The following is a 144,179-nucleotide window of genomic DNA, read 5'->3' on the forward strand; positions in this document are numbered from 1 at the left end:
CATCTCAGTTTAATAAACATGTTTTCATGATTTAGGGAAGCTAGTCTTCTTACCAAGCCAGAGTTAATGTAATCGTTCAAGACTCCAGCGGACACATTAATGCAGCGGAGCGTTTGCACTTTGTAACATAATTAAAAGTTGTCCAGGGGTAGGGACTGCTGCAGGGTGCAATAACTCATAACTGCCAATGTGATAACATGAACGTCTGCGGATCACTGTATTGTGCACAAATGCAAACACGTTTCAAATTAGTGAGACACTTTCTTTCACAGGTTGTCTGAATGTGTGTATGTGCGTGTCAGAGGGTTTAAACACACACACACGCAAGCAATTACAAACACACAAACATTAAAACACACATTGATGAATGCAGTCTATAAGCTGCCATTCTGTGTGACCTGCCATGGATGTGTGCAGTGCTCTTTGACCGATGCAACCAACTAATGTCAAACAGTCATAAGGATTACTGCAAATGCGTCAAAACCTCAAGGTTTCTATCGCCACACAAAATATATTCACCATCTTCATCCTTGTTTCAAAACAAGTGAAGGGCTGATGTCTATCTAACATTAAAGTTCAATCAATAAGGAATACATATATCCAAAAACGCTGATACTCAGGGATTGCATGATCTGCAAACACCTGTGCTTTCATGATATCCATTTTATGTTGCTGCAGATTTTTTAATGGGCCATTGATTTGGCAGACACAAGGTGGAAATGCATTCGAAACCATTTATACTGTAGTTTTGAAGCCGCTAAGCTTGTCTGGGTTCGATGCTGCATATAATTAATTTCTCATTGTTTGTGTTAGACAGGGTCGTTGAGGTTAATTGAGTCTTACTTCAAAATTCTGGCATGAAGCCACACGTGCAGTCCTTACTGTATATTCATTTTAATTAACATAAAAAGTCTGCAGCCAGCCTTGCCAAGCCTAATGATGGGAAAACGCAGTGTAAACAACAACAAAGGCTGGCCCTGTTCAACTGCAGCGCGATATTAGCCGACATAGCGTCTAATCGTACAGTGGCTGTCACCGCTGCTCCCTTTCCGTCGCTGATAGATCGGCTACTCGAGTGAACCGAGTGGAGGGTGAAGATAACCTCCGAAACAAAGCCTTGTGGGTATTGGCTGCTGGAGTATTTGCGAGGCATGTCATGATACCGGCCTCTCACTCCGCCTCACTTTGAAGCACTGAAATAACTCTCTGGAGATGGTAAACATACTTTAAGGATGCTTCGCTGATGGCCTTCCCATAGTTCTAAAATAAAAACACATAATTATGTCTTTACAAGGATTCATATTGTGAAATCTCCCAGACACTTTGCAATAAGCTCAGCACAGTCCTCTGCTCATGAAGTAAATCTGCATAAACACACAGACCAGTGGCGAAGACATCAGGGTTTTATGCAATTTTAATCTTGACAAGTGTTTCAGTAATCCTTCACTCTTGCTCAGTATATTTGAAACGGTAGGCTGGAAATTGTTATTCAAAGTCCCTACGGCTCAAGCTTACTAAATTTGAGGACTGGCAGCTTTTCTTTGTCTGATGTGAAAGGGAAGAAAATACATCGAGTGTTGGTCGACAACAAAAGTTGCTATGCATTAATCAAGAACATAATCAGGCCATTTACCAACAATGTAAATATTTTTTTTGTTGCGTAGATACAGTATGTCCATGCTAATTAGGTATGTAGGTATGTATGGATATGTGGTAGGGTTGTTTCTTTTTTGATTTTGCAAATCAAATAAAGTGAGGTTTTTCTATATTTTTTACTTTTCACTTGGAGCAGTGAAAAACTGAGAAAATTGAAGACTGGTTGAACTTAATAAAAATATACTGGCAGCTCAAACTCAGAGTTGTGGATCTTTCTTTTTAAATATAAAATAAATATAAAAATAAATAATACAATCATTTGGATTTTGGCCTAAACTTTACACACGTCTTTGAGGACTTTTGACTTTGTCGTTTTATCTTGGGTCTGATAGAACGACAGTGTAGACACACAGGATGACATTCATCACTGGAAATTGAACCTGGGATTTAATGTGCACCTTGCAGTAAACCACTAGGCTACAGACACCTTGCTTTCCTAACATTTGATCAGTGTATTTTTAAAGTCTAAATGTTTATATCTTCTGAGCACATGCTAATATCATGTTTAACTTTACATTATGTTGGATCTTTCAAATCAAATCAAATCAAGTTTTATTTATAAAGCACATTTAAAAGCGATTTTTGGTCGAGCCAAAGTGCTGTACATGTAATAAAAACACATTACTACAATCACAATAAAAGACAATAAATTACAACAGATATATATAAAAAACACAGGGACAAGTCAGGAGTCGTGCTCCGCTCTAACTAGAAGGCCAGAGAGAAGAAGTGTGTTTTTAGTGTAGTTTGAAAAACCCCTAGGGTCTGGGCCGACCTCACATGGAGGGGCAGAGTGTTCCAGAGCCTAGGGCCAGCTGCTGCGAAGGCTCGGTGCAAACGGGTTTTAAGCCTTTGAGATCAAAGACAAAAGACACAACAAAATCATGCCCTCAATCTAAGACATCAACATATCCAAAGCTTGACAATAACTATGCAAATGCTATGACCTCAGAATATGGCAAAAACATGTCAGTGACAACATTGTGATGACAGCCTGGGCGTACGTATTGACCTGTGTTACATACACGGTGCACGCAGGGTCAAGTGTAATCACAGAGTTTTAGTTGAAATTGAATGAGTCGTTGATTTCGCACCATAGGTTCTTCAATAGAAGTGTTCAAGTGTGATTTTAATTCCCCAGTTCCCTCCTTGACCTTAGAGGTCTGCTTGAACGTCGAGGACCAGTCACTCACGAGCAGAGCGGCAGGATTGTGTTGCAGCGGGAGAATTGTTTTTTTATTTGACAGGCTCATACAAGCATCTTTGTAACCATGACATTCATCATGTTTTTTATAGAAACATCTGTTCACTTAATCTCCAAATATAGACGTGTTGACTTAAAGGTCATGAAAGTGTGGTTGGGTTTTTGATTTTTTTAATACATGGATACAATCTGCTCCACAGTTTTGAGCTGGCTTTCAGTATTTATTGAAGATAGATGACGGGGATGATAAAGATGATAACACTAATAAATCAATTGATAAATCAGGTTGGGTCAGGAATCTATTATTACTCTGTGCCTTTCTCATCTATAACCAGTGGCTGAACCCCGCCAGCAGTCATTTCCCATCTCACAGACTGTCTGGATGACTGATCAGGGTTGTGATTGTCTCCCCGCTCCCCAACACCAGCGCTACATACGTCAGCAGCAGCACATACATCTTGAGCAGTCTCTAACTCCAAGCCAGGGCAGTATAGAGCCTGGGTAAACGTTGCAATCAGCGCCAAAATTGGGCCAATTCCTCATAACCTTGTCTGCACGTGGCACCTTGCCTTGAATCATAAGAGCGTGAGGCTGCAGCAAGTGTTCAATCTGTCAGCAAAGCAGCTATATTGCCCCAGTAACGTTGAAGAGGGTAAATCGACATTTAATTATCTGTCTGCCCACAAAAGGCTGCATGGTTATCGTAGAACTGATGTAATGGAGGCGCCATAAACCCTGTCATGGCAGCAATATGTACAAACAGCAGTTGTATGACATTGCATCTTTTTGCGTAAGATATGTGCTCTGCCCGGAAAGCGGGCCTTTGAACCAAGCTCTTTGAATGTTTTAATGGGAAGACACACAGACTTTGCAAAGAAAAACACACATATGCAATATTTATTCCCAAACATCAAGCTTTTATGCTTTCAAACACATTGTTTGATCCGTCATTATCTTTTCTTTAAAGAAATCGATGCAACTCCCTGGTAGTTTGAAAAGTTGACTGTGCCTTTTTGATGAATGAATCATCTTTTCTTTAACAAAGCTAAAACATCACAATCAAAAGGACTTTAAAAAAGACACTTAATTTATAACCACACACTTGGACTTAGAAATGAGTTCCTATTATTGACCCATTGTCGCGGGGAGATTCGATCTTCAGCATTATGTTCAGTCTGGTGACTAGACTTCTTTATGTTTCTCTTGAAGAGAAAAGCAAAATCAATTGTGAGAACGCTTCACATGATTCATTTTTGAGGCTCAATCGAAGTGCAGCAATTTTTTCAAATAATTACGAACAATGAAACATTTTGGATTGCACACTATCTCCAGCCAATCATAGGTGTATAAGCAAGCAGTGAAAGGCGCCGTAGGGAAATTGATTGTCCTCTTTCTCCTCTCTCACAATCTTCAAAAACTAAACAAAATGTGCTGATCAATGCTGTCAACTAAGTACACCTCTTGTCAATGTCTCCAGCTTCACAATGGAGACTTGATGTTTCTGGAGCCATTAGTTATGACCAACTTGTTAGACGAGGCATTGATCGCTGGCCGGTTGTAAATGCAACAGCAATCATTTGACAGGGGAAAAACAGAGCTGACAGTGCTGTCATATATAAATGTGTGACCTGCCTAGGGAGGTGTCAACTTAAATTATTCTCATATTTACTGAATGTAGACTGGGATGAATTGTTAAATATTAAAACAGTGGTTTTATGTTTTTATAATGGAACTCAGGGTCCTTCTGAGTCACTTTTTCACTTCTGTGTTACTTTTTGCTGACCTTGCAAAGGTATCCAATAAAGAAGAAAAATTGTTAAACAAAAATGCTTACATTGCTTTTAAATATAATTTATAAGCAAACATTTGGCTCGTGGTCCTTACCAGATCTATAGTTTGATCCTTTTGTGGGGGCATAACCCGATTGTGAAGTGACCTAACTACTAAAAATAGGGCTATATATATATATATATATTTATTGGTGATCTGGCCATAAGACACGTATGGTGATACAGGGGATTCAATATATTAGGTTACTATGAATAGGGGGATTTTCCCCGCATTAACCAGCTACAACAGTGAAGTACTCAAACATGATTGCGTTGGTGATAATGGTAATATTGTATAACTACTACAGTAACACTTTTTCTTTTGCAGAATGTGTACTTTTAGTGTTATACGTTAAGTGCCTTTAGCTGATTTCTGTACTTTAAAGGGGACATTATGCAAATGTCCAGGTTAATATTTGAATGTAATGCCTCTACTGTGACATGTTTGCTTCCTTTAATGTTCAAAAAGGTCTTTATTTTCCTCATACTTCTGTGCTGCAGCACCTCTTTTCACCCTCTGTCTGAAACCAGAGCCCAGTCTGCTCTGATTGGTTAGCTAGCCAGCTCTGTTGTGATTGGTCAACCGCTTACATAAGTAACGACTATCAGGTACAATGTGTTGGGCCGCTAGCCAATAGAAGTGTGAGTGTTACATAGTGATGTCACTATGTTACAGAAGTAAACTTCTGTAGAGAAACTTCCTCTGAAGCAGGGGTGTCAAACTCAAATACACAGTGGGCCAAAATAAAAAAAATGGGTACTAGTCGAGGGCCGGACTGGTTCAATGTTTATTGCAAAACTTATTGAAATGAACTTATTGCACATATTAAACCTGGAACCAACAAAGCTTAAATTATTGCCTATAAAAACAACATTAAACATTAAATAATCAGTTGCATTCATTTCTTATGGCTCTATCTGCAGCTTTTCCGGAGTCATTTCTTATGATTACATTTTTCCAAAGGCCAACAACAGCTTAAAAAAAACAATTTCCCTCAAAGAAAAAAACAAACATGCCCTGTTGTTGCAAGAAAAAAAGTGCAGAACGAAACATCCATTGAAACTCAGTGTGCTACTCTGTGATGCACACTAAGCCAGATACTTGGCATCTCATCTTGGGTGCAAGTTCATCAATGTTTGGGGTCAGGCTCTGAGCTGAGGAAATCCTCAGGATTGAGTGAAGGTGTGCGTGCAATATACCAGCGGGCCAGATCTAATAGTAATTAGAAATTATCCTGCGGGCTGAAATTAAATCCACCAAGGGCCTGATTTGGGCCTGATTTGGCCCTGGGCCTTGAGTTTGACACATGTGCTCTGAAGGGAACTTTGGGATTTTAGCTTTTGCAGACCATTTACATGCACCAAAAAACAAAGAAAAAAGGAACACCCCAAAAAGCATAAATGTCTGCACAGTATAACATAAATGACGTAAATGTGATCAGCACTGATTTGGTCTCGTTTAAAGATCTTCCTACACCCTCTCATAGTGCCAAAGCACATTTCCACTATAGTTCTTGTAATAGCGGGAGACACTGTAACATATGGTACTTCTCACAATGACAAAGTGACACGGAAACAAGACTTAACGCCAACTGCTGTAAACAACACAATCGGTTCGAATCCAGTTTGCTTCAACAGCTATTGCAAATGTGGAAATCTAAGTGAGATACTCCATCTTGTGCTTCCCGCTCCCTGTGTGTGTGTCACAGTGGGAACTCTGCTGCTCCGGGGTCTGCTCCCTCCAGTTATCAGCGCAGGTGATTGAGAGCACAGACCGCCATCTCTCTATAGAGGGCACCCACAGACCCACAATGTCTTGTTTGCTAGAGCTGTGTACATTTTGTATTTGAAAGAGCAGCAAGTCAATGAATCTCGATAATGCGAGAGCCGGGCCACATAACTCACGTTGATAGTCCTTACATTGTGCCAAGAGGCGATAAATCTGCTCTGGGAGACATGAATATGCAGTGGCAGTCAGTCTGGCTTGTTCTTGCTTGCATGCCCCCTGATGCACAGTTTATTCCTCTCCCCCATTCCAAACAGAAAAATAAAACCAATGAGCCACAGCACTATCTCATCAAGAGTTTTCTATTAAGCACAAAGAAATGTAGCAGCGCATTTTTCAGAATATGCTTAAAGACGACAAATCATAAATGTAAAAAATGTCTACTGTTATTAACATTCTTTGTGATGTCAAATAAATTATTTTATCAGAAAAAAAAATCTATATATCCATCTATCTTTCTTTCTATAACAAAAATGTTAAGATCTGAAATACATTTTTTAAAGTTAATGACTCCCAGAGGCTGCAACTTTCATCTTTCTCAAGTTGATTTCAGCCTTTGATGCTGCTACAAGTTTCAGTTTTTGGCAAAATTCAGAGAAAGAAATGCAATCTGTACCATTAAGGGGTATTTCATTACTTTCAGCTGGGCTTTGCCTCCTCCACTGCAGTGGTGAGGGAGACATAAGCAGAACAACTCTATGCCAATGTAAATGCAACCTGCAGCTTATATTTGACGGCTCTTTGCAAAAGGTATGAAAAATGGACGGCCAGATATGCAGCAGGCAGTTACGGGGGTTTAATGTACTCATCGACACAGACAAAATGTCTCAAATAAGAGCGATAAGAACCATGCTTTGTCAACGGCCCAATTCTCAGCTGACACTTATTTCCCTCATGCAAATAAAATTCATCCCATTCAGTGCTGCAGGCAGACGGGGGTTTCCTTCTTTCTAGCTTCAGGCAATGGGGGAGAAAAAAAATGCCTTTCCCTATCTCAGTGCAGTAAATAAGAAAAAAGAACTCCATTTCTAAGATTTCAGACCACAACAAATATATATCAAAATATATCATGTGAAATAAATAAATATTGCGTGTGTCTTTACAACGACTGGGAAAGTAGATAACCGGGTCATTGTTCCGATCCCTCTCACCTCAATAAAATACTTCTTGGACATAGTTGACAAGTATGCGTAACGACGCGTGCCTCTAGTGGCACCGAGGAAGGAGGGTCGTCAGACACACGAAGATGCACGGCTCCTGCACTGCTTTTCCATCCAGCACAAACTGGAAGATTTTTTTTAAATGAACACTGTTTAACAAAGAGCCTTTTGAGCACATTTGGACGTTCGTCAATAACAAGCCTTGTGCCATCGCCGTGCGCAACTGGACAGGGTGTCGCGGAGCGGCTTTTCCACCTTCACAAAGTACCTCTGTGGTAAATGAACACTTTTCATGACTGGATTGCGGGACTGGAGTGATAAGCAGTAAGCAGGTTTTGAATGTCTGAGGTTCGTTCATTTTCCTCAGCACTCATCGTGTGACGCTTTTCTCTGTTTGTCTTTCGGCGACAGAAGCAAAGTTCCGCAGGCGCAGTTCTTCTCCTCCTCCACAGCGGTGCGGGAGTCCGGCTTGGCTGTTGCGGTGCTGCTTGCCAGTAGACAGATAGTATCGGCGGTAGGAGGGGATACAGATACTCCTGCAGGCTAATTGTAACAGCCTGTGTTCGCAGGTGTAATACTGATCCGCCTGTAAAGGACTGGGGGCTTCATCCTCATCGAGCCGCTCTCAGAGTTGTGAGTAACAGAAAGAAAAAAACCTGAGAGAATGTTGCACCAAGTACAATGAGCGTAAATTTGTCGCAGACACCCAAATCCATATATGCTCCGTCGAATTCAGTTTTGATGAGCAATTCTGAGTCGTCTTTGGAATTTTAAAAAGTGGATCCCACGACTTTACAACCATGCGAAATACTTGGCTGTCTCCCCGGAGTGCGATTTGGGAATACTGGACATTGCTGATTGCATGTCTCTTTTGGATTCACTACTCTAACGGGATGCCTCATGTTATTCGAATAGGTAAGTTATTCACATTACATTTGCACACGCACACGTTGGCATTATAACCTTGAAAGTTGCTCCTTATTCCGCGTATTTCAGTGCGGCTCCTCAGCCGTGCGTCCGCAGCAGCAGCGGGTAGTTTTTGGAGTAAATGGGCAGTCTCTTCCAGTTACCGTTCGCCTCACTCGGGTCGTGTGTGGATGTTCATTTTACTTAAACAAGGGGCAGCAGTAAGCAACAAGCAGTGCATTATTGCAAACGATCGACTGTAAAATTGATGATGCCTTCTCTACTCAGAGACCATGCGATGAAATATTATGGGTTAGTGTGACCTCTATGCACTCTGCTTTGTCTGTTCCATTTTCTGCAGCCAGCATGTTGAGTCACCAGCTAAATTCAGGCTCATTGCCATGCCTTCTGGGAGTGAGTTTTAACATTTAAGGACAAGTCTATTCAAGTAAAAGATACATGATCAAATTAAGAAGTACATGTAAAAGTTTCAAACAATGTGAGAAATTATTCATTATGAGATATAAGATCTAATCTTAGTGTAGCCTAACTACTAAACAAAATGCACACACAGTAGGACAAAAACATTGCACTGTCAAATCCTCCTCCTGATCTTCCACACATGTGAGACATAAAAAAGAAGCAACAGGGTTTGTGCTGGCGTTTTCCAATCACTCACTGAGGAACAATGTGAGAATTGTCATTTGGAAGCTGGCGATGCGATGAAACATTTTACGCCGCCAAGAGACAGGAGCAGAATGAAGATCAATACGTTTTTTGTCACAAGGCAAATCGTTTTTGACATTTGGCTGAGTGCCATGCAGGACAATTACTCAAAATGGCATTGGCCCACATTAACATACCACTACAACAGCCGGGTACAGGCAGGGAGCGAGAGCATCTTAATAGCATGGAGCTTTATATCTTTGAGGTATAAACGCTGGGAAAAGTGGATGAATGTTAGTAAATTGCATATTCTATATTTCAGTTCTCTAACAGAGGTAAATGGCATTTCCAAACCAGGTGTCTCTGGTATGGCATGTCTGCAAATTACCAATGTGCCACTCAAATTTTGTAATGAAATTCCTGTCAATCTAAGTGGGTGGTCATTGAGCTACATTCTTTCAGATTTAAGTTTTAAACTTCAACAGGATGAATTATAGCAACATTTGACGGCTCTTAAACCTGGAGTGAATGCTGTCACATTTTCTAGACATTCTAAACAGAGAGATTCAAAAGCAGAATAAAGTGTAAGACTGTAAAACAATGTATAGTGCTGATATTTACCTGCGTGTCCCTGTGATTGACTGCTGCACTCTGAAGAGCCATGACTCCCCTGACATCGCTGTGTATGGACTTTGGTGATGTCTTAGAAATCACATAAAATCCTTAAAGCTCTCGTTCTACTGATGTTCAATGTTTGGTCAAAGGGACACATGTTATTCCCTTCTTTCTTTCTCCTTTACTGTGGCAGCATCTCAAATGAAGACCTGAAATAGACTTGACAGGCTTTGTTTTTAAAAATGTCAAAGTGCTGAGACAAATTTACCTTGAAATGTGCTACAGTCGCACTACTGCTTTTTATAGAACCTATCATTGGTTGCGGTGCAGAAACAGTTTTCATTTTGTGTGTTCCCAAGATTGTATTTTGACAAGCCGAGAACAGGGACATGCAAGAGAGGGTTGCTGAATTTGCCTCATTGCCAAAAAAAAGAAGAACAATCAAAAGGCTCTTTGCTTCATGTAATTTTTTGAGGTAGAGTGTTTATGCACAACGGCCATGTGTGTATCTATTTTACAAAAAAAATAGGCATTTGTAAAATGACAACAAATATCTCATTTTTTTAAAACTGGCTTTACAAAATGTAACTTGAGGGTGTGCTTAAATATAAAAACGTGTGTGTTTACACTATTGCAGTCATACTATAGTATTTTCAGTGAGAGGTCGTCAGTATTCACAGTCTGTTGATTCTTGCAGGGATGAGCGCATTTTCGAGTGTGTGTAGTGGACCTTTTCGTCCTCTCTTTTTTTTGTTATTTGATACTTGGTGTGCAAGTGTGTGTGCGCTCTGTGTCACAACCACCCTGCTAAAAAACAACAGAGGGCTCTCTTATAGTCAGAGCATGGTGGCCAACGCCGCTCCTCAGCACTGGTTACTAACACAAACAAAACAGTCTAAATCCTCAAGGTGGGCGGTGGTATTTCAGCGCTCTGTCTGTGCCGTGTCTGCTCTTGGTTAGGTGGCCTGTGCACTTCTCCAAGTACACCATCTGGGTAATGGTGGGCATCCAAGGTAGAGTTGTTGCCATTGATTTTAGTGCTTTAACAGTGCACTGCTCTAAGTTGCGGCCAGATGGTCGCTCCATCTCGTTCTGCAGCTTCTATTTGTTGGAGGGAATAAAAGACTGCTCCTTCTGCATTTGTCCACTTACACGCTGTGCTACTCTTCAGTTTCTCTCCGCCTGCCTTTGGTAATTTTGTCCTGCTCCTGACATGTTTTGCAACCTCTCATCTCATCTAGGAGGCATTTCAGTAGATAATGCATGTTGAAAGTGCTGGAGGAGGAATTTGTATTTCAGATAGAAGAAGCATGTGTCTGCAGATAATGCGTATGTTTGCCAACATGAAATAGGATGCAGTACGGAAATCACTTAATTCAATGTTGCTTTTTGTGCCTTGTTCTGTAATCCTAGGGAGTGACATTTCTTCTGCACAAATCATTCATTTCCATACATGTATAACTTTCTCCTACATCAGATAAGGATTGCCCACTTTTTAATCAGATGAAAATGTATTCATAGGGTGCATGTACTGCATATAAAATCCCTTTTGTTAAAGCACACAATAATGGCAGATTATTAAACCTCATCTATGGATGGAAGAAACTAATTCATCAATTGTTTTCTCTTCTCTCTCTCAGTGAGGTTATTCACTGCCTGACAGAGATTTATTATATAATCAATTACTTTATCTACCTAATACTTAAAGCACTTAATCAGTGCCAGTTAATCAATCTCCCCCATGATTTCATGTTGATTTAATTTCCTTAGCTACTCGCTGTGCCCCTTCAACACCTGGTCGCATGCATTATACATTTAGCCTCCCCAAAATGCTTTGGGCAGCCATGACTGCAGACTTAATTATTGTGTGTGAAACAGCCTGAACATTTAAATGTAAGCTGACAAATGTGCAGCACTTGAAGCTGTATGCAGTGTGACCACTCATAAGCTTCAGTGGGATAAATCGGGGTTTGTGGTCACCACTTGGGTTGAAGTCTGCAAACACAGAGCCACTTCAGAGGCTTGTCTTCATCCCCGCACCAGCAGCAGCAGCAGCAGCAGCAGCAGCAGAGAGACTGGGAAGTTGTCATGTGATTAACTCCACCAGCAAGCTATGGAGTGCACTCTCCACTCGCCTGCTCTCTGAGATCCTCCTCGCCGGGGTCTGCGCACATGTCTCATCTGAAATGACTCAGACATATTTCAAGAGAGCGCGAAAAGCTGAAATGGTACTTTGCAATTCTACTTTTAACAGACCCAAAGGGCTGCTTGTGTTGAGAATTACCCACAGGAGGATGTTTCTTTTTGCAAAGCGAGGGAAGAGGAGGACATTAAAGAAAAGCAGTTGTTGGTGATAAAAAAGAACAATGAAGAGTTGTTGTATCAAAAGTTGTATCAAATTAAGATGGCCATCAGTTGCCGAGTTTCGTAATGAATATTTCATTTTCATCTAAATGTAATCTCTCCCCAGACAGAGGGAGAAGCCTGCTGGTGGAGGCTTGGGGCTGGGGAGTTGTCGTTGTGAATATGAACAAAGGCTGGTAGAGGTCACAGAAGAATTGAATACAGGGAGAAGCGTCTTTGATGTGTAATTCCATTATCTGTTAGCGAAAGCAGAGATTGAAGGGGGAAGAACACAACCGTTGTTTTACCTGCGCTTACACACTCCTCTTCATCCACTTGTATAAACATCGATGGATAAATGAACTGCAGAAGAAAAAGCAGGGGCCTGTTTTCTGCCTCTCCTGGTTTTCGGGCATCTGTATCCTACCACACACACACACACACACACACACACAAAGACACACACTTTTTGAAGCCATACTCCATCCACAACATTTTCCAAAACATATGTCTGGTCTCGCTGGACCTCTTGTACACAATCCAATTCCATTCTCTCCGTCAGCACACTCACGGCTCGTCATTAGCTTCAATCTCGCTGATGAGAAACGGCAGATGTTCGTTTTGTTGAGCAGAGGGCCCTTTTCTGAACGTGTTCTCTTCTGTACTTGCCTATGATCCTGTTTAGACGCATTAGAAAAGGAACGTTTTACTTCCACAAACAAATATGGGCTCCAGCCGTGCTATAGTCTCTCATTTCTGTATCACAGAGCCTGTTTTTCCATCTGTAAAGCCGATCAACATGTTTTTCAACGCACCGTGTGAGTCCAATTCAACGTGTATTAAATAAACAGTGTTTTTACGTCTTGGACAAGGTGTAATAATGCTCTGGAATGAGCTCGTAATGTGTCTGATCACAAACACTAACAAGACTTAACTGCGTCAAGGAAGTGTAGGTACTTTGCTCCTTGTTCAGTCACACATAATAATGATCATCCAATAATCCCAACCACTCGAGGCTAATAGGGTGGATCTAGCAACCAGTACGATAATCCTGTGACACAGTAGGGCCCCAGCTAGCTAAGCCTAGCCGTTGCTAACACAGCAGATGGTGTTTTCATATCGTACGACGAAGTGGGTGCTCTGCAGCGAAAGGTCGGCTGCAAGCATATGCTTCTGATGCCTATTGAAATAAATAAGGTGCGGAGTTCCTTATGGCTATACATTTAATCTTTTTTAGAATAATATATTCGAAAATCCCCTTGCTGTCATATAGATAATGGATATAGAAATAGATATTTTGCAGGCAATATCTTATTTATTTAAACAGTTTGAGGATGGAACAGGAGCTTGAACAGTGAATTCAACCCCTCCAAACAAAAAAAGAAAACTGATTTTACAGTAACCAGTAACACTTTAAAGCCATGCAGATTATTTTGGTTCCATGGGTGGATGATACAAACTAGTGATACAATCAGTATAAATACATTGTGTCTTTATACCCTAGAAAAATGATGATTGAAATATCCAAGGGAAGACGATACAATTAAAAAGAATCAAACATAAACAAAGCTTAACTTAAAGCAAAAATCACCACAAATCAGTTATTTCTTACAACTTTGTCTACAATTGTAACAGGATATCTTGAAATCCAATTTCAATATAAAATAATATGCATATTGAAAGGTACAACAATAAAACATATTGTCATTTGTGTCAAGCAACCCTTTAAACTCAATGTGGAAACAACAGCCTGATTGATTTGGTCCACAATCTGCCTGAGTCCCCCTGCAGACCCTCAGGGACTCAATGTCATTACAGCAGGCCGTATGCTTTTTGGATTTGACAGCGTTTTCAAATTCATGGCATGTCAATGTTGGCTATTTCCTTGTGAATGTTTCTGTACCAAGGCAATGAATCAAATTTCATGCTCTAGCCATTTGTCTTTATTATGTGCCCTTGTCCTTTCCATTTGACTCTGCCATCTCAGCCCTCCTCGGGGCTCTGCAGGAAAAGTCGACTAACATCAAAACATTTTGAACAAAGCTTGATCACGGGGCATTTGGCTCTCAGGGTCATGCTAGCAATATAACAGTTAATTAGAATCATCTTGTTGTTTTTTCTTTTTCACATTTCAGCACAGGGAGGCAATTTGTACACACACACACACACACACACACACACACACACACACACACACACACACACACACACACACACACACACACACACACACACACACACACACACACACACACACACACACACACACACACACACACACACACACACACACACACACACACACACACACACACACACACACACACACACACACACACACACACACACACACACACACACACACACACACACACACACACACACACACACACACACACACACACACACACACACACACACACACACACACACACACACACACACACACACACACACACACACACACACACACACACACACACACACACACACACACACACACACACAGTACTGCAGCAGAAGAGACAGAAGGAGAGAGGGTGGTTACATAGATGAAGCTAGGGGACTCTTATTTAGCTTGTTAATTAGCTTGAACCTTTTGATCCCAATTTTAAAACCCGCCACGTTGCAATGCTGGCGCCTTTTGTGTGTTGCCCCAAGCCAGATAAAACTAAGCTTTATTCCTGTGCCTTTCAAACACCATGGCATTCACCAGAGGAGTATTATTTCCCTCCCCACGTTAGCGCTGTCCTTATCTATTCACAGACGTTCTGTGTAAACTTGGTCACCTCTGACACCTCCGTTACATACCGTTACACCCCCGCATTACAATAACAAGACCTTTTTCTTCTCGCTGCTTTAAAGCAATCAGGGATTGACAGTGGAGGTATCAGCCGCAATGCACAGGCTTAAATCCCATTTAACTTGGGCTAAGGACAATGAATGGAGGATGACACTGTTTCATTCTGCCCTTTTAATCAAGCTCTCATTGTTATAAATGTCAGGTCTTGGTTGTGTGATTCCCTCAAATTGCTGTTCCATGACTGTAGGGAGATGTGCATGAGTGTGTGTTTAGTAAGGAGCGGGAGAGAGAGAGCGAGAGAAAGTGTGAGTGTGTGCATGACAAGGGGATGTATAAGGGGAGCTGGCATAGAATCCCTGGAGCGTAGGGGTAGAGCAGGAGTTACTAATCAACTGTGAGAGAGTAGGCTGGAAAAGACTCACCCTCTATTTTCCCCCCAGAGAGAAAAAGAAGGAACAGATAAGACAAAACCTCTTCAGGCTAAAACCACTACAAATAAATAGCCATCACCAAAAATATCAGGCAGGAAACAGAGATATTTCCTCCACATTCTACCTTTTTTTTTTAACCTTCTCGGCTCTTTTCATCCCGGCAATAACAAATGCGACGGTAGAAAGTGCATGAGACTGGGAGGGTTGCCTCTCTAGGCCCTGTGCTCATCCCTCCACTGATGAATAGCCAGGAGGTTGGAAGCCGATGTGAATTTAGTTAACACAGCCAATACCCAGAAGATTTTACTCAGCACTCGCACAGAAGACGATGGTCTCTCCTGTCTCAGCCAATGTTTTACCGGCTGCCGATCTACTGTCCAGGTCGCCCCCGGAGAGCACTGTGGTTAACCGCAAAATGTTCCCCCGTGACTCATTTGAAGACAGCTTGTCTGCATGTGACCGGCTTCAGATATATGGAACAAGACAGAGATTATCATTGACAGGGAGGAGAAGAAGAGACTGTGGGTAGCTTGAGGCTAGCCGTACATTTTGTTGTAAATCTAAAAGTGATGCTTGTATGAATAAGGGGTCCCTAATGTAAATCCAGAGTGTAGTAATATGAAAGTCCTGCAGGTTTTCACCCTTCCAGAGAAAATTAGACATGGCTGTCATAGTAACCATAGCTCAGGTAGTTTGCGAGGTAGAACGTGATTGGTGGAGATTATAGCGTGTGATTAGTCTATCATCTAAGCAGCAGGGTTTTTTCTGTCGGATCAATTCTCTATCACTGAGAGTTAATGAAAAATTAGGTTTCTGATTGTTTTGTTCCTAGATCATGTTTTCCAGTCCCAAGTGCTCCCGTTTCTTCACTTCCAGCTTCAAATGTTCTTTTGCCTTCTTTTACTGATCAATTGGATGTGTTTTTTTTACATTATCACTGCATGTTAAATTAAAAAAATTGAAATTTGTTTAATGAATCAATCTTTTTCTCATAAGTGGGGAATTTAAAATAGATAATAATAATTCAGCCATAAATAAGAATACATATTTGTGATTTATACAACATTTAAATGTGTCAGGCTTGTCTTTTTACCTACTTTTTGTTGATAGACATTCAGAAATTCAATCTGATTATATCCCTTTTTCCTATCCTCCTTAGTATTGACCCTGTTAAGCTGTTCAAAATTAGCAAGACAAAACAAGCAAAAAAGGGAAATCAAACTTCACATGTAGCCTCTTTTCAACCTCTTAACCTCGAGCTGTGTTTTTACTCTACCAGAGAAATAAAGGACGATTAATTCCATGAAAGCTTATTTCTGAAAAAAAGCAGGCAAACTACAAGCTATGCTCCTATTCACTTTTCACCAAGAGTGACATTAATACCATGAAATATGTCTGAGCCAAAATGCTCTGCAATCAGCAAGTATTATCTGGGTTGATGAAAAGGATCAATTGAAGTAATGCTGCAATAATAATATGCAAATGTGTGACACATCTGCTGTGCATTAGGCTGATTCTTTGTATTGCTGAAGCAAACAATGTCCTTTTTGCTCATTTTAGGCAGAAATAACGTGAATAATTAACATCAGTATAACGTCATCTTTACAAACACATTAACAATACAACGTACAGTATCTTTGAAATGTAGAATACTTGCTAAGAATGGTAAGAATGGAGAAGCCAGCTCGAGTGCGCTAGAATTTGAAAGTACGCAGCCGAAAAAAATCTGCCCCTTCCTTCAGACTTCCTTACAGAGCCCCTCCTCCAACACACACGAACGCGCACATGACCAATGAGGGCACCAGATAAGTGTGTGCACGAGATGGAAGGCTGACAGGCAGGTAGGCCATCCAGTTATTTTAGCCGGGCCGGCTCAGATGATTGGTCGTGCTTTTTACAGCGCCACGGCTTCCACAGATGACATTTTTTTATGTATTTATTGTCAAAGCATTTCATGTATTCATTGCTATCGGGATGTTAAGAGCATTCCATGGAATATAACAAAAAGTGTTTCTGAAGTGAATTACCTACCCCACCTTTAATGTAACTATTAATAAACCGTGAGGATACGTGGGTGAAAAGAACTTGAGCATCATCTCTTGTAATATAATTTAAAATGTAATGTTAGGTCATAAAGAATGTGAAATAAAGCCTTTAGTATAAGTCATAACAAGGGGAAAAAAGAGCTCTCACCACAATAACATGTCTAGACTTACAAATCTATTAAGAACATTTACTGTAGAGTGTTGCACAGTATGGAAATGGCATTACTCCAAATGTCTTAAAAGGTCAATTACAAATGTCAAGTGGTAGCAAGGTTCCTAATGGTGGCAAACACCAACATGTATTACTATAACGAAGCCATTATATCGCTGACTCATTTTTACAGTACAGTATATGAAACTAATTACAATTGTAATCAAATTTACAGTACACATATCCTTTTGTTTAAATAAAATAGACTTTCTTTTTTGAGTGCATTTTTCATTTACACCAAGGGGCTTTTTGTTAGCCTGATTAGTACTTGGAGACATTTATAACCATCAGAACATTGACCACATTTAAAATAATTGGCATCACGCTGGCATCACAGAATTAATGCTCACTTAATGTCCTGCTCAGCCTCCCTCTGCACTGTTCACATATAGATCGGCTGTCTGCCAGAGGCGTAATTACTGCAAACGTGGTTAGGAGCATTGTTATTGTAGAGTACTAACATTGGCTAAAATACACAGCATAAAAACGAGCAATCTCTTATTTAGGCAATTTAATAAAAAGCCCTGACATTTTTATATTTGTAGTAATTACTTCTGTAAAAATACAGTTGATTGCTACGGTGTCCTTCATATTATATATTGAATACTTATTTGGCTGTTAGTCACGACTCATCTTGCTACTGTAATTTATTTGATTGTTTAAAACATGAAATTACAAATGTATAGAAAATATGTAAGGCTGAAACAGCATGATGATGAATTCATTTATCAATGGAGAGAAAATGTATCGTCACATGACATTGTATTTATATTTCACATACATTTTCAAGCAGAAAGGCTTAATGTCCCCTTATTCCAACTTCTGTGTTGTGAGAAGATGCCGTTTTTCTGTTTCTTTAATTGGCTTCAGGAATTGTATTTAAAATTCAAAAGGTTTATTATCATATGATATACACAACTACTGTATGGTGTATTTTGTAATGAATGAAACACTTTGGTTGCAGGTTCCTCATTAATGTGTTGGCCATTTTTCTGACATATCATATACCCAATAATTCATAAAGAAAATACACATCATCCCAAAAGAAAAGCAATTATTTTACATGCAGTCCTCAAAAACAAAAAACTGTAAGTTTGATACATAAAACAGCCCAAATACTCAAAGTATGTTTAGATGCTTATGTCCCTTAAGCATAGGGAACAATCTGATATTCAACCAAACAAGAAAAGGGGATACTTTTAAAAATACGATCTCTTTTTCCACACCTCTATCATTGCTCGGAGGCCAAGGAACATTACGGAGGATTTGTAGGCTACATTTCCAGTATTTTATGGTTGTTTGCCCGATCCCAGACAGATACCTCATGTTCCTTATCAGTATTCTGTCTCGGTATTGGAGGACAGTATGACAGGATGAGCCCGGTGTGTATCTATGTGTTTCTCTGAGTGGAGCCTATTAGTGTAGCGAGCCTCTCCAGCCACTGTCAAACTTGAAACAGAGGACAGGAGGAGGTTTTACCTCCAATTACGTGATGCAATGCGATGCACCATCATGCTGCCTCGCTGTCAAGACTAATATCTCTTTATTAATTCGTTTTTCGTTTCACATTCTACGTATCATGGCAATAGAAAAGTAATCCCCCCTATTCCAGTACTTGTATCATTTTCTTGAAAAACGAAATAACCATTTATTAGAAGTCGTGTTCTTTTAAGAGGGTAAAAGATAAGCTTTGTTTGGGTTTGATCCGCTTGCTCTTCCTCTTTTCTTACCAGACAGAAGATGCTTACATATGCTCATTGTGCTAATCCCTTGCCATGGTAAATGAGAACTCCCTTCTCTCACCTTTCTTGACCCATACCCCTTCTGTCTCCCCAACGCACTGTATTACAAGACTCACATTTCAATTTGCAAGCCCAATCCCGGGGATCTTATGAGCTGCTGGTTGGAAAGCAATTGGGGCTCATTCAATCTGTTCCCCCCATGTTTCCAATCCATTTATGATTATTTAAAGATATTAAATGGCTTGAATAAACCGCTTGCTGAACCAATTTTATTTTCTTTTGTCCCCTTTTTCCCCCCCACACTTTTGATTGCACCCACCATCCACCTTGTGCTTCCCTGGTCATCCTTGAACCTTGATTTCAGTATCAGAGGTGGGGGGTTGGAATAACAGCACATTGAAATGGGCTGGTGATTGCCTTCCTCCCAGCATGGTGATGGAGGGCTTGAGTGATCGCGCCCCTCAAGCCCCTCCTTGGTGGTTGATTAGCTGTGGAGTCCTGGAGCTCCGCATTGACACTGGCTCATCAGACCCTCCTCAGCCTGTCAGAGACCCCCTTGATTGCACCGAGCTACATAATTGTCCCCCATTCTGCAGCAGTGTCCGACGTGGTGTCATGTCCTCTTTGTGTCAGTGAATGCACCACGTTATATTCAACTTTTCCTGGTGCTGCTCTGAATGTGGTTATAATAATGCATAATTGAATTGTATGGATGCAAGGTGGAATTGAACTGCTTCTTCTTCTCTCTCACCATCATCAGCTGAAAAGGGCCCAGTGTAATGCATTTTTTTTTACTAAGGCAATTGAAGACGAATTGCCACCATGGCATTTATAATCAATTAGTTGGAAGACATGATTGAAAGTTAAAGCAGTCAGAACAGAGAACTCTGAGGGTTCAGGCCCCAGCTGTCGTTTCATACGGCTTATGTAGGTGAAAGGCTCAAGGTGTGGAACTCATCAAATCCTCAACTGTCTTAATTATTTTTATGTCCTGGCATCAGCCTCAGTGGATACTTGAATTCCTTAAGGTTTCTTAAGGACTTGCGATCCCTCTGTGACACTGGCTGACAAGTCTAATGACCCTTTACTGGCCAAATATGGGTTAGTACTCAAAGTGTGAATTGATTCAAGGCCTCAGATGTTTATTTGTCACATACACACTTTGGCTTTGAGGTTGACGTGAGGGAAAAAAGTTGAGCCTCTCTGTGTTGGACTTGTGGCTAGAGAGGTTTTTGTAGCTGCAGTAATGTGTGCAAGTCCTGCATAGTAGGGAGTAGAGATCTAATGAAATGGTCGCCCAAGTGAACCACTCTCTGTAAGGGTATACTGTCTCGAGCAGAGCAGTTCTCATACCGTTTGGTAACGCCCTCGTGTTTATAAGTCTTTCACAGCACAAGAGAAAGTGTTTAGGACCCAAGATACATTTTTAATTTCTTAAAGGTGGGGTAGGTAATTTTGGAGAAACCAGCTCGAGTGCGCTAGAATTTGAAAATACACAGCCGGAAGAAATCTGCTACTTCCTTACAGAGCCCCTCCTCCAACACACACGAACGCGCACATGACCAATGAGGGTACGAGATAAGTTTGTGCACAGATGGAAGGCTGACAGGCAGGTAGGCCATCCAGTTATTTTAGCCGGGCCGGCTAAAATGATTGGTCGTGCTTTTTACAGTATTACGGCTTCCACAGATGATATTTATTTAAATGGATTTTGTGTCAAAGCACTTAAGATATTTATTGCTATCGGGATGTTAAGAGCATTCCATGGAATATAACAAAAAGTGTATCTCGAGCCGGTTTCTCAAACTTACCTACCCCACCTTTAAGCTATCTGAGATGTTGCCTTTCTTGCCAAAATGTTGTTGGGTGTGGACCGTGTCAGATTCTTGATGATTTGGACCCTTAGGTATCTTCAGGTACTCCCAACACGTGACATCTTGATTCTATACTTCTAGGTAAGCCTTCTGATCCTTGATGGAAATGCAGTCTTATTACTGGGTCATCAGCAAACCTGACATTGGAGTTGAGGCGGTTTCTGATCAAACAGTGGTACGTGGACAGGGAGTGCAGCGAGGGCAGGCAAAGGCCAGAAACCAGGCACGGTTTCAAGTTTCAAGGCTTTTATTGTCATTTGTACATAGCTACAGTGTAGATATGTAAATGAAAATCTTAGGTCACAGACTCCTCCAACAGTGCAACACAATAAAACAGATAAAACAGTTAAAATAGTGCAAGTAATACAAATAAAATAGAACAGTGCAAGGAAAGTCTATATACAAGTGATTGGAATATGATATATTAGATACATAATTTGTAGGTTGCCATCAAATGAATGTTATGGAAGTTCTTTCAAAAGTTCAGGTGTTTCACATAGTCTTATGGCCTGTGGAATGAACCAGGCGTTCGGTCCAAGGTCCAACGTTCGGTTCGTTCGGTCCAAGGTCCAACGATATCCTGGTACCTGGTATCTTTAGCATTTTTTGAATGTCTTCTTATGCAAAAGCCTAGAATGATACATCACCCATCTTGTCTCAGTATTGGGGATGATTTCTGCCTCTGTTGAAAGGCTCAGCAGGTCTGACATGTCAGCAGATAACCGAGAGGCTTTTCACTCACCAGATATTTGAGATGACCCGCAGTCAGTCAGCTCAGCAGCTGCTTCTCAGTCAGCCAAGACAAATTAAATGACATCTCTGTGATGTTGTTGCTTCGAGAAGCCACAACCCATGTCCAAGCACCCACAGCACCTACGGGGTAAAACTCCAAATGTAAAAGAAGAGCTCTGTATTTTGTAGAATAACTTGCCCACTCTCTGTGATGTGTGCAATTGCATTTAACAACATGCCAGCTTTTATCTTGTTTTTAACCAAAAATGTGTTGACTGCAGCCACAGGGTTTATCATGTCCGGACTTTTCACTCACGAAATAGGCCTTTTCCTGTTGTCAAGCTTAGGCTAAAATCACTCACTAATGTTTGTGGTTTATTTCTTATTCTTTTTCCCTCCTGACAAAAGAAAATGGATGGTTTGAATGGCTCACTTTTGCACTGGCTTTTTCTCGCTCCTCTGGCTTTGTGTAATCTTCTATTTACAATGGAGTATTAGCTTCATCCGACCATTACAGTTTCAGTGAGTTCACCTGCTCAATGTTTACTAGACTTCAGGCAAAATATGACTTTTTCCTTGGTGTTGCTTTGATAGAGATTATAGTGTCACAGCTCTCGAATGAAATAGGACTCAGTGTCAGCCTTGTACAGGGTGATAGACTTTACAGTGCCGAGGAGACTTGTATTGAAAAGTAAATCCACCGTCATATTCAGCACAAGCATTTACATAAGAAGTAGAAGGCTGTAGCAGATGAGTGGCTTGTCGTAAAATTACATATTTGTTCAGTCAAAAAATGAGTCAAGGTGTTCGCGGTGGTTATAAAGGGAAGCCTCAGAGAAAATATTGGCTTTGTAGAATCCCTGAAGAGTGCTGTAACCAGGTTAAAAATGACATGTTGGTTTATACCAGCTCTCCGTTTGTATCCGTCCGAGTGTGCAACAGAAAGATAATGAAGCTCCATTTTGTGATAGTGGTTTTGCACGAACATGACTATACATTTAAAAAAAATGTTGTTTTAGTTTTAGTATTATTATTTAGTATTATAATATTAGGGTCACGGCAATGATGCATGAGGGTCAATTCAATAGCTTTTAGTTGCCCCTTTCATCCATACCCATTTATGTGACACATCTTAACATTCAGGCTGATATTTAATTGGCAGTGGAAGCATCCGAGCACAACTTTGTGATCTGAGGACAGATCATTCTGATGACAATTTTTCGACAACAGAAACAGTGTTACCCTTGCTGCACAGACTCAGTGTCACTTCTGTAGCCTCTGTTTTGGATCATCCTCAGGGTATTGTCAGTATTACTGTTCCCATACAGAGACAGACACATGTTTAAGGGGTTTCAGGCACAGTGAGGTTAATAGTTAAAGGTTTAAGTGTGTTTGTACAACTGCTGATACAACTAAGCCTGAGTATATTCAGTTTGAAAGGTCGAGCAAATGGAGGGTAAACTTAAAGTTATGTGTTGACCAAAGGGAAAGAGGGAAACCTCCCACATACACAAATAAAACAAGCGATTGAAAAGCAGTTTTTACAGTGCAATATCACAACAACTGGTCTGGTCTGTTTTGGTGAATAAAACAAAGAAAGATTGGGTATTGAACATTGGATTCCATGTTTTAACAACTGGAGATTAATAAGAAAACATCCTTTTCTGATTCCACTTAGTGACCCTTTTAGAGTATGGCTGTGCATCATCCCAGAGTAGGTGCTTGTCTAACTTGTTACAGGTCTCTAAATATTGGACAGCGCGTCAAAGCTGCTATGAGTACTTGTTTCTCTACATTCTGTTTATTCCCTGAAAGGTCAGCAGTATGCGGACGATTTCTAAATGTCGAACAGTGCATATTCACATGTCACCAGATGATGGATTGCAATATGAGATGTTTTCATGTACTTTGCCACCATGAAAACATCCACTGATGCATTGAAATGAACAGAATTAATATATAATATATATACATTTTGGAAGTCTGATATGTTCATAGAAACTGCTGTAAGTAACGCATGTCACCTCTGGCTTGTATTTGAATCAAACAGTCACTAACATGGATGCTTCCATTCACATATACTCAACTTCATTAGACATCAGCAGAGCAGATGCAAAGAGAACATTTGATTCATCTAGAAATGTTGTCTGACTGTTGATGAGCAATTGTACGTTGGCAGGAAAAGGGAAAATGCCATTTGGTCAGCTACAAATCATCCATGTGGTTTTTGGTTTCTTTTATGGATCAAATGCAATTCCTGAACAATCAAGAATAAAGATAAAACTGAAAATGAAAAGCATGTTAAGAGGTGGCGATTAGATTGGTACCATTTTGGATGTCTTACATTTTTGCCTAAACCAATTCATAGTTGTGAAAATATATGTGATACCCAGCCCTGATTCTTGAAACATTACTGAATGTACCTTCAGATCTACTATATTTTCAGCGTGGCAAAAAATGATAGGAGGTTTTTCACCTCCTGATGAAACAGGATGAAACATGACTTCTAAGTCCAATGTCCAGTCTCAGTACATTCCTTCTTCTTGAGCTAGATAATATGTAATACCTTGCAAAGCTTCACACCTTCTTACAGTAGTAATCTGTCACTGCTGGAGACAGATACACTCACCTCTGTTCAAAGCAAGGCATGTCATGTTGTTGACAAGCTGTGTCTGGGTGTCTGTTTTTCTGCTGTGCCTGGGAGGACATGTAATTCCTTATTCTCTCTCAGAGAAATCAGCATCGTACAGAGCGTCTGTCAGGGCTGTGCGTTCGGATCACTAAACTCAGGGTCTAGAAGTAGCTGAATATCAAAGGCTGAATAATGATACAGCTGATGAAATGTTTAAAACAAACAGTTTTTTGCACTGATATTACTGATGCAGGTAAGGTAGAGAGAGAGAGGAAGAGAGAGAGAGGGAGAGAGAGAGAGAGAGACAGGGTAGCCTGTAAGGGCTTCTTGTAACTACCAACAATTATGCTTCTATCAATCAATGTTTATATAGCCCAATATCGCAAATGTTACATTTGTCTCAGTGGACTTCACAGTTTGTACAGAGTATCAGTATGACAATACGACACCCTCTGTACTGAGACCCTCACATCGTACAAGGAAATACTTCCAAAGAAACCCCACAGTTTAAAGGGGAAATGGGAGAAACCTCAGGGAGAGCAACAGAGGAGGGATCCCTCTCCCAGGACGGACAGACGTGCAATAGATGCCGTGTGTAAATCGAAGAGATAATAAATTTTACAGCATAGGTAGTCCAAATGTTTGGAAATGCATGTGTCTATAATAAGAAGATGAATCCACGAGGATGTCAACAAACCTGTGGGAGCCATCAGGGAAGTAGTATGATGAGAGATGCTTATTGTCAAGGTTTCTCACCTAAATGCAATGTGTATGCCTGTCCTACAATATTTGAATGCATATACTTCATAACATATTTACAAAAGTTGATTCATTTGAAATGTGGCAGTTTGTGTGTGTGTGAGAGAGAGTGAGAGAGAGATGGGTTGGGGTTTGGTAGCTGACAGTAAACTCAGATTATCAAGCATTTACCTCAGGGATTGAGTTCTCAAACAGAGAAATATCAATCCTTGCCCAAGGCTAAATCTTCTTCAGGCCGATAGCTGACGGGATGCGAGATTAGCAACTTCATGGTCCTTATTGTGCAGAGTTTTCTTTGGCTTTAACACAATCAACATGAATTACAGATAAAACTATAGGCAGAAACAGTAAAACCTTTGGAAGAGCTTGGAGTTCAATCATATACAATCAAATACAAATTCAAAACGCCTATAAGTACAATGTGCAAATTCAGGAAGAATGTGGGGTGAGGGGACGGCCCTGTACGCTGAAGTCTATTTAATAATTTAACAGTGCTTTAGACAAATTACTCCTTGTAGACATTTTTGGTGCAGTTTAAGTGCCTTCCTTCGGGAAGCTATACCAAATGTAGGCACCTGGCTAACTGCCTTGCTCAAGGGCCCACTGACAGTTCTTTTGTGAGTGAGATAAGAACTCCTTCTGGCTGCATCACTGGCAAATCCAAGTGTCTGACCTTATCTCCAAGCCACATGAATGTTGAGCAGCAGAGCAGTGCCCGGTGGTGATTGTGTGCATTATGATGGCCTTGCCCCTTGCCCCTTCCAATGCAAAAGTGTAATGTTTATGCACACATAGCATTGCCTTTAGTGTTTCCCAGACAACAGTTTAATTTGATAAACTCTCAGGAGCAACAACGGATGTAAGAATCAATAGGACTGCTTTTGGCAAGAGGACAGAGTGATTAACTTGCCCAGAGGCTTGAAATATGCGTGCTCACTTCAGGTCATGAAACAAAGAAAGATATAGAAGTCAGCATTGTGGCGACTGGTTATGAACTTGTAGTGATTCAACATCTTTTTAAAGCTGAGTCCTACTTTCCACTCCTTGCATCCTCTATCAGTTTTTTTACCCGCTGGTACTTTGTCATTTTACGCATAAACATCATCGATTGAACATATTCATTGTTGAAGTGTTGATACACTTTCCATTCCACCTAACACACACTTTTGAGAAATGACCTACAATTACATGTCTGCCAGCATGATGATGGGGTACGTCCAAATGTTATCAACGCAGAGCTTGTTTAAATATTTGAGGGACGTGATAATGCTTTTGACTCTAGTTTGACTTTAATTAACAAAGTGGTATGCATTACAGTCCCTTTCTTATCACCTCATGGTGGTCATGGTCTTTGAAGGTTTTTAATTGTGTCAAACACTAACACGATAAACACACTCTACACGCAGTATCAGTATCATCTTTTCTCAACTCTTCTCTATCCTGTTCCCTTTTTAATCACACACCATTTGTGTTTCCAGGCTATACTCTTACATCTGGCAAGGATGGACGTAAGAAAAGTCCTCCATTATAAGAATTTAATTGGTTCTGTACTGGGAAATATCACAGCCTCATCTAACAGCATCACTACACACATTCTCACACCTCAGTCCTTCCTGGCCCAGCCTCTTTTATAATTTTCTTGTCAAGCGTAGCAGAGTGCCTAATGTGAGAGGGCAAGCGCAGTGTAAACAGTGGACAGATTTTACATGTATCTCTGCAATTGAGTAATTACCCATCAGTGGGGGCTGCACAGGGCTTCTTACCAACACTGTGGTTCAACAGAATCAAAAGGAATCTTCAAATTAGGGCTGTGCGATTATGGCAAAAATCATAATCACGATTATTTTGGTCAATAATTGATATCACGATTATTAAATACGATTATTCATGACTTTGAAAACATCCATTTATTGAACTTTTAAATACAAATAATAATTTGAACAGTATCTTTTTAACTGTTGATTTCCCTGAGCGTATAATTCAACTGAAAAACTAATACAAAAATAAATAAAATAAATGATACATTTATATCTACATTTAAATAAATAATATCAAAATAATAAATACCAATAAACAAGATCAACAAATATTTTGGAGCGCACTTCAACAAGCTACTAAACATATATAAATATGATAAATACAAATACATTTGATCAAATATGTTGCAGTGCACTGTCACAACCTAGCAAAGCAAAATAATCGTTTTTTTCGATTATGTTGTTTTCGTAATTGTGGCAGGCCAAAATCGTAATTGCGATTAAAATACGATTAATTGCACAGCCCTACTTCAAATAAGGTATTACATTTGAATTACTAGCCTCTTTTGGCAGCTTAGTCTGATAAAGCACAAGTCAGTTTCAACATTGATGCCATTTCCCCCGTCTGTCGTCAAAGCATCTATTACGAATGGGTTTTAATGCACACTTTAATGCATCCTCTCACACGTCATGTAACGATGCATTGTATGACATTCTGCCATATTAGCCCTTTCATATCTTTGTGTGCTAATGAATGCTTAGGACTGCTTAATGAAACCATGAAATGTTTCAGTCACAACATCAGAAAAAAAACCCACTTCAACGTGATGAAGTACTAGCTGCATGACACAAAGCAAATATTCCTGTCTGGTTATTTGTTCTATCGACAATGTGCAAATTGATTCTCTAGAAATGTGATTATATATTTCACTATATGCTGTATGTTGTGGGTGGGATAGAAATAAAACACTCACTGTACAAGCCAAGCTTTTATAGCAAAACAGTTGGCATGTTTTTGTGAAAAATCAACCAGAATGATGAAAATGATTTCAAAATAGGGTCTGAGATTAAACAATGGAGATAATAACCATGTGGCAGATTTTCATCTGACTTTATCTTTTCATTGGGATGCACGTACTGGAAGCAAAGAATCACTCTGGTCTTCACAGTTTGTAGCGGCTGCTGCGCCGAAAAAGGAATTATTAGATTTAATAGTATGTAGGCGAGAGAAAAGCAATGAATAAATAAGAGGTTATACAGTGATGCAATGCAAATTAGCCTTGGATTCAATTTGTCGATGGAATGGTAATGGTAAGGCCAGAGAGAGGCAGAAAATGCTATGTGATTTCCTCCACTCGCTTGCATCACACCATGCTAATTTCTGTTTCATGCTCTGCAAATGCAAGCCAAACTGCAATTTCTCTCCCACTCAACCCTGGCACAAATGACGTTGTTTGTAAGTATTTTTTTATTAATATATTCAGTTACTTCGAAAGCATTAACCTCAATCTCTGGTTATGGTAGTAATGGTAAGAACGGAACAGCTGTTCGGTTATCTTTTAGTAGAACTACCCGAGCGGCGGCTCACGTTTCATTTTCATGATGTCTGCGTAGCCTTGTGGCTCTCTTCAAAGACCACGAAAAAAAGTGTGAATAGGAAATGCACAGTGTAAATGGCCCTCCTAATGACTCTCAGCAGGACTACTCCTTGTATCTTTTATGAGCCAGGAAGAAAGGCGCGCATCATTATACAGTGCCCATCTGAAATCCACCAGCAGCGTGATGCTCGACAAAAAGAATCCCCTCCTGGCAAATCGGGCGTAATGGGACACATTAGCGTATCGTTAGCCTGTTAGCGTGCCTTAAGGTCAGAAACTGGCTGCCAAATTCGTACTGCTGTAGAGAAAAAAGGAGCTGGCTCTAAAAGTGTGTTCCTTCATTTGTGAACAGATAAAGCACAAGCACAAATATATATTGAGATTTGGAATTCATTTGAATTTCATCAGGATTTAGCAGGGATAGTGATTAAAAATGTACTCATATTTATTGTGTCAAGAAAAGACAATCAATCAGAAACGTTTATAAGCACTGATCCTTTAGAGTAGTCCCTCATGTTTAAATGTAGGCAATAGCAAACATGGATTAATGGAGTAAATGTAATACTTGCTCTTACAAAAAATACTCTGAATACTGAATTAGCATTCGATATTAAGAAAATCAGTGCATGTCTCTGGTAATAATGTTAGGTCATGAGAAAAGGTTACTCGAGAATAAAAAGGAGGGATGTTTTAATGCTACATTCGAACTATGTCTCTCGGGGGGGAAATGCTTCAGGTGTGCTTCGTTTGAAATGTCACCAGTTAGAGCTCAGCAAATGTAAGTCTATTATGGACCATAAGAGGCTATTGAAGATGCACTTCATCAATCAAAGCAAATCATTGAGAGTCGCTAAACGAGACTTCAGTGTAGATCCTAAAGGAATTCGCATTTATGCAATTTGCCTCGTAATAAGGTTATAATTTATCCTTATTCTGTAGGATATTACAGACTAAAGTGCAGTAATTGGTATTGTAAGTGTGACTGTGGATCAGCTAGAAAGGGATTTATAGGAAGGTGTATGGAAACCACAGCAACAGATGATGTAGAATTGTAGATTGTGATGGAGAAAGAGAAAGACAGAGGGTTATGGTACTATAAGATAAAGGTTAAAAAGGAGAAAGTGAAAAAAGTAATGAGGCTGGTGACTGTAGCAGTCACCTAGTGTCGGTCACTCACTCCAGGGGGCTCTGTTGATAAGGCCAAACCAAAAATATGATCTAATTTGACTCACCTTGAAAATGAAATGCACTATCTGACACATCATGCGCTGCTACATGGGAAAACGATATCTGAATGATAAAACAAATGACCTGCTAGGTCTAGATGTAGCACAGAGTATAGATGCTTCGATTTCCAAGGGAATGATAAGTGACATTTCAGTGCAATCTCGTCAGGGGGGGGAAAGGTGGGATGATGGGGAATTGTAAGGCTAACAAGTGCAGGGGCTAGTCAGCAAATAATGGGAAAGTCATCTGTGAGAGATGACCATCAATTAAAGGCACTTAAGGCACTAATGATCAGCAAAGGGTTCCTAATGAGGATATGTGAAGGTGGGATCACATCTCTGGAAGTCAAGTGCAGTGTTAAGATTCTAGCAGTATGCTAAAAGCCATGAATGCACACAGGCCCACTCATCACGCTATCAAGGTCATTAGACGCTGTAATCAACTTAGCTAGCACTATTTCAGGGAGAAACAAAGTTGCCTCTGCTTTAAAAGCAGCGACGGGAAACCATGTGCCGTGGTACAGCAGGTGATTACGCTAATTAGTTCCTTCTGTCAGCTAGAAGGCATGATAATCAGTGAAATCGCCCTGTGTAGCGCTTGGTTGGAATGAAAACCTGCAGTCTCTGGACCATTCCCTGTCACACGGTTGCTTATCCCTGCCTTCAAATAGAGAGTCGGAGACAATAAGCTCCGACAGTTGTCATCTACTGTGCAAAACACTGCCATACAATAAAACTCAGGTATATTATTGTAAAAAATGTATATTATATATAATGCAAGACTAAAAAAAGCACTATTCAAGCAACACATTTTGCATCAAAATCTTTTTCCATATACGATTACTGCAGTGCACCATATGTTGTAAGCTTTCAAAAAACTCACCATATTTCCATGTGACTCAGCCACAGAGGCCTTGTCAAAGCTGAATGGGAACTGTAGCATACAGTCTTTCATCTCTGTTAAAGCTCCAATAATCTTTTTTTTTTGTATATGAAAGTGGCAGCTCAAGAGGTGGAACTCCAAAGTAGCATTTAGAGTTCCTCTTAGCTTGTCGTTTTACTTTTACTGCCAGCGCATTTATTGTACAGTACACTGTTACTGCTCTCAGCAAAGCTGTTCCCTGCAGCCGGAAACCATTACAAAAATTGTTCTGGTAAACCCGCTGTTTGCTACCTGCTGAGGACCAAGCTGACATAGTGACCAGTGGATAAAGAAATCTGACAATTCAGGAAACTAAAGACTTGCATACTTTTCTCAGGGATTAGTGGAGACTCACTTTTACTTTAGCAGAGTAAATATTAGCCTTACAGTACATTTGTCCAGTAGCCAGAATAACGACTATACTGTGTTCGCTTGATATGAAAGGCAATTATTTGCAAACACATTCCCTTTAGAGTGTCCCCTGTAGGATTTTTAAATATCTGGCATTAAATGATTGTGGTTTCAGCCGTCCAACTGCATGTTATTCATTCTTTTCGGACCAAAAAATGATTTGAAGAAGCTCAAATGTTGAGGTCTCACATCGCTAAATGAGCAGCGCCGACACAGCGTGCAGTGAGCGCCGCTCTGTCTTGGCTTTAGGAAGAGAACATTGTCTGGACAGGAAAGAGCATGATACCACTGACACGGCACAATCCCTCAGCACCTCGGGGTATTTGATTATCTCCGTAGCAACCTGCTCGTTGATGACCCCCATTACCTGCCTGGCACACAGGTCAGGCACGTATTGCGTCAAATTAAATGTACTTCCTGACAATCTCACACACAAGGACATAGAACATGTGGAGAGGCGTGAGGAGGGGTCCTCAACAACAATGGATCCGTGCATACATAGGCTGATTCCATCATGAGCTGCATATACTTTACTGATGTCTTTGTGGAGATAAAGGATATTTTGTTGTACTTACTGTAAGGGCATTGGAAGCAGTTTCCTTACTGAATTGCAAATGTCATTTTCCCAACACTTTACTCTATTCTCAATTCTTTCACCTGGTCAGTATACCATGTGAACAGAAATGATTGAAACATGCAACATTTCTAATAATCAGATTTTTTGAAAACTTGACAGGTAATCAAAGGTACAGTATATCGCCACATGATTCTTGACAAAAAAAGGATGTAAACAGTGCATTTATAGATGCAATGGTGTGGTTCTCGGAGGAGCTTATGGCTAAGCTGATTCTGCATAATCTCCCCAAACAAGAGGGTCTATTCTCAGAGACCAAAGCATGAACATATACCATATGTCAGCGCAGCTATTAGTGGGCTCTAGCACAGACAACTGTCTCATCTTCTAAGTCTAGCAGACTACACACTACAAGACCTTTTCATCGTCTCTCAAGGTCAGTATTTCCGGCTGTTTCTAGTCAAAAACAACCACGAAAGTTTTGCCAAATGACCAGAACACCAACCTCCAGGATCAACACTTTGATATAAACACAAACAACTTTACTTAGTTTGCCCAAAAGACTCATTAGGTTGGAGGTTTTTCCTCTCCATTACTTTTTCCATCTGATATGTCCACAGGTGGGAGGTGTTACCATGTGAAACAGAACTATGTGAATCCCTCTGTTGGTCCTAAAACTACTGACTGTGAATTTGCAAGAAACCTTGTATAGTTACTGGCATTGTTTCAGGCAGTTCATTATCAAGAGCAGTAATTGTGTTAATGAGAGCAAGCCCCCCTGAGGAAAATAAAAAAGTGTTATTTCGTGGAAGCCAAAAACTGTAATTTCTCAACTATGAATATCATTTTAACAGTGATTTCCATCCTGCTTCACTTGGCAAAGCACAACCGTTTGGCCATGTGGGTGTTTTGGAATAGAGAGCAAGCTTTCACAGGTTATTTTTTCATTCACTCAACTGTGTTAAGTAAATGGTGTGAAGATATGTCACACATCAGGTATTATATTTCTCTCATAATAACAATGTTTTGAAAAATCCTCCTGCACGGTTCACAATAGATGACGTTTCACTGAGCTGGAAAATGAAATCATTCTTGTCAGCCTGTCATAGTAAGAGAAAATATGACTTTTTCTGTTCAGCTGATTACTTAGCATCCACTACCGAGTATCATACTATTGCACGCTTCATGATACAATCACACCCGATTAAACTGCTTAACACGCTCAGATTCATGATGTAATAAATGTCAAACTTACAGAAGAAAAAACTCATAGCTAGCTTCTAAACTGTGATGGTGATCAAATACAATAATCTTAAAATTCAAGAGAAATTGGGCCAGGCTTGGAGACAACTTCTGTGATTTAAATATGTTTCTTCCTATTTTCTGGACTCGATAGTATGGTGGCCTACAGGGACTACCAGGACTCCAGTGGTACCATCATGTCCAACAAATTGTTCCCTACGTCAGGCTCTCATGCGAAGTCCCTAGCACCCTCCCACACCTGCCAGGGACCGTCCTTCCTGCGGTTGTCTCTCCTCCTCCTCCTCTTCCTCCTCCCACTGGCAGCAGGGCGGGCGGTAATTAATTTCCACATTTTAACTGGGAGGCAAAACGCTAGCATCCTGGGACCGAGGCGTGTGCCACCAGCCTACATTCTGGATTCAAGGGATTAGGATAATTAGCCCCCGGAAGAGTGGGCAGACAGATGGAGAGAGGAGATGGAGGCACCTCGTGGCCGGGGAGGCTGATCCCTCCTGTTCTCTCCTCTAGCTTATCAAAGAAGCTGTAAACAATAGTTTTCTAACCGATGAAGAGTGGGGGGAAAACAATCTAGACACAAACAGATTGCCAAATACTTTTGCCTCAGGATAATCCATCTGATATGCTTTTTTTTGAAAACATTTCAAACAGGATTAATCTACTGGGAGAAATAACTTGTTGTGCTAACTTGCTACAAAGGGGAATTTATTTATGTGATAGTGCATACGCGTCTGTTTGTAGGCACACATTTAAGCGTTCTCAAAATGGGTGCCGGCTAATGTGTGTGATTGTTGGGTGGGGCGTTAAAACAGAAACTGTGCTCTCTGCTCTGCTCAGGATCCCTCAGTCACTTAATGAAAAAGAGAGTGGACTTGTTGCAAGTCACTGATGCAGAAAACAGATTAACTCAGCTGGGCTGCGCTTGCCCAATATCATGTAGAACAAAAGCATGAACTCAAGTGTTGGGCATGAGGGGAGAAAGCACTACTGGTACATATTATATATTGTATACAGTGATTAAAATCGATAGATAGCAGAGGAGATTCTGCAGCGTTTTAATATTACACCAAGACCTCAAAACCAGTAAGAAGCAGTTGGCGTTTGTGAAAGGTATATCACAATTAGTTATTGATTTACACTCATAATTATAGCCCCAGGGCCTGTTTAATACCAGGTTCTGGTACCCATTTTTCAGTGAGAGAGTAATTATCCTCAGTAATGATAAACTGATGATATCATGCTCAATTGCACTGATGAAACTGCAACTGTGTTAGGAGTGACAGAAGAGAAATTCATGATAGTCACACATGATTTAATAGTGGTCTTATTTCTTCAATCAAAAACATTGTATTATTAAACATCCTCTATATCTATCCAAATGATAAATAAGATAAAAGACACACAAAGCCATTCCTTTTAACCGCTCCCTGAGCATACAGTAGAATCATTCCTGACGATACTAATGTTACATGCCTCCCAACATGTGTATGCTTGACTGATTTCCAGCACCAGCTGACGGCATCTGCCATATCTTCCCTCCCTCAGTGTGTTGTGGTGATTTTTGCTCATATTACTCAAGAGAAGCACAAGGCAAAAATAAGTGACAGTTAGCTCCGGAGACTCCAGCGCAGTAGTGCACTGTGTCTGAGGCTAGCATCTGACAGACCGCAATAAGGGGCCTGTAATTGTGAATGGAGAAGGGGGCTGGCAGAGAAAGAGAGAGGGGGGGGGGCAGCAGTACAGTGAAGGCTTTTGACAGGTAGACAGCAGGTGTGAGTAAAAAGGATACACCCAGTTCCGTGGGCTGTAACACTCCCTCTATCTATTTCATTGTTGTTTAAGATGCCTAATCAGTCAATTGTTCCTGTTACAGTGGCGTGCTTCATACATTTCAAGTTGCACTTTTTAAAATGTCAAAGTAAGAGGTTGTTGTTGAACATTAATTATAGCTCTCTCTGAACGTTCAATTGTACTGGAATAAGCTGTGAAAGAGACACTGTCTGTGAGGTCATTGAAGTGCTACCGTTTCTGTTCTGTAGACTCGTATAATTAGATTGCACACTTCAGTTAACATTGTCACATGAATTCATTCCTATATAACTTTACTCTTAATCAAGTTAACCTTTAGCTTGAATTGAAAACACAAGTACCGCAGCTCCTTCATTACACAAAAGGATTTTATTATCAGTCTTAAGAGTGTGATTTGTATTTTAAAAAGACACATAGCTGCACGGACTACGTGCTAACATGTAGCACCTTTAGCATGTTCACACTCCACGGCTTATCAAATCAAGCGTTTCCTAACAGCCAGCCACGAGAGAGCGATCAAGATGTTTGTTCACTTACTGCCATTCCACATTCAAAGAGTAAGATATTGAAGAAGATACAAAACGCGCTGAATTCAGGTGAAGTAACAACATATTTGTAGGTCTTGCAAAGAGTTGTTAATTATCCACTCTCTTTTAGTCTGAAGTAAATGCTTACCCGAGCTTTTCCGATCTTCATTTTGTTTTGCATGAATGCTCTCTGAGGACAATACAATGTGCTGTTAGTGTACAAATTCATACAGTAAGTTCACTATGGATATGAAGGCTAAATGTGGGTCACCAGAAGGAGAGAGAGGGCAGTGCTGAGCAAGCTTAATTGCTTTGTATCTCTTAAGGTTTGAAAGGGAAGAAAGGTAAAAGTGTCCACTCTGTATTCTTTAGATTTGAGTAAAAAATAAACGTATTGACAAACCTGGCAACACATGATTTCTATTAGGACACATGCCATAAACCTGATATTTGTATATCCTGTGTAACGTATCAATCATTCATCTCTTCCATGGAGAAGACCAACATCTAGAGCAAATGCATCATTTCCATTTTCTGAAGTCATCTTTTGAAAACATAGACTGTAAATGTGTCTTAACAACAAACCCTGGCAGAAACGAGATACACCCTGTAGACCTAGATTGAAAGAAGAATAATTACATCTAAATTACCAGGTAAGCAATCATTTAATTCTCCTTGTCACATGGAATAAAGATTAATTTGATAGCAAATATTACACAATGAATTATTGAATAACTCATCTCCCAAGACAAATTAATCTTGAGGATTGATGGCGTGGATGTAACCTGTGATCAGAGTAACATATTTCACGAGTCATTGGTGGCGTGGTACACATTCACAAGGGGCATTACCGAGTGATGACTTGATTTTGACTGACTGTCCCTATTTGAAATCAGGTTATATAAACAAACGGGGGATGACGGTTCTGCAGTCGACCAAATTATGATTGCAGAGTCACTCAGCTTTTTAATTAAGTCTGTTAACGGATTATGACAGTGCCTGAACATAACGCATCACATGTAATGAGTCATGAACCATCCCCTCCTGATTCCTCCAGACACCTAAAATGATTAAGTGCAGTGTCCTTTATGAGTTGACAGTGAGGGTCCCTTGATGTTTGGGATCTGGACTCAGTGAAGCACAGCAGTTATGCAGCTGTACGCCTTTTCTGCAGTCTGCCATGCCCCCTCAGAAAACTGTAACAGGATATTATGGACAAGGTAGAGCAGTTCAGTTTCTTCAAACATCTTAGCGCTTCAGGCCCTCTCTGCTTTGAATGACAAAATAGGTCCTTGACTCCATCCTCTCAGTGGCTTTACAGTATCCCTGCTTTCACTTTCCAAGTACTGCCGTTGGAGTGACTGTTACTAAACTAGTACCGTGTGAAAGTCCTTAAGGAAGCAAGTGCATCATGGGTACTTCTCTGTGTACTAGGCTCCTCTCCTCGCCACGCTGTTGGCTCTCTTTAGGCGAGGCGTTATGCTTGCTTCGGTCTCTTGATCCCACAAGTACCCTTGAGATTGACCAGGCGTATTTAGCGGCTGCCTCCTGGCATATGGCCTTTATTATACTGCCTTAGATTCGGAGAAGAAAAACAATTGCACTTTTCTCCCGCTGTATTGTGGGCTATAGTGCATGCTCCCACCAAATTTCAAGGGTTGGCGGCGATGAATAGGCCACCAACATCACAACAACATTCACCGACCTCCCACAGCACCACCCTGTCCACTAGAGGTGACTTTTGTAAACAACAGTTTGTTATGTTGAACACAATTTAGGTTGAAATGTCATGGTGTTTGGATTATGGTATTTAGGCATAGAAAGTGCGACAATGATACGTCTTTACGAGAGGGTCCCAGGCTTTGTTTGCATCTTACATGTGAATGAGGCAACACATGAACAAAATGGCGGCGACATGATTCACATAGTGCTATTGTTTTTATGCAATGCACAGATCAACAATTGGTGGTGACGCACCAATACAATACAAATAGAAATGTGCCAAAAACATGCACTGAAGAAAAAGACAAGATAGAAAACAGAGATAACAAATCTTTGCATCTGGAAATATAAGGAAAGCAATACAATTGAAGCGTTTACATTTGTCACTAAATCAATTGGCTGTTGAATATTAATGTGTATATATATGTATATAAATATGACAACTTTTATGTTGTTATTCAAATGTCTTGTACATTTGCTATTATGTGTGCCTGTAACCTCATCCTGCTACTTAAGATTCTTGATATTCTTTCTAATCAGTTTAATCATTAAACAAATCTTGATTTAGCGCTCATTCGTATTCATCATAATGCATTTTGTATGAACTGGACAAGCTGCAGCTTCCGCAGTTAAATGAATGTAGAAAAACATACTTAGTTTGACACGTAAAAGTAGTTATAGAAAATCTCGATTGTGAAAAGAGGAAATACAGGATTAAAAAGGTGACCTGGGTTTGACACCAGGCTATAGGCATTGTGGTGGGCAGACAGAAACTGCAGCATGTGCAGTTATTTTTTGAAACCTTTCATTAGTAAAAGCCTCATAAGAAAAGCCGGGTGGTTTCAGCGGGTAATGAACTTGTCAGCTCTGAGGTTTTAGAGTTTGTTGGCTTTGTCGTTTTTTCTTATTATTCAATTCAGCACCTCGGTCGCTCTTCCTTCCCAGTGGATTTCTCAAGTCTCCGCTTGGATGCTTGTTTTGCACCAGGAACACATTTAGCTTCTCCCATTGGACCCAAGGTATCGAATTGCCTCTCATTCAAAATAAATAATCTGCTCCCATAATGCTCATACTGCGTATTCCCACAAATGGTAAGCAGCCAAAATGCTTTTGTAGCAAGGGGATTTTCTATTCTTTTTCAAAAGCCCATTAATAGTATTAGGCCTGCCAGATAAAAGCAGTGAGACTTGACTGCACAAGAAGGTGAGTTTAGTATGAGGTATAGATTTGCCTCAATCCTTTTTCACTTCATTTGAGATTTCTTGCCTTTTTCATTTGGCAGAGGAAAATGCCATCAGCTCAGGCAGCATAAATTACTCTGCAGAGGGTGGAATGAAGTTTTTATGATGTCTTGTACGGCCTTGTGATACTAGAAGCAAATTCATGTACCAAAAATAAGTGAGAAGTACCGATTATGTGTTCTTGTAACAGCCTGATTGTGCTGTAACGTTGCACTTTTTTTCCCCACTACTTCCTGACATTTTAGACCAAACTCATAATGAATTAATGGAGAAAATGATTGGCAAAAATGAAATAATGAAGAAAGTGAATAGTTGTCACCCTGTTGACCTCCCATTTCCTGAGCTTTTCACACATTTCCAAACAATATTTACTATATCTTGCATATGAATAATAATATAATCAGAAATCACGGACAGCCTTAAGTGAGCACTTTAACAAGGTCACAAATGTAATATTAGCAGGCTTTATTGTACAATTAAAATAATAGAATGGAGCCAGGTGTATTAAAGTTATCTTGTACCAAACATTATGACAAAAATACTGAAAGCTCTTGAGGGTGCTCGTCATAAATGATTGCTTTACTTGACCTTGCTCAATTGGTGTGGAAGCACTTTAAATTCATCAACAAACATTTTGAATACACTGTGAACAAAAACCTTCTCTATTTATAACTCGTGGATATTTTACACATACAGTTTCTCGTCTTAAAGTTTTTCTGAAGTGTGATTGTGAATCATTATTCCAGACAGGTCAGTATTTCCACTGTGTTTTTCAGCTGAGTGACCAGACATGATGCACCGTCTGTTGTAAAGGCGATTCACAAGGTGCACATGTTATGTGTTCTGCCAACAACAAGTGTGGGCTGATTGTCAGCGCTCCACACGGAGCTGCTTCAGCAAGAGGCCCTGTCCATGTCAGGGATCAAAGAGAAACAGCAAAGACAATTTATTCTGTGCAGCGCGTGTGACCATCGCTAGGAGTGGGGGTATGCAGGAAGTGATCTGAAAAAAATAAGTTGTATCAGTGGTCGAGAAGATAGTGCTGCTGTGAGGATGATTTCAAACTCTTTGCTCGAGTCACCTTCAAATGATATTTTATCAATTATATCTTATATTATGAATTTAGTTTTTTAAAAGGTGGACATAAGAAACATCAGGAATATACTTTAGGTTTTGAGAGAACATAATATCCTACGCAAAGAAAGGTTTTATGAGAGTATGATCTTGAACGTTGCTCATTTTGAGATTCTTAAAATAAGTCACACAAGGTTGTTTTGAAGCAGGAGATGCCTTGAAACAAGTGTAAAGTAAGATGAACTTTCTCAATCCTACATAACTTCAGTGACCTTCAGGCTAGCATTTTATTTGTGATGTTTTATGAAAATATTTTAAATTCTATCCTGGAAGGGCGTTTCCATTCCAAGTACAGATAAATACATGGCACGCTAGGAGACTGTAAATTATATACTACAGCTTCTCAGTTTCAAGGACACATACAGCCGGCAATCGAATGTTTTTGGTGTATTAAATAGAGGAAAACAAATACAAATCTTAAGCTTTTTCCAAAGCATTGCGTTGGGACTATCTGTGCCTGTGGAATGAGACACAGGCTTAATGGGTTTGTTTAAAATGGCCTAATGGTGTTCTTGGTCTGCGTCCAAAGATACTCAAAGAGGCAATACGGGAATAATTTAGATATTTAACTTTGGGCCGTATATTTTTGTCAAGGGCACTGATCTCATTAGAATTACTCCCTTACGCCACTGACTGACTTTTCGTTTTGTGCTCTGGCTTTTTGACTCACATGTGTTTCTTTGATTTCTATTTCACTGCGATCGATGGTGCGGGGGAACTTGGCACTATGAACAAAGATCAGTGATGAGACTCGTTGCACCTGTCAGAGCTGACCAGATCAGGTAATGAGGAAAGTCCCTCAGGATGTTAACGAAGCCATTAAGCGCTCATGTGTGAAACTACTAGGAACCCGGCGTGTTAAATCGTAGCAGACAAATTAAAATTCACTGCACATGGCACCAGAATGTAAATATCTTGCCTTTGCAAGGATGAGCTGGTCTCCTTCTCGTTGCTCTAATCGGCTTTGAAAAGACGGTGCAAAGTGCTTAGGAATAATGCTTGTGCTCTGTGATAAAACAGGCAGCTTTTATTATAAACCTACAATAGCCAAGCCATGTTTGAAAAAGGAAGTCAAATATAAGCTCTGTGAATTTTGTTCTTCAAACTACAATAAATGGTGCTAATCCAGGACAAGATGTGAACGCAACAGCTTCCTAACAAAATCTTATCATGTCGTTTTGTCTTCTCATCCCCGGGAGGGTTTTTAAGCTAGAGATTGGTTAGTGTTCTTAGCAAGTGGGTTTGATTGTAAAAACAAAAACAAAAAAATAGTACTTGTATGTCTGTGTTATTCAAATATAGACCTATCTTGCCTTATCTGTTTCATGAAACTGTCTATGGGTAGCGTGTTTACAAGAGAGGATTCGTGTAGGCTGTCAATCAAGTCCGTGCAGTCAAACACGTTGATTTACATACAGTCATGAGGGAATGTTCTTTGAAACTCATCAATTCTTTTACGCACTCTCTGGCTTTTTAATATGATATATTTTACTGCAGGCTCCTAAAATGAAAAAGGCTACCTGTAGTGACTTAAATTTAGATTCTCTAAATGTCGAAAACTCGTTCAGAAGGTATCAGTTAATGTCCCTCGGTTGACTGGTCCCTCACATTCATCGCTCCGTGCTCTCTGCTAATCCTCATGAGTACATCGCCCCTTCTACGTGCCCTGAGGGGAATAATCTCCCTCCTCATACCACCAGAAAATGTGGTTTGAAATGAGCGCCCAGGGCTTCAATTCAGATGTTTTAAGATTGGTCTTGTTCCAGAGGATGTGAACGCTCTCGCGGACACGGTGAATTTCCATTTGAGTGCCTCCTGTCCCAGAAACTAGCCAGAGGTGTCCCCAATGATCCGACCCACACCTTCCTCTCATTTGTCTACATTAACTTGTGTGGTCCGTCCAGTAATAAGTGGGGCAGATTTATATATAGCGGCGGCTGCAATGACTTTGAAAAACAGGGTGACTTGTCTTCAGACCCCTGTCAACCTCTGATGGCCCTTATTCATCTCTATGACATATGTTTGCTGTATTTCCTATTTTTGTATTAGCCTTCGTTACAACTAATGTTTCTGCCTCTTTGACATTATTTGGCTTACACACAAGCTCTTTGAGTATTTTTTCTGTCATGTTGTTAAAAATGCGGTAAAAGATGTTTACTGCCTTTTAGGAAAGTGAGACAGGAGATCATAAAAATAAAACTTACATCCTGTTTTCATTTTGCCCGTGGCAAAAGACACTCATTTCTATGGGTGGGGGGACGATAATAGCTCTGTCAAAAGAGTTTTATACGTAGCTAAACTCAAAGTCTTGTTCTAATTATGTTAAGCATTAAAGCAACTAAGTGGTTGTCAAAACTGCACAGTGATAAGGTGGCCTAAATTAAACAATGCCTTTCCATTTTATTATGGACTTTGAAGCAGCTTGCAGGGATACACACAGGCCTTGATATTAATTGAACCTTTAGTTCTAAGAATCAATGTCAATTACACTGCACACTTTTTAGTGACCCAAAGTAGTTATCTGACCTTCCACTTTATGAGCATGCATCCAACTGTGGTGTCCTAACCCTCAGGATAAGTCAATTGTTCTGCAACAGGTTTGTGACGGTAACATTACAAGGCCTTTCCAAAGTGCATCTAATGAAAATGAAGCCCCGGAGTTACCAAGTGACCCGTCACAAAGAATAAGAACATAAAACTGTACGCTGAGGCCTTGAGGGAAAAGGCTATTACACTCATTCTTCAGTGCTGCTGTTCACACTCCTCACATTATATTGATTGTAACATAAAATGTAACATACAGCGATGAAAGGACTTTAAAAAAGCTCTTCAAATTGTTTTTTTTAGTAACTATAAACTTTCAGTATTTGCCAACTGCTTCAAACACCATTCAAAGATAAAACGACACAACTGAAGGCAGTATGAGTATTGTGAGAAAGAGTGATTACACTAAGAGTGACAGGTTAACGGGCTCTCAGACTGAAATAAGCCCCACATTAAGCGAGACAATGCTGCGTTGGTCGGGGAGGGTGTTATAGCAAGTAGCAGTAAGACAATGAGATGCAACACAGGCCAGTTTAAGTAGATTCATTACAGTAAAGGATTATCTAAATCCAAACTGTGAGGAAAGATGATACAATTCTGTAGATTCATCACACCGCAAACCCTCCGTCGGATCATCAGGTAAAGAGTGTGCCTGCTTGCTTGTATAGTACTTGTTTGGCCAATGCAGTGGTTTGCCATATGTTCTCGCTTAACACTGCGGAAAAGCCAGGTTCTACTTTATGCCCAACAAACCTGTCGTTTTTTAACTCCAAATCCCTCTGAGTTGGCGCCCCTGCTGTGTGTATGCAGCAGTCTCACTGGAATGAAGAATGCATTTCTCCACACAGTGTTGTTGTTTGTTTGAACACGGCCTCAACTGCACCAGCAGCTGAGATGCTTTCAGAAAAACCTGTGTTTGCTTGCCTCGCAGAGAGAGCGCACTTGGGGGTCTGACTGGGGAACACGAATATAGTCATGTGTTGGTCGACAACCTATATTTTCAGATCAATCATAAACAAAGACTGCTGCAAAGGCTATCATTTGTTTATGGTCCGGCTCATGGATGTAACCACGATTTGACTGTTCACGGTGCCGGGATAAAAATGTTATATAAAGTGTTTTAGCGTTGAAAACAAACTGTAGTTGACCTTTAATATAATTATGGTCCACTTTTGTTTCATACATTTTGTTGTGTCATGCATCAATACGTTGTTCTTTTCTTAGCCAATGAAAAACAACCTCTCTTCCTTTTCATAGTCCTTGAAAGTTTCAGCACAAAGTGTTCAGTAAAGAGCCAGGAAGTGTCTGCGCTACGTGCTTTAGTATTCAATTACCATTTAAAAGTTAACTGTTACAAGGTCAATTCCAGTTTTTTTTTAACAGCAATGTTTGAGGAGTACTGCAATTTTCACACATGGATGAATGCCTCTGACAATGTGGAGATAGCGATAGAGGGTATACGTGGCCAACGGCACAAAAAGCACAAGGCGTCACATCTGGTACACATGAACGAGTATCGTCAAGGCACAATATCATATTTCAGAAAGGTTAAATAGCTTGTTTCAGAGTTAATTAGCCAGGTTAGACTTTTCAATCATAGTTTATATATATATCCATGTGGGAAATGTGAGTTACAAATATATATCACAAAACAACATTTAGTGTGTACTGTACATTTAAACCACACACACACACACACACACACACACACACACACACACACACACACACACACACACACACACACACACACACACACACACACACACACACACACACACACACACACACACACACACACACACACACCACACACACACACCACAACACACACACACACACACACACACACACACACACACACACACACACACATCACCACACACACACACACACACACACACACACACACACACACACACACACACACACACACACACACACACACACACACACACACCTTCTGAAGCTGTTGTATGCTCATTGTGGGGCATTTTCCTGCTGTTGCCAACCTTTGTGTCCCACGATGACAAAGTGCCAAGACTGCAGCTCTGCATATTTTCTGCCGCCATATGTGGACAAAGAGAGGTGGCAGCGGGTGAGGAGATGGATGGGGTGAGGATGGTGATGGACACAGGTAGCTTGGCACAGCTCAGAGCCCCCTTCCACCTGGCATTAGCTCCCATTGTGTTGCTCCCTGATTTCCTGGCAGAGCCTTTGATTGAACTGGCGGTGAGGTGAGGATTTGGCAAAGGGAAGGTTTTACCTCTCTGACAACAATAGGCCACAGACGAGGGAGGAGGCTGTTTGTATCGTGCATTGTGGAAAGGGATTGTCTAATGGAGGTTCACTGCGCATTGTGCAGTGTTTCTGGAAAGGATTTGTGGTTTGTAAAAGGGCATAGTCCCACTGCTCGCTTTGGCTAATCAATTCAGTGTCCTCGCTGGGTTATACCACGACTGTCCTCATACAGTACGAGGCAGTTTCTCCTCACTAAAGGATCTAATTGACACGGCCAAGTTTTATAGCGTGCAGGGAGAAATTTATACTCATTACTTCTAGTTTGGTTTAAAAGAGAAAAAAAAGGGATTTTCATTGCAAGCACGCCCCGACACCCCTAATCATGACCGGGGTGCCCTGTACGCTGCAGAGCACAGGCTCCCGCCCTGACAGATTATCCGGTGTGAATGTTTGGGAATGATAATGAGATCAAAACACCTCACTAAGCTGGGAAGAGAGGGTGGAGACTGGAGCGGGAGAGGGAGTGAGGGGAAGCAAGCAAGAGCGAGCAGGGGAGAGGGTGAGCGATAGCTGCGATAAATTGCAGAAGCAGAACCACTTGAGCATAAAATTAGATTTTACAAATGTGTTGTTACCTGACAGTCCTCTGACAGAGGAGATATCACAACATTATAGGGCTGCATGAGTACTACTAATCGTATCAAATAAATAAGAATGCCTCTCAGCTGTGATGGAGCTGGATGCAGATTCAATGTGGACAGTGAGTCAGAGGGAGAAATAACATAATTAAAACAGCCTTTCCCATTATGGACTCAAACATTAGAAGCCCAAATTCAATTTATATGATAATATATCATCATCTGGTGAAGTTGTACACGCGTGAAACATTTGTCTAATCGCTGTGCCACTTAAAACCATGTCACCGACGATTGATGATTTCGCAATATGAAGATGTGATTGGGGTTTTTGATAATACCATTTTTATCAGTGATTTCTCGTCATGACCTCCATTTTTGTTTTCATTTAATAATGTTGAATATGGTGAGGCTTAAGAGCAGTCTGTTCGAAACTGGCTTTGGCTCTTTGTTGGACAAACACTTGATATTAAGTGCGCTTGAACGTGCGTCATCTGTTCCTTCCATCTCTTAACGTTCCAGCTGCCATAAATAAGCAATATGGGATTGTTTGATAATAAGAATCTTAGGGTTTGGATCCTGCAATGCAGTCAAAATTGTTGAGGATAAATGAACGCATTCAGTGGTGAAAAGCAATATGGAATATAACAAAACATACATTTACTATTAGTACAGCATGTCAGCGTAAGACATATAAACACTCTTTCTACATAATGGATTACTAGGAGGCGGAGTATTTGAGGAAACAATTATTTGCCACGTTATTGTTAGTTACAAATAGTGAGTTAAATACCTCATTAAGATACCAATGAAGACTGCATGAATCAGTCTGAGTGACAAATGGAAGCTCTAATTCAAGTCAGCTTTGCAGAGAGTCTGTGTGTGTGAGACAAGTCGCCGAGGCAATCTTTAGTATGCTCCGAGAAGGAATACTGTGTCTAGGGTGTGTGTGAAGCCGAGTGTATGTGTTGCTCCATGAATAAATATATACAGGGTTTTGTTCCCAAAGGGGATAAATATATGGGGAAATATTTGTACCTGATGTGTATTGCTTGATATTTCAATAGATAACAATAGTTATATATGTTAGAGTGCACTGGTGTTCTCACTTACAGTATGTCAATAATAATCTGTTTTAAGACGTTTTATATTACAGTTTTTATTCTGTGTGCAATGAGGTATTCACATTTGGAAGTATGTTTTACACATACATCAGTAAAATACATCATTTAAATTGTCCTACATTTAGACCAGAAGCTAGATATGTATGTCTTTGGTATACAGGCAACCAGCTTTAAATGCTAAACCAAATGCTTATTTGTTCATAATTTCAGGCTTTGAGGTAAAGTATTATCACTGTATTTATTTTATGTTTGAGCCAGTATTGAGCTATCCATCAGAGACGAAGTTAAGGCTTCATTTGCTCATACTGTACGCAAATCTTTGAACATTCAAAACAGCAGATGCCAACCAAAACACAGCGCCTGTAATCATAAAAGCTACGACACTAAATGGCCAAAAAATACTGTAAGCTTAAAACAAGCCTCTTTGATGCTGTCACAATCCTCAATGCTAAATGAGCAAATACAGGAATAAACATCAACACTTGTTTAATTAAAGATCCCAAGGACTCATGGGTCCTTCAAACTGTTAGTCAGCTGAAGCGTTTAGCAATTAACATGGGTGCAACCATTAGCATGTCACACTTTGTACGTAAATAATATTAACAGTAAAGACCTGTATGAACAAACAGTCAATACCAATTAATAACCTGTCTGATAGAAGATGTAGCCACTACACATTAGCATATGGAACAATATGCCCCTATTGTACTTAACTATGATACGTGTGTGTGTGTGTGTATGTGTGTGTGTGTACAAGTGTTTATAGACACACAAAAAAAACACAAAGATGGACATAAAAGGATGTATATTATTATAACTGGTGCCCATAACATTATCCTATATGACTGTAACATTATCCAATTGTCTATATTACGTAATATAATTGATTAAATTGATAATGGGAAAATAACAGCTCTCCCACCCTGTCTGCAACTCCATATTGGCGTTTTATTTCCAAATGCATTTTTATTTGGGCTTCTATAATGGTAGGATTTACAGGTTGATATATTCAAGCTTTTGAATCATTAGTCTTTTCACTCGAGTAATTAATCAACCACTCATCTATGCCCCTGTATTGTTAAGGGTTAAAGGACGAGAGCAGCATTAGAAGAAAGACACGAGAACACCGTGTGCAGGTCACTGCCCTGCTGGAGGGCTAACACATCCACAAACACATTCGCACTAACACACAAGGCAATTTTAGAGTGTTACATTCACCTGACCTGCATGTGTTTTAACTGCATGAGGAGACCACAGAAGTGAGGGGGTGGGGGGGGGGGACGACGACGGACGCAGGTGAACATGGGGAGAAGAACCACGGCTAAGATCAAACCCAGAACGGTCTAGCTGTGAGGTGACTTTGCTGACTAATGAGCCAACATGCTGCCAGACACCATTAATTAACCAGCACCCTTAATTTCCTCTCATGATACTTATCATTGATTAAATGTAACAGATTCATGGCCTGCTTTTTTTTTATAATGTGTAATACAAACTGCAGTATTGGCTAACTTCTCCTCTGGTATTGTCCTGTAGAACAGTTGGTCCCAAGTGTTGTGTTGTTTCCCATAATTACGAGGGAACATATTCTTCCTGAAATTGGCTACATTTCTAAACGTTCATGGTGGTGTGTGTGTGTGTGTGCTTTGTGCCGGTCATTGTTTGCTGCCATCATTGTGTTACTGAGTGTTGTTGCACATCCAGGGAGACGGGAAGCTATTCACAGGGAGATTGGGAATACCACCAGTGAAAAGAGAGGTACAACAGAGCAACACTCTGAGATGCAGTGGGCGAGTGCATATGTATCCGAGAGCATAATGAGCTGGTTTCATTGTTTGGGATTCTGCATCGGTGTGTGTGGTAGCAGGGAATCTTTTTAAACAAGCAAAATGTATCATACAATGGAGGCAATAACAAAAATATATACTAATGTACCACATAACCTATCTACTTATACTTACATGATATGTCCATCTAGACTGATCCATTTCCTGTGTCGCATATCTATGCATTTCGCAGGTCTTTTATAGAGAGTAGATATGAGAAAAATAGAGAAAAATATGAAGTGTTTTTTAAACATATCTCAATGTGTTTTATCGTTTTTGTTGTTAATTTCAACTAAAACAATAAAAAAAACTGTTCTGGTTTTAAACCAATCCCAAAAACATGGGGGTTACACAGGCTTGAAAGTGAGAGAATTAAATTCACACCAACATTTTCAATGTTGGTGTGAAGCTGGTTGTAACTGCAAGTTAGGTCAGATTGTTTCTTGTCAGAAAAATAACAGAAAGGTCATCTATCTCGCCTCTCTGCACAGATTTCATGTTGAACAAGGGCAATGGTAACACAGTTTTACCTCAGTAGTGGAAAGTGTGGATACCGAATATGACCTTGCATGCTTTTAAGTATTGGGTACTGCATTTATTTTTGAACACATCCGAATATCCGTAAGATATATCGAAAAAGAAAAAATAGCAGTTTAATTTTGATTTCTTTCAGCTGACAATTGAAAGTCTCTGATTCCTCGACACAATGGATGCTTATAAACATATTCTTATATGCAAATACATACGACTGAAATAATTGAATGAATAATCTGAAATCAACATAATAGACTCCATCTGATCACACAGCACCTTTAGGATCAGAACACATACATCACTGCCTTCTTCACTCAGCAAAAATTACGAATGTTACAAAAAGCTATTTATTTGAGCCAAAAGAGCCAAGATATTGAGACAAATTGATAAAAGCTGTCTCTTTTCAGCAGTTTAACTAGATCAGAAATGTGTATTATAGCATTTAATACAGTATGACAACATTTACCCCTCCCTCATCGACCTTGAAGTGTAGCCTCAGTTGCAGCACCGTGGCTGCTGGTGTGGCAGCCCAGGTCGATGAGGGAGGGGGGGTACATGTTGTCAGATTGTGGAAAACATTCACTTAGGAGAGTTTTCTTGACTATCATAACGAATTCCGGTGGTTGGAGCTTAAAATAAATGAATTCGAAAATGTACATGGCACTAAGGACCACCCTAATTTACATGTATTTGGTGCAATGCTACTTCTCGACTTTATAATGTAACTTGATAACAATGTTGTAAATGTCAAACAGGAGAAACTATAGGAAAAACAGCCCTGGCGTTATTCTATTTGCATGTTGCTTTGTTTTGGCAGACTGTCATCCTGTCACTCAGATCAGTCTCTTTGAAGCCTGTAAACGCAGTCGATGTTAAAAATAAGTATTTTCTGTGGTACCCAGATGATTCCAACCTAAGCTGGCTTGCAGGCAGTCTGCCACCACATAACAGCAGAGGGTGGGCTTATGCACTTGCCCATGTTGTTTGCGGAAACAACACATGTGGGCTTTCATGCTATAACATGGATTTTTGCAAGGGCATGTACATCTGAAATGTGAAACCTCTGCTTTTGACTCGACACAGCTTGTCTCTGTCAGTTCCTTTAGGCTTTGCAAACCCTTCTGCACTCACTGCTTCTGTTTCACAATAAAATGCTTTTTCTGTCAGACTACAGATTACCAAAGGCTCTCATGCATGCCTGATGTATTGTTTTAGTTGTTTTTAAATGTATGACTACATTAGCACATATAATACCATGTTGTGCCAATGTCATCCACATTGGTTTTATTTTTAGTTTATTTAAATCTTTCTGAATATTTGTATTTATTTAGTATTATATATATATATATATTATTGTTACTTGTTATACTTACATACTCAATACTGTGGACAATCCCCACAGGAGCAATTTGGGGTGAAGTGTCTTGCCCAGGGACACAACGACATGCTGACTGCAGTGGGGTTTGAACCTGTGGGGTTTGAACCTGCAGTGCTCCCCTGATCCGAACACCAACGCACTAGTCCACTGCGCCACATGCCTCCCTATAAACACATTGTAGTATTTTGTAAGATATATGGCCAACTGCTCATATATATCCCTTTATTTGTAAATGTAGAAAGCTTCATAAATACTATAATACACGATGGCACTATTAAACGACCACTAGGATAAATTAAATCAGCTACAAATGTCGTCTCAGGCTCATTACTTTAGATCCTGAAGCCTCGGGGCAAAATAAACAGTGCAGATTTGTTATTTAAGAAATGTGTAAGATGGAGTGACTGTTTTAGAGATGATTAGCTTTACTTGTTTAATATTGCACATTTGTACACAATACTATAGAATAACAGTTGAATTGCATATAACACCACAACTACTAGCTGCCCCTACTCTCTGTTAATATTTCTGTTCAGTTTTAATGGTCTGGTTTCAGTTTCTGCAGTGCAAGAGTTAACTTTCCAGTCGTCCCCTCTTCACATACATCCGTCTGTGCCTTTTGAATGCAGCTTATCCACAAAGTCCTCAAAGGACGAATTATGGAAACAGCTGCAATTAGTGGCTGATTTATATATTGTGGTAGGACCTTAGAGACTAATTAGAGCCCTTTGTGTTCTTGTCTATTGGAGACATGCTAATTTGAAGCCTTTTGACTGAGATTTACAAGTACAAGTCTGCATTTCATGCATCTCAATTTGCACGCGCGCACTGCAATAACGAACATTCAGGGTGGTGGTTTGAATGGGAACGTTTAAACATATTTCAATCTGTACATCATTAGAGTGCATTTTGTGCTGTGCTTCTGCTTATTCTTTATTGGATGGAGATGCGGGAGCTCTTTCTACATTAAGGCTTTAAAGCTATTGTGCTTATGGCAGAATTCTGAAAAGGGCAAAGCAAATTATCCACAGGATTTTCCTCCCAAGGAGCAGGTTTCCCCCTGTTTATTAAATTTGTTAAAGTGCTTCTGTGCAATGCACATTTTATCCTCTTAACAGTCAAATGACTATATACTCCAGCAATTACTTAATGTACTCTAATGAGATTTCCCCGTGACATGGAAGGATTCATTTATTTTAATGTGACGCATTCCACCGGGCGGTTTATGCATCACGTCCTCTCGCATCCAGGGAGGCTTTGACTCATAAATAGTTAGATGAGCTTGGCTTCAGGAACAGCCTCTCTGCCTACAGCAGCAGAGACGTGCGTCAGTTATCACGGCATTAGGGGTCTGTTCGGGGGCATCAGCGGGTCACAGGTGCTATTTTTCTCCAAGCTCGGCACTCTGTGACTAGGTATTCTCCAGGATTAGTGAAATAATACCAGATTGTAAGGCAGTGTGTGTGTGTGCCAGGCCATGGGAAAAACAGAATCCTTAACGCAAATAACACAAAAACAGCACCAAAATAAGATAAATAACTTTGTGCTATTTGAGTAATTAGGGGTAATTCAATTAAAGCCATTTTTATAGATGTGTTCCTGTGTCGTGTGTTATAAAGCATATTAATCCAGTTACTGCTTGGAATGTACATACATCAACATTGTTTTAAAGATTATTTCAAGAAGTATCTCAATCATCCAACTGTTGGCAACAATATCAATATTCCAGTGAAATGAACAGACAGCTCATTAACTTCCGACAAAATTAAGCAACCTCTGAAACCATTAGTCAAATAATCAATCAAGTCCATCGTCACGTAGCTAATTGCCACCAATTCTAAGAACTGGTACATTTCCATTTATCAAGCAAACCATCTTGAATGTGAGGTTTGCTGCTTTTCTCTGAGTTGTGTCATTCCAATTAAGATATCTTAAGGTTATCCTAAAGAGAGATCTGACTGAATCAGAATACAGAAATAGCTTTAAAGATATATCAGTGATTTAGTGTTTGGAAATGTGCAGGGAAAACAGGTTTCAAAAGGTTGTCTTTATAGCTCAAATGATGGCCATAAACGTTAAACTTAAGTACAGACATTTGCAACTTTTGTTGACAGTGAACTTTTTCAGAAGTGACGGGAGATGGCAGAGACATTTTGCTTTGTTATTGAAATAGATAACACGATGAGAGAGGAGGTGGAGGAGCCAGTCCCTCCATAAGCTGAAGTTCCTACAGGCATCTTTTAAGATTCTGTCTAAACTGTCTTCTTAAAGGCGGCGGCTGAGCTACACAGGGACTTTGTTGTCTTACATTGTCAGTATTTAATGTTTGTTACTTTACCAATTACACCCAGCTGATGGAAGGTGCACTAACTATTTTAATGTAAGATGCCGAGGATATGAAGACAAAAACTCTGACTTTTTGTTTTTAATGTTCAACAAATAGACAAAATAAATGAATTACTTCGTTTTTTTCTACTGTTTTCTTCACAAGTACAATTCAGTATATGAAAAGAGACGTCATAAGTTCCTTAAGTTCCATCTTACGTTCCCAAATATGCAAGCAATTGTATCATTTGGTTAACCACTGTGCGTTAAATTAATGCACTTATTTCCAGTGCCATGTAACACAGGCTTTCGGTGATTTAAATATAAACTGTAAGTCTCCAACGCCATGACATCATCATTTAGAAAGGTCCTTTAAGAGCTACAGAGAAAATGATACACCCATTTTCATGAATTGAGTGGTTATTTCCATATAAACTGGTCTATAATATCCGTGAAGTCCCCTTTAAAGGTAGGGTAGGTAATTTTGGAGAAACCAGCTCGAGTGTGCTAGAATTTGAAAATACACAGCCGGAAGAAATCTGCCACTTCCTTACAGAGCCCCTCCTCCAACACACACGAACGCGCACATGACCAATGAGGGCACGAGATAAGTTTGTGCACAGATGGAAGGCTGACAGGCAGGTAGGCCATCCAGTTATTTTAGCCGGGCTGGCTAAAATGATTGGTCGTGCTTTTCACAGTACTACGGCTTCCACAGATGACATTTTTTAATGTATTTATTGTCAAGCATTTCATGTATTCATTGCTATCGGGATGTTAAGAGCATTCCATGGAATATAAGAAGTGTTTCTGAAATAAATTACATATCCCACCTTTAAGTTAACTAAATTCAACTGAAAACACTATGTGCTGGTTCTTTAAGTTGTATTGCCATGCAGGCCCAAAATCATAATGACACATTTTAATCTGGCAAACTATTGAAGAAAAAAGTATTTTTTCCATCACACTGCAGGATGTAGTGCAGCACCGTTGGTTTGATACACACCACCAAAGTGAAAGTCCACTTTGATGTGCTCATAAACATGTTTTGTAAGTTGTATGCAGTAGCACAGTCCATCTAAAAAAATGGAAAAATACTTTCCTTTGAATTTTATGTAAAAGAAGAGTGCCCTTATCTGCACCAGCAATATGTTTTCTGGTAAAATAAAAGGACACCTTAATGGAAAGACAAGAGCCTGAGATATTATGCTGCCCTGATGGAATAGACAGAAACACACACACACTCCTGAAATCCACTAGGGCTCGAGACTTCAAAGCTGATATTGGCTTTTACAGGCTTCTCTGAAAAGACAGAGGGTTGCTCCTTGTTTGCTGAGTAAATGTAATACCTTGTGTTATGTGCGCTGCCCTCTCACTGCGAGTCCTAAGTGCAAATGTCTGTAAATATTTTCTCCATTTAGTGCCACCTGGAAATGTGACCGCGTTTCTCCTTCTGCTTGCGATAATGTCTGATGCCGACAGTCATGGGCCTTACGAGTCTTTCTCTTTTGTCTTTCAGGTGGGATTTTCGAACAGACCGATGGACCCGTTTCACTTGTTAGTGCGGAGGAGCTTGCCTTTAAATTTGCTGTCAATAGCATTAACAGAAACAGGACTTTGTTGCCAAACACAACATTAACATATGACATACAGAGGATTAATATCTACGACAGTTTTGAGGCATCGAGAAAAGGTGAGTGGCTTGTTCTCTGTCTATTCACGGATTGTGATTACAGTGAGGAAAGGAATCTGTTCAGTCAAAAGCAACAAAATGTTCGTGTTAGTTTGATAATTATAATTGTTTAATGGCATCAAACTGTGATATTTAGTGGAACATACCTTAAGTATTTAGAAGTATTTTGTAAATGGACCATTGACTGAAGATGTACCACACTTCATTTCTCAAGCTCTCTTCTCTTACTCTTCTGTAGCTTGTGACCAGCTTTCTCTAGGTGTAGTGGCAATCTTTGGGCCCTCACATAGTTCATCGTCAAACGCCGTGCAGTCAATCTGCAATGCGTTGGAAGTGCCGCACGTCCAGGTGCGATGGAAACATCACCCCCTGGACAACAGGGACAGCTTTTATGCCAATTTATACCCGGATTATTCTTCACTAAGCTATGCTATCCTGGACCTGGTGCAGTCTCTCAAATGGAAAACAGCCACCGTCGTATATGATGACAGCACAGGTGAACACACTATTGCAATGTTACTGTATTCTCATTGGCAAAGTACTCCATTCCAATTAAAAACAACGGACTAAAAACAATAAATGGGACTGCCTTTTCTCTGCTGCCATGTATTTATTTCTACTGTTTCTTTTCTGTAGGGCTTATAAGACTACAGGAGCTGATAATGGCCCCGTCCAGGTACAACATTAGGCTAAAGATCCGTCAGCTACCTCTCGACTCACAGGACACGAGACCCCTTCTTAAGGAAATGAAGAGGAGCCGGGAGTTTCGCATCATCTTCGACTGCAGTCACCAAATGGCTGCACAAGTCCTCAAGCAGGTTAGTGAGAGAGTGTGGCACAGGCCTTCTGATGTCAGATCTGAGCATGAAGCAGGAATCTGAAAGCATGTGGTTCTCTTCCACACAGCTGTCACCAGCACCCGTTGATTCTTTAACATTCAGTTGATCAGATGTGTTGTGATGGAAATACAGAGGCTTTGATTTGCCAAGAACTTGGCAGCAGAGTAGCAGCAGAAGGTGCGTCGGTTATAATTAAGCAGCAGTGACATTCTGCTGTCGGAACAACTTAAAAGAAACTGCAGTAGTGTCCATCAGTAGATATCAAATATGGAACTGACCAATCGATCGTTGTGTATTTGTTTACTTCCTGGAGTGAACAACCCTCTTTTGATGTTTGGCAGAGAAACATGTAATAGTTTCATGTCGAGCTGTGATGAATTTTGAAGCACAGATGTTCTTTCGCATCTGTTGAAACAGGCTTTGTCTTATAGACTGCAAAACTGTATTGTGTAGTTCTTACCATTGGGGTAATCCAGTTTAACATTTGACAATTGTATAACAGATAGAGCATAGAATACAATTAAAATAGTGTTTACTTGTTACAAAGATTGCCGACACTTTCCAGGAATAAATTATTAGGCAGACTTGAATATACATCCCACAGAGGCATAACATCCAAGACGCTTCATAATTCAAACATGTTTTGATATAAATGATTGTCAGTCAACAGAGAACTGTCAGTGTGATGCATAGGGTAGAGATTGTGTAGGTGGTCTAATGCTTTATAGATGTCAGGAACAGGCTGCCGGATCCCCCCCCTCCTCCACTTTGTGTGCTGTCAGTTTCTGTTAACATGTGTACCTAATGCATCATCCGCTCCCTAGTTGTTTAAATAACTCAGTCCTCTCAAGTTATTGAGATCTAAGTTGACACATATTCGCTTGTGGCCAGTCTGCACATCTCGCACCAAGGAATCTGTGTCCTTTAGAGACAAGAAGTGAGAAAAGGTTTGAAGGCAAAAAAGCTACTGACAGTAGAAATAAGGGAAAACAAGTTTTTATTTGGTATGAGTTGAACTGCTTTTTGTGGCAACAGGGCCATGTATCCTGGCTATAATAGCCTCAATAAAGTTTATGGTGCAAATGAGGTACACATCCATTCCTGGTTTAATTACTCATTAATTGCTCAGTTAATCTTCATTTGTAAAATGACAAAAATAATAATGAAAAGCCATGAAAAGCCACAGTTGACATTTTAAAGGGGACCTATCATGCAAAATGCACTTGTGTACGTCTTTTATACATGAATATGTGTCCCCGGTGTTCCAGGGAACTCACCAAGTGTCAGAAAACACAACCCTCTCTATTTTCCTCCATACCCAAATCTCTAAAAAAGGGGCTGCAACGGATCTGATAAAAACTGATCCAGATTTGAACACTGTCCTGACGTCAGGACGGTGGCGCTACGGCTATTGGGCCAACTCCACCAATCAGGAGGAGACAGCCACGGCCATTGCCGTTCGAAAGCGCTGGAGACGCTGTAGTACATATGCCAGGCCTGTAGATGGTGCTGTTCTCACAGAATCAGCCCTTGCAGAAACAGGGCTAAAAAAGTGCAAATTGAGCGAAATGAGGCATGGCTAAAATGCATGATCTGTTTGGTATTTTGAAAAAAAAAAAGTATAAATATGCCTTATATAGGTATGGTCCTACACTATATTATTATAATATAGCATGATAGGTCCACTTTAAATTAGCTTGTCTAATCCCACCTTCAGCACAAAACCCGAAATATTCGTATATAGAGGGAACTTTAGCCATTGCTGCTTACAAACATAAAGATTACATTCGAAGTATATACTAAGAATCTGTTAGTCAAGCCACTATCAATATTGCAGCACACAACGCATGATCCCTCCATAAGTCGTGTGTCAAAACCTAAAACAACAGTCTTACTAAAGGCAAACTTGGAAAGATTATCACCTACGTTTGATTTGCATAAGTGACAAAATGTACGAGCTATCTTAAAATATGTAGACTGCTCCATTTACAGATTTACAAAAAGGTTGGTCCTTTCCAAGAATATAAGTAGCATTGAAAGGACATAATTGAATTCATGTGTAATGTGACTTGACTGGTACAGCATACGTATGAAGGAGAGTCTCTATTTTAACAGGGTTTAAATACCAAGTACTGCATAATGCCCTTGGCATATTTCACTTCTCATATTATGATTCCTAACAATATGTCGAGTCCTGTCTTCGCCCTGACAGGCTCAACTGCCTCCAACACGCCTCTGTCAGGTTATACTTCCTCTCAGATTGGATGGGAGAAAATGAGAAACATGTCCCTGGTGTATTTTAAAAGAACTCAGAGAGCCTTTTTATATTGTGTGTTTGTATTTTTATTATATTTTCTGCTGTGACCCTGCTACAGTATTGGTGGGAAAAGGGATAGGTTTCCAAAAATAAGACGTTAACAAATAGAAATGTTGACACCATCACATTGTGTCACACTAATAAATCCATCTGGCGGCAGTGGAGAAATTACTTTAATGAAAGAAAACTCCTGCTAACAATACAAAGCGTGACACCAAGTTTCAATGTCATGTATTTGGCTTGATGTTTATGGATGGAGAAGTACATTTGCCTCCACATAAGCATCTTATTTACATAACCTTGGCTTTTGTTTTCACGACAGATGGTACAATTAAATGCGCAGAACAGCCGCCATGGGAACACGGTGCCTTTGAATGTAGATTGAGTGAAACAAGTGGCAGTGATGGAGTGTTGGGATATGAGGCAAAGATTACCGAGCTCTTTTGATTGAAGGCACTCTTCTCTGCTGGAATAACGTCACATGCACCAAGCCATTGCAAACCATTTAAATGCATAGAAAAGCATCGAGTACTGTTGCTATTCTGTAATTCTGTGGACCACATATGGTGCAAAAATCCTGACAAGGAATAGCAGAAACTCGCCCACAAAATGAACAGCGTGTTAGTCAATATGCTCATTAAAACATGGCAATTTGTTCCATTACTGATGACGTCTTTTTGGTATTGTTTGTGATTACTGTGCTGTTGATTTTAAAATGCTCAGACATGAACAAATATAAAATGTTCTCCAACCTGCCTCTTTTCATTCACACTCTCTTTCCCATCCACTGTCTCTGTATCCTTGCAGGCGCAGACCATGGGGATGATGACGGAGTATTACTCCTATATCTTCACCACTCTGGTAATGTACCATGCTTGTTAATGCAAATAAGAGCCTTGTTTGTTCTCATCTCCCGCCGCTTGAGTTTTTGATGAATAGTGGCTAATTGCCAATGGGGTTTGGACCAAGTCCATAATATCAATTTAGTTTGACAAGCTGTAGGCATAATGCAGTCTTCAGTATGCTGTAGTAAACACACGCACTGCTTTACAGTGAAGACAACAGAAGTCTTTGAGATGGCAGAATAAAAAACAGCTTGAGATTTTAAATTGAAAGTGGTTCCAAGTTCCTCTGTGAGATCTTAAATTATATACGATTAATTCTATATTCAAAAGGAAAATATTCAAAATGTGAAAAAAATGGTAGCACAAAATCTACCTTCATGAATGGAAAATAATGTTTAGTTATTATTTTGTCTGCACCATGTCATCAATGAGGGTAAGCTTAGTATAAACTTGTGGTTCTGTTCAACAAAACAGAACCACAAGACTACAGAATGATGTGATTTAATTAAATACAAAAATAAAACGTTGTTTATTCATCAGAGAAGATGTATAGACATATTAGAGTTATTGTGCAGAGAAATCCTTAAATATTAAGTCTCAAAAGTCGTTGGTATTCATAATTCAACATATTTCTTCAAGCCAACCTAAGGCTTGTATCTTTTTCACAATCAAATATACTTAACACAACCTAACATGGGTAATAGTACAGATTCATTCCCATCTGGAGAATTTTGTGTTTTCACTCCGCTATAAAATGATCTTGTCTGACTTATACAAGCAGACCCAGCAGGGAGCCTCGCTGCTCGTCACTGAGACGCCGACTATCTGGAGACAAACAGACTGCATGGAAATGAATACCAGCGTGATGTGTGCTGTTCCTTTCGCTGTGTGTTATCGTCTCTGTTTGTGCTTCTCATGCGCGCACACACGTCCAGCCTGTTGTGATGATGCGATATGGCACAAAGGTCCAGCCATGATGTGTGTCATCTTTCACACTTGACAGCGTGGCAATGACATCGTGCAGCCATACGTTATTGCACTGTAACATGTCTATTGCTTTAATAGGACGAACAAATATCACTTAAATTGCCAGGACTCTGATTTATGTGTCAAGGTTTTACAGTTGCAGAACATAGGTGCATTTATTTACAAGAGGATTAACTGGTATTTATTTCGACAATATGTTCCACGTGTAGGCAGGATATCTTTGTGGAATCACAGTGTGCTATATATCTAATGCTGCCATAAGCTGTCATATTGATAGACACACCATTAAGGAGATTATACCTGGCGGCTTGAATTGATCCAAAGTGATGAATACTCGCAACGATACATGGCATTACAATTTCCTCTCGATGGAATCCACTGATGTCTGTGTTTTATCTTCAGAGGTGAAGGAAATGCCGACTTATTAGAGCGTGAACAGGTAATAGCAGTGGTACGTGGTAATAACTTCCATGTCCTTTAAAATGAGTCTGTCATAGCCATCTATGAGAACCTGAAGCTAAGAACTTTGTTATGTTAGTCACCTCCATAACACTTCTGTATGGAGACATGTACAGCAGGTCTCTGGGTAAAGTTTTTAGTGTAATGCTGCTGTAGGATTGTGTTGAGTGTGTGCTATAAATGTGTTTACAAAGCAGTACTGCAAAAAGTGAACTTATAATTGGAACAAGACCCTTTTTTGACATCCCAAAATGCACTAACAGAAAGGAGGATGTCACAAAAGACGAATTATACTTTTTTACAAACAATTCTGTCCCAGTTAGTTTGTATTATTAGCTTCAAAGCTGAGAAACTTGTAACCCGATCTACCTTTCTGAGCATTTTGAATGTCATATACAGTAGAACAACAATGATTTTCTTTCATCTCTGTTCACAAAAGGGAGTATTGTATTGCGTTCTAGTGGGAAATAAATAAAAAAAGGAGAAATATTTCAGTGACTGGCGGCGACCGTTCTTTAGTAAGTGTCTTACACGCTCTCGTTCCCCCAGCACTAACCCCACAGGGTGCTAATGAAATATCTATGTTCATCCAAATGTCTTTTCCAAGCCCCCTGGCCTATTCCAGCACGACATGTGTCAACATGTGACTTCACACTTCAGCTACAATGGCTGCCCTAGAAATTACAGCAGCTCAAATTGAATTGCTTTCTGCTTGGATGTTGCCAAGGGAATACTAGTAGATTATTAATGTGGTACAACAGAATTAACTTAGCTTCTTTTCTTGTTCTTTGATTTGTCTCATTTCATTATAACATTTTCAATTTTCCGATAAACAAATATGCACCTATAAAAAAATATTTGACATAGACAGATTTAAACTAGACAAAAACATTTCACAAGCTTGTAGTTTAGGCAGTGTAATGCATTATTATGTAGGCACAAAACAAATAACAATTTGTCAATTCTTAGGCTCTGCCAGCAGAAGAGCTTTTCAGATTTCCTTGATATAACAGACACTGCTTCCAGACACTCTGCTGAAACCCCTTAATTTGACATTGAAAACTAATGTGTGTCTCCTTCCTTTTACTCTATTTGGTCTTAAAATAGCATCGCTTTAATCAGCAGCTGCATCATTCTCTTTTCATGTGAGGAGAAAGCATTCAGGATGAATACTTAAAACAGGGATGTTGAGAGCTGGCAGATTAAATGAGAATCTATCTTGTATGACTTTTGTCTCTCAAAAAGGACCTGATGGCCATTGACCTGGAGCCATATCGATACTGTGGTGTCAACATGACCGGCTTCCGCATCATGAATGTGGATAATCCCCTGGTCGCATCCATTGTGGAGAAATGGTCGATGGAAAGGCTGCTTCCACATAAAGCTGACTCAGGCCTGCTGGAGGGGGTCATGACGGTATGTTTTATTACTTCTGTGTTCTTGTTCCACTTAAAGCCAGTCACAAAAATGTAAATATTTAAAGGGACCAAATCTATGTATTTATATCTGTGCCTATAATGGCTTTTTCCATGGTAACACATGGTTTTAATCCTCTCCGCAACCCTAAAAAAAACTGTTACAAACGCAATTATAACACTATATACTTTAGAGTAACCACTTAAGAACACCATTTGACACACAAACAGTTGACTCCTTCAGGATGTTTATCATGTAGTATTTGATTAATACTATGAAAGACGTGAACAAATTTGAGCAGTTCAGCTACAGTTCGACTACATTTTGAATGTGAAAAATGCATATTTTAAGGGATTTTAAAAGTGCTATGACCGTCAGTACCATACTGAGTGGTTCCATCATCTTGTAAATACATATTATCCTGGGATTGTGTGGACCCCAATGTCTCCTATTTACTCGTGGTTATTTTATCAAAAAATGTCTTGTTGATCATGAGAGGACAAATCAGTCAAGCTTATACATACATTATGTATACAGGGTATATACTTTACAAACACAGTTAACCATTTGGGTGTTTTAAACACCACAAAGGACAACCTGAGGTTCCACACATGTTTATCTCCTATTATTCGAGCCAAAACCTGCAGCTTAAATCCGTAAACTTAAAACCAGAGTCAGATATTTGCAAGAAAATCACAAATCATATCTTTTACACTTCCAATGGTTCAGATGGGAATGATATGATGCTGCAGAGAACATTCATTAAGCCAATTTGGACCAATTATCCTTTGGATGTGCCATTCTCCAATCATGTTGTTTCAGACCAGGTGCATCCCTTTACAGCCATTCGTTCTCAAATGGATAGTTTATAATGGTCAAAGCACCATTGTCTCAGTATGCAACTAGGAAATGAGAGGGATTTTGGCTTACTCCAATGGCCCCACTCGGTTCAGGTATTAGACTCAGAACAGCCGGTTTAGGATGAAATAGAGGAAGGGGTTCATAGCATGAATGAACTACCAAACAATCTGCAGACATCTAATTATGACATCAACACAGAAATATAATGGAAAGCTTCTATCTCTTGTAAGATCCATACCTACAGGATGTTGAGGATTAAAGCAGTGTTGTTTTTATAACATACTGCCAGAAAATGTATTGCTGATTTGTGATAAATGGTCTAACTTAAATAAACATTTTTGTGTCATGTGTCCATTAAAGTGCAAATCCTATTGATATATTAAACAATTAGCTTGATTATTTTTGAATTACATTTTTAAAAGATCTGTTAAATACATAGGCTGGCAAAACACAAAGGATTTCCAACAGTAAATACAGTATGTATAAAAGGTGCTACAGAGACGTGTTCATTTTAATATGAGAAAAAGACACAAACTGCAGTATAGTCAATAAAACTAAAAAACAAAACACACCAGGTGTTGATAAATGATACATTACATACAATATAATAAATTACATACACAGCATAACAAAAAAAAATCATAGTTTAAGAATAGTTCAAATCAGTGTCCTACAAAGAGACAACTATACCAATGTCTCCACAGCTGCGATTGGTAGCGTGTAGTACTAAACCTTATGTTTGATAAGGCCAAGAGGATTTCATTATCAGAGTCATTAAGCCGGCAAATACATTTATATATAAGTATATGTATACATATTCTTTATAGTTGTGTAAAGTGGGCCTTTAAAACCCGTCATGTAATAACATTAGGGACTCAGAGGGTTATAATTAATCTAAAAATGTCATATCTGTATCAAAGGAAATTTGAACTATAAAAGCCTGCACAGTTCCTTTGAATCTTTCATCAGCAGTGTGGAGATTAGATTGATGGTGATCAAACTATTAATGTCTTTCCGCAGGCATCAGCTGAATTAATGTTCACCCCTTATTCCAGACAGATGCGGCTCTGACCTATGATGCAGTCCACATTGTATCCGTCTCGTACCAGCACGCGCCACAGATGACGGTAAACTCGCTGCAGTGCCACCGCCACAAACCCTGGAGATTTGGAGGGCGCTTCATGAGTTTCATCAAAGAGGTGATGGGAGACCTTTGGCCTGTTACCATTTGAATTAAGTGTTATTGATATTAGAGCATACTGATTGGTGAACGCGACAATAGAAGTGGAGAGAGGACTTTGTTGTCATTTGAGACTTGGATATTTACCGAGCAAATCAATCACATCCACACACAAAGCAAACCAAGCCTTGATAGACACATCAAAGCAGTGTTGTTGTCAGCTTTATAAATTCCCTGCATTCATAACCTATTTTCCAGAAAGCACGTACTGCAACCTTTTGAAAGCACAACTAGTGTAATCGGCTCTTATTTAATCTAACAAGAGAGTCTGACAGGGCGTCAGAATGCACAAACAAGCCTGTGCAGGATGGCAGATTAAGGGTGTGCAGAGATGCTACTGTTTGTATCTTGAATTGTTCAAACAACAAAATAATTTGTATTTCTATTTATCCTGGGTGTGGTTTTTAAATGGTAGGAATTCCATTTGTTTTTGACTTTTAGAATTGCCCCTATTATTGCAAAATTAAACCATTCACCTCATAGATCTGTATTATAGAGGCCTCCCCTCAAAGCAGGGACCCCTTAATCATGGAAACTGTAAAACAAATTCTTTCCTCAGCCACTTAACATTATAAAAATGAACTTCAGTTCAGTAACAACAGCTTTGTTCAATGATAGCCTCCATGTACAGGTTAGGTCGGTCTGTGTCGTGCTTTACACGCCCTAATGGACAGCAAACCCACCAATTTCAGGATACTTTTGGCCAGTTTGGGCTGATTTCCAGAGAGGATCGCTCTTCAGATATACTGTGATGACAGTTAGAGTGTGGCCATAGATCTCCTGAGCCTGACTCACCTGTCCACAGCATCCTACTCCATCAAGATATTAAAGACACTAAAGAAGTAAAAATGCTTAAACCACAGAGGAACCAAGGCCTAAGTCAGAATAACATGGTGGCCGGGGCTGGCAACCTTCAGATGTCACAAAAAACATAATTCCTTTGTCATACTGTGATATTGCCTGGCCTGCAATTGTTCTCCAATGAGAGAGATGGGGGAGCAGTGGGCCGTCTGTAACAAACTGTACTGTAGGTCCGTTGGCATCAGCCTCTCACCCAGTGTACAAAGGGAAGAATGCACGTGTGTATGTGGCTCCTCATGGGGTCCATCCACTTGACAGAAGAAAATTCGGGGTGACCCTGAACTCATGGTATAACAGCAGTGGCCACTTTGGTACCAGGATGTGGGGAGTTAAGTATGGTGTAGCTGAGGATGACGTGGCTCTGGTGAACAGGGGTAATATCAGGGCTAAAAAAGAGAAAATATATAATCGTCTGTTTCCCCTAGAGCATCTTTTTAAATAAGTTGTGTGTAAGTGGGAGGTTTGACATTGGTTGGTGGCTCCTCCAAGGCTTTCTTTTACCAGCAGGCAGCGTCCTTGAGAAAGAAAACTCTGATATAAAAATAGTGGCACCATTCAAACACAGGGAACAACAATTTATTTGTGTGCTGCAAACATAGGAGGGGTAGGATAGATGTTTGGAATCCTGCTTCTGTTTAGGAGCAATGATGCCAGTCACTGTGCATTCCTTTTAAGAGCAATGCACTGAAAAGGAAAGTCCCAAGAAAGTCCTGAACCGTGGGGATTAAAGACTGGTGCTAGCGGTTTCAGGGCAGCGCACTAATAAGAGCAATGAGGTGTTAGATGGCATGGTTTGACCACAGTGTTTGTCCAGTGCCAATTCAAGTTCTCTAGCAAACAAACCCTGATGCTTCTTTGGTCTTTGAAGATTTAGAAAAGGATTGAGAGGGTCTGTGGTGAACTGAAGGAAGTGTTTGGTGCAGGAGCCTTTAGAGATGATGTGAAAGTAGATGTAATCTGATTTACAGTATGTGGTTTGGCAATAATAAGGGGTTAATCCTACAGTTTAAAGATCTGTTTCGCTGCTTTATTTATAGAACTAGTGTTACAATGTGCAACCATCCATTTGTAATGACATCAACATAATTATTGTGAGCACAATGTTAGAAGCTGAGATACTACAATTGTCTAATTCAACTCACGATGTGCTCATTTTCAACCATTCCTATAATACCAAGAATTCATTGTGTATTGTGTAACATTTAACTATGAAATCCATTGTATTGTTCCTCTCAGCTACACATCTCCAACTGGCACTACATCCGTGAATACTATTGTTTGTTTCTGAGTTGTAGTGACAATTCCTGCTTGTCTGCCAAATGTGCAAACACAATATTGCAAACACAATATTGCAAAGGCCTTCAACATTACAATGCACAACAAACATTGTCTTGTGTCTGCGTACTACAAAAAGGTCGGTCGAAACAGTGAGCATTGTTAGCTATCCCAACAAGCAGTTTGTGACTTTTAGAGATCACAACTAAAGCCAATGAAACAGTATAGCAATGTCCTTATACAAACATACTGTGTTTGGTTATAAAAGCACAAATCATGGCTGATTTACAGTCTTCTTGACAGGCATCAGACATGTTCTGAAGGTCAGATTGGCCCTTCGGATGTGATGAGGTTGAGGCATTTATGTCACTCTCTGAATTAGAGCCGTTTGAACATGCCACCCACCTCAGTGGCGATAGGCCAGATGGATTGAGGTATGAGGGGGTTTGAAAAAAGAGAGTGCCACACATTTCCGCTTTAAGCTTCAATCTTCTACAACACACTTTTGGCAAGCTACACTGACGACAAGTGAGAGCTGTAGCCTTTAGGGGTTGTGACAGTTTGGGATTTTAAATATCTGTGTGCAACTTCACACACAAGGATTGATTACTCTATTGTACCGAGACTTTTTAGAGATGTAGTCAAATGAAAATGACACCGATAGACAACTAAATAAGTCTGTTTTTTCAGTGGGATCACATTCGAAATAAAAAGTAAATGTATACTGTAAGACACAAATGTATCTTAGTAGGACTTCTTTGATACTCCACAATTGTAAAAAAAAAAGCTAAGACTTAACTAAAACACACAATGACAAAAAGATACAGGTCAGAGAGTTAGCTGAAAGATGGATACGCTATTAGCATACGTGAGGGGAAATGTTGACTGTCTTGTGTTTGCTTATAAACACACATGTGGAGGTTGCGGGTATCAGGGATTTGTAATAGGGGGCAGTTTTGTGTTTCTCCCCCTCATGGGGAATCAAGCAAAAGGAGATGGTTGTTAATTAACTCCGTAGTCTGGAGGGAAAATGCGTTGGAGGCATTGAGATGTAAAATGTAATTAAAAAAAGGAAATGCAGCCTGTATGGTTGGTGTTTGTACTTTTGATCTGTGTGTGCGCATGCAAGTGTGCGTGCGTCTGAATGTACTCACAGTAAAAGATAAAGGGTGTGGTAGTGTTTGATCGTGATGTGTGTTTTCTTACAGTTTTCTCTGCTTATTTAGAAGCTCTTTTTCCATATTGCTATAGAAAAACTACTAAATTATTTATTGTGTACATACTTGTACAAGAGAGTAGATGGGACAACATATGTACATACTAAATGAGTGTGTTTGAATATAAGTATAAATATGTATATGTTATTTTTCAGTCACACTGGGATGGTTTGACGGGGAGACTGTCGTTCAACAAGTCATCTGGTCTGCGTACAGACTTCGACCTGGACATCATCAGTCTGAAGGAGGAAGGACTTGAAAAGGTACATTTTGTCTTTGTTTTCAATGCATTCTTTACTAAAATGTAATAAAACCGCAACAACAATGTGTCCCCACATGCAGTGCAAACAAATATAGAGCTGTGATGGCTAGGCCTATACCGTGAAAGTAATTTAATGAATTATTGATCTCACAAATATGTTTCAGATTTTCCTCCTGGTGCGGAACAGATAATGCAAATGTGACAGTATCGTTTACCTCCTAACAAGGAAGCAAATTGGCTGTTTCAACATAAGCATAAGTTAGTGGATCATAAAGCAAATTGGATTAGGGTACACATTAGGGCGTTAATTGCAGCCTCTCTTAATGATAATTTGAGATGATGCCCAAAATGCTGTTTGGTGGTAATGAGCTGTATAAACATGTTTTACAAAAAAAAGCAGGAGAGAAAAAACGAACTAAAAGGTTTGTAATGTAGAACTTATTTTATTATACTGGAAGGCAAAGTGCCCTCTGGACTATTACAGCTTTTCTCTACAAGAGGGCTTTCATACATTATGAATACATCAAATAGGGATAAGTCCCATTATGACTTCCTCAAGTACTCCCTAAAGGCTCAACACTATATAATAGCAGGGGCTTTTCAGCTAACCCTTCTGTGCAGGAATAAAGCTTGTAAAAATGCAGCTTTGAAATTATTCTTCTGTATTTCCCTGGCATCTTGTCCTGCGTGTGGTCAATTAAGTTGAAGTACATTCATCTTGCAAAAGTATTTGATGGAACATTAGCATCTTCTCATTGTGCCTCTGACAAATCCCATGCTCAAGTGTGTTAGCGTTGATCCAGAAGCGTTCTGCGGATTGCTGGATTTTTTTTTTCTTCTCTTGTATATCCGTGGAATCGGCTTTAACTGTTTGAGCCGGTTAAGAGGTGGAATTTTCTCAACTAATCCATTGTAATTGAATATTAGCCCAAGTTTGAGCGTGTGCAGGAATTATGAAAAGGTTTCCAGAGAGCCACTTTCAGTCGAAGCCATGCATGCTAGGGAGGGGGAAATAAATGCAATGCTCTCCATGTGGTTGCATGAGTAAATAACTTTTGAATCAGGTCTATTGTCTATCATGTTTAATGAATTGAGCTAATTGTAATTGGGTACAATTAGGAAAGAATTTTGCAAAGCGGAAAACATTCAGACATTTTTAAATCTCTCTCCTGGAGTCCTCTTTGGTTGTGAGACAAGCTGTAACTAATGTGCTTTTCAAATTAGAGCATATGCCTCGTTCTGGATTCAACAGGGAGAACATTAACAAGACGTTTTTCATGCTTTTTTGAGGGGGGGTCGAACGTCTTTAAATGGATCCACCTGAAGCACAAACCCAAGTGAATATTCAGTCTGTAGTAATAGAGGAAACAGGAGGGATAGGGGGAGGGTTTGGTGGAGGGCTCGACTTGCAAACAGAGATTGTTACAGACAGCCACAGGACTATTTGTGCTAATGATATGTTCCAGAGTGTCTCTACAATATGCAGAGTTTTTTTGCCTGCGGGCTTCTCGCATGTATGAATCCTTGTATTTGTTCAAATCTCTTGGCTCATCTCACTGAGACTGCAGAGCAAGATCACATTTACTGTGTGATCCAACCAGCCTGCTGTGCCTTCATTCAAATGAACTAACCTTTTTACAATACTTTCAAATTTTATTTAACCCTCCTGTTGTCTTCGGGTCAAATCTGACCGATTTACTACTTTCATCAATCATAACTTTTTTGTTTTACATTCGATTGCATTAAGGCTTTATGATATCCTTCAAAGTAGACATTTGAACATATAAAATTGCTGATCACCACTTTCATTGAATTTTGGATGATTTAGTCAACTTTGTAACACCCATGGTGTTCCCGGTCAAAAATGACCGCCATAAAGAAATGGTAACCATCCAGATCAGATAAAACACACACCCAAACACACACATACTCTAGATGTGTCCCCCCCCCCCCCTTATGTGCCCATCTCCCCATGTGAATCACACCTGGCACACACACACACACACACAGAACAATTTGATACATTTCCCGCTCTTGTGTGCCCATCCCCCCACATGGATCACACCTGGCACACGCAATACATGTTCAGTGTCCATTATTTGTATATTTACTGCAGTTGTTCATGTATACCAGTAGTCTGATACAATATTTACAGTTTGAAAGGGTGTTAAATGAAATTTGGTGATGATTAATGGTTTTTGTGTTAATGTAATAGCAGTTAAAACAGGACCGGTCAAATTTGACCGAGAACACCAAAGTAAGGGGGGGAAAACAAAGACAATAGGAAGGTTAAGTTGTGTTTGTTTTAGTCCTATTGTTCAGCTTTATATTTCTTTTTTATTCACATTTACAATATTTCAGAAACTCTCAACTTCAACTTACCAATATAATATCATGAATCATTATCATTTATAATATATAATTTGTCTACTTTATTCAATTTATGTAAAAAAAAAAGGGGGAAGTGATTCAGTCGATTTGCATGTTATGAGAATCGTTTCTACTTTGGGATTTCATTGCAAAATACCGTTATAAAAATATGTTTAGTTTATTTTTGGCATCTTTGGTTTGTTGCCATGCCTACCCATAACCCTTTTTTTATTCCAGAAACGCACATAACTAACCTCTGCTCTCAAAAACACCTTGGCCTGCTGAGATAAAGGTGACACAGCCAATCACCTAATGTTGCTGGAGAAGTGTTCAACCTGGCACTAATGTGGGACACTGTTAGGAGGGGGGGTGTGTGCTGGGGTCACAGTCCACCAACACACACAGAACACTGAGCTACACCTTTTTCATCTTCTGCAGGTGGGGAAGTGGAGTGTGTCGGGAGGTCTTAACATCACAGAACTGCCGAAGCGAAAAGGGATGAACATCACCGATTCCCTGGCTAACCGATCCCTCGTCATCACCACCATCCTGGTAGGTAACCCGTGTAGCCTAGCGTAAAACATATCATACCCTTCATGCCTCCTCAGATTTCCTTCCAGATAGTACAGCCATGCCACAGTACATACTAAATTGTAAGCATCAGCCATGTTACATTATATAATAAATGTATTGCAACATTTTATAGAAGTGTGCACACATATGATACTTGTGATATCTAAACGTACTGTAGCAAAAAAAATTAGGATTTCACATTGTATTACTGTATTATAACTGAGATCTCACTAAGCAGTTATTCCCCTAATCGTATCCCACAACAGTAGCTTTGCACAGCAGGCCTGTCAAGCCTAGTATTTCCCCCACATAGTATAGCGCACAGGGCTGTAGTCAGAGTGATATTACTCAGTATTCAAGGAGTTGTGATGGTAGTAAGCTGTTTATCTTAGTTTTTCTATACCAAAACAGAGCTTTCAACCACCTAATGGAGCTAGCGTTAGCTTATTTAGCTTGCTAGCTACAGCTAAAAAAAGCTAGATATAGTTTTAATTTCAGCTTGTTATCAGAAGGGCATGCTTTAGTTAAAAATAAAGGGTTCATTGTCTGGAAAATATCACTGAGTTTGAAATGTTGAGTATGCCCTCATCATTATAAACTGCTTAAGTATGCCGTGGGAGAGCAGGGAGCTTTGACAGCATTAGCAACAGTAACTACAATTATCAGGGATTCATCTGAGATTTTAAAGTCACATTATGAGCATGTTAAATGAGAAGGCCTGGCAGAAAGGAGTCAGAAATACAGAACAAACTATTCCTGAGACTGCAATAATTACATGTGCAGACAGAGAGAACTCTCTGATCCCTCCCCTAGCGCGACATTGGATGCATTTGTAGATCCCTAGTTGTATGTACTTAACACTGTCAATGGATGCTGGGGTCTTTGTGGAGCTATCAGAGAGGTGCTGACACAGATGTTCCCCCCCTGCACCTTTTCAGGACAGATATACAAGCCACAACAATAAACACTATCATTATGCCTATATTGGACCACAAGGCTGTAATTATGAGTAAGGGCAAGGGGGAGCATAATGAATGCCTATCAGGTGCCATCTATGTTAATTTGGGCTCTAAAAGGAGACATTGAAAAAGGTTTAAAGTGCTGTAATGTTGAACTATTGCACTAGGTAGTTGTAGGCTGCTTTTATGTTGAAGTAAGAGTGGTGGTAATGTTTCTCCCCCAGTACTGTAGTTCAAGTGTTTGTACATTTCCCCTCTGTGGGACGAATAAAGGTATTAGTCACATTTCACGTTTACTTAAAATATCTTGTATCATTTTTGCCTCAAAGTGCACTTGAGTTGTTCCGACATGTTCCTCGATTTTTCCTATTTTGTTTGGAATCATTAGTTTAAGATGATAGAAATTGCCTACTTTTAAATTGCAGAAGCGAGTTTAAACTTTAATATCAATCTCCCCTCTTAGTGTAATGACATTGCATCAAACTGATTCCAGTGATGCATGAACAAGACGTCTGACAGCTTTATAGTGATAACTTTGTCGAAGAGATTAAGGCGCTTAATGTGTTTTCCCCCTTACATTAATTGTTTGCACTCCATTGCCTGTAATGTCTCTTCGCAAGCCCGCCTCCCTCCTCGTTCTGTTATGCACGCCCATGCTGCGACTGTGTGGGTAAAACTGGTATAAACACTTTGATTTGAGTCCAAACCTTGGGGAATAGCAAGAATTGGAGGGCTAGAAACAGATGGTAATGACTCCTTCCCATAACATGCAAACTTTTTGATCAAGTTAATTGGACAACTTTAGCAAAGTATGCGGCGAAGCACTTGCTCTCTAAATGCATTGTCATCAAATATTCATAACATATTATTTATTTAAAATACCATCGACATTGTGGTGTCCAAGTGGCTTCATATTTTGTTGGCTAATAATTAAGGATGTGTATCATCACTGTTTTTTTAGGCATTTTTTTCCAGAATTTATGGAGTAAACTATCTCCTGCTTAATATCAGTGTATGCATTGTACTGTAGAGGCAATTTAACAAATAGTGCAACTGTGTCAACATGACACTAGCACATGATGTTATAGTGTTGACCAATACACTAATCACCTCCATGAAAAATAAATCCCTCTTTCCTCTTTGACATAGCAAGGATCACCTTCACTAGAGAATCAATTACACTGTTTCTGTACTTAGATTCTAAATTATACATCTGGCTATTCGAGGCAATACATTATATTACAGCCTTGCATAAATGGACCAACATGTTATGAGATGCACAGTGGGACATGTAAGTTTATCTGACAGGGAAATAGTAACAGGCAGTTTATAATGGAAATCATTTATGAGCTTCTCCGTGTAAGTCATTGTCACTGCAGGCCTCAGCTCGGCCGCTCTCCCTCGGAGATTGGTGTCAATTGATGAAGGCGACGTCGTGGGCATGTTCCATTTCACCGCTGCATTCTGTTTCTAATCAAGCTTTTATAAGGGCCGAATTATGAGGAGCCAGGCAGGATATTACAGGCCAGTAAAGAGTGTCAGCAACCCGACTATAAAACAAACCGACCTGTGCACCAGTTATATAGGTCAACATACAGCAGTGTAGGTTTAGTAAGCTCGCTGTATAAACATTCCTTCTGTATGCATTACCATCACTATAGCAAGGCACTTAATTTACATTAGAGTATTCAATTAGCTTAGGTCTCTTTTGGTTAATACAAATCGATGTAGGAAAAGCTCAGCCGCCTTTCATATTTGAAAACTCCCTGTACCCGCACGCTGAACTTGAATCTGCTGTCACTGTCTGTTAAATGCAACAGCGACTCATCAGCTCAGATCACTTTGCTTCAATTAAGTGCATGTGCTGAAACAAATTGAAAAAGCTGACCTCACCATTGCGTTTCATTTGATCTTTTGGGTCTGTGCAGGAGGAGCCATACGTCATGCTTAAGAAGTCTGACAAGGCGCTGGTTGGGAACGACCGATTCGAAGGATACTGCATCGACTTGCTCAAGGAGCTGGCCATCGTCCTGGGCTTCACGTATGAGATCCGTCTGGTTCCTGATGGGAGATATGGCTCTCAGGATGAAAAGGGCCAGTGGAATGGCATGATAAGGGAACTGATAGAGCATGTAAGTTGTATTTCATATTGTCTGCTTCACATTTTACCTATATTCACTTACTATAGTTTTGCGATAGGCTTTTTTGTTTACTTGCAAGGTACCAGATAAAAAGATCGATGCCATTTGTATGGTACATATGTAGCTTTTTGGCCTAAACGGTCAACTTACTATTGCTCAGAGCAGAAACTGATAAGTAAATGACCAGGATATAATTCACTTAAAACGTACATTTTGGTCTCAGTTTTGACTTAACAAATGAAGCATCGTGTTATTGTGCTATAGTTTGTGTATGTTGTTAAAGGGGGCCAGGCAGCATGTTCCCATGTCCAGGCTTTATGCTACATTTGCCAAAATGTGAAACTATTCCTTCATTTTGCAGCTTCATATGCTGTAAAATGTTTTACATCATCACACAAACTTACAAAAGCATGCCATTGAACAGAATTGAAGGTTATGTCCTCTGTGTTGCCAGTGATATAGTTATGATTGAGTGCAAGTCAGGAAGAGCCTGCAAAGCTGTCAGTTACATTTATGGCACAATTATGTCAAGGTTGCCTAAAAGTTACAAGTGTGTTGATGCCATTCAGTGAGACGAACCACTTCCTTCAGCGGGATAAGACAGAAATCCAGGATGATCATGTGATCCTGCATATATTGAGAGGAGGAGAACACAGCGCAATCATCCTGCTGAGGGACAGTGGGCAATCGCAGCTGTCTGTGTCAAACTCAGAGCCTCAGCGGCCATGAAACAGCCTCACATCGAAGTGATGGTGGCAATTCTCTACTGGCATTTCATAAGTGTCCCTGTCAGTGCTCTCTCTTTGTCCTCAGCCCCATCGGGTCAGCACTGTACTCAGCTGAAAACTTGTAATAGCTTAAGTGGCATTTAGTGCAGGGAATCGTATGGCAGGAGTCAATGGCTTGGTGCTGAAAGGGTTGGGGAAGGTGTCTCCCACTGCAGCACTTTATTTCTCCGTCCAAGCTTTTTGCTAGATCCGTGTTAATAACAATAACCTTCAGGGGAACAAATGGATTACTAAAGGCAGAGAATTCTGGCACCAAAAAGGGATGCATGACTCCATCATTAAGCAGCACATATGAGAGAATATGTTCATAATCTTACAGCCAAAGATATTTCCTTTTATTTCCCTGTTGTTGTTGTTGTTGTTTGTGACATATGGTTTACATGTGATTGGGAAGATGTAGCATCTGGTAATTGAGACCTCGAGACTGACTTACTGTAAATATGAACAATGCTGAACACAAACATCCAAACCCATGTGAAGCTCCATCTGCATGTGTTTTATAGAAGAGAAATTCTACACTGGGCCGATACGTGAAATTATTATAATTTTGAGAATGTGCATAATATTTTTTAGCTTCTTTTTCCCTATGCCTTTGTAAATAGCAGCAGAAGTGAAGATTAGAATCTATACTGGTAGTTATTGCTTTTACTGTGCCTTATCGCATGACCAAGGGTGCATGTGGATTTTTTCGTGGGTACTATTTTGTGGTCTAGTGGCTTCCTTACCCATGCCGGTGTGGATAAGCTGATCTTGATTCAGCAGACCTGAAATATAAACTTTAAGTCAAGCTCAAGAGATCTGACCCTGGAATAATATGAGGCCAGTATGTCTACAGATTTCTTGGGAATAAAACTCAAACTACCACATCTCCTTCACCGAGCGAATAAAGTTTAGGCTATTTTTCTTCCAAACTCTGAACAAATAAATGCTATGTGTATTGTGTACATCATACAAAGAGAGAGAAGGGAAAAGTAAATGGCTGCTGTCATTCGTTATCTGTTCAATTTGTATTCATAACTACTTTCTATTAACCTCTTAAAAACCCATTGCCCCTTCGTTGTAATACAGACGGATAAGATTGATAACAGTTCACTGGGGATCAGTGCCTTTACTTAGAAATGGGTCACAGAGTTAGATAAGGTCCGAGGTAGAAAACAGGGGTTTTAGCTGATAAAGCGGGGCTGAAACACAACACTCATGCATTCCTGATATCAGCTCACATAGTGCACTCTTATAAATCACAGCTGCATTACAGAATTACACAAAACTGCTGACTGACATTTATTTAACAGAACAAGACTCGAGTTTATTAAAATCAGGTGTACGCCTTCTCTGTAGTTCATCAAGATTTGTCACATAGAGAAAATGATGTGACAGAAATAGAGTAAAGCTCCTTAAGTGTTGCTTGCCTATATTTTCTGATGAATATGATACTATAATGCGATTTACTTCCCATGTAACTGATGCTTCTGAATGAGGAACTGCAATGCAACAATTTAGCATTGTGTAACATAAAGCCCTTGTTTCCCTGTGCGTAGTCACAAAGCTCACTGCAGTGCCAAAGGGCATTGTTTGGAAGGTGCTAAATGATGCAACAGGCCTTGTTAAACTTGATTTAGTCACAATAGATGATTACTTTAATCACGCTGTGATGCAAATGTTAATAGCGTGCTTAGCACATCATTTGTTTCCGTCATGGCAATTGACATTATTTGCTTCGACAGACACACTGGAAGGTTGTTGTCAGCCCACATCATCGTTGTCTCACATAAATAGACACTGTAGAAGTCTATCTATGAAATGCTAAACCAATTAAGGTGTATTCAGATAAATCTCACATATTTTGTTCATAAGAATTTCCTGGTAAACGAGGAAAGCATCTGAATGGTCACGTGTGATTTTGATTTTGATCCGAGGCAGCAGGATGACCTTGTGGTGAGAGCGGCTGACCCGTAGCAGAGAGGGCTAAAGTTAAACTGCCTCAACAGCAAACATGTCTGTCCCGCCTGTCAAAGCGCCGCTAAGTAAATCCCAGCTCTAGGCCATCAAGCTCTGAATGTTGTGCTTATGCAAAGCAAAAATGTCTTGATTACAGTGCATGTCATCATCATTAGCCCTTTGTACCTTTTGATTTCAGACTGTATTCTGTAAGAGGCATCCTCACTGTTGTGCATAGAAGTGTGGAACATTGGTTTTGTAAATGCATGTTCAAAAGGGAAATTAGACATTTGTATATCCACTCAATATTCTAATAGCAAAACTTTTTGTGGAGCCCATATCATTGCTCAGAAAAGTGTGTGTCTTGAAATGCTTCACATTCTACTGAAGCAAAAATCTGCTTTTGTAACAATCCTAAATGTTAGTATAAAACTAAAAAAGGAGTACCACAGGAGCCCTTTACTTAAGTGTGATACAATCTGCAAATTAGCATTGTGATTGCAATCTGTGAAATGCACACAAACTGTGTAGCATAGTGTGTAAATGTTTGCTCAGGGATCAAAAGCCTTGGTTGTAGGCGGTATGTAATTATGGTATGTTTGGAGCGTGATCAAATGCCCTAATTTCCACATTGTTGATGAGAAACACAGAAACAAAGAAAAAGCTCACTGTAATAATGCTCAGGTATCCTCAATGTGTGCAGACATGGATCAATTGTTATTTTATGAATCCTTCAGGCTATCATCAGGTGAGTATGTCCGGAGGGAGAACACCACTAAGCCCACCATCTGCAGACCCAGATAACACCGAGCCATGTGGCACGCAGCAGGGCACTATCAGGTTATCTTGCTTGTGCCCAGTTTGTGTGTCTAAGCACACGGCAGAACAAGGACATGCGGCATGTACATTAGCCCACCGTAGGGATGTCTGGAATCACATGCTGGTTTATCTTCCGCCTGAGTGGCAGGTCGGTTCAAAGCTGCAGTTGGCAGCAGAGAACAGAGGGAGCAGTATGTGATGTGCACATTTGAATAGTTTAAGAGAGACAGCAGACGCACTGCAGGATGCATCGGTTTTCCCATCTTTCCGTCTCTTCAGGAGCCCCCGTGTATTTAGCTACCATGGTGCTGACCACAGGAGAACATAAGCCATAGCGCCACACTCAAAGAGGGAATGTTTTCTTTCTCACCTTCGTATACCGTTATGCGGTAGTCATCACAAGAATTTAAGCAAAACGCTGTCTGAGCCACAGGGAAAGTTGAACTCGTGTTAAGAACAGCCTTAGGGTCTAAAAACCTGAGTATCGAAGTCAAGAACCTGATATTATCTGGTGTTCAATGCAAATGGAAGCCATCAAATACACTAGTTCATGATATGCAAAATGGCTGTTCACAATTCAACTATTTTTCAGTTTTCTATTAATTAGGTTGTGTGTGTTTCTTGAACCAGCTGCTAATAGGTTTAACAGTTTTGCATAAAGATCCAAAACATGGTCTCTCATTGTGTTTGTTTGAAATGCCGCACGATGAACTGTTTTTTGAACAAGCCCTGTTCCTCTGTAGTTGCTCAGCATCGGAAGAGAAGAAAGCCTTCCTTTGTGAGTTGTGTCAGTTCTTGGTGGATAGAGGTATCCAAGCGTGCACCGAGCAGCTGGTTTCATTAACCTCCTGTCCAGCCGGGTGCCGGGGAGTGGTGGGCACTGCCAATTTAAATGGTAGCCTTCTGAATATGCAGTCAAACGTATATAATAGTGACTGCAACTTATCTGTCATGCTCAGCTGTCTCCATTGCCCAATGCAATATGGTGTTATGTGCCATTCTATTGAATCTATATTGTGTCTTTGTGGATGGAACTGTATTTGATACACTGGAACAATGTTTCTCCATTTTGCATCAGTGAAGAGATATTATGCATTCATATTATACGTTTTACAGGGAATGACACTGCAGTATAGTGTGGCCTAAACCACATTTTTACATAAAAGAGCACCCTATTAGTGTCCTTCTGATAGAGTTCAAAGACATTTTTGAGCTTGCATACTAACCTGCTCATAAGGACAATTCTAACATGCAGTATGAATAATGTTTACCATCTTATTGTAGAAGGTAAGGGTGTTATTAGTTTTGGACAAACTAGAATTTAAATCTGATCTCCTGGTACAGTTGTACCTAATGTCTAAACCAAAATGTAATTGGTGGTAGTATTTCAGTCTGGAACAATCATTTCCAAACTGTCTTTGCAACCTCTTGAGCAACGCTTCCAGCTTGGTCAAGTTAATCAATCTGTCAATATCATAATTAAATGTTCTGTTTTTTGTGTTTCTCTACAGAGGGCAGACTTGGCAGTGGCTCCCTTCACCATCACCTATATGCGTGAAAAGGTCATCGACTTCACCAAGCCCTTCATGAACACGGGAATCTCCATCCTGTATCGCAAACCCAATGCCACCAACAACGGCTTCTTCTCCTTCCTGAACCCCATGACTCCTGACATCTGGGTCTACATCCTCCTGGCCTACCTGGGTGTTAGCTGTGTCCTCTTTGTCATTGCCAGGTAAGTCCGCAGGTTACATACTGTTAGTCCTATAAGTCCTTCATACATTTCTCCTTCAGGTCTCTCAATGAACATAGTAATTTCCTCATTGCAGGGATTCGAGTACACCAATTTCTCATATGGCGCTAGCTGCTAGGTAGTGATCAAGGTATTCATCTCTGCATGGGCTCTCTACAACCCAGCACGAAGAGGAGAAATAGGAAAAAAAAGAAAACTTCAATTGAGTAGTAAAGTTTCCCTCAGTGTGCAATTTCATCTTTCCCATGTGATGCCTTTGGAATTGGCATAGCACATTTAATCGGTCGTTTAAAAAGAATAAATACTGGCTTAATGATCATATTCAGCTGTTCAAAGAAAAACAGTATACACATCGACGGAGGCTATATATAGTTGAACATAATTATTATCATAAACATTCATGGCAGTAATAAGTCATAAAAAGATTATGGATGGAGATTAGCTGTTTGATGGCTGAAAAGTATCTCACTTGTAAATTATTTTTGGCATGAATATGTTGAATATCCTGTAAGTATTATTGTGAGTGTTTCCTGCTGCTTTTCATTCAAAGTGGTGCTTTAGGAAGTTCTAGAAAGGGGCGCTGAAAGGAGTTGACTTGAGAGCAAACAGCTGCACTCGTCTATCCCCATTCGTTGTTTTGCGAGACCAAACTAATTCTGGAGTGGCTTCACATAAGTACAAAATCATCTTAAACTGTTGCATCAGATTTTTTGGAGGCCGTCCTAGATGGCTGAAAAGCTGCATCCCTGAAAGTGCATTATGTGAGCATAAAACACACATTGTTGAACAAAGAAAAGGCTACTTCAGCACAAGTAGGTACTTTTAAACGTTGGACAGAGGTGTCAAGGCATTAACAAAACACTTTGGCTTTGAAAAGCAATGCTTCATCATAATAATCATGTTTTGAGGCGCATTCTCCGCTGGACTCTTTTCAAAATCCTGTTCATGTCGCTCCCCCCACTTTTTTTGACCAGGAAAATTGTGCAAACTATGCCACTGTTTAACAAGCTGTCAGAATTTGGCTGGGAATGTGATTTGAGCTGTTGATTTTGCTCTGATATACTCCAAAGGTTGTCCAGTAAGCTGTGGACACAGAAAGCCTGCCCATGCAGTACTACAGAACATTTCAGAGCCTGTGATGCAGACGTGTTGAACAAGCTAACTGAATGACCGAGCAGCTTAGAAAAATGGAACGCCAACAGTAGCAGTAGTCATTTTTATTTTTTATTTTGGAGATGGGATGACAAAAAGAAAGGGAACGCTATTTGGTTGATTATATGGCATTTTGGTAGTAAATGAAGCCTGGATAATCATATTTTCTGTCTCGTCTGTCATTGTATTTATCCTACGCATATTTCAGTTCCATGGACAGGGAGCGGAGGTCTTGTTTGTATGAACTTCATAGAAGAAAAAAAAGGCCTGCATTGAGTTACATGCTTATATCTACAGTAGAAGGTTAGCACAAATAATTAAAAACCATTGGTGGAGACTGAGAAAGTATCAAAACCTTCAACTTAAGTTAAAGTACTAATTCCACACCATGAAACGAGCCGCATTCAAAATATTAAAGGTCACCTATTATACTGTTTTTCATCAATATATTATAGGTCTCAGATATATACAAACATGTCTCTGAAGTGTTTGACTCGAAACACCAAACAGATCATTGCAGCATCCCATAATCCCCTCTGTTTCAGCCCTGTTTCAAAAGTGCTGATTCTGTGTCTGTTACTTTAGATGAAAATAAGGAGCCCCTCCCCACGCCCCTCTGCGAGATATTTGGTTAAAAAGAACACAATGGTGCTCTAGGAGGAGATTCAGGTGATAAGGTGGGAGGGGGGTTACCTTGATTGGTTATTGGCTAAGGCTGGCGTCACACTGTCCACGAAGATGGCCCCGAACTTGGTCAACAGTCAAGCAATTACGATGCCTACAGAAGGCCACACGATGGCACCCGAACCACATACTCCGTCATGAACAACTTCCTGTCAACAGCGTAAACTTGTTTTCGTATTGTCTTCGTGAGGCGAAAAATTCCCGTTGGCACCAATGATCACACGAAGTAAAGACGAAGATGACACGATTTGAGAAGATGCCCTCACGATGGCCTTACGAAGGGCAAAATGGACACACGAATTAAACACGAAAATGAACCTTCGCAGGGTCTTTCGGCAATTTTTTTTTTGCCACCGCTCACGAAGTTGCTGCCGGAGCCTGAGAAACTCCACCGGCGGTCATACGATTGCTTAAGATGCCCTCACGAATGGCCCGATGTTACGAGCCGAATTTGAACATTTCCTTTATCGTGTGTCCATCTGGTGTCAATTTCGGGACGCGGGCTTAATGGTTACACAAGCCAAAAAAACGTTATGACATCATAAAGTGGCCAACATCTGATCAGCTCATTTTCAGACAGGTTTTTATATAAATGGATCAGGACAAAAAGTAAGCGAAACCTTTTTCCTGAAACTTTCAGAATCTCTTTACACAGAGGGGACACATGTTTATGTATAAAAGACATGAACAAGTGGATTTTGCATAATAGGTGCACCTTTAAAGTAGGCCATTATCAGGATGATGATTAATTTATTTTATATTTCATACATTACATTTTAGTTACCACAGTCCCTAAAGTATATGAAGGAATACAGGCAGTGGGATTCACATTGTATGTGCACACTGTACGGTCCACAGCTAATAGTGTTATTTAGCAGACAGTTTTCCAAGAGGTTACTCAGCAGGCAGTCTGACGCAAGCCTGTGGCTCTAATTGCCGACACAGCCTTTCTAGAAATTAGCAAAGAACCAGAAGTATTACATCAGCAGTGGTAAATTGTCTGTGTAGAAAATGGCCTCAAAGTAGTGAAGATACACTTTTCTCTTTCTGGGTTTGAGGCCTCTTTGAGTCCAGTTTATGACCAGTTTGAAATGCACAGAAAGTCTTTCCATGCCTCTTTACTTCCACATATTTTTTGACCACAGCTTTCAATTCAACATTGAAGTAAAAGTAAATGAGACTGAAGGAATTCATTGAAATAGCAGGGAGAACCAACAGCTGCCAAATGCTTTTCTGATGCCTGCAAATGTTCTGAAGGGAATGATTGCAACAAGTAACACTAATGAGTATGTTTTTTTTTTTTTAAATGCACAAGATATAAAACATTTATCAAAAGCACCCACTGTTTTTGTCTATCAGTTCTGATGTCTGAGTGCGAAACTGAGAGGAGAAATGCTTGAATGATGGCTGGAATAGACTCCATTTTAAGGCCGTTTTATGATTAACCATCAGTCCTGTTTGGTGTCTGATTAAAAATACTGCTGACATATTCAAGACTATTCCTGCAGCATGTAATTAGATTGAAGTGTATCTATCTCTCACAATATAAATTTCAGCTGATTAAATCTTTCTAGGGATTTCTACGGTCTTCTAAGTGAGAATGTGCACTCGAGGATTTACCATTGTCGGTTCCAGTTTTGTGGACCATTTAGTTACTTATCTGTTATATTTATTTTCTGCCATAACCACTTCTCATCAAAGATAGAGATGTCCCATGTTCCCAGGGGGATACTTTCTGGAGTTTAAGGGATCCAATTGTATTCAATAGAGCAGCCAGAAAAAAAGATTTTCCACATAAAAATATATATTTTAAAACGGGGAAAGTAGTGACATTTAGCATGTTCTATCTCAGAATCTGCCTCTGAAAATGGCTTGTGCAATAAAATCATTTCCCGCAGGTGTCAAACTAAATGGCAGAGATATCGAGAGACCTTATGGTTTCATGTGACTTTAGAAAGGAGTCTTTAATGCCTTGAACTCTCAAACATGACCTTGTATTTCCTCTGAAGAATTGGATTATTGTGCCTTTGGTCATCTTCAAGAAAACCATTAAGAAATAGTTGAGAGGGTTTCTGAGGGGAAGCTAAACCAGGACCAGTTGATTCGAACATGTTTTGATTTGTCAAGTCAAAGTCAACTTTATTGTCAATCTTCCAGTTTGTGTGTACAGACAGAGAGATCGAAATACCGTTTCCCACAATCCCGAATATAAAACAAATGTATATAAATATAATAATAGTTTTGACCAGTGAAAATAGTGCATGTCAACATCTTCGAATGTACAGTATGGGTGGGTGGTTAAATTGTTCACAAGGTTATGACCGTACACACTTAAATACACACTTGCCAATGTTTTTTACGCTAACATTGGATTAGAAGATTATGTTAAATACAAAGGCTGTTGCTCATTGAGATGAAACCACAGAAAACCATCACCCACTGTCCCTCAGCTTTTTAATGCATTTCAGCACATTGTTTTGGTGTTCATGGCTTTAATGTGAGGGGTTCACTGTATGACTGCCCCGCGCCCAACAGCAGACTAACCACTAACTGGTGAACATAGTGGAGTATGTACCAGCTAAAGAGCCAGATATTATATCTATGATAATGAGTGTTGTAGTTTATTAGGTTGCCACAATCTCTCAATGAATGCTTGTGTTGCTTTGTATTTACATGCAATAGGAAACTGTTTGCCGGAACAACTTTCTAAAGTTTCTCAAGGTTATATATTCAGCCAGTAAGAGGAACAAATTAGTTTCACAACCTATTTTTGCTAGAGCTGCTGCTCTACTGAACTCCTCAATACCTAAGCGTTGTTACTGGAAACCACAGATGGAACGGTAAAATAGCAGTAACTCTCAAAATAGCTCTCATGCTAATATGATTCTGTTTTTTAGGTTTTTCTTGAGGAAGGAATGGTGCTCCAGAAGCATACATAAGATGTTATTCTTGCATTTCTTTCAGAACGTACAGTATAACCCAAAAACTGCTTTCCAACTTCCTGTCTCGTTCCCAGGTTTAGCCCGTATGAATGGTACGACGCCCATCCCTGCAACCCAGGATCAGATGTGGTGGAGAACAACTTCACCCTCTTCAACAGCTTCTGGTTTGGAGTCGGCTCCTTAATGCAACAAGGTACTGCGGCACACACATCCTCTTCCCTGTCAGAAACAATACCGTCACACCACCTCACTTTTCCGCTTGCTCCCTTTTCTCTGCCTCTTTAACTGACAAGCTCCATGATTTCCATTCCCTGACTGTTTCATAAGACATTTACCTGTCAAGAACAACAGCAGAGCTCAGCGTTACATGACAAAGGAAGGCTGTTGTCACCTACCTGCTGTTTAAAACGGGAAGAGTAGGTGCCAGGCACTTGTCAGAGATTGTCAGGTAAGGATGGAAAACATTGCTGAATTTATTTTCCCATAAGGCAGTCACTGGCCCTACTCAAGAGCTTTCTAAGGGTTGGGACGCAAAGGGTAAGTTGAGGAACATGTCTGACAAATGCCAGCTGTCAGCCATGCTAGAGCAGTCTTGTGTGATATTTCAGCGCTGTACGACTTGCTCGCTGTAGAAAATCCATATGCCTCATTGTCCAACAAGTAGCCTACCAAATAAATGTCACATCAATGTAACATTTTGAAACCAGTCAAAAAAGGAAGTGACTGCTTCTTTTAGCACACAGGTTCAATCTTTATTACTAGACCTGCTACCACTGCAGATTTAATTCTACAAATAGATCTTCACTTGTCTGGTGTCGCTTAAAGGACTAGAGTAAACTAATGAAGGCCCAGACATGACATAATGAAGTCAACTGTGGGGGGAAAGAGTCCTGAGTAATAAAATGCTTAACCTCAAAGTAATAAGGCAAATCAAGGAGGCTCGGTAGTGGATCTTTGCCCATAAGGATAGAAAACACATTGAGCAATTCATTAAGCACAGGAGCATGGCAGCGCTCTTATAAAAATGCATAGCAGCGCCGACAAATTACCCGTGCAGGCAGAGATCTGCAACTGTAGCATCAGTGTGCCGGGAGGGAAAAGAAAGAATCAAATCCAAATGAACTAGTTAGTAGTCTGTATTATTCCAGCTAAACTGGGGAGAATTCCCTATTATAATTCGTATCATGCTTTCCAGGGCTCTCTGTGAAAGCCTGTGCTCCAGTGTGACTCATATGTGGAGGTTACTGCAATTAAACACAAGTCCCAGCACATGAATGTGGGATTTATGTTAAAATGTGTCACACAATGCTTGATAGATAAAGAAAATGTTAGTACATATCATGATATAAAAAAAAATGCTGTCCCTCAACTATGATCTCAATGTTCATTTTAAATGTACAGTAAAATGTGTAATTCAATCATAATTACACGAAGAAAAACACGAAGAAAATATTGTTTTTCTTTGTTATAGTACCCTGAATAAAGAGGTTTAAATTGGGATATTGAAATAAACTTATAGTTCATGTTTGAGTTCTGTAGCAGGTTTATCTACATTATGATACATGTATATATGATGCACTTTTTGCAAACGTTTTTTTTGTAATTCTTTATTTATTTGGGTTCACATTATATTAAAAGTACAGTTTTGCAAATCATATATTTTTAGAGACCTGAAAATGACAAATTAAATACCGAATAAAATGTGTAAAATTAAATGAAAACGCAAAACTGTTTCTACATGTTTTTTTAACTAAGTATTGTGAAAAAAGGATCTTGTTAATGATCCTCTACATATACATTCTAAGAGTTTAAAATTGACAGACTGACTCTGGCTTTGGGCGACACCCATTTAGGCTGCAGCAGCGAGGAATATGTTGTCTGTGTCACATAAACAGACATCCTCCGCTTGTCTGCCAAACACAGTGACAGAAGCTGAGATGGAAGCCATTTCTTTGACATGTTTAAAATGCAAATGGACGTCTTTGAGGAGATCCAAAAAAAAAAATCTACCAGCTTGTCTGTGGGAGGAAGGTGTCATAGCCAAGACAAAGAAGGCAAAATATGAGGAGGTGCAGAAGCAAACACTTTGTGTACTTCAAATGCTTTCCCGGGGGTCTCAGTAGGCTGTTGCTCACAACAAACATATGTCTGATCATTTCCTGTAAATTGGTTTCCCCACATAAAATAATTTTAGAAAGTGTCTTTGATTTACAAGTTGACTTATTCCAAATGTTCTCATGCCTTGATTTTCTAGAACATATTTCGTCTCAATATTTCCAAGCTGCATGGTCTGAGGCATAACAACATTGTGTTCGTTATGCAAAAGCTAATCTGTGCTGACTTGTTGTCTCTGATTAAGAAACTGCAGTTGTGACTCTACAGATCTAGATTTACTTGCAATTGAATAAACATTTCCATTCACAAGTGTCATTATTTAAAAGCAATTAACAAGTAGAAGCCTCAAGCAAGGAAAGAGGGTTTTTGTGCTATGACTTCACAGAGGGAATGCTAAGTGCATGTAATCATTCTCATGGGAAGGTGTAGCTCTCTCGTGGTAAGGTGAGGCATTGCTAGTGGGGGAAAACACTACAGGAAAACAGGATATCTTGTGTGGAACAATGCACTTCTAAATATACAGGGAACTGATTTTCTCTTTGTCAGACTGACTGATTCAAAAGCATCATTAGGTACAAGATCATCTGTGAATGTATTCAAAAGGGAGAATTGCAGTGTCACAGTGACTTCTTTAAGAAATGTATTTGCATGGATATAGACATTGTGTTTCCATTATACTTATATTAACTTCCTTATTGAATATAGTCAGTATTCACAAATGTCGCAAAAAATACTGACACAAAAATAGTGAATTTAAATGCAGCCTCAGTCGATATAAGGTTTAAAAAACAATGGAGTTTCGCCTAATGCTGGTTAATTTAAGCATTACAGAGAAAAACTGTTGAAATAAACTGAAATAGAAATTGCCCAAAATCATGTTTCACATTGATGTATACATCATACGACTGAACAGATCTAAAAGGAGTTAAAAATGTAACCGTATCGTTTTTAAATCAGACCTTAACTAAAGGAATATTTCCATTTAAATTCAAGTCTACTTTTTTATATATTCAAAAAAGAAGCTCCCTAAAGCACTTTGAAGCAAGTGGACATTGAGTTAAGATTTTGTCAAATGCCTTTCAAAGCCATCTCATGAGAGATTAGGTTTTTATAAACACTGACTAACAAGATGGGGGAGGTTTAGTACCACCCCTATAATAAGAGTGAAAGCCTAAGTAGGCATACCTCATATTAAAAATGTTTGTATTTTAAGTAAAAAATGTACAACATGACATTAAAGCAATGGTTGTTACTAACTGCAGGATGTTTATAGTTGTTTTGGTGGATAAGCTAGTTAGCATATGGAGCTAACAATATACTTCATAGCTTGTTTTCCATTGCCAACTAATATTTTGTATGCTCTAGAATGCCTTTTAAAAAAGCTCAATTTTAGGAATATGCTTATTCACTTTATTTCTGATAGTTATAGGAGAAGAATAACCACTCTCATAGCCGTCAGGTAATGCAAAGTGTGTACCAGGAGTCATTAGCTTAGCCCTTTAGTTCATCCAACAGTTTTTGTCTTGTATATTTATCAGTGATCTTGTGGAGCTCTCTTTATTCAAATAACATGGCATAATAAAGCTTTATTATGTGTGATTAATAGTACATTTATTTACCTAGTCACAATATTAAAAAGGTCTATTTTTAACACAAATCCCACAAAGAAACCTAACCTTCATTGTTTTGTATATTCTATGTATAGACTTTCTTTGAGGCATCTATTTAATGCATTAATGTGAATGAGCAGTGCAGCAGTCAGGGAGATGGATGTGATGTTTGGGTTACTGAAATAGTATCAGTGCCGCCTCCCTCAAAGAACATTTATTTCCTTGGTTTACAAGATATGTCAAAAAAATGCACGGCATATTGACACCATTTCATTTCCCTGGCACCACATGACTGATCTGCTTTTTATATTTATTAGTCCTCTGATGCCGCACCATATACTGTTCCCTGCTGACAACAGCACTGTATAGTCTGGAATTCAATTGAGTTACCCCTCGCTTCACTTGATTTTTTTTGTGCAACCAGAGAATGCATCTTGATCTTCCCCATTGTGAAGTCATAGTGAATTAAGAGATACAACTGTCTTCCCTTGTCTGTAACCATGAGAGTCTTTGTCAAACCACAAAGGACATATCCAATCAAATTTGGTAGAAGAGGTTAAAGAGCAGACCAATCTGCCCCCCGTCTGTGGGCTTGTTACTCTTTAGAATTGCCCTCATAAATCTTCTCACGGAAGTAAAAGACTGCACAGAGCGCAAGGGTATTTTAAAGGTTGTCAAAGATGAGATATAAAGTAACTTTAACACCAGTCTGTGAGCCAACATAGTATTACTCGGCAGAGGACCCCTCAAAGTCAAGGCTGATGTCGAGGTGTACCGTCAGTCTGGCTCTGTTCCATGTCTTTATTTCTATTCTTCTGGACTGTGATGAGTTGTTTACAAAATATATTATTGTGTACATTTGGTTAACGTGATCAGCTATGACAGGAAACTGTTTCCAGTCTAACAGTTTGAGATACATAGGACATGTCTTCTGGTTTATCAAGACTAATTCCAGCTTCAAGACATTAACACGCAATTGTATAATTCATTACAAGATATATCTAAATGAATAACTTGATGAGTACATAGGGAGCTGGTTTAGTTATTAAGGTCAAATTAAAATGCTTACATGAGCTGAAAATATTTGTTGTACCTACTATAGGAGCCTGAGAAACACAGTTTACTGATCTGATGTGCCCATTCTGAGTTTTTAGCTTACAGTTTAGCTAAACTGCCAAACTGGCTTCATTTTCTGTTTCATCGCTAACAGTGCCTTGATCAACTGCAGTGGCACTGCCAAACACATTTGCAGGCTAATTAACAAAAACGCAAGCGATCCTGTTCCCTGCATTTGTTTAATATGGTTACAGTGTTGGCAGGTACACATTTATCTAGATAATTGCTTAATAGTCTCTCTCTGTTTGTGTTGTTTTCAGGCTCAGAACTGATGCCCAAAGCCCTGTCCACCAGGATCATCGGGGGGATCTGGTGGTTCTTCACACTCATCATCATATCATCGTACACTGCTAATCTAGCAGCCTTTCTCACTGTGGAGAGAATGGACTCGCCTGTGGACTCAGCCGATGACATCGCTAAGCAGACCAAGATTGAGTATGGTGTGGTGAAGGATGGAGCAACCATGACTTTCTTCAAGGTACAATAAACACTCTCTCTATATATATCTATACAACAATGTCTTTCTTCAAGGTACAGTAAACACGATAAAGGATAGTCATGATGAGATTAAGGTATTTTATCATTTTGAAGGCGTTATTCACAAAAAACAAATGACTGATGGTACTATTCAGGTATAGTGTAACAATTGTCAAACAATATAGTCACTTAAGTTGGTTTCATTATATACTTCAGTTTGAAAACAGTCATACTGCAGCTGAAACATGCCACATTATGTACAATACAAATAATGCTATAGAATGTTTGTGTTTAGAAATGAGGCAGAAGACCTCAAGTTTTAAGTTGACTGTCAAACAATGTTATATGTCAGGCATGTTTCCAAAGAAAAAAAATATCTCTATATATAAATATATATATCATTTTTTTTTTCCCAGTTAGATCTTAATTCCCACAGCAAAGGCAAATTCTTCATCGTCTTCGCTTCTCAACACTGTTTGATGTGTTTCTCCATAATGATTTTTTTATTCCAAAGTTTCAGCATTGCCTGCAGGGCCTTTGACTTTATTTTATTATTTTGAGCTTTGCTTTAGATGGTGCTTACTGTGGAGCTGAATAACATAGTTACAGTATCTCCCAGTAAGACAATGAAAACCCTGCTCATTTCTATTGAAGGCAGTCCATAAGTTTATGACATGAAATTGATTCTTCCAGTGCATCTGTCTGCCCCTTTTTTTATTCCCACACAAATATGGTGGCGCTCATAAACACTGCCTCTTTGTTGAATCTTCTGAATAGTGTGTCCCCCAGCTTTGAATCAGTAATTGGGTTCAGGCTTTTTGCTGATATCATGCAAGTTTAAAACAATTGTGTCGTCTTGGAAGTCCACCAACACTAATCACAAGACTGGAAGATTGCTTAGTTATTGCATTTCTTCCCTGGAATAGAAAATGTTTTGTAATGATAATTAGTGCGACTGGATCCGACTCAAGCCCTTGACCTTTTGAAAATAAATCAACCTTCCGTTTCTCTGAATAGCCAAGTAAAAGGAATTATTTGAGATCATTCGGTGTACTTTGATAAAGTGTAGTTGTGATTGTAGCCTCATACATAGAAGGAGAAACAGGTGTTTAATTACCTCATCAGAGCAGCATGGCTCAAGTGCCCTCTGCTCCCCATTGCACTTACAGAAAGGCCTAATGATGCCGATTCAATGAGGCGGAGAAGCATGATAAATACTGAGGAGACCGGGGAGGAGATGAATGCGCTGCAGATGTATGAAACTGGATGGGTTTGGTTCTAAACTCATGTGTCAGTGACAAACTAAACGGTCTTTGATTTTGCCATAGATTACACTCAAATGTGATATTAATTTATAGCTTGAGCAGAGTCTATTCTAGATGGTTAGTAATGAGCCAGGCGTGGAGACTGGTTACTATAGTGGATATGGATCATTGCTAAATCCACTACCGACAAATATCCCTGAAACTAGCAAATAGGCTTTTGAAATTATAACATTAGACCCAAAGTGTATGGCTATTATTAGACCAATTGTATTCAAATCTTCCAATTATGATGTGTTCATACTCAAAGCCTATTAAGCAGGGTACGGTGGTTGGATTTGTATGATACCCCCACCCACCAGACCTGTTATAATTGCCAATCCACACAGTTTAACCCAACCCAGAAACGAACATCTTCATGCATTACAGTAGCAATATTGTCAGGTCTGAGGACTGACACAAGAATAAGATACAACTGTGTGTGTGCTCTCTGAGGGAGGGCTATATCTGTCTCTCTTACACACACACGTTCCCAAACAATTATGGATTAAGTACTTTTCTCCTCATATAAGTAACAACGGCGATTATCCAACCAATGATCATTTGAAATGTCTGACAAGATCATATCAACCAACCAACCGGAACGTGTCAACCCTAGTAGTTACACACCTAGCCCTTCAGCCTTTAAAGGGGACCTATCATGCAAAATGCACTTTTTTATGTCTTTTATACATAAATATGTGTCCCCGGTGTGTCGGGGAACTCACGCAGCGTCAGAAAATAAAACCCTCTCTCTTTTTTCCTCCGTACTCAAATCTCTAAAAACGGGGCTACAACGGAGCTGATCCAGATTTGCGTCCGATATGACGTAATATCGGAAATGTAGGCTGGCTTTACACCCACGGACCCTATCAGAAAACGTTGCTATAAGAAACAATGCCCGACTGTTTTGGACGTAATATGGTCGGTGTTTACATTAGCATCGCTAACACTCAGAGCTAACCTGTACTGGAGAGCATGTGTGTGAAGAAGCAGGAAATAAAAAGGAACTCACCTTGTGGTATAACCGGCAAGAGAGAAAGCCTTTGAGCTCCATACTGTTTCAGAAATAATCCTTGATAATCCATGATATGGAGTTTCATCACCGCAGTATTTAGTTTAGACAGTAGCTGCCGGGTCCCGCATGAGCTCAGCCCCCTCCTTTTAAAAAAAAATCTAATTATATAAATGTATACCCCAAATCAGCACTTTTGAAACAGGAAGTGAAATGGAGGGATATGAGGCATGGCTAGAATGGGTGATCCATTTGGTATTTTGAGCAAAACACTTCATAGACATGTTTTTTATATATTTGTATATATCCGAGACCTATGCTATTGCCTCAACATAGCATGATAGGTGACCTTTAAAATACTACAATACACCACAATACAGTGTAATTCTTCCTTCTACTAGATGCATTAAATAACTCTCCAGCAAATGTTTACGTGATTGCTGAGCAGGTACTCTGATATAATGTAACATTTGATATGTCAATGGCATTAAGATACAATTCAAATAAGCATGTTGCATTCGAAACATAATCACTGCTGCCCAGTAGATTGTCATGTCATCTGAACCCCTCTTATAGGGAGCTGTTGTTATTTTAAGTTTCACATTTTATGGAAAGCACTAAGAGCGCGAAGAAAGTGAGTCAACTGCTTCCAAGGAAAGTAGCTTTCATCTGTTAAAAGGTTGAATGAAATTGGTGGTTGTACAGCATGCCATTTTGTACACTTAGCTGTACTAAGCTGCCATATGGACATGTTCCTTCCTGACCTCTTCTTCTCCATCTGGACAGTGAAAAAAATATCATTAAAATCTAGAGACAAAGATGCCAACTTGGCAGCTCTTGCTATACATTTTAATTGGTGCTTTTAAGTTTTAATATCAGACCATTATATCTCAGTTTTGTACTGTAGTTCCACATAAAGAGGGGCTTATTATAATAGCATCTTTCACAATTTGAAATGGCTTATAGTCTTTAGACAGTAATTATCTACGATTAGACATGGCATAAATGTGACCTCATATAAATGGCATGAAATACCACATAGCCTGATGCAAGACTAATGGAGAGGCATTCTATTATTGCTGCTTGGGTAGCACTTATGAGAAAAGATGTGCGCAAAGCTTCAATTTACTTTCCTGTAATCCTGTGACGATGGAGATCTGTAGAAGTAATCATATAAATCTATTTGGTCAATGGTAATTTTGTTCGAGCTCAACCTTTGTTTGGTATTGTATAATTTAACCATGTTGTTCTCACTTGCAGTAAGGTGTATGTTCAAATGCACATATCTAACCTAGATCTTTCCATCCCTTACAGAAATCCAAGGTTTCTACATTTGAGAAGATGTGGGCTTTTATGAGCAGCAAGCCGAGCACTTCCCTTGTAAAGTCTATTGAAGATGGGATTCAGAGAGTGCTGAAGTCAGACTATGCCCTCCTTATGGAGTCTGCAACTATTGATTACATTACTCGGAGGAACTGTAACCTGACCCAGGTGGGAGGGCTCATCGACAGCAAAGGCTACGGCATTGGCACTCCCCAAGGTAAGACATGCAAATACATTTGCGACACCGAGCAATATAAAAATCCCCCAGCTTTTTATACGTTTTCTGTTGCCTTTGAGAAGGATGAGGATGAGTAATTGCTTTTTAGACAATGCAGCATCATAATACATTTTTAGAAACCAGTCAGACAGCATGCCAAACCGTGTTTATGAACCTTATTATCACAGAATCCAGCTGGCGTTTCTGCCAAAGTAAAACGGGCCTTATGTTGCTTTCAGGCTCCCCGTACAGGGACAAAATCACCATGGCAATCCTAAACATCTTGGAGGACGGGCGCCTACACATGCTGAGGCAGAAGTGGTGGAGTGTGAGCAGCTGCTTAGATGAAGAGCGTCACGAGACAGGCCCCTTGGGTATTCATAACCTGGGTGGGCTATTCATCGTGCTGGCATGTGGACTAGTGCTCTCCATTTTTGTGGCGATTGCTGAATTCCTCTACAAGCTAAGGAAGACTGCAGAACATGACCAGGTATATATCCCGATAAATTACACACATAATGAGATATGTTCTTTATTTCATCTTTATGTTGTGTTTTGGATGGATGGAAAACAAGTCAAACGTTAATTTAATTACGCTCCACTAGGATTTTAGTTGAATTCAGCCTCAATTTTAGCGCAGAAGTTTCCATGCCTTTTTTGTTATGATACTTATTCAACATAGCCTCTAACCCAAAGCCGTGCTCTACTCATGGTTTTTAGTTCAAACACGTTATAAAGGGATTTGCATGCCTTTGGATAATCCCTATGAGTACTTGAGCCATAACACCACAACATTTACTTATTTTAACAGGCATAATTGCAAATTGGAGCGTAGAGAATTAATCCATTATTAGTCATTGGAGATGTCAGAATAGCATGAACTCCTAACTGTTCATAATCACTCATTTGAATCATGCAAAGTAAGTAGTTGCACGTATGCTCATGCATCATACTCCTTAACTCCCAGGAGCAATATTGAACCGTGTCCAGACTACGTGGGGTGCTGGTGAGATTTGATTTTGTTGACAGCCACGGACGCACACACACCATCTGTAATGATCTAATGCATGTTGTGTGCTCTTTAGACTGTCAACGCTCACTGCTGTCCGAACAATTTAAAGCTAAGGCATTTACCCCCCCCGTCCCTTTCCCCTCTTCTCCTTCTTGCTCTCCTCCCCTCATCCTCCCTTTTCACCCAGAGGTCTTTGTGCAGTGTCATGGTGGACGAGATCAGACTGTCGTTCACCTACGAGAGGCGGGTGAAACACAAGCCTCAGCCTCCAGTCATGGCGAAGACGGATGCAGTGATCAACATGCATGCCTACAACGACCGACGACTCCCGGGAAAGGACAATATGAGCTGCAGCACTGGGATGACCCCCGTGTTCCCGTGACAATGTGTTCCCCCCAGGGCAAGAGCCTCCTGAGCAACGTGTCAGGGGGGGTACCAGAGACTAGAGACAATGGCATAGACGGGATAACCAGATTCACCATTAACCACAATGACATGGGGACACTAACTAAACATGGGCATCTCAAAATGGCAGCATCAGCCACACAGGTATGACAACATTCATGACTGTATACCAAACCACAAGAGGTAAAAGTAATATTTGCAAGAGGCTGGGGAAATCGGTTTACCCAAATGATCAGTTTCAAGTCTGATGTTTACGTGCGCAACACAGAAACACAAGAAAATTATAGACTGTTCAAGGAAACAGTGAAAAGACTGACGAAATACGGACAAAAGCAAGAAGAAAGGCGGTGTTAAGAATGGCAATAAATTACAGATATACATGGAGGACAAAGAGCAGTTTTAGTTGGTGATCAGTTTTGCCCCACAATTAAATGATAAAAAAAGTTCCTACTTTCATCCTGTTTTATACAAGCTTTCCAATGGCTTTTGATGGCAGTAAATAATGTTACCTCAAACATGTTTTCGAGGCATCAATGGTTATCTTTGAGTCATAGGCTACAGGTCATGAGACGAGATGTTTTGGTTTGCTGGAAGAGTATCTGCAGTATCGTTGCTGTTGGAAACCCATGGAGAGTCAAAACTGTTGGAGTTAATTAAATATATTGTAACACACAAGCAATTCATTAAAGTAAAAGTACATTCTATGTCAAAAGGAGTTTTTACATAATGAAATCAGATAAAATATTGATTGCCAAAGATTTGAATATTCATCATAACTAGGTTCAGTACAGATCAGGCCAGTTCCTGCTCACTTTGTTTTTAATAGAGCGCTAATATTGTGTTCAATGCAAAGTCAATATGGATGGTTTAAATGGGACTATAAGGAGAGCAGTTTTTCCAACCATGCAAGGCAATATTAATACAAAGCAAATGCTAATTGTGGCAGTGTATTTTACTTGCCATCTCAAATTATTGTAGACAACAATATTGGCATAGGAAGCATAAAAAAAAAAAGGATTTCGAAATAGAACATCTCTCCTAAACACAACATAACTTAAAGTGGACCTATCATGCTATATTTGAATAATATAGTGTAGGACCATACCTATATAAGGCATATTTATACTTTTTTTTTTTCAAAATACCAAACAGATCATGCATTTTAGCCATGCCTCATTTCGCTCAATTTGAAAAATGTTAGCTCTGTTTTTGCAAGGGCTGATTTTGTGAGAACAGCACCACCTACTGGCCTGGCATATGTACTACTGCGTCTCCAGCGCTTTCGAATGGCAATGGCCGTGATTGGTGGAGTTGGCCCAATAGCCGTAGTGCCACCGTCCTGACGTCAGGACAGTGTTCAAATCTGGATCAGTTTTTATCAGATCCGTTGCAGCCCCTTTTTTAGAGATTTGGGTATGGAGGAAAATAGAGAGGGTTGTGTTTTCTGACACTTGGTGAGTTCCCTGGAACACCGGGGACACATATTCATGTATAAAAGACGTACAAAAGTGCATTTTGCATGATAGGTCCCCTTTAATGAAAAGATCGTGATTTCCAAAGATCTGGTAAATACTGAGAATATAAACCAATTTTAAACATTTGTTTGTTAATCTTTGATCAAATGGCAACAGGTGTACTTATAAATACACAGAAAAATATATTAGGTCACAGAGACAAAAAGGTTAGAGACTGTGACCTCCAAACTTTTTTTATTTTGTATTAAATGTACATGTATTGGTGCCATATCCATAAAACAACATTCTAGTCCATGTGTGGCTAAGGGATTATTTAACATCCAAACTAATTCTGAAAACAGTTTCTTAGTTTGTGTGATTAATGCTTTTTGGCAGGAAACAGATAGTTTAGCATCATGAAACTGATTGAGAGGGTTTGGTTTTAACTGTGAACACATTTTGAAGGTTATCTCAGACTTGAAAGTCACAAGCTTTTTCTGTTTAATTTCCCAACGTGGCCAGAATAAATCTATATGTGTAGTGCGTGAAAATGCTGAACGATAATGTGATGAATAGATAAGATATGATGATTTTGTGTGGTCATGTTGACTTTCATGCCTTTTGAGTAAGTGTATATCTTCAGCAAATGTCATGCCGTAAGAAGATTGAGGAGTCTGTCAGCTGGGGGCCGAACGACCAGCAAACCTCTGTGAGGTTTACGTTGTCGATACGTCGAGTCAAAAAAACACTTATCTATGATCCAAGGAAAGTCCAATCTGTAAAAGTTAGCATTGGTTTGGTAGAGATCCACTGTATAATTGTCTATTGATTCCCTTCTGCAGAGTAGAGTATGTAGATAAGATCAGCAGGAGAAAATGTATTTTGCTAAATTTATACTGTTATAAATGAATTCAGTTCACAGTCAAATATGTTCTAGATGCTATTTATTTCATTAGAGAGGTCACTTTAACCTACTTCCTCACTTTACCCCAGTTCCACAGCCCCAAACCTTTTTTATTTATTTAATGGAAATGCATTATATAATAGTATATTGGATAACTATCATCCAGTTGGAAAACTGTATGTAAATCCTTGTTTATGATGACCGATATTTCTACAAGGTGAACGTGAAATGGAAAGAATTTAGGGGACACTCTTTTAGAATAGGGAGAATTAGGGTTTATCTTGTGTAACTGGACCTTTACTGCTCTTAAAATCCCAATTAGGACCTTGTCTTTGGCCGCGGCTGACTCGTGGTTACAAGACATTGCTGTTACCCTCATGTGTACTGTAGCTTTCCATGGAGGTGATTCAAAGACTCAAGTTTGCTTGTATGTCACCTCTGTAATATGTGAAAATAATTGAAAAATTCATTATAATCAAAATTTGTTGGAATTACAACAGGGTTTCGGATTTGGCTGATTCAGTCAGTTTGGTTACTGAATATATACATCTTTTTTATAAATTAATGTGAATAATAATGTCATTTTACACAAAAATTGTATGAAATGTGAGAGAAAAGTAATTCAAAATGTAAGCTACATATCCTGTGTTCCATTAGAAGTGTGTGATTATGAGTTTAGATTTTCCAGCAGTCACAACAGTATGCCTTTTTATGTATACCTTTCTTTTTAGTTGCACAGCTTATATTATTTGGCAGAAAACCTCTCGAACAATACGATAAATATGTTGGTACCAACCAGGGTTTTCTTTGTTGACATGCAGAATTTCTATGAATATAGTTTTTGTAAGGTTTTGTAAAAAAACAGGGGGAAAAAAAACGATCTTGTTTTCCTAGTAACTGTATGTGTTAAGAGAACATTAGAAAGACTGACATCCGAGTAGAACATGGGGAAATGAATCTAAATATTATAGAAAAGGTGTTGAATTATTTTCTTTTTAACACATTGTGAATAATAATTCAATTGTACAGTTTGCTGTATGGGTTATATGACATTTTAAATAAAAAATACAAACTTTATCTCCCCTACTGATTGATTGGCGTTTTGTCACCATGCAAAAAACATGAACATTTGGCATGGTGACGTGAAATGTGAGTTCCTTATAGTTGGATATTTACCATCACTATGTTTGCCTTCCAATTAGAGTCTTACAAGCAATTAGGCTTTTTAGGCTAAATGTAGCATTACCATTTATTACCGGATTATAGCAACATGATACATTTAGATTAATGTGGATTATATTTGATCAATGACAGCAGGGATCACAGCACTATCAAAATATAAGGTACGACCAATGAACATCAAAAGTACAGTGAATCATTAAAAGCAAGCAAATGTATTGGACCATAATAACTATTTTAAAATCATTGACTTTGAAGAAAGCTAAGAATCCCAAATTGTGCACCACTTGTATTCAGCTTAAATATCCTATTGTGCATAAAGTACACATAACAAGCAATGAGCAGCAATGTTTTGTTTAAAAAATATCATGCTGATCCTATTATTGAATGCCAAACAATTTTGTATTTTCAATTTGGGAGCAGCCTTATGTGACTGAAAGTCAAATAGAAGGGGCACATAAACATGGTAAACACACGCCTTGGTTAATAAGCATGATTAATATCGACAATATTTGTTGCCACATTTACTATTAAGGTCAAACAAAGCAAAACAGATTATGCTACAAAACTCACAATGACATGATTTAGATACTAGAGAAGTGATGAGCCTGGGTAGGTAGCATTATACAGGTCGGTAACTTCAAAACAGGCTAATGCATACGGCAGCTCTCTGTGCCCAAAAAAAGAAATGAAGGAACCTTTGAAGGCTGAACATCTAAAAGATCTCTCAAAAGTGTCTCAGGGACAGGTACACAGAATTATTCAGAACCATGAAACCTTTCCGAGGTAACATACACTGCCTTATAAGAAGAAACCAAAAGGAGCCTTTTTAAAAAGCAAGGATTATTTTAGTTTTTACATTTTGAGTATACAAATATACAAGTATAGAAACAGCAAGCATGCAACAGCTGGATGTAAGGCCACTCAGGTCTATGTAGAAAGTCAAAGTAAACTTAATTGTCAATCTTTCAATTTGTGTGTACAGACGGAGAGATCAAAATACCATTTCCCACAATCCCCAATACAAAAACAAATATATATAAAAATATGTATGCAAATATGTATATACCTATATATACACAATCAAAAGACACATTTATACACATGCACACATTAAGACTTAAATAAAAGCAAAATAATCAATATATACAAAATAACAGTCACTTCAGAAATCACAGTATTGCAAAACTACAGAGAAAAAGCAGAAGGAATGAACGTGTGTGCTTTCAATTGTGTTCATGACTGAATATGTGTCGTGACGTGAAGTAGCCATCAACTGCAATAGGCAGAGTTTAACCTTGCTGGCGACTGACGGCAGACGTGCATGTTGAGAAAGCAAGGGGAAACCCCAGGCCACAGCGTTGAGGAGCAGTGGGCGCATAATGAGCGATGGGCAGGGGCCTTGCGCCTAATGGGAAGATTTATTATCTCTCACTATCAATTAATCCCCTCGGACAGACCGGGGCCAGCAGGAGCGCATCAGGAGTATGTAAAAGAGAGAGAGAGGGAGGCAGAGGGAGGACGGGAGCCAGCCAAATGAAAAGAGAGAGATGTGAAAGGACATGAGAGGTTGAGGGAGCAGGAGCCGTAGGGCGAAATGGAAAGAGATGGGGTGAGAACAGGAAAATGGCAAAGAGAATTAGAGAATGATTTGAAAACCCACACAAATGTGAGAGCTCTATAGAGAGCAGAGGGACGAGAAAAAAGGGGTAATGACAAAGTCAAGAAGGATGAAAAGTTGTTAATAAGATATGGACAAGAAAAACGAATTTGGGAAATACATGAGATTGAAATAAAAGGGAGAGCAAATTATGAGGGAAGCAACAGTAGATAGAGAACTCAAGACATCTGGGAGACTCCAACTGCATTTTGATGACTGAACCAACACTGTGAGCTACTTTTAAGATGAGCTACATGTTCAGCTTAAAATAACAATCAGCTGCTGCTGGATAAACAATGCAAATAAACTTTGGAAGAGGGTCAACAAAATAAACAATTTAAAAAAATTAGCCATTTTCGAAAATATCCTACACAGTTACTAAATGGATTTTAATGAAAAAATGATTCCATTCAGAAGCAGTTGTATGTGGTGGTGCTCAATTATGTTGGAGTGGCTTTTAAGAAAAGGACTTTTTATTCATAATGGAAAGTCTACGTTTCATGTTATGTTAATGGCCTCAGACTAATGTAGAACCATAACCTATTTATCTAGAGTGGTTTTGCTGTTGCGTATGAAGTGCATAGCAGAAGGATTGAATGAAAAGACTTGCCCAAAAGTGGGTCGCGGACCCGTTTCGAGTGGGCCACGGATGTGCGAGGGAAGAAAAAACGCTGTGCATGCAGTAGGCGTTGGACTGGAAGTACCGGAGACCATAAACGGTTTTGAAAACGTCTGTCACGTATAGTGATCATCTTCTCAATAAAACATCTTTGCTGATGGTTTTTGAGTCTTCTGGCCAATCAGAATCAAGATTGTTGCCGGAAGTCCCCACGGAGAATAACTTTGGTAGAACTACTCTTTATACATCCATGGGTACAACTTCAGATAAAAATGAACACAATGAAATATGACCCCCGGTTTGATGATTGACAGGTCACAGAACAATGGGGGCTATCTACTCTTACCCACAACGTAATTCACACAGACAAGTTCAGCTGTCAGAACAAAGTGAGAAACAAACAATGGCATAAAATATTATTAAAATGTCGGGTTGTAATATATTTATTTATTTTCTTCTCAGAGTGTACCAGAATGCGTAGTTTATATGTTAGTATTTCTAAAAATCTCCCCCCAGACCCCCTTCTGGGGTTGGGTTTTCAGCATGTCACGTTTTTATGTGATACAGTTCAGCTTTGATTCCATCATCTCATTAAACCTTTTTTTTTAAAGCATACTTTAGTTCTGTGAAGGGATATAAGGGATTTATGCACTGTACTTCACTTTAATTAATATTCTATGCTGAAAAGGGTATATATATATTACAGCACAATTTTTTGTTGAATAGATTTGAGTGGTTCAAAATGTTGGGTCGCGATTTATTGACAAAGTAAAAAGTGGGTCCCGAGGCCTGACCAGTTGAGAACCACTGCTCTATATCATGTCCTCACATTTATTCTCTCATATTTTTCTGGACTGTGACATGTTTGATAAGTGTACTGCTGCATGGAGAGTACAACATAAAGCTGACCTCCAGCGTCTTTGCCATTATGGAGACTTCCTCGGTCTGTCGCTCATGCACGCTCGTGGTGGTTTTCTCACTCTGACGGCACATGTCCGGACCAGCGCTCTCTTTGATGACCTTGACAGGGCCGTCAGTGGGTGATGTTCTGCTTGACACTCCAGGGTGATGTGCTGGAGCCCCATGGCTGTGCATCATCGACCCATTTGGGGGTGAATGGATGTCGGGTCTGTGCCATGCTCATCTCAGTTGACCCACTGGGTGAGAGACCCATCTCAGCTTAAGCCGCAGCAGAGGATTGGCTTGATAGGAAAGCCATTGCGCGCTGAACCTTATTATAGGCAATGTCATCATCCAAGAAAACTGAATTCCCCCAAGAAAGTGTGAGATATGTAGCTGTAAAGGATGCCGCTGAATAAAAATGTTTAGGAGAAATTAAAGGGGACCTATCATGCAAAATGCAGTTTTGTACGTCTTTTATACATGAATATGTGTCCCCGGTGTTCCAGGGAACTCACCAAGTGTCAGAAAACACAACCCTCTCTATTTTCCTCCATACCCAAATCTCTAAAAAAAGGGGCTGCAACGGATCTGATAAAAACTGATCCAGATTTGAACACTGTCCTGACGTCAGGAAAGTGGCGCTACGGCTATTGGGCCAACTCCACCAATCAGGAGGAGACAGCCACGGCCATTGCCGTTCGAAAGCGCTGGAGACGCTGTAGTACATATGCCAGGCCTGTAGATGGTGCTGTTCTCACAGAATCAACCCTTGCAAAAACAGAGCTAAAAAATGTCAAATTGAGCAAAATTAGGCATTGCTAAAATGCATGATCTGTAAAAAAAAAAGTATAAATATGCCTTATATAGGTATGGTCCTACACTATATTATTCAAATATAGCATGATAGGTCCACTTTAAGTTAGAAATCACCTTCAAACAGAAAAACAAAGGGTTTTACAAACTAGGGCATGGACAGCTACTTTAAGGTAGTGTTGCATCAACATACAAATATATAGATGGCTTTTAGGCGTGTTTTCAAATTCTCTAGTAACTTCATTATATAGAACATTTAAGTTTATTAGTGGAATCAGTCTTACCCACATTGGATGGATCATTTTGTGGGTTGTTTTTGAAAGCAGATTTGACATTTTTGCCTAATGATAACGGAACAAATGAGGAGCCACAGAGAGAAGTTAGAAAAGGGAAAAAGCTGCAAATCTCCAAATCCTCAACAAGGTAATTCTAATTGACAATTACCAATCACAATAATAGATCACTTTTGTGTATTCACGTACAAATCTAAATCCTAATTGGGTCCAGAGGCCAACATGAGTCTTATCAAGTGAAATAAAGTGATGCACCTCACTTGTATAGTTTCAAAATCATGTGGGCAGTGTGCCAAAGACGCTGGATAACCAGACTTTTTGTAGGTCAAAAGCACTGTCCATCCGAATAACATTAAAAAAGAATGAACAATGAATAAGGCGTTAATCACAGCAAATCACAATGCTCAAATGAAGTGGTACCACAGAGAGAACACTCATGCATATTCTTCCTTCCTGAATGAGCTTGGCATTACATGTATCATATTTGTACAGCGAGGCACCATATGGCATGGTGTTGGAATGAGAGAAAACCATTGGTTATTCCAGACCTCTTTTATTGCAAATCACTGACGGCACCAGTATCAGAGCGTTATTCTTGCAGCATAATGCCGAATTATCCATTTGACTTTAGGTGAAATCGCCTGATAGAGACAGTGCCTGTTAAATGCCTTAGTGCTTTGCTCTTTCTGTTCTCTTTCTTTGACCCTTATAATGACTTGAATAAAGGCTTTTCATGAATATAAATAAAATAAACTAGATGAAAGGCAATTTTATCCAGTGGACATAATATAATTCTCTCCAACATTTAATGTAGAGCAGTGTTTGTCAAGAAGGTACTGTGCTTTTAGTTTAAGAATCGCATTTAGCGGTCACTATTAGGTTCAACTCTTAATTTGCGTAAATGACTCATTCCTCTAGAGAGAGTCACATGTCAATGATGTGCAAAACTGTAAAGCTTACACTCACACTAAAAGTAAGAATGCACATGATGCAATAATTGCATCTTTAAAATAAAAGATATGTGCCAGCATCTTGGACCTTACAAAGAATAGTGAAGTACGGCAGTGGCTCAGTCAGTAGGGGCTTGGACTGGGAGCTGTAGGGTCGCTGGTTCAAGTCCCCGACCAGTCCTAAATATGGAGCGTGGACTGCTACTTGGAGAGGTCCCAGTTCACCTCCTGCCCTGCCGTGGTGCCCTTGAGCAAGGCACCGGACATCTCCCTTCCCCCCCACTCCCATTGCTCCCTGGGCGCTGTACAATAGCTGCCCAATGCTCCTAGTACTAGTCTCCTGGTACTAGGATGGGTTAAAAGCAGAGGACACATTTCACTGTGTGATGTGTGCTCTGCAAGTGTGACCATTAAAGAGGGTTTCATCCCTCCCATTCTTCTTCTTCTACTACTGAGGGAAAAGAAACATTGTTTAAAGTAGGCGTCTTGAAATCAGAAGACTCATTCAAGCAGACAGTTAAAAGAAATACACAGCCTATTTAAATCTTGCTAATGGTAGGTAATTAAAAACATAAATAAATACAAATCACTGCGAATTGTAAGGTAAAGTGGAACTTAAATATACACAGACGAATCCAGAAATGTTGGTGTTTCTCTTCTGCCCAGACAATGAATAATAAAGCAGCCATGCGCCTTTGAGATGAGCTGGATGAAATGTTAACGCCATGGATGTTTCAGTGAAGTTCCTTCAGTAAATGTTAGATGGTATCCATTCATCAAAGATAAATATCCGTTTGAAAGCTTCTAGCATCTTGAGTCCATGCATAGAAGAATGCGGCTCAAGATGAAACGGGGACAGCTTTTCATCATCGTCAGAGATGCAAAGATCTTACAAGCAAGCTTCATCCAACGGCAAGGCTGTAAAGCTCCCTGCCATCAGGGGGCATTACAGTTACAATGGCAGCAGCTATTTCCTTCCCTGCTCCATGTAGCTATCACAATACGTTTGTAGAGTTAAACTGAATCCATTATTGCTTTGACTTCCTGGAGGAGGCATATGTGAACAAGAAGACCAATGACCCTCTTGTAGTCTGCCAAATGTTAGTCAGTGTGTGAGTGATACTGAGTTACTCCATAAGTTGCTTGCATGTCAAACAAAAGTTGAATCTGAAGTGGCTAGGTTTGTCTAATTATGGTAACCAAGTATGTTTCTTTAAATTGATTGAATTGGTTTTGTTTGGCAGGTCTCCCGATTCATCAAACAGGAACTCCAAACCTCTTCACTTGTTTTCTACCTGAGAAGATACTGCCAGTGTTTTATCCCAAGGTTCCTTGCAGCCTCCAGCAAGGCTGTTTGATGTTGGCTCAGGACCAGACTTCAGTCCCAGAGGGGGATGAGGTTCACCAGCAGATCATTTGCTATTCTCTATCAAACTCCATCACTACATTTCCTTCCATCAGCTTGGGAAGGTGCCAATGCAGCATGTACATCTACATACATGTTGCTTACAAAATACAAAGAGTGAAAATACATCAATATTGTACAAAGGAAATTATACCATTCACGGTCTTATGGGTGAACAGGTTTCTGCTGTCTTCTCTGCACAGCCTTGTCAGTTGTGTACTAAAAGCTGATTTGTAGTATTAGCTAATCCTAATAGCAGCTACAATTGCTTGGCATATTTGTTATAATAACTTGATTGTGATAACTTTAATGGAGGCTTTCTTGAACAACAAGAGGGTTAAGCCAATTTTGCAGCCCTATTGCAGAGAAGAAGTGATTAGACTCGCAACGTAATATAAGTAGTAGGTATTTTGCTCTCTTTTAGTTTTTAGTAAAACATGACAAAACCTTAGCGGTGGAAGCAAGAGAGTCTATTCCATAAGAGGACATTATATGGCCTGTCCACAAGGAAAGAGCTCGAGGGTGTCTGGCTGATAGGGGGAAGTTTATGAGCTGTGAAGGCCAATTTAAGCAGTCTGCAGATGGATTCAAAAACCGCCATGTGACGCTCCTCCCTCTATCGCTGTCCAACTGAATTTCAGAGGGGGGAAAAAAATGCCACAATCACCAAGGAAACAAAACTCCTGTTCAAACTATTTGACATTTTGAGTAGTGGCTTGGATTTGTGTATCGTAAATTGCTCATTAATATTAAATAAGGAAGTGACAGTTGGAAAGACTTGGCATACACACTTGGCACCTCAGGCGGGATTGCAAGTGATGGCTGGGTGCTTTGTTTAACCCAATATGTGGTGGTTAAGTGAAAGAACAGCTGCTTTGGACCTCCAAGACTGAGGATGCTGCTTGGCAGTGTTGAGATAACGTGGGCAAACTGCAAAAACCCAATGTCCCGTGAATGTTACAGAAAGGTTATAACCGTTATAATTTAACTTGTTTATTTCTATAAATTGAATTACAACTTATTCATTTGTTGGGATACCCCTGAATCCTATTTTAAATGGTGGAAAATGTGTTATTTTGAATATTTAACAGTCTTTGGACATCTGAATGATAATAAATGTCATTTCTTGACTGTTCATTTATTTGTAATTAGTATTTTAATTATATTCGACACATGTCCATTCAGAATCCTGTTCAAGTCTTGATCTGGCTTCTGTTATCAATCTTGGCAGAACGTCTCTTGTTGCACACGATAAACATAAACTTATGCCACATATTAAATGTGCAGTTGCAAACCAGGCTGCAAACTGTAGCGATAAAGAGCATGATTAAAACATGCGTCCTTCTTTCAGTATTTATGGCAGATGACTTCCGTTGAGCTAGACTGGTTTTAATAGCCACACAAAAGCTACAAAAATGTAAATGTGTAGCCACTGAAAATAGCAATTTATGTCTCCCATTGTGTTTTATTTGTGTGGCTCTGTGTTGCCTGTGTTTATGGGGAAGGCCAAAAGTAAAGTCATATTTAATTAGAGAGCATTATTGCTTAATGAGGCTTTGTTAATGCAAAGTCGTGTCTCAGATATAAAAGACAAAGAGACAGCACCTGTAGCAGAGCGTAAATGGGACAGTGTATTACCTTTTTTGTTGACATGGAATCACAGAGTTATTCAATTTATGAGTCCACTTGCAGAAGTGAACTTGAAGATATGATGTTTAATGTACGACTCTTGTTGACAAAATGAGTTGGAAACCTAAATTGTGTTGGTATTGTTGATCTGTTAAACAAAGTCGATCAGAATAATATGTCAGGAAAGGGACCTGGAAAGCTGTTTACTAGAACTCGTCCAAGGCACGCTCAAGTCGTACTTTCGAAAAAAAGCTTCCAGTTTGAGAGAAGATTGAGACCCCAAAACATTCCACAGCATTGCCTTTGACTTCCCCCCACTAGAAGACGTTAGGAATTACGGTTTGGCGTAAAGCGAGGGGCACAGGCTTCGCTGGCGGTTTGTGGCATTGCATATGGGAAGTCCTTCAAAGTCAGCCTTCGTGCCGCAGGCAGCATTCTAATGAGGTCATCAATAACCTGCAACAGCTGCTCGGAGAGAGAGACCTCATCTGTTAAGCTCTAGCCACCAGTGACTCTGCTGTAACTGAACAAACAGCTCTGAAATAATGAGAGGTATTCTATGGAACATACAGCACCACTTTACTATCAACCATTAATTGGTGAAACTGTGGAACATTTTAAAAGTGACAGCAGTGAATGAAAAGGATGCAGGTAAATCCCTCAGGAACTGTCACTTAGTCCAATGTGATACTGTGGTAGAAAGAGCCTCTCAAAATCCAGGCAACTGTAAATGTGTCGCCCACTTTCGGCCAATCAGGAATAAGTAAACACACTGTGTTGCACCCCCCACAGATAGGGGGGTAGGATTTTATAATGACAAATCTCTACCTTTTTTGCATTTAATTATTTTGTAATTATCTTGAACCACAGATCCAGTAAATGTATTCACAAACTCATAGTATACATTTGAAAGAAATATCCATTTAATATCCATTTAGGGTATTGTGTATTAAGTGTGCAAATACATTCAACTCACAAGGGTCATTTTGAAATGTGGTCCTTTAGTTATAAGCATTCCAGGACCTTCAAAATAAGATTTCCAGCATTAAAAATAATATGTATTACTGATCGATGAAAGCTGAAAGGCAAATAGAAGGATACATGAGGGAAAATCCAAAACCCCTTCCAAAATTGATCATGAGGAATCTACCATACTATAAATGGTTGGCTTCTGGTCTTTGGTCTATTGCTAGATGAAATTACCAAAGTGAACTTCTGGTTAAAAATGTGGATGAATGACTTCTCATCCCCAATTTCCTATCCTGAAACATGTCAGTGTCAAGCTTTTGCCCCTCTCACCATGCAGTTTATTATTGGTTTTCATTTTCATTGCATGGTTGACCCCTTCTCCGTCTCACTGTTGGAGGCCCCACACGCTCATCTATTCGTGTGACATTTGTGGCGTGGCACCTGTAACCTGGAGGACTCTAACGCCTCTGAAGCTGTCAGAACATCAGCAACGATGGAAAGATCTCTGTCCTTTCCTGTCTGTTATGGAACAAGCCCGCAGTTCAATCTTGACTGAATAAAGCAACAAAACTGGGGCAACTATGCTTGCAAGTAACACAATGTCTGCCAGCCTACTAAGAAGGTATTTTTTGGAAATATGTTTTATGAATGTCTAGGAACAACCGCTGAGATATTGTTGGATTTTTGTACCCAATAAATCTGCAAATCATTGACTTATACAAGTATTGGGTGAAATGTCTGATTATTTACTTGTATCTTAATCCTAAAAGGTCCTGACTAGTAAATTGGGGTGTCCATTTGTAATACAAATGAATATTCGATTTTCTGGTTAACTTGTTACTTAGTAATAAATATGTGAAATCGAGCTAGTGTGAGAAAAATAGATTACTAACATGACATGATACTCTGATGTCTGCTTTTATGAGAAATCTGAATTATCTTTATAGGCCAATGGTTGAAAAGTAATGGTGTGATTAATGATAGTCATCTTGCTCTTTAGGTTGTGTAAAATGAGCCTTACTCTTGAAATTTCAAGTCAACACCTGCCAATAGTATTATGTTTAAGGTGTCCTTTATTCATTTTATGGCATCATATATTTGAGTCTTGCAACTCTGCTCCTTCTTGGTTTAGAAGTCTCGTCTGTAGAGAGGCAGGTCTCCTCTCTTTTTACTATCCGTTATAAAGCTGTCAGTGTACCATGGCAGCCAGTGCAGTGCTTTCAATGAGAAACACTAGAGATAATCCATTTGCATTATGACTAATAATAGTTCCTAACACACCCACTAACAACTCCTGTAAAAAAACGGTGCCACAAAAATATTCACAATAACGTGGTTCATAATGGACTCTTGGCTGAGTACGCGCGCCCGCCCGCGCGCGCACACGCCCGCACATTTTTGTGTTAATGTAATAGCAGTTAAAACAGGTCCGGTCAAATTTGACCGCGAACACCAAGAAAACGAAGACAATAGGAGGGTTAAATCATATAAAGATACTCTAGGCAGGTATCGTGTAACATTTTGATATTTCCACAACACCTTAATGCAAATCTACAGCTATTATCAAAATAGAGATTGTTCGAGAAGCAAAACGTATTCTTTATTGGTTGAATCAGACTTGCTATGATTTTGGGCACCATGAATTATCTTCTAATAACCAATTTGTGTCTGTATTTCTGCCATGATGGCTTCTATGCACTGGCGAGAAGTGAGGTGGTAGAAGGATTAGGAATAGTTATATCTGAGGCTCACTTGCAGTAGGGCACACTAAAGGTGGCTACAGTCAGAGATTAGATATGGACGCCCTAGCTAATTACAAGAGAAATAGAAGCTGAGAGTAAATCAGAGTAAATGTATGGAACAGGATTTTAAATAAATACATGTATTCTTCTCTAAGTACATTCATACAACACATCTGCTTCTTGTGCCATTGTGTAGTAAACAATATCCATTTCTTCTGAGCATTTAGACTATCCTACACTTTGTTCTCAAGTCTTATTATGATGGCTTTCTTGCTTGAATGTACCTCATCTGTCAATTCATTATCTTGATTATACATTTGTACACCTAATGGAATCTACTTAGCCTTGCCAGTCTTCTTCTTATTGATGGATTGATTTCTGTACACTGCTTGTGTTACCGCTAATTGTCCTCATTGATTAATTTTCACCATCTTGTCACGAATGTCTCCTTTATTTAGGCCACACATTGTTTCGTGAAGGCACGTGTCAGTTATATTAACAGTCAACAGGCCCTATAAGCCACTACTGGAGATCAAGTGACAAGTGATGCATTGAAATCTGATATATTCGATTTAGGTGCAGCACGATGAGCAAGGCATTAGGGGCAGAAAAACTGTATTATTTTGAGAATATACTTTAGGCAGGAAAATATACTGTACACAGATGGGACACCTATACACATGAGTTGGCAAAAAGTGAGTGCAACATGCAGTCTGACCTCTCCTTGTCCTCTGTAACTTCAGCAATAGTTAACGTCATAATGCAGCTATTTATGGCACCTGTTAAATAAGGCAATATCTCAGGATCGATTTTGCTGCCGCTCGCTAGCCCCTTTGGCACTCTCTTCCAACACAAGTTGGATTTGATAACTCAAGCCTTATCGATTTTTCCATAAGCAAAAATAGTCTGCACAGTGGCATAAACAAAAGATATTGCTTGTGTCCTTATGCTTTTTTAAAGATCAATATGCAAGTGTTTTTTTGTTTGTTTGTGTGAAACTTTATATACACCGTAGTATACACTGTACATAGAAACTGTGTTTACAGCTGCCAAATTCTTTCTTAAACTGAAAGGAAAATGTACTTCCCGTGCTTAAGGCATGGCACTGGACAGAGTGTCACTTCTCAAAATGCAAGATAACCTTGAATGTTTCACATGCATGAGGGGGAAATGTGTTTTTGGAGGATTAGGCTGGAAGAATAGTGAGATGATATACAGGAAGATTGCTGCCCTGACACAAATGGAAATACATAGTGTGAAACAAACACAGAAAAGTAATGGCCAGGCGGTGTTGGGAAAGGTCTTATGGGTGTGAGGGAAAAGAGATCTGGGGGGATGGGGGTTGGAGGGAGAGGGGCCATAACATTCAAATGGCAGATTGGGATCTAGCTTCCTGAGTTGGGGAGAAAGTGACAGAGACTAATGGATTTCTGCGCCTGGTGTGATTAAGAGGCTGTACTAAACCTGAGATAATGTGCTGATATCTGCTGGGAGCTGCTTGGCGCTAGCTGATCATTATCAGAGGACCTAGGACAGAGGAGGAGCCGCTCACCTCTCCGCAGTACTCAGCTCGCCCTACATGTCTGCTCTGGTTATATCTGAAGAAGCACATATTCGTCTACAACATCCCGCTATTCAAATGATAAAGTGCAGATTTGGTTAAAGGGTTTTTAACAAATAGCAGAGCATGTGTTTCCTACTTAGCCTAATGGAATGCATAAGAAAGAATTTCCCCATTAGATGTCCTGTGGCGTTTAGTGCAATTGTAGGACATTTTCAATAGCTGTAGTGCTATTAAAGCATCGATTAGTGAACAGAGATACCACTTGGTGAGCTGGCAAAACAAAACTTTAAGTTGCATGGAGTAAACAGGCTGTGGTGCATTAAACATTGCTGATGTTCTTATGCATGGTCCTTGAGTTTCACTCTGCCGTTGCACATTTTAATTTTTAATCTTAATCAATGTTCCGTGCTCTAATGAGAACACTGTTTCTTTACACGCTTGTTGACCTGCCAGATCAGGATGCACTAAATGTGATCAGTCCTATTAGCCTTGGGAATGTAAGCACTAGCCTCTAGCACCAAAACAACAACCCTAACCGATGTTGCGAGCCCCTCACCAAGCATGAACTACGGCATAAAATAGCTTTTTATTTTCTAAAGGAATGACTCTTTGATGAGTTGCTGTAACAATTTAAAAAGGCCACAAAAACCATGAGTGGGACTTCAATGCAGCACTTTTGGAAAAATTACTCTCGTCAATTCATACCATACTGTCATTATTACCGAACTGGTCCATTGGGACTCCTTTTCTGCAGAATAACAAGTCCCTGCATCTCAAGAGCCATATGTCCTGCGTTTCCCTGGGGAAGACGCCTCCGGCTGCCCACATCCCGTTTTCTTGCTGTCAGTTTCAGTCAGAAGAAGCGTGACAGCTATATGTTGTACCTTCAAGATGGATCAGGATGAAGTACTTTGCTCTCAAATTGTAAATACAAATGCTCAATTTCAGTGTGAAGTCTCTGCTAGTTTGTCTTGTGCGTGATCTTGTGTTAACAGTCTGTGTGAAATGCAGTTTTTCTGGAATGTGGTATAGCACATCAAATCAGATTAATCATGACACATTTATGCTTTTGAGTTTTCTACCATGGACTTCAACTGGGTTTTACAGTCGTTCAAAAGCTACAGGTGGTGAATTTTCGTCCGATCAAACATTGCTATCCTGACGGTCTGGCTGCTCTGAGACAGTTTCCAGCTGATTATCTCATCTGCCCAAGAGCGCAACTTGATAAAGCAATGTTTGAGATGAAATAGGTTTCAATCTGGAGTGATCTGAATGAACACAGGAGTAGAATGGTACGTACAGTCAGTGATCATGCAGCGTATGTGTGTGAGCCACAGAGAGAAATTATTTAAATGCTACTTTACTGCACTGTGTACTGTGCCATAACAGGCATATTACGAGCATGCTTAAAATACATGACTAACTCTCTGTTTGCTGACACTTACAATATGATGAAATTAATTGCATAAATGAGTAGGATAGCTAATTTATTTATTTGTTTCATTCTTGTTCAGTATTGAATTAAACGACACAATCCAATTAGGAGTGTGCATTACCCTTTCTAGCAGTTTGATTAAGCAACTAAAATATTAAGGCGGATGCTTAGCCAAATAATGTTGCATAACAAATCCTCTAAATAGGGATTTCCATTCATGTGCAAAGATATTATTCTACATAAACTCCCAGAGCTGCAGGCTGTATCTGCCAGTAGTGTTGGAGCTTACATTATTATTGTAAAGACTGACCTGTCCAAGACGTCTAGTTTAATGCCAATTAGGTTTTACAATTAAAAGTGTGGTATGCATGTATTTATTGTCTACATACTGCCATGCCATTTTTAATACAGAAAAGACTACATGGGTTCATAGCTAACAACGATCGGGTGCATGTCACTGTTACTGTTGTGATATATTTTCCCTCCTGTTGGATTGCCTCAACAATAAATATTTGAATAGAAATGACCTCAATTTCGAGGGACCATTTCATTTGGCTCGAGTGCGTGTTATACATATTGAGGAATAGCAACATGTCAGGCCTGCCAAGCAGATTCCCCAAGTAGCTGAAAATGACACCGCTTAGAGCCAGCACTGTCTTCACCGTACGCGTGTGCCAAGTATTTTGTATGCAACTACGAATATTGGGTGCAGAGGATGTTTTGTTTTTGTCGCACTCAGATTATATTCACTCCTTTTTTTCCCACTACACTGGAGAGCTGTGACACCATGTTTCCATTGTCAATCAAACGATCACCTTAAAAGGTTTCTGGAAAACACCATGTCACTTTGTCCTGACACATCATGAGGGTACGTCTGCTGGAGAACAACAACTGTTGGGAAAGTTTAAGGTTATCATTTGTTTCCTAACGTGACAGGTGTCATTTATTATGCACTGACACATTGCGGCTAGCTTTAAAGAAGAATTACTTCAACATGAGGAGAAAAACATTATTTCTCTAGCCACCTACTGCAGTGAATGAACTGCCAGAATATATAACGTATGACCCTAATTTCCCCCCTGCTTATGACAGATGCCTTGCAGGTCTGAGTAAATGAGAAGAGGTTTACTTTCACTTTTAACCAATCTTTAGTGAGTGTTGGGACATTAACTTGGCATGGCGTTTGATCTGTAATCTGGGTGAATGGCTGTGTCATATCAAAACTCTTGGCAGGAGCACTGCGTTCAAAACTGTTTGAAAAACCAACAGACAGAGAGTGTGGCGCCTGCCTATTGCTTACAGCACTGTTGACAAAAACAATGAATCTGTCCCTGGCACTCAAAGGAACACTTGCTTTTAGTCATACTAGTACTCTGCGTGGTGAATGATTGATTTCAGGGCTTATCATTACCATATGTTATACAAACAAATCTATTCGTCCAACAGTGAGGCGTACTTGACCGTTGCTCTACACAGACAACTTGATCAATTGGTACACATGAATTCCACTTAGAAAGAATTGGAAGCAAAAATCTAAAATACAACCAGTGTTTGTAAAAAGGACATCAGTAGATCTCTTCAACGTTCATGAAACAATGGAATAGAAGGAGCATCTATTTTCAATAATAAAGTGCAAATACAAGCAGCCGGTCCTTAATGGAACTCCTCACTGTATCGCTCATTGGTCGGGGCCCCCCCCCAGGCTTAGCTAGATTGAATACACCATATGTTTATCTGGAGCTTTTCCCCTTGTAAGTGGCACTGACGGCATGGTTTTGGCACTACGCTTCTACTTCCCATAATGCATCAATCCAAAAGCTCATTTAGGCAGTCACTTACCAGACACACAAAAGGGACTGGGTCTTCTGTTTGTTTGTTAGATAACGGCTATCAATCCGCTGTGTATATCTTACACTATTCAGGCATCACTTTATTGAGCTGTATACTGTATGTAGAGAATATCACCCACAGAAGCCCAGGATATTTTGCTTGCATGACCCAGTGGTGTCACACTTTTATAACAACACAAACCCATTATTTCAGCTTATATGCAATCAGAGGATGTTGTACAGTTGACGTTGCTCCACTGGTAACCATTGGTGCGTTAGCAGGTGGTTTATTCATGATATTGTAGAGTAAGGCAGCTGCTTTTAATAAAGTAGGACAAGAGCTCTATCTTTGATTGTGATGTTGGCCCCCTGCTGTGTAGAACCAAAATACTTCCATTTAGACATTGTGTTCATAAAAAACACATTTTGGGAGATGTTTTGTTTTTCCAAAGATATATTCAAGCTGTAAAGGAGACAGGGTTGTCATGTCATTGTTCTACAATTGTCAATGTCTCTCCCCTGCTACGCTCTGTGTGTGTGAACTGATTATTTTTTGGTGATATCCATATCTCATCTAACCTTGTAATGATATTCCCTTATCCCGCCTCAGCAGCCCTCCCCCCCCCCCCCAGTTACCCTGCTGCTGCTGTGCGGCCATTTTTAGCCCCATAATTTCTTTGGCAGTAAGCTCCTGATGAGGTTGGTCAGGGATGAAGACTTCTATTAACTCAAATGTTGTACATGAAGGGAATTGCAGACCCATAAAGCAAGGTCTTGTCAGTCTCCCAGGTGAGCTCTAGCATGAAGAGCATAGCCTCGCTCTCCTCCCACTGGCAGATTTGCCTTAAAAGTTTCAGTACCAAGGGGGGAGGTAAAAACTTTGGGATAGTTGCTAGATTTTCCCTGTCACTTAATTACTATTAATGCTATATCTGCCATAAGGACCCACCGTGACACGGGTGTCACATGAACTTTAAATGTTCTGGAAAGTTCCTTATACAGCTTTAGCCTTTATTTTATCTTATGAAGTCCCTAAGTGACCTGGGTCCTGGTCCAGGTCATGTGACTTTGTGTTCCCATAACAACATGTCCAAGATGTCCATGTGCCTGACTAACACATGTGACATAACGAGCTACATTTCAAAAGCTTTTTTGTTTGTTGCTAAAGGTAAAATTCAAGCCATTTAAGAATTAAAATGCTTACATAACGTGTCCTTTATTACATTTAACCTGTTGTGGAAACATATCAAATTGATATGAAACAAATGAGATAAATATCGCTGTGACACTGGTGTCACATCGGGACTTTAACCCTAAACTTTCACAGTAAACCCAAAGTGACATATATGCACAATTAGAAATATTATTATGATCTGCTCAGTTAATTTAGCTGATTCAATTATATTGAGTCAATATGTTCTTATTCTTCAATTCAAAGAATGTTCAAACTAATTTAAACCAAAAAAAATCATCCTCATTAAAGAGTTATTTTACCATTAAAGCCCAATGTGACATATATGTCACATTTCAGATATTTGACACTACGGGGGGTTTCTTGTCAGAAATGTGTTCTACAGTAGGTGGTCTATTTAGTCTAAATGATGTTCCCCTTAATTTTCCCAAAAGTAGAAATGGGTCCGGGTTATTATGGGTTAATAAGAGTAATCTACCCAGTGCATTCACAGTATAATAATTACCTTATGAGATCATGAATGTCATCCAGTATAACTCATCACAACATGGTCCTATTTCAGCGTAGTGCATGGAGCAGTTTTTCTAGGAGAGGTGTCATGCTTTTCCGGTTATTACCCGGTTTTTATGCATGTAAACGGTGTGCAGAGTCAAAACCCTCAAAGTACACCCTGTAGCGAGTAAAACTCTAACACAGAAAAGACCTCCCCAAAACGCCTCGTTGGAGATACGTCATTGTCCATTTGATTCTTCCGGGTACGGCATGATGTAATGCCGTACCCGGAACGAAATGGACCAATCCGTGGAGCCGTTACATTACGTCCGCGGAGCCGTTACGTTAAGCCCCCGCTGATTGGTCCAAATTGACCAATCCACGGACTTCCTCACACACAGGCAGCTCAGCTGATTTCTCCTCCCTGGCTGCAGGCTGATAACAGACAGTTGGGATCGCGGCAAAATTCACTCTGCAGACCCATTCTCACAGCGTTTATCAACCTTTTTCTTACTCAATATCAAGCCACACTTATTGTTTTTACTTCGGCTGTGACTTTGTGTGTGCTCAGGATGAGTTTGGCTGTGTTTCGCTGTGTATCTTAAACAAGGAAACAACACCTCTACGGAGCTCAGCGCGATTCACAACGTCCCGACCAATCAGAGCACACTGTGCTCACAGGGAGGGTGGGGGCTCGAGCTATTGGAGCTACAACGAGCCGTTAAAGGCAGAGAGTGAAATTCAGTGAATACATGTAGTTTACAGAGATGCTGTATGAGAAACCAATGTGAGTTTGGAAAAATGCACAATATAAATCTATTTTAGTATACCTCAACAATGGAATAATGATCAGTGGAAATGACACCTCTCCTTTAAGTGAGTCTCAGTTTTGTTTCTCATTCAAGCACACAAGGACGCAACTGCACACGTTGGCTTATGCTATACACAGTCCTACCAATAATATCACACTATTGCACTGATCTGTAGGTTGCAGTGACACTGGAAGATATACAACATTGTGTAGGGAAGAAGATGACTCAGGCTTTTTGTTTTGGTGAGCAACACTGAATGTAAACATCACTTTTGATGTACTTTTATCTTCATATTACTGATTAATCAAAAGAAGACCTTGCTTATTGTAAACTGTCAACAATGAACACCATCTTGTTGCAGGTGAGGAAAATCAGCTAAAAGCCACATTTATGAGCCGTAATAATGTGGAGCACTTACAAGGCAAAGAATAAAAACACTTTTTTGGTGAGTTCAAAACCACTCAATCCTAAACCACTCAATATCTGAACATACAAAGGCAGCTTTAGCTTTTCTAAATGTATTTATTTGTATGTGACAAACTCTTAATCGCAGCTATTAACTTAGTTCTCGATGTGTTGGTGAAAATGGTAAGAAATGAAAGGCTGCATAGCACATATTTTCATAATACTGTATGTACTGTACCTAAAGAAGTAGCTACTTTTAGTCAACTTCATGCAATGTATAACTAATAAAAGTAAAATAAAACTAACAGAGCAATGTATTCCCGTTACACCAATGATCTACTCGATTAAGACTCAAAATATAACCGAAGGTCCGGCACAAATACATCATTCCGATTTTACACACTTTATTGCCTCATTTATAGCTTACGATTGCTTTATTATATACTCTCCCCTCTCGCCATTCTTTGAACAGATCTTCTAAGGAAGACACAGAAAATCATGTTGGCGGTTGCAAAGGATTTGGATGCAGAAAAATATTCCATATATTATCCTGGACGCAGCACAGAAAGACGCTTTGCAGACTGCAGAAATGGTGATGATTATTGACTCATAAAAGCATATTTGCAGTAGCAGGAATTAATCTTCATAGCTGGAATCAAAGGGGCTGTGTTTTCAGACCACTTCACGCAGATAATTTGTGGAGGAGGAAGAAATCGAGTGGAAAAAATATGATGTAATAAACGTATGAGAATTTCTATTCCTCAAGGGTAAATTGAATATGAATACGTTCTTTTAATAACAAGCACAAGACATATAGACTATGACACACTATTTGAACTGCCATGACTAAAATATTAGAATATTTTTGCACAAGTGAACACTGAATCGGAGTCAACAGTTTAAGTGTCTTGTGAATTGAAACAGTCTGTTGACATAAACAGTTACACATTCATTTATTTTTCATATTCGGGGTCAATATGTCATTGTGTGGGAGAGTCTTACAATATCTTGCTATGGTATTGATTTTTCTAATCACTCGTCTTGGGAAAGCATGCACATACTAGTTTTTGTTTTAAACCCTTGAATTTTACCCCTGCACCATTGTTGCTTTTAGTTTGACTCGTCTTGAACGTGTGAAATGCAGCGTGGGTATTCCACCCACGTAAAGTACCGAATTACCTCTGATAATTTGGTTGATAACCTCCTCTGGTATGTCAGCAGTATAACTTTCCCAGTGAGGTGGGATGTAGTGTAAACAACAGTGATTAAAGCACGTTATCTATCCTACCTTTTGACACTTGTGTATCTGAGGCTGGGTTAAGAAGACACATGCTGTCAGGCAAACAATCTTTGTTATTTCCCAAGGTCTAACCATGTTTACATTAAGAACGCTGTGTTCAATTCTATGAAGAGTAATCACACACTAGTGTTTGGGTATATGTCAGTAAGCTTTGATAACAGGTGAAATTTAAAATCCAGATATGTGGTGGCAACTTTGAGGCCATCAGATAAAGCCGAGAAAATACCATCGATCCAAGTCACAAAACTGCACAAAGAACTATGATTAACGACTTACACAATACATTTTGCTATGTTTGGCATATCATGTAAATGAAAAATGTATAAGCAACGATTACTGATTCATGAGGCTTGTAAAGCTGGGCAGACATTGGGATGGACTGAGCCCAGTTTTTAAATTGAAGTGATTGCATCCAACTGCTTTTAGGATTCGGCCAAATTGTATTGAAAAATATTCAAATCAATCTTTAAAAGTTTGAGAGAAAAATCATATTTGATAGAAGAATTATTGAGGAAAGGTATGTCAGCAAATCGATAATGAATATCAGAAGTAAGACAATTAAAGAGTCAAGCACTGACTTTTTGTGTAATTGTGGAAGTGCCCTGTAAACCCTCGGTCCCTGACTGTACATCAGTAAACATCAATCTTTGTATATGTAAACGCTCCTGTCATTGACAAATATGTTTTGACAAATTATGAAGGATGTCTTTACACATTTAGAGCCATATCACAGAGAATTCTATCAGCTACATGTGGAAAGTATTCCACCACACTACACAATAGGGTCTACCTACCAAGGTGTCTGCCTGCACTTTAATGAGAGTCGGGGTAATGGGCTGTTTAATCTGGCCTCAGAGCTTGGATGAATATGATGATTAAGAATATGACAGCGGCACTTCCACACCTTGAGAAAGTGATGATTCTAAACGTGTTGGTTGTCGCCTTGCGTTAAACGGTTGTTTCATCACTGTCAGCGACAGATGCGGCGATCCTGCTCCTGCCAAACTGAGAGGAGCCTCGTCGCACCAGAATAACGTGACAAGAGGAGGAGGTGTTCATTGGTGTGCATTATTCTGTAAAGAATATCAATCCAGCTTTATGTCTTCATACAGAACATACTGTATCATCCTCAACAACAAGTGTCCCCCGGATATCTGGCACAATTTGTTGTCATAAAAATACCCCTGACAAGAAAGGAGGCCATTTACAAGCAGATCCCCGAGCTGAAAATATAACACTCGCTGTAATGCATCACCTGTTTCGAGGGAGGTGCACTGCTGCCGGCCATTAGGACCACCAAGGGTTTAACCACAGCCCGGCAATGAGTTGTTGTCATGAAATACTGGACTGTTATCGTGTGGATTGTATGAGCAGGTTGTGCACTCAGTGATGGAGTAGTACCGACACTTCACTGAACCTCTGAGCTGGCCAGCTGTTGGATCATTGGACGTCATACTGTTCAAGTGCAATATTAATATAGATTGTGCTGTCACTGGGGGAAAATCTATAACCATGACCTGGGACACTTTGATCTTGGGCAAACATATCGCCAAGGCCAGATTTGTTTGCTCAATGTATAGAGGGCAAACTATAAAGAAAAGTAACCCCGATGGGTTTAGTGCACTTGTGCTTTTGAGAAGCTTCAGTGGTGGCAGGTAGAGAGTGGAGGACAGAGGAGAGTTTTTGGATGTAACACAGTTGGATTTAACTTTTACTTAAGGTACTATTGGGCTAGGGTTAGCATGCATTCATTTCCCTGACCAATGTGTATAGCAAATTGTGTTATATGTAGACTAACAAGAGAAATTAAAACAGGTAGCAGGAGAGGTGCTTCTATAAACCCCAGATCTAAAAACAGAAAAATTAAATATGAAGTATGAAATGCAAGTTGTTCAGATGTCTTTCTGATAATCACAATAGATTGACTTTCAGTGGAACTTTACAGAGAAATTATCCATTAAGTTATCAATTTTATAGCCGTCAGAATGAAAGCTGGAAAACTGAAACTTTACAAAAAAACAAGTTTGTGGTTTGTGTGTTTTAGATTAAGAGTTTCATCTTTGATAACCATTGGTCAGATTATTTTCTTTTGATATCTAAGTAAACATCATTCCCATAGTGAATATAAAAATGTATATTGAGTGGAATAGTCGATAATATTGCTTTAGACTTAATGATTGTATCCAGGTTTGCCTTCTTTATAGTTTAGATAAGGCATGGCAAATGTATTTATATGGCACATCTTAGGAACAAGGCAATTCAGAGGCTTCACAAACATATTAAAAGCATTGAGACAGATTGCAAAAGACACACACGCACTACAAAAGGACATTTAAATGCAATTAAAACCAGTCATTAAAAAGCTGAGAGTAAAAAAAAATTCAAAACAAGCTAAAATAGAAAATATGAATAAAAGAATAAACATTGCAGCACAGTGTAAGAAAGGAATATCGACTTAATAAAAAGAAGTGGTAAACAGAAAAACCTGAGTAGCAGACCTGTATATCTCTGAGTGTTTTTTTCAGATGGATGTCGCATCAAACTGAACAAATAAGAGTGTTTGGTTATCCAAATTAACTAAATGGGGTAAAAACACCCGGACCATGGAGGTTAGATGAGTTTTGAGTGTAAACAAGAGCCTTTTGTCCAGGAGACTGAACTCTCAGTGAACGCTGACATGATGATGGAGGGGGTCCGGATGGGAGCTTGTCAGCGGGCCACAGCGCCGTCCCCCAGAGCAGAGCTACAGCGGATAAGGGTGCCATCACTCTGTCCGTTAACATAGAAAAAAAATACGCGAGAGGTAAGCTGAGGACTGTAAAACAGGGTCAGTGGGGAGTCCCTGTGTCTAGCCCCACATCAAGCGATGGGAGGAGACACACAAGCACGGCTTTTAGACAGAACACATTCACAGAGCAAGCAGTGAATGAAGCGCTGTCAATTTGCCAAAGTAGCTCGGGTGATTAACATTTGAACTGCGGCACATCAAGAGCCCCCTGTGGATGAATGGTCATTCCATCAGCCTCATTAGGGGGAAGAAACCTATTCAAGGATGCCAAGCACAAATTGCCCAGGCCCAACTGTCAAGCATGGGCAGAGAATGACAATAGCAACCCAAAGTAAACAGTCGCGTCGCGTAGATCGCTCAAATCCTCCAGTAAACAACATTCAGAGCCAAGATAAGCAATGAGCTTCTTAAACTGATGGAGGGTGACATAACAATAACCTATGGTAACTCAATAGTAAATCGCTTCAATATGGTCTCCTCCTCAGAGTAAATAAGGCCATGGACAGAGAGTTTGATAGCTATTTGGGCAGTCAGTGAGACCTGGGGCCTCATTTATAAAGGGATATACGCTCAAAAAATGGCGTACGCCAGTTTCTACGCAATGTTTGCGATTTATAAAATACTAACTTGACGGGAAAATGTGCTGTCCTCCACGCAAACTCTAACCCATGCGTACGCACTAAGCACAACAACGGGAGAGACGAGAAACTGCGACACCGTTGGCAGAAGGAAGAATGGAGAGAAATATGTGGAAATAAATCAAATGTTACCTCTCATTTATCATATATGAATAATTCATTTTCAAACATTGATTAAAGCCAATCTTAAAATGATTAAACAAACGCCTGTTTGAGACTCCTCAGTGCACACAAAAACATAACTTGGAGAAAGAAAGAAATACGGATATGTTATTTAAAACCACCTCGAATATGTTGTGTTAATGTTATGAAATGTTTTCTCATAAATGATGCGGTAAGCAGGGGGACAGAATTACGTCTAAACTGACGCCGTTTTGCATTTCTATAGGTTGTAGATACGAGCATGGTTTTATATACTATCACGTTTAATCGTGTTTTATGCCGTTTGCCAAGACTTGATAAGTCGCTCGTAAAACACAGGAGGTATGGAAACTAAGAACACCATATGTGGTAAATTGTACAGCTAATATAACACAACCCATTAGTTGTATTTCCTTTAACTGGTGGATTATGGATATATAGTTGCTGATCGACAGCTGGAACACAAACCACCAAATACAACAAAATAATTCAGATCCAGTCGGCATGACTACACTCCGGAGGGATTCCCCGATCATTTCTTACAGTTTCTCATCAAGGGGGTGTCTCCTGTCCCCGGGACAAACACACTGCCTGAGGAAGGTTATGTGTATTTTTTTTGTCATTAACTTTTTTCGGATCACTTATTTATTTATTTTGGTGACGATCCGACCTCCATGCTGCTACTCTGGTTCAAACTGCATCCACCAAACAATATGATTTATCTCGACCTCCCCACAATAACCAAAATCTGACACGGTGTGAGATGTCTTTTTTAGCTGTTCGGTCGTAATTTCCTGCGATCTTCTTCATGCAGTCAGTCAAAAATGAATGAATGAATGGGCGTTTCTTTGACTATTTATAGGCAAATATGGGCGTTACGTGAAGCCTGCAAAAGCTGCGCCGCATTTCGAGTCGATTGTGATTTATAAAGGGAAACAGGCGTATGAAGTGCCGGTACGCACTTCCCTCGCCGGTACGCAATGTTTTGTGTATCGGAAAATGTTGGAACATTTCTGTACCTATTTTTTTGCTTTGTACTACGTAAGCAACCTTCTCACGTCAATCCTACGCAAGGCGTTATAAATGAGGCCCCTGAACACACATATATACGTGTTTATACAATGAACTATTCTTTAAAATCCGGCTCATTTACGCTTGTAAGCATTGTTTTGTTTTAAAAGTGTTCATCGATGTGCACTGTCCGAGGTTCAAATAAACGATTAAGATGAAAAAAATGAAAAATAACTGAAAAAAATGCAATTTACTCAGTGGTTTTGTCTCACATGTGTAGTTTCTTGCATGGAAAAAAATTGCTGGTGTTACACTTAATGGAATAACTGACTTCCAAATGGATTTACTGTACAACATGGCTCCAGCTAATGATACAAAAAGAAGCAAGTCCACCAAATGTGTCGGCTGCCACCCTTGAAGAGACAGCAGTGGCTTTCCAGCACGTTGTCATTTTTCTTTCACTTTCCTGCCATCTGAAAGCCCCTTATCAACTATTTATGGACTTGACACACAAACAAACAGAAGCGGAGACAACTACATGAGAAGTTTCACTATACTGTTCACATATACATGTATGTATACACATATTTGAATAAAGAGTTACAAACATCTCAAACAAAAAAAACTAGGAATTAGATTTATGATGTTTGCCCTTAATAGTTATTGCCTCTGCCAAGGAACTCATATTTTAGCATGGATTGTCAGCAGCATTACAGGACAAACTACTAGTCTATTCTATATAACTTAGTGGAAGATGTAGCATAGGCCAAGGAAGACCCTATAAGATTGTCATTAGGTGCATCTCACTTCGGTTAAATGGATTCCTTGCGTCCCTCACTTGCGTCGTTTCCCTGCGACTAGTCCCTCCCACCAGGGAAGCATGGAGAGACCACGAGAAGCAGGGAAATGAGTTTTAAGAGCAATGGGACGTTGTTTCCTCCGGAGCGTCACGTGAAGCGACGTCCGTTTGTGATGACGCCGCACAGCTGATCGTCTGACAGCAGCCAGATCAGTGCATGCTCTGCATCGTCCAATCAGTGAGCGATACACAGTAAGGGGGCCGGGCGAGTGTCTGAGGATTTCACTGGAGGATGGTCTGGTAGTTCCTCGATTATCACTCCTCGGACGCTACTCAAGATGGCGCAGACAAATCAACTTCCGGTGATACCGAGCCCGAGGAGCGAGGAAATGAAAAATAACCGAAGTGAGACGCACCCATTGTGTCTTAATATTTCACTGTCGTATGTTGGATTTAGCTAAATGGCTAAGAGAGTGCATTTAGTATGGCTCTGCCTGTATCCATCTATTGCTGTTTGCTAAAACTACTACTTGTAAATCTCAGGAGTGAACAATGTAGGGCATAACTAGATTGATCTTTTTTTTGTTATCCATGAAAAGATAATGCACTAACATAAATGAATGCATAGGGGTTTTCAGTTTTACAAGATAATAGCACTAACACAGTTTTCCCCTTCCTTTTAGCATTACATTGCTGCTATTATAGAACTGTCTCTCTTCCAAGTCCTTAGTGGGAACAGTCATTTTGGCTCAGAAAATGTTCACGGTTAGTGATTGCTTTCCCATATTTGTTTTTTTCTTCTCCCCTTCTCTTCTCTCTCCAGTTCAAAAATCAGCAGGATCTTGTTTGATAGACGTGTTTACCCAAGCTCTGGATGGAATTCATTAGCCATAATTAAGCGTTTACTTGATCAGGAGGGTAAAAAAAAAGGATTATGTGAAGTCAGATTAAAGGGAGCCGAGTGAAACCAACGAAGAGATTATCAAGCGCTGCCAGGCAAGCAGGCAGCCTTTGGAGTTGGGCCCTCTCTGATCGCTATCTCGTTAGTGCTTTATGCGTCAAGCGCGAGCTAATGCATAAAACAAGCTTGGATTTATCCAGATTCTTCTGCAGGAACTCTTGAGATGTTCTATTGGCCGACTGGTTCAGTTGATGTCAGAGATGAGGTTAAAAAGACTGGAGAAATTGTATAAATGTTTCGTATTAAGGGATTGGCATTATTTTTTTTTCATTTATTACTTTATATTTTGGCCATATGGGGTAGGTAATCACGCTGTAAAAATGATCTTAACAGTAAATAAGGCAAACTTTTTTTTCTTTTACACATCCAGTAGATACAAGGCAACATTACTTATTTGGAGAGGTGTCGACCTGGTGAATTAAGGTCCCATATTCTCTCTCCTCCAGAATCCTGAGGGAAATATCTGTCTCTTTAGCTGCTAAATGTGTCCCTTTTTCACCAGCCTCTATCTTTTCGTCCGTTTCTCTTTTTGGTGCCGAGTGAGACACTAAATAATAGAACTATAGGGAGGAACTGCAGCTTTGGGGTGATAATTTGTTGTAGATCTGTCATGCCACTGCATGAACAACGGCTTAGATATACCACATAATATGTAATTCCATCTATAGCTATTATACAAATAAGTATTAAGTGCAGCTCTTAAGTTTAGAAATCAGGGTTGGATATGAACACTTAAAAGAGAAACATTTGAACATCCTTGTGTAATTACTTTTGAATGTATTCATCCGTTAATACTTGTTTTGCTTGATGAATACAATAAACCCATCAGTGGGTTTTCAACCGTCAAAATCCAGGTTTTTTTACCTGCAGGTTTGCGTTACCTTTTGTCTCAGTCAAATGCACCTACTGTGTTCCAAAAGCCATGAGAAAATCCTTTGAAACATGCATAGCTTCAAACCGCAGTAGAACAGACACGAGGAGCTTCGGGCGGTTGTAAATACTTTACAGGGTTTAGAGCAGGGGTGTCAAACTCAAATACACAGTGGGCAAACATTTAAAAATGGGTACTAGTCGAGGGCCGGACTGGTTCAATGTTTATTGCAAAACTTATTGAAATGAACTTATTCCACATATTAAACCTGGAACTAACAAAGCTTAAATGATTGCCTATAAAAACAAGATAAAACATTAAATAATCAGTTGCATTCATTTCTTATGGCTCTATCTGGAGCTTCTCCGGAGTCATTTCTTATGATTACATTTTTCCAAAGGCCAACAACAGCTTCAAAAAAACTATTTCCCTCAAAGAAAAAACCAAACATGCCCTGTTGTTGCAAGAAAAAAAGTGCAGAAGGAAACATCCATTTAAACTCCGTGTGCTGCTCGGTGATGCACACTAAGCCAGATACTTGGCATCTCATCTTGGGTGCAAGTTCATCAATGTTTGGGGTCAGGCTCTGAGCTGAGGAAATCCTCAGGATGGAGTGAAGGTGTGCGTGCAATATACCAGCGGGCCAGAGCTAATAGTAATTAGAAATTATCCTGCGGACCGAAATTAAATCTACCAAGGGCCGCATTTGTCCAGCGGGCCTCGAGTTTGACATGTGTGGTTTAGAGACTTCACAGGCTGCAATGCTGATAGGGCAAAAAATGACACTGGCCTTTGTAGATGACAGCCTCTCCTCACACTCCTCACAGTGGATAACAGGAACATCGGAAAATCATACATTTCACCAGAATAGACTTAGACCATCTCTGTACCAACATTACTCTGTAAAAAATGCAATTCCCCTCTCTTGTAGCGAGGTGGCTGCAGAAAAACACCCTTGTAAATACCAATATTGCTCCAGTAAGTGGGAAACAAGTGTTTATATGTGTGTGCGATTTGAGGGTAGTAACACTAAGGTATAATGTCTCTCTAAATGTTTCTTTTGGTTGCTTGCCTAATGAATAAGAAGAAGTTGTCAGCAGAGTTATTCCTTTCACGTCGCCTCTGCACATCTCATCCCTCCAATTATTTTCTCACGACTGATCTTGGTCAGAGGATTTCATATATACGAGATCAGTAATAGGAAAGGACACTGACATGCCTCCCCACACACGAGTCTATGTGCAGTGATTAATGTTAAAGTGCGATGTAGGCCTACTATTACTGACCTGTAGATTTGAGAGCCTGTCAGATTGCTGCTGGAACACTGAAGAAGCTGTAATGAGGCCTGTGAGGGATGCCAAGTGGTTGGAAACTGAAGCATACCTGCAGCTGGCTGAGGCACGGCAGCCTGGCAAGCAGATTTAAGAATGAATGCCTCTTTAAAGCAAGAAAATGTGATTTAAAAAGTTAATCTAAATTGGATTTTGTATGCCAGCATTTCTTTTTAACACATATATATTTCTAATAGATTATAAAAATTGTATTATTTTGCAATCAAAGTACTCTAATGTCTGATAACTTTAAAATGAATCTCTCCGTGGTCTCTCTTTCAGACCGAGAATCACTTAACAGAGCCAGTGTATGCTTTGTAACTTGTAGATATTAGATTATGGCTTTAAAACTTTTCAAATAGCACTCACAATTAGCACAAATGGACTAAATTCAAAAAATGTAAATCTTAAAGTATATTGGGTTTGCTTTCTTAAAAGAGGTAATCATGAATCTGCAGGGCTCTCACACAGACGGCAGACTTCTGAACAAAAACATTTTAAAGTGTGAGCACTAAAAACTTCTTTGATTATGCTGATTATACTCGGTCAATTTGAGGGTTGTTTTTGCCTAATATATTTTTACTATTTAGTCTACACCTTTTGATACAAATAGCATGAAGTGACCCAAAATCAAACAAAAGTCTACCATTTGTTTAATGGCAGGAAAAAATACTTTTGAATGATCACGTGACATAAGATCAGGCATAATATTTATTATAGGGGATAGTTAAATGATTTTAAACGTCCCGGAAAAAACCCCTGATATATTGATGTGAGAAAACGTGTGTGGTTGAGAGGCAGTATATTACTTAAAAAGCTTGATGTGCTTCATGGAGTGGTAGCAGGGCTGTGTGATTCAAAATAAACATTATCTCACTTATTTCCTTTCCCAAATGGAGCAGCAGGATTTAAATACTGGGTCATTCAGCCAACACAAAGGCAGCACAAAAAAGCTTTTGTCTGCACATCCAGTGTTTCCTTTTTAGTTAACCATTTGTATCCGATTATAAAACTGCATGCGTTAAGTACAATGGATGAATACATTTACCAGGGTAATAATTGCTCAAGTATAATTAGTGGTATTGTTTCTGTTGAAGAGTCATGACTATTTACCTAAATTAAACCATCTACGCTTAGAAATGTGCCTTAATTGCCAACATAATGTATGTATGTTGTTCTCGAGTGTACAAAAGCATCTTATGGACTTAAATGGAGTTTAACATGTTATCATGTACTTACAGTCAAAGCCAATCCAAACAAGTCAAACGAGTCACTGGACATCTGGAGGAAGATCAAGAAATCCTTTCACATCAGACATCAAAAAGCTCTTTTGATCAGAGGGGCCACAAACGACCAACTGTTCTCACTGTGCACGAAGTTCCTTAGATCGTGTGATACAGACAATAAAGCAAATAGCTAACATTATGCTCACAGTGGAATAATGTATGGACTAGGGCAGGGGTCTGCAACCTTTTTGACCAAAAGAGCCATTTTGCCCACTTTTCCACCAATTATTTTGTCTGGAGCCGCAAAACATATTTGATAGCTTGATTGAATTGAATTGATTTATTTAAAACAAGGGACAGTGTACATTAATCAACATATTAAAAACATCTAAAAGTACTCGAATTAGCCAAAAGGCTAGTTTTCACCGATAGTCCCTTTGCCAGATGGTGATAGACATCCTAAAAGCAATAATGAAAATACCACGACATTGTTATACCAAAAAATAAAATAAAATAAAATGTACATATTTACAATAGATGACATCACTGAATACAGATAAGAGCAAGTCATGATAATAAATAAAACATTCACAATACGCACTCATACGCACTCATACACACACCTACACCCACACATCAGTGCTGACACTGTTGATAGCTTATACAGTTGTATATATTGTTATATCATAGACAAAAACTAACGTTTTTTTGCATTTATTATTTATTACATTATAGAAAACTGTTTACCTCTAAGAATAAACAAAGAACTCTTATAAGGAGAATACAAAAAAATACACAGGCCAACTTTAAAATAAATCAACACAGCACTTGGGGAGTCCTCTGCACATTTGAAGAAAATGAATATAATTCAAATGGGCCAACTTTGAAATAAATAAAACCTATAGCTGCATCCTAAAAAGAGTTAACTGATTGAATTATGACTGAAGATCGTCAGCTGTCTTCCTCTTCCGTGTTTTTCCTCCAATACGTAAAGGCTGCAGCACCTTTGACAACTTCTCTCCACATATCAAACATACCGGTAAGCCAGCATCGTTTGCTGTGAAAGCAGATAACTCTAACCACGCAGAATTAAACCCGTGTTCCTCAGATACTTTTATTTTCTTTGATTTGTCCATAGTTCGCTCATCGAGCCGGGGGTCCGGTTATTCGCCTGCAAGAAAAGGCGCTGGTGCGGGACCGTAGCAGGATATGACGCATATTTTAGTTGACCTAATTAAAACCGTTAATTATTTTTTTTATGTGTCACAGTATCACCTCAAAATACAAGATACGAAAAATGTTCAACCGTGCCACAAATTATAAATAGTTCTACAAATATTTTTATTTTATTTCCTTCTTATTTTTGTCTAAGCTCAAGGGAGCCAGAGTAGAGAGCCGCGGGTTGCCGACCCGGTGAAACATCCCAAACATCTTTGTTTTGGACAGAAAAAGGTGAAGTCAACCTTTTTCTTCTTGGTTTAAAATAGCAAACTATATCCATTTATAAACATAATGAGGAGACTATTACGAAGGAGGGGGGGATATTCATTCATGCATGCAGAAGATGCAGCTGCACCTAATGAGTCTGTCTATATCTGAGTTTCGAGGTCGCTGTGGGATCAACCAGTGAACTGTCTGGTGACCGAGTTGCCATGACAGTTCTGCTTGGATGGCATCATGTTAACATGGAGCATTGGCTTTATGCCCCATAGGGGAGCTCTGAGTCTGGCTTTAGCTTTGCCTATTGACACCGTTTTCATTCAAAATCAATAATTAAACAGGGAGGAAAGGGATCTCCTTAAGTTTTCTTCACATTGAACATTTTCCCACCCAATTATGTGCCTTGTATCTATTTCCTACAGCACTGCCACCCTGCAGACATCAGCACTCATTTCCCAAACGTATTCACTTTTGCACAATGAAGCGTTCCCATGCATGCCCTCAGTAATACTGTACACAGCCGGATAAGCAAACTACACGAGGCTATAACAACTTTCACTGTGTGGCAAGAAAATAAATCAGCTTGGACTTGAATATCTGCACATCAGAGCAAAGCCCTTTGGTTATTGTAATTACAAAGTGCAATAAATCAAAATAGAAACTGGATGTGTTTGCCGTGGTTTTTCTCTCTCCGAGCTGATTTTTCTTTTTTCGGAAGATCCTACTGCTGATACAGCTTTTCTTGAGACAACAAGCCCTGGAGAATTGCGCATGTCTCAGCAAATATGAGAAATCGACATCAGGGGTAATGAAGTGACAGAGAGAGGGGAACGGTCTGCTGGGTGGTGTTGTGATAATGCATTTCTTCCTGGGTATGTGATTTTAGTGTAGTGATTACAATGCTTTTGATTACCTTATGTCATAAGTCTTTAGTTCCCCAACAGATGTGTGTACTCCAATGGACACTGGCACTGGGTATTCACTGTGTTGTATAGTTTTATGAGATGCTAGTGAGTAAAAAGATACTATGAAGTTAAAATCAGGACGGTGTATGCTGCAGGGTGAACCACAGTGACTTTATTAGGGGTGTGATGACCAATAGGCCTTAATGTGGCATGCAACTTGTCACCTCTACTTGCAGAGGAAAAGTGACAGATGTAAACCAGCCTTGTAAAACAAACAGAGCGTTGGGTCTTCCAATAAACCAGTATTTGCTATAAAACTATAAGATTGACATTCTTTTCCATTCAGCATTTTAAACAGACTGTCAGATTTTGCTTGCCAGAAAGAAAAGGAGCAGTAACACCTTTCTAAAAAGGTAAATAGAAAGTGCCTCGCTTGCAGTTTGAGCTTGATTTTCACTCAGCTTAGCTGTCATTGACAACCTACAAAATAATCCATAATTAAGTTTTAGTATTGTTGGGTTGGAAAAACGCAATAGTATTATTTCCAGAGGTAAATGTGCAAAAATGTCCAAGGATCCCACATTCTGCAGTCCAGCAAGGCTGGATTTTGCAACATTACATCTGCATTGCTTTAGGGATACATGTCATATTAGGTTAGGTGGCAAAAGAAATGCATGGCTTGAGGTATCCAGGCTTTGTGAACATTTCATGCAGCCTTTGTGAAGCAGTAGGGTAGAGCTCAGGAGAGCGCACTGCCCTTCCAACCGCCCTTGAGGCCAGCGGGCTGTCACCATCACTCTGTAACAAAAGTCAACTCTTCACTTTGATTTGTGTGCATTTCAGACATTCACCCGAGGATTTGCAAGCCGTCTGCATTCCACACTGTATGGAGTGAAGTGATAGAGAAATTGATATATAGTGTACGGTAAATTATTAATATATATTAAATTAGTAAATTATAAGATCATTATTTACTCATTCAATTGTATCCATTGGAACCACACAATTAATTATGTAATTACATTTGTTATTTTCTGTTTCAAATAAGCCTTCACATGTACATGTTAGATATTATGTACTAAAGGGGCCCTTGTATTCTCATTTACAGGTTCATATTTGTACTTTGTGCCTCTACTGTGACATGTTTACATGCTTTAATGTTCAAAAAGGTCTTTATTTTTCTCATACTGCCTATGCTGCAGCACCTCTTTTGAGTGCTAGCCAATAGAAGCGGGAGAGCTACATAGTGATGTCACAATAGCCACTTTGACACCAAGTACTTAGCCGGTACTTGTCCCCAGTACTTGTTCCCCCCGAACTCTTTAGTCCCTCGAATTGTCCTAGTAGATCGCGTTCTCACCGGAATAAGTCCCTGAGGCAGGATTAGGCAAATGAAGCCGCTGACGTCACTTCTTCTTCTTCTGCTTTGGGTTCACAAAACTTTTCTGAGTTTTACGGGGCATGGTTTGCAATTCGCCCAGCCAATCAGAAATTGTTAGTGTGGCCGACACACCCACAAACCATTTCCTCCTCAGGAAAGTACTACCTCTCTAGCAGGGACTATCTGGGGGTGAAAAGGTTCGCGAAAACTAGGGACTAGTTCCAGATCCTTTTTGGTGTGAAACCAATGGCGCTTTTCCACTGCAGGACCTAGCACGGCTTAGTACGGTATGGTTAGGCCTTGGTAGGCCAGGCTCACTTTATGCTGTGTTTCCATTACAGTTTAGTAACAGGGGTAGTAACTATAGTAACGCAGTGTAGGCGGGGCGATCGGCCGTTCGGAGGGCGGAGCGACGCTGCGTAAAACTGCCCTGACGTCATCTTCAATGAGAACCACAAAACCAAAACATCAGCCGTTAGCTGTTAGCACTCAGAGCTCACAGCTCCTCATATCTGTTCAGAAACTAGACAAAAGTTAAACAAGTACAAACCACAGACTGTCTGTGTCATGGTGAATACAGTCACTGGTTTATTTATGTCTGTAGGCCGTTGTTGTGAGTGTGGACGGAGCATATACAACGTTAGCTTAGCCTGATCGATCCGATCTCCATTCAGAAAACACGCATTTTAAAAGGTTTTTCGCCTCCCGTCTTGTCTGCAGACTTGTCAAAGCATTAATTCATGTTTTTTACTAACCGGTATCAGTATGTTGTTACTTCGGCATAATTTTGAAACGTGTATTACAATGAAATCACGGTCAAATATGTTCATTTTGTTGTAGTTGTAGCCCCCTTGCCAGTGATTCTCTCTGACCATTCAGCAGTCGCGAGTGTTTACGTCACTAGTTTTGCATATTCAGGCCGGTTGTTGGCCCGGTAAGAACCTCGATTTTTTTGAGGGCCAGAAAAAAGGTGAAAAAGTAGCCCTGAGCCGGAACTACCCCTAGTGGAAAAGCAAAAAAAAAGTGGGCACGGTTTGGCCCGGCCCGCTTAAACCGTGCTGCAGTGGAAAAGCGCCACAAATCTCCCCCCCTATCGGCCTAGTTCGAGGGGAAATGTACTCCGGTGTGAAAGCGCCTAATGTTATAGAAGTGATGAAAGGGTCTAATGGAGGCGTTTCCGGCAGGGAACTTTGGGATTTTAGCCTTTGCAGACCATTTACATGCACAACAACTTCTATAACACACTACCGGAAAGGTAAAACCCCAAAAGCTCAATAGGGCCCCTTTAATACATGTGGAAATAGAAAGTTATCTATTATTAGCTTTCACTGTTTGGTCTGCTCACCACAGCACTGAACATGGCTGAATGTTTTCCAAAATGTGTAACCAAGGCCGCTTAAAAGAAACACATTAAAGGAGAATCCTATCACTCATCTCAGAAAATCCTCTTTTAGGTTGCCGCATACTGTCAAACCACTGACACCCACAGAAAACCAACAGGGACAATCAATTCCATTTTTAACTGGCAACAGAAAATTCATTTGGCTTTTTACTTTTGTTGAAGCTTTCATGCCTTGCGGGTCTCTGATGATTGCTTCAGTCAACATGGAACAAGATGTTATCAGGAAACGTGAACTTCACATGATCAAGAATGTGCTGTGGTTTCCATGGCGACCACGAGATCCTATGTAGCGGAGCTCAATTGTCAGTCTCAATTACAAAACGGCTGATTAGCATCAAGGTACTTGTGCGGGAGGAAGTACTAGAGGCTTTCAGATCCGCAGGCAGCTGTGCGACTGAGGGGCAATCAAAGCGTGTGATTGCCGTCATTTCACAAGAACTCTGTTTGTTTTGCAAATTAGCTCAAACTTACTAAGGTCAGATACTGTCAGATTGTCAAGCAAGAAGTAAAACTTTGTGGCACTTTTATATCTTTACATGTAAAAAAGATTCATAGGCTTGTTGGACATGTTTTTTTTCTTTCTTAATCTTCATTTTAGTTCATAACACAGTTTCATCTTAAGGCATAATTCAAATGTACACACACAGCACTTCATTTAAAAATTATATTGCTGCAAATTGTGGAATAGAGAACCTCATGGGAGTTAAGGGAAATGAGAAAGATATAACAGGAGAATGATGCTCTGTAGTTATTGGTTGTTTTTTGCAGAGACCATGCAAACAGAGCGAAGGATCCTCTATTTATCTCTGTCGCCTTGCGTGGGTCAGGCAGAGGACACAATCAGGCTAATAACAAAATTAGCCTTGATCAAATTACTTCTGCCTTGGTGGTTAACGATACTGCAAAGTTTGGAGCCCCCCCGGAGCCAAGAATGCACATTTATCGGATGTCCGTGGTGCAGTTGAAGTTAAATTAACTTTGAAATCACAGACCGCTAATGCTTATGGGTCTGTTCTCCTTAAGGCTTCCTCAACAGGAACTCTTCACAACACAGTTATCGCTGCACCTCAGCAGGAGCGAATGACTTTGACATGTGCACTGTCAGCATACTTCCACTGACATTTCTACTTACCTAAAAAAAAATAGATGGGTAGACATTAAGAGCGCTGTGGGAAACAATGTTCTATTTTAAACCTAAGCTCTGTAGGTGTTTTGGTCAAGAAGGATTCCAGTACAACACCCCTGCTACCTGGGATTGGATCAAGTCATGGTTTCTGTGGGTACCCAGGGGCTATGAGCTAGCGCCCAGTCAGACTTCAGCGCCACAGAGCCCTCAGTCTCCCAGTGGGAGCTCATGCTCAGTGTCAGGTGGAGTTACCTTGGCCCCGGAAAGAGGACTCCATTGTTTGTGAAAGCCCTGGTCATTGTCACACCACATGTATTGCCGCAAGGAGAGATGGGACAGGAAGGTTTCTAAAGTGATCTGATTCCCAGTTAGAAGAGGTAACCGTGAGGGCAAATGTGGTTTACTGTAGGCTGCATGCATTTGGGAAATGCTTCATGGGTTGTACAGCAACAAAAGTGAAATTGCAGTGTATGGAGATCTCTCTGAAAAAGGAAGTCATCAATTTAAGGCAAGCAGACAGCTGCAGTGCATGGTCATAGTTCTTCAATTTCTTTACCTCCTTTGAGAGCTTTGTATGGTTATAGGGTGGAAAAAGCTCTGTAAATATAGAGCAGACAGCCTAAGAGGCAAAGCTAAATTCTCCTGGAAGCTAGAGTGAGTATGAGAGATGACACTCTGGGTTTTTGCACTTGTCTTATCAACGTACAGCCCCTCAGATGACGTGCGGTTATTGTCATGTTGCTGCAGTCACTCCTGCACTGAGTGGTGAAAGTGACCTGAATATATGAGTGCTTGACTCTCAGTTGACCCCGTCATAGACTGTCTCTAGAACAGCACTGGACATCTATGATTGATCCAAAAAGTATCACGGTTAGAAAAAAAGAGCCTAGGTTTTTTTTTGGCTCCGAGCGAGTCCTTGTGATTTGATAGAAATTAAAATGAGGGGCAGCAGTTGAGATAACTCAAAAATTGAATGGCGATAAAACTGAGTGTTTTATTCAAAGGTTTGTGAATTTACAAGGTCACCTTGCTTTTGAGAGAAAAAGCAACAGAAATTCATGTGGCGGCTGCTCTTATCAAATTCACAACTCAGTCAATTGAGTAAAAGAGATCCACACCGGTACTGCACCTGAAGGCCTTTTTTGCAGCTCCACATGCCACAATACCGTCTGCTTAGCAATCCTTTCTCTACTGTGGTTTCACCCTGGTCTTTACATCTCAAACCACTTTTATTTGACCTTCCCAAATCAAAGCAGAATTGCAGTCTTTCCAAATCTTCCATCATAGGCTGGACATTACATTCTACACAATGAAAACAGCTCTCCTCAATTTAATGTAATTTATCTCAAAAGTCCATCTGATATCTCCTAAGCCACTATTGTCTTCGTGTTATAGGTTTTCCCCTTTGCAGTTACATTGGTGTTATACAGTCCCAGAAATATTGTGATGCAATGTAGTAATGACCAGAGATGGGGTCGTTACTCAAAAAAAGTAATATATTACATATTACTTTACTTCGTTACTCTCTACATAAAGTAACGCGTTACTTTACTCGTTACTTTACTCGCAGGGGCGCCCCTCCCAACAGGCAGATCACGCAGACTGTGGAGGGTACTTCATTTTGCGGAGGGAGCCTCATCTGAAGCGCAAATGCGGCACACTACAGTGTTACTCGTTACTTTACTCGACATCCTCACTCTGGATTCGGAGGTCCTCCTTAGCTATTAGCTTCACGTTAGCATGTTGTCTTTGCAGGTGCTTGTTGAGGTTTGACGTTGTGTTTGCAGCAGTGGATAAAAGCTTCTGGCCTGGACACATTTTGCACCTCACCGTCACATGCCTGTCCTTTCTTCGGACAAACTCAAAATAATGGGCATACCTCCACCCCTCGAAAGTTATCGCTGTTGACTCAGCCATGTTTATGCATTGCATGTGGACGCTCAAGTTGCGCAAATGTTACGTAAATATAAACCTGCGGCGGAAATCCCTCTAGTCTGTCAAACGGAGAATCTAGTCATTCTGTATGTTAGTAGGCTAACTGTAGTGTGATTACTGATTTTATAAAAGTAACGAAGTAACGCGTGTCGGGCAATGTTAGTAACTGTAGTGTGATTACTGAATTATAAAAGTAACGCGTTACACTACTCCGTTACTGACAAAAGTTATATTATTACAGTAACGCGTTACCCAACTCTGGTAATGACTTACTGTTGCGATTTTGGGAATCTGTGTATTCAAATGTACCCAACTTCACTGTGGCTTGATTTTTAATTGGTATGGACCCTAGTTCGATCAAATTGCTATTGTTCCGCCTATAGATTGAATAACTGTCAACAGTTTAATTGCTCATAAGAAAATTGTTCTGTATTTCTATCAATCAAAATATCCATAGCCCAAATCCTTATCAGAAATGTTCATGAAATTAAAAAGCATTTTGTAGTACATTTTAACTAGATGAACATATGAATTGTAAATCATAAATCTGAACTGCATTTGCAAAAATAAATCGTAGTTTTCAAAAAGACCAGGGTAATAAAAAAAGAAAAAGCGAAAGACTCAAATATTTAAATCAAATTAAAGAGGTTTATGTATATATGCTTTATTTAGTTCTGGGATTGAAGGGTTTAAAACGTGGATAATGCCTTTCCATGTCATTAACTTGTGCATTAAAAGTGTATTCCTAAGAATATACTGTATATATTAAAGTATTTTGTCATGTTTATAAATATTACTGAATACACTTGTTAAATTCAACTTCAATGTAGGTTATATGTAAACTATGCTAAGCTAATTTAACCAGATAAAGTGAAAACCTGCCTTTGAACTCTGTGCATAGAAAATCACAGGAACAAACTTGATGGTTTTGCCCTTGCACAATCCCCGAGGTTTGATCTTTCACAGTTGCTTGCCTTATGGTGTTTACAGCAGGGAAGTGATGATGTATGAGTTTGCTAGTCAAGACTTGCAGGGTAATTAACAAATGATATTTTGGCAAACAAAGCATGGCCTTGATGGGGATGCATTACTTTCATGGAGCCCCACAGATAGGCCCCTCACAAGGAAGCCGCTTAATAGAGTTAGATGAATGGACTGTGACTTGGACCAAGCAGGTGGACCCACCATTACCCCACCCAGACACCTGCTGACTCAAACTAACACATACACACACACACTCATATGGACGTACACACAGACCAATGCACATACACCTAATCCTCAAAGGAGAGTGTGTACAGCTGCAAGGTGAAACATGGCAGAGAAGAGACCAATTATCCTCCAGACAGATGACTGTGGATGTGGGAGGCCTGATCATTTCTCCTGCCTTGGTTTGAACCCCTGCTGCTGTCTGCTGCTGACAACTGCAGCCCTCTGTTTATGGTGCTGTCTGCTTTAGAGAAATACTTACCAGCACACTGTCTGAATGTTGGGGTTAAGATGTTGGCGATGTGCTCTTGTGAAATGTAAGACGATAGTTAAAGAGAGACTAACAGTGATGGTATAAACCCCCTGTTTCAATACTGCTGTGTGCTCTCTCTTGACAATTACTGTACATTTCTGTATATCCGCAAGGTCAGCACAATTTCACTTGGCACCATTGACAGTGAGGGCAACAACTCAACAACTGCAACCTTGAACAGAATATGTGTAAATAACATGTTGTGCTATATAAGGAGATTTCCACTGTTAATCCTAAAGAGATAATGATGCACCAAAGAAATGCCTGGGATAGTTTTCAATGCTGAACAAAATGGAAAAATGTAATTTGATCCTGACTTCTCAATATTTTCTGATGGCTTTGTGTTTAGGAACTGGACATGTTTATAATCTGAATGACCTCAGTGCATGTATGGCAATTGTAACTCAAAATCAACTACATTCTCCCTGAATGGAGCCTAAACAATGACTTGCTGGTTATCAAAATGTGTAACAAACATTTTAGACAGTTTTTGAGTTGTATATTTAATAAGTTATTGTCCCAGGGTTAGGGTACATCACATACAAATTGGCAAGGGCATTCAACTATAGAATGCAATATTGCAATATAATCTGGTAATCCTTTGTTGAAAATGAGTGTTGATATTTTCGAGTTTAAAAAAAAAAACTGGTGCACAGTATTAAATAAGAAATCCAAGCATTAGATGGAGCTGAATATTATTTTTACATATAAAGAAACACCTTTGGGCATGGATAACACCGAAGAAAATGGCTAACATTAGGTTGAACTAATAGTCAAATAACCATACAAACATGCAAATATGGGGTGCAAACGATGCAGAGAATAGCAAGTACTGCAAGCAACACTTCAAGATCTCTGTAACACCAGCAGCTTCAAAGGCTAATGTATCCACCATGACTCCATGCCCTATGGCGGAGAGATCAAACAGGAAAGGAAAAATATATATACGTGTCACTAAAAGGTACAAAAAAAAGCAAAAGTGACTTGTCAATGATGAGATTGAACATGTTAATATTGTGTCATTTACTTTGCCAAAAAAATCTGTCTCTATTAAGCTATTAGGGCTGTTTATACACTGCATGGCTAATTAGTGAATAACAGACTTGAAAGGCTAGTCTTTCTCTATTTTCTTTATTTGGCTGAACTGTGATAACAAAACCTATTATTGTCAATAAATATAGTTGACGGTTCCAAATACTGAATGGATGTGATGTAGAAAAAAGCTGTTAACATGATATCATCTAGAGCTCTTGAACACAATCTAAAACAAATCTATTGATCAAATGACATCTACTAGGCTAGGGCATTGCAATTATGGTAAAATGTATTTAGACATTAAAAGTCTAAAGAACGTTTACCATAATAACAAAGTAATAGCTTATTGTCTTCTGTGGATAAGTGAATGGGAATCACAGACATGTCATATTGCTATAGAAAATCTATTGATCAAATGACGTTAGTATAATATGGCAAACACATTCAGCATCTGTGAAATGTATGTTTTCTTTATTTCTCCAAAAAAATGATATATTAGCTCTGAGTTTTCATTGGGTAACGTGTAGTGTGGTAAAATAAGAATGATAATAATGTTTTGTCCCAAACAGGAAGCAGCCATTTGACATTAGGCTGCATCCCAACACTTATACAGCCTAACCACACATATATATTTTTGCTATTTTTTTCATGCGAACTGCAAAAAATATGTCCTGTGCTGTTCCCAAAAGGGACTCCATTTATTAGTTTCAGAGTAATTTTGACGTTTGATTTTTGAAGTTTCAAAATTGACCTGGGAAATAATAGTATGATAAAGAGGTTTGCAAATATACTACTTAATATAAACCCTAATTTGCCCAAAGGATGTGGTTGTTTCTAATTTGTGTTGAGTTTGATTTCACTTACTTGGCATCAATTATAACTGTCTGCTTAGTTTATTGTTTTCATACATGTATTTTCTATATTCATTGTGAATAAAGAAAAATAAAGGCTTAAAAGTCAGAACCATTGTCAGAGCTTAGCACAGGTTTTGGGTAGAAGAAGAGTTATTTTGTGATGACAAAAAACAGGCTGACTTATTAAACATATGTAAACAACATTAATCTGCTATACACAACGCAGAGACAATACGAGAGTACAACACAATGTGACCTGGGGAGTTAATCTACACAATATCACGACAAGTTGCTTAGTCAATGAGATTTCAGAATAAATTAACATAAGAATTTCCCCCGAGGACGATTCTAATCAGAGTATACTATCGTTTTCTGTTCCTGCTTAATGAATCATACGAATTATAGTCACATTATAAATGGCAAGTCTTTGCAGGGCTATTAGTTTGTTTCTTTAGGGGGTCTAATAGAAGACATGCTTCATTTAGGGCACTGTAGTATCCCGCAGCAACAGGGAATGAATTGCATTATTTCCAACAGCTGCCATTTTCAAATGATCTTATCAGAAGTGCACCAACATAATGTGGCAGAGGAAGTTATTATTCCAGACCAGCCGCTCACTCTCGCTCCATAATAGCATTCATCTTTCTGAGCAGGTCTTTTACTTCCAGCTCTCCGTCCTCCACACACACATTTCACACACATTATTTCTTAATTACAAAAGATGGATTCCGTCAGTAGATACTTTCCTGGTCAAGATTTATATTCAGTGGGAGTTTGCCTTTAACTTTCCTTTTAATGCTAATGCCTTGTGCTTTATTAACTCCCCGATGTGTAAACCTTGTTAGCGAGAATGTGCTACCCCCAGAATGCAATAACACCTAATTCAATACGTTGATTACATTTCGGGGTGTCTAAAGAGGTGTCCGTGGAGATTTTCACTGGGTGGGACAAATAATCATTCATCCTATTAATGGCTCCAGGTTTTCCTCATTGCAGAGTTTTCTATGTTGTTTTTTTAACCCAAATCTGAGTCGAGTGCTTGACTTCTCGTAGTCTGGCTGAGAACGTGAAAAAAAAAAAGCACTTCTCAAGTATACCTTCTTCCAGGCATAATCATGCAGCACTTATCGCCTGCTTTGCCCTAGCTTTACACTTGTCTGTCATCACAAATCAGCAGATGGTTTCAAACTTACATATATAGGGTATTGCAATTATGGTAAAAGTTATTTAGACATTCAAAGACTAAATAACTTTTTACCATAATAACAAAATAATAGTTTATTGTTTTCTGTGATATGCTACTTGAATGGGCATCACAGACATTTCATATCGCTATTGAAAAGACATTCCTTGTACGCAGTGATTAATAACATGACTATATTCAGCCTGAGTGCCTAAACTTGTGTGCATATCTAATGGCTTTGAAGAGTTTCAATGGTCAAAAGGTCGCCCAGTTTTATACATAATCCCTCAATTGCAATTAAAACACCGGAATAAAAACAATACAACTAAGGATAAGACGTTTTCAGATTATAACAACATTTTTTATTTTCTTAATCTGAACCTTAATCAATCTATCATGGCACTGAATTGAATGCATGCATTTTTAAATCACATGATCTGAGATAGATGAGAGCTCACAATGTACATTAATAGTTTTATCAAAAGAACAAAAACATTGAGACAAAAGGAACAGCTCTTGCAAATGTTGATTGATATATGCTACATAATAAAAAAGACTATAATAAATATTGTTAAGGTTAGGTAAAGTGATGACATGTATTACCCACAATAATGAAGAAAATGAATGAACCAGCATTAAGAGCCTCAAAGGCTAACAGTGCTGTTTTACAAACAGACCTTTTGCACATATTTTGACTTGTCTGGGATGAAACAAATGACATTAATGGTGGCTCTATTCTATTCAAGTGTGACAGTAAGCCATGACAGTGTGACAGTCGGCAAGCATGCAAAAGAGCGGTGTCCTAAAACTAAATGGATTTCAGTCACCATTAATTAGAGTACTTACACACATGCTTTCACTCACTGTGACGTGTCAACATTTCTCAGGAAAATACTAAATGTAAAACTTGTCTCTTTAGACTTTGTGGTACTGCTATTATGAGTGTCTAATGTCAGGCTAATGGTGATTAATGTAATGGTTGTTTGATTTGGTTATACAGGACTACAAGTACACACAAAAAAATAGGCATCTTTTGGGCATTTTCACAGATATTGTTTGTTTGTGAATATAAATCAAGTATGACATTGTGGGGCGGAGAGCTAGTAAACGTTAGCCGAGTGACATTATGATTTGTCCTACTTTCAAAATAACTATTGGTAGATGATAAATAAAATAAACGAATAACTAAAAAGTGTTCAAATGTAAAGTTGTTGATTGTCTTTGCTGAGAACTTGAAAATTAGCCTACAGTGGATTGGAGAACATATTTTTACAGCAATAAAAAAAAGGTTTTAGCAAATAAATATTTTTTTTTTGTTTGGTATCGGGCTGTGTAATTCAATTGGTGATTTATACTGGTATTGGTATATCGACTAGTCAATTTTTCTAATTGTGAAAGCTCTGGCTTTGATAGTCCAAAATAGTAAAATAACAGGCCAGAGGAGTTGCTAAAAAAAATTGGTGTGGTAAAACGTTTTCCCTATAAATAACAATATGAAAATTAAAATTATTTATTAGCGGCAGGTGCAAATAATCTACACTGAATGAATGTGCAAAGCTTCAATGGGAAACCCTTTCCTCGGGTTCTTTTAACATCAGTGAAAGACTTCTATAGTTATTCATAAAAGTGTGCAAAACCTTTTCAATAGACCGAGTTAATGCATTATTCAAAAGTGATTCAGGAGCAGCTTATTATAGACTGCTATCAAAGTATTACTCTGTTGTACTTCTGTGAGGTTCTCTCCCCCTTGATGACACCCAGACAAACAATGCAGCACAAGGAGAAGGGAAGGGAAAAACTTTTTAGCAGAGAGCTGGGACTCCCGAAACATCCATCTCATCATGCCAATCAAACTAGTAATAATTTGAGCCAAAAGTGGATTGCCCTCCACCTCCTCTACGTACATTACATCATCTCAATGAGGAGGCATCTTACTGCCCTCAGAAGCCGCCTATAGCAAACTTTACTCCACTATTTTGTTTGTTGATCAAAGCAACCACTTACAACATGAATGTGCGGATATGGTGCTCTGATTACTTCAATAATACATGAGAAATCTAATGAACACATTCAGAAAGAGGCACGTTACCCGTCTGCGCGACGCTGAGCGTTGATTAAAGTTTGCCTGTTTGGCATTTGAATAATGAACAAACACTGTGAAGAAACGGCAGCTATTAACCTTTCAGCGAGTCCCTCTTATTCTAAGCCGTGGCGTATCAGGACGTTCCAATTCCTGATTTCCATTTTCCACTACATTACCCTTCTCGAAAAGATTCCTAGGTCCCCATCAACAGTAAGGTGTGACAAAGGACTTTTAGTTATGAGCCACCCAACAAGCTGATGTACGATCGATGTACAGTAGTCGCCCTTTTCTTACCTTTCAGGCACCTGATTTTTAAGCGATGCGATATTTCACTGTAAAACCTCATACTGGAACCAGGTTGAGTTAACATGTTCACATTCAGTGTAACCAGAACTAAGTATATTGCATGACTCATTCATGTCAAACAAACGTGCTAAATTAATTTCCTTTTACATTTTTATAATCAGCACTGTAAAATGGCTGACATGCACATGCTTGTACAGTAAATGCACAATGCAAATAAGATGGTGCCCACTTATCAACACTGATATCAAAACTATTGATGCTTTAATTTGCTTCCCATTTGATTGGTCGTTACAACTGTTGGTCTAGCAAAAAGGCATTTAATATTGTGAATGTTCACTTTAAGAGGTGACCAAAACGAACTGAATAAAACTACTGTATAGTAATTTTAAAGTGTACAAAGTTGAATTCAACAAAAAATGTATCCGTCTGTGGCTTTTTCTCGGTTGATTTCCTGTACGTTTATTTTTCAGAGCTTATGAAGCCAGTAGCATGCAGCTTGAAATCTGTTTTCACAGTTGACAGCTTTTATAACTTAATATTCTGCTGTCCCCATTCTGCTATTTTGATTGTTACAAATAAACTGTGAGCTTTCCATTTGTTTCGATTAACAGTATACAGATTAACACAAAACTAAAAACTGTGCATGGCTTTCACAGCATTGAGGTGGTAAAATGGGGTGTCTGCACGTCTCGCTGCGCCTCCAAACTTCTGTTTCCTGTTCAAAGGGGGCTCTTTGTGTTTTCCTGGCATACGTTTCAGCTTCCACTAAGCCTCTAAAATGTTGCTAATGGAGACGTTTATGTTTTGCTTCAGGAAGCGGTACTGTAGCTCGTTAAAAATACACAAAAACCAAAGCTTTGTCATCATCTTTCTGTAGACAACTTTTTTGCCAACTACTAGCAATCCATGCTAGTCATTAAAATTGTTTTTTTGTTCTCCAATAGATGAAAGCAAAACCAGACGTGTTCTCTGAATCAGTACAGCCTCTTTGGTAAATGCTGCCTGTAAAATGAGTTGTACTTCAAAACAGTTAAGCTGATTGAAGAAGAGCACACTCACTGTTTTTGCTTAGGACTCCATGCCCATCACTCTGCTTGTTGTAACATATCTCTTAACAGTGTATATGCAGTCATTCATTGTCAGACAGTAGCAGCCACTGAGTGCATAAAAGCATCTGGGAGTAAACATGTATCGTAATTAACCCTTTGAGAACATTAGTATCTATAAATCTAGAGTGCTTTTACTGGAAATATAAAGAGGATGATATGTGGTATGATGAGTTTAATTTCGCTCAACCATAGGGGGGCTTGCTGAGATGACAGTGACACCTACAGTATGCTCACAGATAATAGCATAACAGAAATAAAGCACCATCTAAATGCAGCCAGACGGAACTGAGATGTCTGGTGAAGCTGGCAAAAAATATGTCAGGTGTTGTGCTAATGTTCAGCATATGGTCACAAGAGAAACGTGTGACAATCAACAGCAGAAAGGTGCAAACTTCTCTAAACAACTGCATAGGCAACCATCTGTGGGGTACTTCACTTATAGGAAAAGGTGTTTTTTTAATCCACAAAGTAAAAATGATGGTCTGACATTTTAAAGGTCCCCTATTATACTGTTTTTCATCAATATATTATAGGTCTCAGATATATACAAAACATGTCTCTGAAGTGTTTGGCTCGAAATACCAAACAGATCATGCATTGTAGCATCCCATAATCCCCTCTGTTTCAGCCCTGTTTCAAAAGGGCTGATTCTCTGTCTGTTACTTTAGATGAAAATAAGGAGCCACTCCCCACTGCGAGATATTTGGTTAAAAAGAACACAATGGTGCTCTAGGAGGAGATTCAGGTGATAAGGTGGGGGGGGTTAGTTGGTGATTGGCTAATGGTCACACAAGCCAAAAAATCTCTATGACATCATAAAGTGGCCAAAATCTGATCAGCTCATTTTCAGACAGGTTTTTATATAAATGGATCAGGACAAAAAGTGAGCAAATCTTTTTTGCTGAAAGTTTCAGAATCTCTTTCCACAGAAGGGGACACATGTTTATGTATAAAAGACATGCAAAAGTGGATTTTTCACAATAGGCGACCTAAGACTCCATTCAGATTTCCAATTTTCTTCTTTGAAATTAAAATGTGCAGTTTTACAGGTGTATTTCTTTTTGCAAAAATGATTGTAAAACCAGACAGTTTGAACATGTCCAATGCATGATTACATTCCAGGCAGTTTCAATGATCTTTCTAATGATACTCCTGTCAAAACTGTGGTTTCATCAAGGTTCATAATAAATCAGATCTCAAAAAGGAATAGGGAAGTGTTGTTTGAGGGTTGGTTTTTTCATTAGATAGGTTAGTTTTTAAATCACTGGGATATGGTCTCAATAGAGGATGTGAAGGGTTGGAGCGAGGGCTTTGCCTGTGGCTTTTTTCTTGCTTAGACAGGCACTGGCAAGCAGCTCTCAGAACCATAATAACTTTGGAGGAAGGGTTGGGAGAAAAACACTCCTTTTAACAATGTCT

General features: G+C 39.6%; 1 protein-coding gene across 1 annotated transcript; it reads left to right on the forward strand.

Annotated features, from left to right (window-relative positions):
- The first annotated feature begins 7,749 nt into the window (after window positions 1-7,749).
- LOC117468606 (glutamate receptor ionotropic, kainate 3) lies at window positions 7,750-93,401 on the forward strand. The gene is made up of 16 exons (XM_034112837.1): window positions 7,750-8,550; window positions 53,702-53,875; window positions 54,114-54,371; window positions 54,512-54,693; window positions 57,839-57,892; window positions 60,568-60,738; window positions 62,655-62,798; window positions 66,348-66,455; window positions 69,263-69,376; window positions 72,285-72,488; window positions 77,554-77,777; window positions 82,648-82,766; window positions 87,675-87,892; window positions 91,522-91,747; window positions 91,987-92,237; window positions 92,947-93,401. The coding sequence occupies exons 1-16, from the start codon at window positions 8,436-8,438 to the stop codon at window positions 93,139-93,141; spliced, it is 2,757 nt and encodes a 918-aa protein (XP_033968728.1). The 5' UTR covers window positions 7,750-8,435; the 3' UTR covers window positions 93,142-93,401.
- The last annotated feature ends 50,778 nt before the right edge of the window (window positions 93,402-144,179 follow it).

Source organism: Trematomus bernacchii, unplaced genomic scaffold (assembly GCF_902827165.1).
Source record: "Trematomus bernacchii unplaced genomic scaffold, fTreBer1.1, whole genome shotgun sequence".
In the NCBI taxonomy this organism is placed as follows: Eukaryota; Metazoa; Chordata; class Actinopteri; order Perciformes; family Nototheniidae; genus Trematomus; species Trematomus bernacchii.

Excerpts from the sequence above, each read along its gene's own strand:
- LOC117468606 (XM_034112837.1), top strand. The coding sequence starts at position 8,436 with ATGCGAAATACTTGGCTGTCTCCCCGGAGTGCGATTTGGGAATACTGG. Across the intron at positions 82,767-87,674 it reads CGGCTCCTTAATGCAACAAG|GCTCAGAACTGATGCCCAAA; the intron begins GTACTGCGGCAC and ends TGTTGTTTTCAG. Across the intron at positions 92,238-92,946 it reads AGACTGCAGAACATGACCAG|AGGTCTTTGTGCAGTGTCAT; the intron begins GTATATATCCCG and ends CTTTTCACCCAG.